Below are 135,205 nucleotides of genomic sequence, written 5' to 3'. Positions count from 1 at the left end.
GACAGAAATGCATCAAATATAAAAGCCTTCACTTGTCCTCTTTGAAAGAGTTCTCACAGTGCTGCAGTGAGCTCAATTTAGTGTGTGTGTGTGTGTGTGTGTGTGTGTGGGGTACATGTTTAAGTGAGCTAGTGAATGAGTCAGCATGTTTGTGTGTCAGCATGTTTGTGTGTCAGCCTTTAAAGCAGCATGAAGCACATCAGTTCCTCAGAGCTGAGCTTTGATGCAACATTTCCTGCTGCAGGAGCAGATCTGATGGTGCGCGTTAATTTAATGTTAATAATAATTCAGTGTCCAACAGCTGCAGGTCAGACTTTTACTGGCCTACGACAAGAAAGCTTTTATTTTTATATTTCTGAACATTCATATTTCATTTATATTTTATATAAAAAAAGAAATATTGTTTCTAACTCCTTGAAATAAACATGGACTAATATGGACAGTCAGGCTTCAGCCTGGTTTAAACACCGTGTCAGACTGAGTTCAAGTTTGAATCAAACAGCAGAGGATGGAGCAGCTACAAAGATCTCTGTTCTTCATGTCATTCTAATGTAGGTGAAAACCACAGTCAGAAAATACTTTTAGTCATTTCTTCATTGTATGTCCCCTAACTGGCCACAGCTGGTGACGGGCCCTTTGTAGTTCCTTTTATATGGCAGGCTAGACCCTCCCACTTTGATTGACACCTCATTCAGCCAACTGGCCACACCAAATCACCTTACAAAGCTACGTGACGCCCTCTGACTGTTATTGCTCTGGGAAACCCATTTTCTTAACAGGATTGGCCAAATGAGGTGTCAATCAAAAGGGGGAGGGTCTAGCCTGCCATATAAAATGCACTTCATACCGCTGGCGGAGCCAGTTAATAGGCTATGAAATGGGTTGTTCAGAGCCAATAATAGCAGAGGGCGTTATGTAGTTTTTTCAGGTGATTTTTTTTTGCTGCCAGTTAAGAGGTTAAAGAAATGCTGTTAACTAAACTATTTACTAATATAAGCAAAGACATAACACATTAAAAACACATGTGGAAACATCAGAAATCACTTTTGTCTTTCAGCTTCCAGCTGCTGCAGGGGAAACAGTGGATAAGATCAGCATCCTGTCACACTGCTGAGAGACTCTGGAGACTGCAGCTGATCTGTCTCCAACACTGCATACTATGTGATCCTCTTATTTTAGGGCTCAAGCCGTCACCATGTGTAATGTTAGGTTGTGTAACCTGTGTGGAGACAGGACAAAAGACACGGTAGTGTGGCCCCCCTGGTGGTGCCCCCCCTCCACCTTGTCCTTTATTGTGCAGCACTGGCTGTGAAGCTGGTTTGACTGTTGGTTTTCTCTGTTATGATTGTAGAGACTTGACTTACAGTATAAAGCCCTGCTTGAGGCGACTGTTTGTTGAGATTTGGTGCTGTATAAATAAAGCTGAACTGAACTGAAGTTTAGGCTCCTGGCTGTAAGAAGCTCAGGATTCAGTTCCTCTGTGTTTGTCTGGAGCAGTGAGGTCTGGTGGTTTGCATCCTCCTGCACTCGTTCATGCACTGAACTGAAAGCACGACTCATTATTGAACCAGTTAACTTTCAGCCTCTGTCCATGTGGCTGATTAAAGCTTCCTCAGCTCCTTCATTCATCTTTACTGAGGTTTGAACTCACCTGCAGACTGCAGCAGCAGCACCGCCACACCTGGAAAAAGAGGACAGAGGTCACCACAGAACCTAGATTCCAACACTGAATTCATTCCTGCCTGTCAGAGATTTGGAGAAGGCAGGTTAAGCTTTAATTTTAAGCTTTCTTCTTTATCAGTCAGGTGATCTTTCAGTATCCTGTCAGGGCTAAAGTGGACTGGAACAAGCTGCAGCAAAGTTCAGCTGATAAAGGAACTGATCAGCAGGTTAACACACTCAGGTGTGCAGCAGTGTTTGTTGTTTGTCAGGGACCCAAGAGAAGGTAAGGAGGCCACTCTGAGACACGTTGGAGTGTCCCAAATGGGAAATGGCCTATATGATTGGTCTCTTTCTTTCACAGTGTGATGGTGTTGTGGTGTTGTAGTTAGTGTCAGTTGTCTCAGATGCACGTCTGTAGGAATTTGCAGGCTGCCTCACTGACCGGCTGGTTCACAGTACTCCAAAGCCTCTGCAGGCCACATGAAGCTGGCTGTAGGAGGGAGTTAGTAGGGAGTTAGTGTGGAGTTAGTGTGGGGCTGGTTTGCCCTCGCCTCTGTACCTCCTGCCCTTAGTTAGGATCCAGTCTTTAGGCTCTGCTGTGTTTGTGCTGTCCTGTGCTCCGGCTTCTGTCACAGCTGTTGTTGAGTCTCCTTCTTGTTGGAGCACCAAAGAACAGCTGATGAAAACATCTGAAAGCTGAACGGGCTGATGGCCATAACTGTAAGCCTGACATCAAGAGTCTTAAAGATGTTCTGGTTTTGAGCCAGTTTCAGTGGTTACTCCTTTGGTGGCTACTGGGTTTATGTTTGAGGAGCAGACGGAGTCACTTTTGCTGCAGCTGGACAGTCAGAGCTAAGCAGAAACATCCAGACCTTTGACCTCTGCATGAGTGGCAGGAGTCATCAGGTGTGAGAAATTACACACATTGATGTTTGCAGTTACAAACAGGATGTGGTGTTCTATAAATGTTGCAGAGAGCCACAGCTCGTACCATCTGATCAATGTTTCCAGTAACATCATTAACATGTGTGAACTAAAGTCTGTTAAAAAGTCAAATTACTGTCAGATTTCTGAACCGTGCAGAGCAGCCAGTTTAGATCTGTCAGTGACTCAGAGTCATTCTAGATCACTGCTGAAGGCTTGGACCGACACACAGAGCTCACTAAAGGTCAGAGGTCATTCTCTAAACATAATTTTCCTTTTTTCTCATTGAGCTTCTGTCACAGACACAGAAACAGATGATGATCAGCTGCCTCTGCTTCACACTCAGCTACAGAAACAAGCTGAATTCCTGTTTGCACCTCCTGCAGCACCAAAAATACTCTGATTCAGTACCTGTGCTTCACCTGGACTCACTCTGGTCCCTGTGGGAGCTGGAATCACTGAGAGAATGAATCACTGAGAGAATGAGTGTAGGACCTGTGTGTGACTCACCGAGCAGCACAGAGACAGATGTGATCTTCATGCTGTCTGGATGATGACTGATGTCAGTGTGAGCAGCAGAGACGCCTTCAGCTGCATCACTTCCCTGTTTCACCGTCAGCTCAGCTCAGCTGTGGAAACGATGCAGCAGTTTCCTGAAATCGCTTCATGTGTCATTCGTGCTGCTGCTCCTCATTGTGCATCATGTAGGTGGGGGTAAGGAGCCCCTCTCCAGTCCCTCCCTCTGACCCGTTCTGAATGAAATACACTCTTTAGTTCAAATATCACCAACATGCCCTCAGCAGGAGGATGGAGCTGAAGGCAGCAGATTCCTGTTTGCTGCCTCCTTCCATCAGTGCAGGCTGAGAATGAGGAAGTGTGTTTAAGATAAAGAGACAAAGAAATGTGAGAAGCTGAAGTTCTCCTGTGAGGACAGAGTCCCAGTTCAGCTCAGACTGTGTCCTGGACCTGCTGCTCCCACTACAACCACTAAAACCTCGTGCTGCTCCGCCCACCATCACAGCTCAAAGGGGTTAAAGGAGCACGTCAACATTTTCTTCCCGTAGGTGTTTTAGAACTGGAGGATTCACCTCCCTGTCTCTGTCTGTTCTCCATCAGGACAATAAGAAGATAAAAGCTACAGTTCCTCTAATGTCCACTAGAGGCCTCAGCAGTGAGTCAGTCTGCACAGTTCACCTCAGCTAACCTGAGCTGGACCTTTGGCCTGTGTTTGTGCTGTTTTGGAGCCTTTTTATTGCAATCACTTAAACCCAGCCTAGCTAGCTTAAGGTAAAAACTCCACATATATGAACAGGCCTTGTGGCTAACATGAAGGTTGAGAGAGGATTTTATAATCCAACCGATGAATGCTGAAACCTGAGATCCAACACAGGAAACCATCCATTCAAACCTTCTCCACCACTTCTTACCTAAAGTTAACTAAGTACTTTTGTAGACTCAGAGACCTGATTGGACCACCATTACTGTGTGAAACAAAAGGAGAAAAGTCAGAGAGAACACCTGCCAGCAAACAGGTGAGGTTCCCACAGAGCCGCTCACTCCGGTGGACCATTTGAACACAGTCATGGTGGCTCATGGAGGACTTTAAGACAGCAGCAGCAGAGACGTGTGGGACACAAGTTCAAAGAGTCCAGACTGTCATCAGTTAGTGGATCATTCACCAGTGTCGCCCCACGCTGGCCTGACACATCACTGTGACCCTCTGACCTCTGATGTTCCTGCAGCTCAGAAATATGAGAAAACATCTCTACCTGTTCACACAGGTGTGTGAGCTCTTTCACTCTCCCCCTGACCGGTCCTCTGTGTGCTCCTCTCCTCCTCCCTACAGCACATCTGGATACCACAGAGGTGTGGTTCACACTGACATCAGTACAAACTGCTGTGATGAGCTCTGAGCTTCACATGAGAAGTGCATCAACACAGTGACAAAGGTCCGAATCAGGGAAGTATGTGTGGAAACAGCAGCAGAGACAAAGTCAGAGAGGCTGAGAGGGTTTGGCTCACGGTTCAGGTTCATGGATGCAGTGAAGGGAAAAGTGAGCTGGAGGTCGATGACTCACTGTGGAGGCAGCTGGAAGAAGAAGAGGATGCTGAGGATTTGTGTTAACTTAGGGCATTTATGTTAATTTCACACACACACACACACACACACACACACACACACACACACACACACACACACACACCTGAACATTAACAGCAGAGGGCAGCTGGATGGATGCAGTTTATTTCATAGTTGTTAGATTAGTTTGAGCAGTGTGTCACAGCTGTGGCTTTGTTCGTTTAATGTTCATATAGTCATGTGTGTGATAGTGATACAGGTCTCGTAGTATTCTGTTCTACAGAAGCAGTAAAGTCTGAGCAGGTTTATAATCTACAGTCAGTCTAACTCAGAACATTAAAGTGACACAGATACAGGTTAATATGTGCTCACAGCTGACTATATGGAAATTAGTTTCACATCCTCTGTAGTAATAAAAGTATAAATACACAGTTTGAGTGTTTAAGTCAAAGTAATGTAGAAAAGCTCCGTCGACTCAGCTGAAGTAAAGAAGCTGCAGAAACGTGAACTCTGCAGCGTCTCATCTTCATCCACCGTCTGCTCACTGCTGTTCTCTCTGAACCTCAAGCATCAGAGGATCCAATTCTGTGGCCTCACCTGCAGAGGAGACACAAGACAGTCAGACACACTAACTAACTAACTAACTAACTAACTAACTAACTAACTAACTAACTAACTAACTAACTAACTAACCTTTGACTGTGAGGAACACTCTGTTGTATCTCCAGGCCTCCTTACTGTTGACCTCACAGCCGTATCTCCCAGTGTCTCCCTTTGTTGGGTGTCTCAGGGTCAGACTGAGGTCTCCAGTCCCCAGTGGGTCTTGAACCATCTCAGTGCGACCTCTGAACTCCTGATCCTGTCTGCCAGGCTGGTCAGAGCCCTGATAATACACGTGGACCTTCATGTAATCAGGTTCATAGCGTTTCCACTCCACTTCACTGTCTCGAGGCAGGTTTTCTGTGGTTTTGAAGGGCAGCCGGACAAACTCATCCCCCTCCACCGCCTCCACCCGACACTCTGAGAGGACAACAAACACAACATGAGCTGCACAGAGACAAAGAGTTCACAGCTCACACGTTTCCTGTCACGATCTTGGTTTCCTTCCAGAACAATCTTCTTTTTTGGTCTTAGTTCCACAAACACATGTTCACCATGAGGCCACAGAAACCTTCATCCATCAGAGTCTCTGCAGCAGCACCACTGAATCCTCCACTCAGCTCATCTCTACACTTCAGTCCCAGCTGCTCTGCTCCATCACTGCACTGACACTTTATTCACATCAATGTTACATCAATGAAGAGGAGACAAAAATGGACCAATCCTCTCCAATAATAGAAAGCACGATGAAGCATGATTGTTCTCATTTCCATAGATCTTGCAGATTCAGAGGTAAATCAGAGCCTGACCACAGCTGTTCGCTGCAGCTTGAGGCTTCCTGAACCAGCAGAAGGTGAAGAGCTTGTTCCTCAAAGCGGATCATTACCCACTGTTTGTTTCAGATTAAGCAAATGACGTACACACAACAAGTCCTGTAGAGCTGTCTGCACCACAAAACACCACAACTAACCTCACAACAAGAACCCACAAACTGCAGGACGATGAATGCATGAAGAAAAACATGAATTATTCAACTCACTTTGGGTGAATCAGGAGAGCCAATTGTAGTGTGTGTGTGTGTGTGTGTGTGTATGTGTGTTTTTGCCCTTTGATAAACTTTAAGAAAATGATGGGCTGATTGTGGCTCTGATCTGAGATCAGCTGCTGCTGAACAGATGTGTTAGGAGGAGTTGTTGGAACAGCTCTGTGGTGTCAAAGAATCAGTGAGAAATGTTCCCTCACTGTGGGAGAACCTCAGCTGGTACAGACGGTTCCTCTGGAAGAACCCGTCTCTGAATGTTGCTCATTGATGTGAAGTCAGGCTGGAGTCACTGATCCACACTGACTGCAGGACAAACTTTGCTCTCAGGCTGCAAACAGCTGCTGGTTTCACTCTGCACGAACTTAAATGCTGTTTCTGCTCAGACGTTCTGCAGAGGAAGAATTTCTCCATCTGCTTTTTAAGCCCACCACTCATCATCGTTCTGTCCTCAGAGCTGCTCCTGCAGTCTTTCCTCATGTTCTCTGCTTCTAATGTGTCCAATAAAGAGACGCTGCACTGATTCTATCAGATTCACTTTGGCTCCAAACTCAAGGAGACAGATTTCACTTGGACACCACCTTTACCTTCAGTCAGCTTCACCACAGCTACTGAAGTGACTGGAAACAGGAAACCAGACTCGAACCTCAGACCTGTGACTGCAGCACTGACCTGTGATTTTCAGCTCCACTTGTTTCTCCATCAGGATGTCTTCCTCACTCTTCCCTTTGTAGACGGTGCAGGTGTAGGTGTCTCTGTCTGTGTTTGTGGGGTATCTCAGGGTCAGACTGAGGTCTCCAGTTTTCAACATGTCTTTATTCACCTCAGTTCGGTTTCTGTAGCGTCTGTGCTGTTTTTCAGGACGGTCACGGCCTTCCTGATAAACGTGGACCTTCCTGCCATTTCTGTCCTTCCACTCCACCGTAGTGTCTCCAGACAGGGGATGGGCTGTACTCCTGCAGGGCAGCTTTACTGACTCCTTGCCTACATGCGCCTCTGCCTTGAGGACTGAGAGGACAGCAAAGCACAACATGAGATATACAGACCACATTTCTCTGACTCAAAGTGAGATATTTGCAGTGAAAACATGTTGAGATTGAGACATCTTTGTTAAAACTGTAGATTCATCATGATTGTTGCCTATGAATCCTTACAAAATGAATTTGAGGCAATTATGCTATGAGGCTAATGTTATGAGGATATGTTGCCTTACTCAGCTGAACAGTGCTGGTTTCAGTCTCTGTCCAATCAGCAGCAGATCTCAGAGTTACTGTCAGAGTTACTGTTCCTCTTTCAAAGTCAAAGCTTTATTTTTGGAGACTTTGAAAGAGGAACAGTGTCCAATGGTTTGAGCCACCTTAAACCAATGAAAGGATCCTGATAGCTTTGCAGCTGACTCTCTGCTTGCATTGTTCAGATGGAGGGGTGGACACAGGGAGAGCACCTGGTGGACAGACCCTAGACCATGGGGCCCGGCCAGACACAGAGACATGGACCCATCCTCCTGTAGGCCCACCACCCATAGGAGGTGCCATATGGGCTGGGTACAATGTGTACTGGGCAGGTAGCTACTGAGACATGTGATATCATCTCTGGTGGTGATGGAGCCCGAGCTAGTGTGCTTGAGAGATACCAGCTACATATACAGTACCAGTCACACTCGTGTCCAAACCTCTGACTGGCACTGTAAGTTCTTGAACCAGTCTTTTGAACAGGGGTAGGACTCTGCTCTGGGTAAGACTGCGGTGGGCAGCGTTAGGGATCATCCAGCTGGGGGACTTCAAAGCTCATGTGGGCATGACAGCAAGACCTGGAGGGACATGACCGGGATAAAAATCCTGCCTGATCTGAACCCGAGTGAAAACAAGGGTGTCCCTAGGTGCACGTGAATAGGACACCCTAGGCTACAGGTCAGTGATCAATTTGCTAATTGTATCATCAGATCTGCGGCCATATGTTCTGGACACTCAGCTGAAGACAGAAGCTGAGCTGTCAACACGTCACCACCTGGTGGAGACCTATAGCTCAGGTAGCATGGAAGGATGCTGGCCTGGTTGCACCTCCATTGTTCAGGCTGCTTCAAGGATATGCAGATGATTGGTGCCTGCTGTGGTGGCAATCCGGAACCACACAGTGGACACCGGAGGTGAAGTGATCTATCAGGCTGAAGAGAGAGCGCTATCAGGTTTGGCTACCTCGTGGGACTCCACAGCAGGAACAGGTACCAGCAGGTCAAGTAGAATGCAGCTTGAGCAGTAACTGAAGGAAAAGCTTAAGTGTGGGTGGAGTTCGGTGAGGCCATGAGAGAAGACCTTCAGTCTGCTTCGAAGTGATTCTGGCAAACTGGCAGGATGAGATCCACCCTGAGTACCGTAAGGCAATGAATGTTGTGGGGCTGTTTTGTTTGACAAACTTATGCATCGCTGGGTGGAGCTCTGGGGTGGTGCCTCTGGACTGGCAGACTGGGTTGGGAACGGGAGAACCGGAGGGTGTTCTCCAACTATCAGGGGATCATACTCCTCAACGTCCCTGAGAATGTCTACACCAGGGTACTAGAAAGGAGAGTTCGTCCATTAGTTGAACTTCAGGTGTGAGGTATCTCTGACCCATTGCTAAGGGGTCATTCAGTCCCTGTATTACAGGCTTCCATGTTAGTGCTCTCAGAATCTCATCTCTGCTTTTGGCAGATGATGTGATCCTGTTGGCTTCATCAGTTGGTGGAGCTGAGTGTGAAGTGGCAGGAATGAGAATTAGCACCTACAAGTCGGGGTCATGATTCTCAGCTGGAAGAACGTGGAGAGCCCATGCTGAGTCAGGGATAAATTACTGCTCCAAGTGGAGCAGTTTATGTATCCCAGAGTCTTGTACATGAGTGAGGGAAGAGGGGAGTGGCAGACTGACAGACAGGCTGGGGCTGTGTTTGCTGTGATGGGGAGGATGCACTGGTCCATCATGGTGACCACAGAGCTGGGAATAGAAGGAAGACTGTCGATGTATCAGTCGATCTACATCCCTACCCTCAGCTATGGTCACGAGCTTTGGGGTTTGACCAAACGAATGAGATTGAGGATACAACTGGAGGAAATGAGTTTTCGCCAAATGGTGGCTATCCCCTCCCTTAGAGATAGGGTGAAGAGTGCAGCTGCTGCTCCTCCACAGTGGAAGGAGGCCACTGTGGTTCAGGCATCTGACCAGGATTCCTCCTGAGCACCTCTTGGTGAGGTGTTCCGGGCATGTCCTGATGTGAGAGGCCCTGGGCAGACCTGGGACACACCAATCAGATTATACCAGCAGTCCTGGGAACGCCTCGGTGTCCCCCAGGATGAGCTGGAGCAGGTGGCTGGTGAGACAGAGGTCTGGGTTCTGTGTTTAGGCTGCTGTCCTCATTCTGGCCACAGTTAAGTGGAAGAAAATCGATGGATGTATTTTCAACAGACCTTAAATATTTTCTAGAAAATCTAATGTGAATATCTCCTGGAGTTTGTGTTATTATGAGGGCTCAAAAATGCTGGATAAATAATACAAATTTTTAAAAATGCAAACTATGAGTGTCTTCATTAAAAATATGCACATTATTGTACAAAAAGAATCAGCTCATTTTGATTTTTCATGAATGATTCACAGCACACACATACCTTCTTTGCTCTTCAGCTTTTTATATCTAAAGTACATGAAGACACCAAAGCCAACAGCCAGGAGAACCACAGGAACCAGGACACCAGAGAGAACTTTAGGCCAGACTGGAGGGGATGTAGGAGGAGGGCGCTCTGTAATCAACACAAACACAAACATCATCCAACAGATTTTACCAGCTTACTCTGATCTGACCTCTGACCTGGATCTGCAGCACTGACCTGCCACGTTCAGTTCCAAATGGGTCTTGCTCAGATCTTGTCCAAACTTGCGGGTGGTGCAGGTGTAGGTTCCACTGTCATTGACTGTGGGCTTCCTCAGAGTCAGGCTGAGGTCTCCACTCTGCAGCGCGTCAGCTCTCATTGATGTTCGGTTGAGATAAAGATGGTTTTGCTTCGTAAGCTCATCGCCGCTCTGCAGACGCAGATGGACTGTTGGGTTTTGGAGGTCCTTGCGGTCCCACACTGCTGCTGTGGAGTCCCTGGAAACATCCTGCGGTACAGTACAGGGCAACAGGACAGACTCCACCCCCTCATACACCTCCGACTTGAGGCATGCGACATTACTGAGGAGATAAACATGAAACAGAAAAGTGCTGTGACAGTTTTAAGGGTTAATGATACTGAATGAATTCAGCACTGATGAAAGGAAGAGCCCAGTACACGTGATCAATCCAACTAATGAGGCACCTCCCGAGAAATATCACATAACATCCGTTATGTCCCGACCAATCACAGGGCGCGATTAGCACAGAGATGTCCTACCAATATTCACTCCATGGGTTTAATTAGCACCACACTGGACCCTGATCGCCCCGCCCCCCGGAAACCTGAATGGACTCACGTTCCTACCAATATAATGCTAAACCTTTGAATATATATATACAGGATCTATCAGGATGTTATGGCACTAAAATAGGAGCAAATTTACTTGGTCCAATTAACTTGGTCCTGTAAATTTCGAGTTATTAACTCAAAATTTATCTGCATCTTTTTGACCATCAATGGTCAAAATGTCTTCTAGCAAAAAACAGCTGCATAAAAGGTAAGGAATCCATGTGTTCATGTCGATCTGCTGGACAGCTGATACTTTCAGCTTCCTGTTTCTGATTAACAAGGAAATGATGTACGGATCGCAGAGCTTCCTGATTGGCAGAGCTACGTCCACATTTTGGGTTATTTTCTTGAAATTCAGAGTTGTTTTTTCAGCTTATTCTCCTCTTTTAGATGTTTACCTCCAATATTAATGACTCAATGCTCAACAAGTGTCAAAGGTCGTTCGTTTGTACAACTATTCAAAGGTTCCTCTGACAGGCTGGACAGAGCTAGCAAATATAGACATATCATAAAAAGAGCAGATCCTAAATGAGAAAATTTTCAGTTACTGCCCCCAGAAACTCACTTAAGCCGAGTCTACATGCAGCTGCTTCCAGCAGGTCTCTATGTCCTTAAAACCACAAGAGAGGGAAAGAAGCCTTAACTCCAGGAATGCACTCTGAGACAGCTTAGAGCCTCAATCCTGGATGAAACAAGGAGCATCCACAAAAACACGAGGAAGAGCACTCAGCTGTGCAACATGAAGGCTGAGAACAACAGAGCTAAAACCACACGGAGCTGGAAGCTCCTGCTGTCTAACTGCAGGATGGAGTGATCCCAGCTGAAGGAACATCAGAAACAAGGAGCTCAAGAAAAGTGAGAAGTACCAGAGGCTGAAGGAACAGCTGCAGCAGATGTGGAAATCCAAAGGGCTGATATTCCCAGAATGGAGGAGTGGCTCCAGCAGGGATAATATCTGAGCTCGGTGTCAAGAGGGAACAACCTGAACTGTTTTTATACCATTTAAAATAAATATTGAATGAAGTTCTAGATAAACTATAATATCCATGAAGACAGAGCTACAGACTCATGTACTGTTTCACACACTCTGACACAGACTCTCTGCAGATAAACATGCTGTCCAGCAGCTCCACTGGACTTCCTAAAAGCCTCTGCAGGCTTTAGACTGCAGTAGCATGAAAATCAAAGCTCTGTGTGTTTGAGCCTGAATTAATAAAAACACAGAAGATCTCAGAGAAAGTCCTGCTGCAGAGCTTTTAATCAGGAATGTATTTACACCTGAGTCAGTATCAATGTGGGACTCATTTATGAATAATACATCTATGAATAATACATCAGTGATGCTCCATCAAGAAGAGAGCCGGAGCGGGCAGCTCAGCGCCTCTGACTCGGGTCTCTTCTCTGGATTGTTACTAACGCATCATTACGATACTTCAGTTATTCATCACAGCAGCCGCCTCACGGTGGTCGGTAGTAGTACCAGCAGTAGTTAGTGGTCGGTAGTAGTACTAACAGTAGTTAGTTAGTGGTCGGTTGAGGTGGGCTCTCAGCTGTTTTTGCTGTGACTCTAATGTGGAGGAGCTGACGGAGGTCGAGCTGTGAGGGGACCCGCCCTGCACGGAGGCCACGGAGCTCAGTGGGTACACTGAAACTCACATCCAGCTGCGCGCTCCGGGAGTCACGGTCAGCCGCAGCACTATACAAAGAATGCGGTCCGACCGGTGTGTAGACCGTCTGTGGGCTGCTGTTTGTGCTGCTGTGGGTCCGTGAGCCGGGGGGAGGAAGAGTTAGACCGCAGAAAGAGCTGAAGAGGAGCTGAAAACTGATTAAAAGTGTCAGAAAAAGTTCAACCAGCGCAGCCGCAGCCTGCGCGCTGTGACCGGGTTTTCTTTCTTTTCTCGCGGTTCTCCCGTTTCCGGTAAACTCTGTGAGTGTGTGTGAGAGAGAGAGAGACCGAGTGTGAGAGCGCTCAGAGGGAATAGAAGCGGCTGTCTTACCGGCCGGCGTCATCTTTACCCTCCATGAAGACCCAGGATAGAGCGGATGCTTAGTCAGACTCTCAGATCTCAGATCAGTGCTTCCCGCTGTTGCGCCAATAGATTCCGGATCGCGAGAGCGCGCAGCTCCTTAAAGCTGCAGCGCCGAGTTTAAACCGCATACCGTACATAGTTAACCATCTGCTCATTCCGGGATTAAACTGATATGTGTGTATGTATGGAACTTAAGTACGTCTTAAAACCGAATGATGACACATCATCAGAAGTTAGTTTGCAGTTTATAGCGCAGTCACAGATTAAACAATGTCATTTATGCTGTCTGCAGGTTTAATATGTGCTGTCTTTGTTTAGCTCAGTTCAAACACACAGTCCTTGTTTCTGAGAACAGACTTCAGTACATTGTGCTGTCTGCAGTCACTCGTGGCTGTGCTATAAGCTGCAGACAAACCTTTGATGATAAAGCTCATCATTCGGTTTAAAGACACACTAAACATACAGGCGCAGCAGCTTTAAGATGCACCAATTTCACTTTCGTGAAATTGGGGAGAAGGGGAGTGCCCAGGGAATTACCGTACACACAAATAGCACTGGGTGTAGACCAGCTGGTGTGTGTGTGTGTGGGGGGGGGGGGGGGGTGCTCTCCACTCTAGCTGAGCTCTGTCCTCTGTGAGTCTGAGGCAGGAACGTCAACACTCAGTAATGCTCCAAAGTACCCAGAAGAGTGCCACACATGCAGAGAAGCACCTTCACAAACAGCCATCATATCTTTGTATTCCAGCATGAAAGCATGAAGAAGCTTCACTCACACACACACACACACACACACACACACACAGCAGCTGTATCATGTTTCAGATAACCTCATTAAACTGCTCCAAAGCAGCCCCATCCTTTCTGTCAGCAACCTGGGTTTCTGCAGAGGTTTTCTCCTTCCATCTGTTTGGCTTCTCAAACTCTGGGGCGTGACCCCACAGGTGGGACACGGAGCCACTGCAGAATAGGATACATTCTGGAAGGCCTGGGTTCAATTCTATCTTGGCCCAGGCCTCTCCCTCTCTCTGTGTGGACGTGGCATGTTCTCCCCGTGTCTGCGTGGGTTTCCTCCCACAGTCCAAAGACATGCAGTTACTGGGGTTAGGTTAATTGGAAACTCTAAATTGCCCATAGGTGTGAATGAGAGCATGAATGTGAGTGTGGATGTTGTCTGTCTCCTGCGACAGGCTGGAAACCTGTACAGGGTGTACCCTGCCTCTTGCCCTGTGTCAGCTGGGATAGGCTCCAGCCCCCTCGCATCCATAAACATGATAAGTGGAGATGGATGGATGGATGGATGGATGGATGATTCAGAGGGTTACAGAGCTGCTGAAGGGAAGGGGCACATAAACCTAAGGTGATGTTAGATGCTGTGGGGTCATACTGGAGGCGTGGCCTCCCATCACTTCCTGCTGGATACAAAACTGTACCTGACACACCTGCTCCCACCATCACTCACCTGTGCACATCAGGACCATCCATCCATCCTGCAGTGGTCTGCTGTGACTGGTTGGGGCTGAGGGGAGAGAGACAGGACAAAAGACACACTGTGGAAGAGAGACAGAGATTAATAATAACTAATGATTAAATGCAGAGTGGAGTATAAACAGAATGAAAAGAGGTGAATGAAAAGAAACAGTGCATCATGGGAACCCCCCAGCAGCCTAGGCCTATAGCAGCATAACTAAGGGAGGGTTCAGGGTCACCTGATCCAGCCCTAACTATAAGCTTTATCATAAAGGAAAGTTTTAAGCCTAATCTTAAAAATAGAGAGGGTGTCTGTCTCCTGAATCCAAGCTGGAAGCTGGTTCCACAGAAGAGAAGTGCTCTGTTGGGGTGATATGGTACTATGAGGTCTTTGAGATAAGATGGTGCCTGATTATTCAAGACCTTGTATGTGAGGAGAAGGATTTTAACAGGGAGTCAATCATGTAAACACAGCAAACACTGCTGGTACGACAATACAAGTATGACAAAATAAAGGGCCTTTTGAGTGGCTGATATACTAGATGTTATATTTATGTGACAAGATTATTATTATAATGTGTGCAGATTTTATTGAGCTGTTTGCAGGAACCTCAGCTGGTCTTCAGGAGTCTGAGTGACTTCATCCTGTTTGAACTGAAAGTGAAAAATGAAGGTGAAAGGAGAATTTCATACTTGTTCATTAGTCATTGAAACTAGCACAGAGTTACAACATGTATCAGGTTACATGTTGTAACTCTGTGCTAGTTTCAGGTTCACCATCTGCCCACACCTCTGTGAGTGCACAGGAAGTCCTGATGGTGGGAATGAGCTGTGATCACGATGAAGCAAACAGTCAGTCTGGATTCAGGTTTTGACTGAGTCCTTATTAAAGCCTGTAAGTAAGCAGCGCCTTGAACTGATCATTTCCTTTGTGTTGTGAGAACACTGGAAACACTGGTGACAAAAAATACACAAAGCTTTACATGTAATGTAACAGCAAATATGGATATGTGAGAGAATGAGGCTGCCATGACTGATTAATATGAACAGAAACACACCTCTAAAGGAACTGCCTGGGAGGGGGTGGGGGGGTGGGGGGGGGTTGTCTTGTGTGGCAGGTTTTGCAAGCAACATTATGATCTGAATAGCAGTAAGGATCTGAGTGGGATCACCTCAGCAGCCCCATCTCATCAGTCTCTGGGTAACATGCCTGCCCCAAAGGTCCTGTGTGCATCAGGATGTGTTGTGAATTATGACGACTATAATGAAATTAAAAAGGAGAGGCGAGTGCTCACGCAGCTCCACACGTGGCTGCTCGAAAACCCTACATTTGTGAGTGATGTGTAGTCAGTGTGTATGTGGGGGAGGGGGGTTCTCATATGGCCAGGAAGAAAAGGAGCAACACCATGGAGCACTGCAGCACCTGAGACCGGTGCCACTGCAGAGGGCAGCCTGCCCAACACCACCTGTTCACTCAACAACAGACACAAACAGGAGACAAGACAAACTGGCCTGAGTTGGAAACAGGGTGCTTGAAGGAAATGAGTTTTTATGAAGTTTCAAATACACTCATGGTATATGTGTCCCTTTACCTTATGTACATTTACTTGCCTGAGAAATTTGTCTTATACTGAAGATAAGCATAACTGATTAAAATACACAAGTACATAATGTTTGGTTTTAGCCAAGAACAGTTCATTCAGGGTATGTCTCTAACTAAAAGATTATCCATAACAGACGCATGTACTCTGTCTGCCAGCCATTGATGGAGACTACACAGTGATAGAAATGGAGACTTCGAGGTCATCTGAGGAAGCAGCTGTTGAAATTCTCTGTTTTCCACATTTTGTTTTGTATAATGATGTAACCAAAGTAATACATCATCAGCATAAAGGCTTATCTCATGATCCATATTTTCTGTTTGAATTCCTTTAATATCTACATTTTGTCTAATTGCTGCTGCCAGTGGCTCAATGAAGATGACAGAAAGTGAGGGAGAGAGTGGGCAGCCCTGCCTGGTGCCCCTCTCTAACACGTGCAGCTGTATAATGTTCTGATCCAGTTTATGAACGATGAATCAAATCCAAATTTGTGTAGAACTGCTAACAGAAATTTCCAATTTATCCGGTCGAATGCTTTTTCTGCACTTACAGAGACAACTGTGGTTTCTAATTTGTAAATGGAACAGTAATCTATTGGAAATAAAACCTGTTTGATCAGGATGTATTATGAATGGAGTAATAATTTATAATCTTCTGGCAAGGACTTTGCAAATTATTTTAAGGTTCTATAATAAGAGTTTACATTTGGAGATAGAGTTTGATCATTCTGAATCTGAGTCACCATTCTTTATATAACCATCTGGGCCTGGGGCTTTATTATTTGGGAGATGCTGTATTGCTTCATAAAATTCAGACATTTAGTTTTGGTAGATTTTACTGTTAAGAAATTCTTCTATTGCAGCATCAGATGGATTAATCTGTGATGAGTATAAGGCTTCATAAAAGCATTTAAAAGAGTTATTTATTTGTTGTGGGTCATGAGTAATGTTACCAATTGAGTCTTTAATAGAATAAATAGCTGTTTTTTCTTTGTTTAATTTTAACTGGTTGGCCAGGAATTTTCCAGATTTATTTCCATGTTCAAAGTTTTCCAAACGCAGCCTCTGCAACAGAAATGGTGTCCTCTTATCAATTATTTGATTTAACTCCAGTTTCAGTTTCCTCAGGTTGTTAATTATATGTTCCTGTGGTGAGGCAGCAGAGGCAGTTTCTAAAGATTTAATCTTCTGTTCTAATTCGAACACAAGTGCTTTTTCTTTATTTTAAGATATTATTCTGCTCCTCATTACTGCCTTTCCTGCTGCCTGCATATTTCTCAGTATTTTGCAGTGGCAGTTCTGACTAACTATGAAAGCATTTGTCTTTCAGTCGTTGCTCATTCTTCCTGCTGTTCCTGTGAGGTGGAGCACAGAGCAGCTCTGCATCAGCTCGTTCAGCGTTTGCTTGTTTTTCTTGTTACTCTGGCTGCAGGTTTACAGCTGCTCACACTGTAATTATGGTCGTTAGTATCATGTCATACAGAGCTTACCTCCATGTTAGTGCTCAGTGCAATGTTAAACATCGTTTGCTTTTAGTTTCTGAGAAATGTAAAGTGCTGCACAGTGAGACCTGATCTGTTGCTGTTGTCCTCAAAGATACAGCTGATGATGTCATTCCCCACAGAAAAACAATCCACATTGTTACCTTTGTTTCCAGCTTGTTACCCCATTATTAACACATTATTACTGAGCTGTAACAGAAAGTGCTACCCAAGTGTAACATATTTATCAATTAAATAATTTGGACTAATAGCAAATATTTTTGAACATTGAGGCAGCAGTGAAATCATTTGAAATTACTTTCATCATCAGATTCATACAAAGTTGGCTGTTTTCATTTGTTTAGGAGATTTTCCTGATATAAGTGGCGTATTACATATTTGTCAGATTATTTTTTAAGTCTTATGTTTATTACCACCACAGATTATTATCCAGTTTATTATACCACAGATGACCTCTGACCTCTATCTGTGAAATAATCCAACAGTTATCAAGACAACAGCAACTTGTTGACTAGATAAAAATGCTTCCTTGGTTTGAATGTCTTGATCAGGATTACTGAGCCCATTAGGTGACTTTTACTGTGGAAAGTAACTGCTGACTGTTAAAAACAAGGTTTGGTTTTCAATCTTGGCAAGTGCAGGAGGTCAGTATAAGCTACAAACTCGCACTTACGAGCAAAATATGAGATTATAAAATTTGTGGAAGCAAATTCAGGGATGAAGCAGAAGCCAAAATTCGATATTAGACCCCAACCTGTCTGATATTTTGAAGGATATTATCCAGCTTACACATAAAACAGATTTTTTTACAAGTCAGTTAAAATTCAGTGGGCCATTTGAATCCAACTTGGGCAATTTTACTGTATTTGTTTTTGGCTACTTTAGCCAGCAGGGGGCGATATCAGTCAAGTTAACAGAGAGACAGACAACTATTCACACCTGTGGACAATTTAAATTCAGCAATGAACCTAACCCCACTAACTGCATGTCTTTGAACTGTGGGAGGAAACTGGAGAGAACTCATGAGATACAGGAAGACCAAGCAAATCCACGCAGACTGCCCCGAGCCAGCATTGCTAACCACTGTGCTGCCCTCCTGTCACGGCCAATCCCAACATCTATTGTCTCCATGCATCGGCTCATTTGTGCACGTAACCAGTTTCTATGAGGCGCGGTTACAGAGGCAGCTGTGTGTCTCCCTCTGACAGTGTCAGTGATCCACACAGCAGGGTGAGAAAGTGTTTAAGTGTCTTCATGATGTCAAAGTTAACACAGAACTTTCTTACTTTAAATGAGAACAGGACAGAAACTGTTGTGTTTGGAAGTCGTATCCCTGTGGATAAGCTGACTGATATCCTTGGCCCTATTGCTTCTTACGGCTCCTTGACTGTCAGAAAACTTGGAGTCTTCTTTGACAGTTCATTTAAATTTGAGAAGCAAGTGAACACAGTTGTAAAGACTGCTTTTTATCAGTTACGGCTAATTGCCAAAGCTAGATCCCATCATCCTCCAAAGGACCTTATAAAACTTATTCATGCTTTCATCACCTCTAGATTGGACTACTGTAATTCTCTGTATTTGGCTCTTGAACGATCATCTCTCCATCGTTTGCAGGTGGTCCAAAATGCTGCTGCATGTCTTTTAACAGGTACTAGAAAGCATGAACACATCACTCCAGTTTTAGCAGGTTCACACTGGCTCCCTGTCCAGTCTCGTATTGATTTTAAGATTCTTTTACTTACTTTTAAAGTCTTAAATGGAATGGCACTCAGCTATTTGACTAAGCTGCTCAAACTTTATAACCCCAAGAGAGCACTGAGCTCATGTAGCCAGATGCTCTTAGTGCAGCCGAGGTCTGGTTTTAAACATAGAGGGGATCGAGCTTATTGCAGTCGCAGCCACTAGACTGTGGAATAATTTTCCACTTTATATTCATACTGCTGAGTCCATACAGCCATTTAAATCCTCTCTAAAAACTCACCTTTTTACCTTGCTCTTAATTCAGTTTGAGTCCGATCAGGTTTTATATTGAAAAGACATATTTATTGTCTTTTGTTTTAGTGTGTTAGTTTTAGTTTGTTTTATTGCATCATATTTATTGTGTTTCTGTGTTTTTATGTTTTATTCTATTTTATTCACCTATGGAATTATCTTGCTTACTTATGTAGCTGATCTTGTAAAGCACTTTGGTCAACAATGTTGTTTTTAAATGTGCTCTAGAAATAAAACTGACATTGACAGTGTGTGCAAATGCAAGATCATCAGGACTCAATCCTGCGCTCTCCTGCACAACCTGCCAACAACAGCCATGGCATCCCTTCCTCCCAATCAGCCCGAAGCTCAATGCAATAAATAAACGTGGAGCAATATTTTAAATGCTGATGGAAGCGTTCCAATGCACCGACGTGTGGTAACTTGTTGTGTTAACATGAAGTTGTTGGAGGACCTGTGTGAACAATGTAGATGTGAAGTTAGAGCCTTGATCAGTCTGAAGTTGGGGGGGGGGGGGGTAGTTTAAAAGCACCATCAGTGAGCTCGCTAATTAGGCTAAAGACAGTTTTGAAAACATGGCTGACAAACTTCTGTTCAAGTTCCTCCAAACATTCTGGGAACAAGCTAAATGTCCAAGTTCACACAGAAAGGCGTGAATGAATATTTGTTCCAAAAGCTTTGAGTTCACAGAAGCTGCAGAAACATTAAACTTGATCTCATTATCTAAATACATTTCAAATACATCAAAGAAAGCCGACTTTTTCTGACTGCGTTACATTAATGACTTTGTGTCACTATCAGCTCACTGCAAAGAGAAAACGCCACAACTCTGCTGCCTGAGAGATGGAAGTGAACACAGGAGCTGCTTCATTGGACAGTTTTGGGACCTTTCTGGGATCTGATTCAAAAAGCTGAGACCAGCTGATGTTATGACATCTGGAAATCCTTTTAGATGTTTGGACATAGAATTGGTGCCACATTCTCCATTATTTCTATTTCTTTTCTCTTTTTCAATCAAAGCCCTGAAACAGCCTCTGCTGTGTGTGGTCTGCATATTTCTGTGAGTTTCTGACAAGTTCATGACAAGTAGGCTCCAATAAAAATGAAACAGTTCATATACAGAAACAAGAAATGCTTATAAATCATGTTTCTGATTTTATCACCATCCTGAAAAACATGATTTACTAATGATTTAATGAGTGACACATTAACGCCTGATCCAAGCTTTTCTGTGCATTCATATTCCCTGTATCATCTTCTTTAGTCCAGCTGGATGAAAAAAACAGACTCACATGCTGGCAGAAAATGTTTCCTCTGACAGCAGCTGAGAAACCAAACCTGTGAAACTGTTTAGTGTTATTCAGCCTGATGAAATGCTGCTCAGCACACTGAAACACCACAGCCTCACCTTCTCTGTGCCATTTTTACATTTGATTTGCTTCAATAAAGCACGAGACCTCAACATTTGGTACATTGTTAACTGGAAATCTATATGAATGACACCCTGACAGCGCCCTCTGGTGGAGGCTGATATTATGAGAGCATTCCCTGCAGGTAAGAGTTGATCACGTGACTGTGATCCACGAAAGTGAAACTAAATTTCGACACTTTAAACTGAGCTGAGACGCCATCACAGGGCGTCAGATCTCTGCTGAAAAACACACATTTGGAGGATTTTAATCAGACGGTTCAACAAACAGCAGTTTGGTGAGTTACAGATACTCAAAGATCAAATGGCTGAGAAACTTCTTGAAAGTTACCTGAGCTGCCACGTGTGCTCAGAGACTTTCAGAGATCCTGTGTCTCTGAGCTGCGGCCACAGCTTCTGTTCAAGCTGCCTGCAGAAATTCTGGGAACAAGCTAAAAACAAAAACTGTCCCATTTGTAAAAGAAGATCCTCAAAGGATCTTCCAGATGTGAACTTTACTCTGAAAGAACTTGCTGATTCATTTGCTGGCAGACAGAAAGCTGGATCATCTGAGACAGAAAAGGGAGAGAAGAAATTAATGTCAGTGTGCAGTAAACACCAAGAAGAGCCTAAACTGTTCTGTGTGGATGAAGATAGAGCTGTGTGTCCTGTGTGTGAGTTTTCTCTCCATCAGAGTCACAAAGTGGTTCCTGTAGAAGAAGCAGTCAGTGACCTGAAGGAGCAGCTGAAATCTGCCTTAAAGTCTCTGCAGGACAAGAGGAACAAATACAAACAAGTGGAGAAAACCTACAATGAAGTGATTGAACACTCCAAGAAGCAGCTGTTGTCCACAGAGAGGCAGATCAGAGCAGAGTTCAACAAGCTCCACCAGTTCCTGAGAGAGGAAGAGGAGTCCAGACTGGCAGCTCTGAGGGAGGAAGAGGAGCAGAAGGGGAGGACTATGAGCAGAGAGATGAAGATGATTGAGGAGCAGATCTCCTCTCTGTCAGACAGCATCTCTGCTGTTGAAGAAGAGCTGCAGAAACACAGCGTGCCATTCCTCAGCAGTTATAAAGCCACTCAGAGCAGAGCCAGAGCCCAGAGCTCACTGTCAGATCCACAGCTGCTCTCAGGAGCACTGATAGATGTGGCCAAACACCTGGGAAACCTGTCCTTCAGAGTGTGGGAGAAGATCAAGGAGAAGCTCCACTTCAGTCCTGTCATTCTGGACCCAAACACTGCAAACCCCTGTCTCTGTCTGTCTGATGATCTGACCAGTGTGAGACGTGGAGACACAAAGCAGCAGCTTCCTGACAATCCAGAGAGAAACACTAAGTATGCCGATGTTTTTGGCTCTGAGGGCTTCAGCTCAGGGAAACACAGCTGGGAGGTGGAGGTGGGAGACCATCCTGACTGGACTGTGGGTGTAGTTAAAGAGTCAGTCGACAGGAAGGTAAAGCTTTTCATCACACCAGAATATGGAATCTGGTGTTTAAATCATGACAGTGGAAAATACACTAATGGTTGTGGTCAGACTGTGACAGTGAAGAAGAGTCTCCAGAGGATCAGAGTCCAGCTGAACTATGACAGGGGGAAGGTGTCCTTCTACAACCCTGAAGACATGACTCACATCTACACTCACAGACACACTTTCACTGAGAAACTCTTCCCATATTTCAGTGTTGGAAAATCAGGAGACGCCAAAACCTGTGATATCCAAATGTGTCAGATTTCACAGTAAAGTGATTCTTTTTTAACGTCTGTGTGGTGATTTTTTTATGTGTGTTGTTTTTTTCTTTAGGCTTAAAGAATCCGATTTTAGCACCAATGACATGATGGGACACATCTTTCTGTTTTATATAATGTTCAGGATATTCCCAAAGCACACAATGAGACTTTTTGGATCACATGTAGATTTTCTTTCTTTTTCAGCTGCCAAACAAAACTGTTTTCATTTGTTACTTTCTGATGTTTTCACTTGAAAGCATTGAAGTCATTTTTATTGATCTTTTTGAAGCAGATTATTGATGCTGATATAATCATTGAGCTGCTGTTTGTTTCCCATGTGTGTCAGTACAGATTACTGTTCACTGTCTGACACAGAATTACATTTATTCAGTGATATTCAGGAAATGTCTTCAATTGTGTTTGTCATTGTTCCAAATTGATCTTTGTCCTGAATGTTGAGTCTAAATCACAGTGACTAAAAACTAGAGAGAAAACTGCAGATTCTTGATTCCAGCTGCAACTAAAGACTATTTAACAAAATCATCTGTTGATGTTTTAGTCAATGAAACAGCAGAAAATGAGTGATAAAGACACCAAAGGCTCACATATGAGTCCATGTTCTGTATGTCTATGAACACAAACACTGATTTGATCCTTCTTGAACATTGATGCTGTTAAAGTTGCTGTTTGTTCCAGTGTGTTTATGTCAGCTTCAGCTCACAAAGATTTATTGTCTCTATCAGACGTTTTGTTCATGCTTTCTTTTCCTGTTCTTATCCGGGGGTTACAGCAAACATTTGCTCTGTCATTGATTATTATTTTGCTCCACAGCAGCAGCAGAGCTGCTTTGTTGTAAAGGCTCATAGAAATTATTGATCCAACTGTCTGAATTCAATCTGGCCTTTGATTTTGTTGTGTTGCGTTCATGGAACTCACAGCAGTTACACAAAAACCAAAGGACCTGTTTCCATATCACAATATTTGAGCCACTGAGGGTTATTAGTTTTCTTTAAGGAAGGTTTTGCTTTGCTTGTTTTTGCCTTTTAAATGTTTACAAACAGATGATAAAGTTTTTTCTTCCCTGCTAATCTCCATCCACACTCCAGTCCAGTAGGTGGCAGTAATGCACCTGTAAGTTGGCTCCATTAAAATCCTTCCAATCCAATCAAATTGTATCTGTCTCATTCATGATCATATAAGGTTCAACTAGCAGTGAAATGTTTTAATGACTGCCCTTACACACCAGCACGATGAAAGATATGCTCAGATTATACACTAAGATAAAATGAAAATAAAATACTTCAAATATAATATAAAAATGTACCAAAATATATACACTAAATATATATTATATATACACCCAGACAGGGTGTGTTGTGGGAGGGGGTGTAGGGTTCATTCTTCAGTGCAAATCAGTGGCAGAGCCACAGGTCTGTGTAGGTTCATCCAGGTCATAGATTCTCTGGAGGTTGAAAAAAGGCAGCTGGACTTCTTTTAGTTTCTTGAAGACATTTCACGTCTCATCTGAAACACTTCTTCAGTTCTCAGACAAAAGGTGGAGAGACCCGGGTATTTAAACCCCAGTGGGCGTCGTCCCCTCACTCAAAGAAATCATTCTTTTGATTCACTTAATAATTTGACCTCAACGATTTCCACAAACCTCAAGTTATGTTATATGTAATTGACTTAAAATAACATGTGTGTAATCAACTTGATCTTTATAAGGTGAATTATCTACCACTAGTGGTGAATCTTAGGCAGGACATTGCTAGGTGGGAATCCCTACCTCTCTCCCTTGTGGGAAGAATCAATTTAATTAGAATGACTATACTGCCTAAATTTCTTTATTTATTTCAGAGTGTGCTAATGTTCCTTACTAAGTCTTTCTTTTCAATTTGGACAGTGAATTATCAGCATTTGTTTGCAATAAAAAGCATCCACGGATTGGCAGGAAGATGCTGCAATTACCTTGTAGTCTTGGAGGTATGTCATCCCCTAACTTCATGTGCTATTATTGGGCGGCTAACATTAGAACCTTATTATATTGGTTAAAAAAAGGACACTCCTGTCCCAAGTTGGGTGGCCTTGGAAAGAGGCTCAATTGTATCTAGTTCTCTCTCCGCTTTACTCTGCTCCAAGTTACCTTTTAATCAACCAGTCCCAACATATACTTCTAATCCAGTGGTAATTCACACAGTAAAAATCTGGAATCAGTGTAGAAGATCATTCAAAGGTACAGTTATTATTGGCAGCCCCTGTATCAAATAATCACATGTTTGTTCCTTCATTAACAGATTCAGCTTTTAATATCTGGGCTCTAAAAGGAATAAGTTTATTATATGATCTATATGTAGATAATAGGTTTGCTTCATTTGAACAGTTGGTACAGAAATTTGACATTAATAAATCACAGTTTTTCAGATATTTGCAATTGAGACCTTTTGTAATGTCCAACTCTGAGTGCTTTCCTCTGCGCCCTTCTTCCTCTGTTGTTGATAAGATTCTGGAGTGTAGGTCTGACACAAAACGATCCATGAGTACAGTTTATACACTGCTTAATTCATAATATGATACCAATTTGGATTCTCTGAAATACAGGTGGGAGAAGGACTTGGAGGAATCCATATCAGATTCAGACTGGCAAAAGGTTATTCAAAATATTTATTCTTAGTCAATTTGTCTAAGGCATGCAATAGTTCAATTCAAGGTAGTACATCGTCTACATTGGTCTAAAGATAAATTGTACAAGTTTAAAAAGGACCTGGATCTGATGTGATCACTGTAAACTGACTCCAGCCACACTTTTACATACATTCTGGACAGAACAGAGTTCCTGATGGTCCAGCTCAGACGTCCTCAGAGCCCCAAGACTCAAATATGCTGTTCACAGAATTCAGTAACACCTTTAAGGCGTTTCTGAAAACTGTGACACAGATCTAAATATTTAAAGTTTTAGCACCAATGACATGATGGGACACATCTTTCTGTTTTATATAATGTTCAGGATATTCCCAAAGCACACAATGAGACTTTTTGGATCACATGTAGATTTTCTTTCTTTTTCAGCTGCCAAACAAAACTGTTTTCATTTGTTACTTTCTGATGTTTTCACTTGAAAGCATTGAAGTCATTTTTATTGATCTTTTTGAAGCAGATTATTGATGCTGATATAATCACTGAGCTGCTGTTTGTTTCCCATGTGTGTCAGTACAGATTACTGTTCACTGTCTGACACAGAATTACATGTATTCAGTGATATTCAGGAAATGTCTTCAATTGTGTTTGTCATTGTTCCAAATTGATCTTTGTCCTGAATGTTGAGTCTAAATCACAGTGACTAAAAACTAGAGAGAAAACTGCAGATTCTTGATTCCAGCTGCAACTAAAGACTATTTAACAAAATCATCTGTTGATGTTTTAGTCAATGAAACAGCAGAAAATGAGTGATAAAGACACCAAAGGCTCACATATGAGTCCATGTTCTGTATGTCTATGAACACAAACACTGATTTGATCCTTCTTGAACATTGATGCTGTTAAAGTTGCTGTTTGTTCCAGTGTGTTTATGTCAGCTTCAGCTCACAAAGATTTATTGTCTCTATCAGACGTTTTGTTCATGCTTTCTTTTCCTGTTCTTATCCGGGGGTTACAGCAAACATTTGCTCTGTCATTGATTATTATTTTGCTCCACAGCAGCAGCAGAGCTGCTTTGTTGTAAAGGCTCATAGAAATTATTGATCCAACTGTCTGAATTCAATCTGGCCTTTGATTTTGTTGTGTTGCGTTCATGGAACTCACAGCAGTTACACAAAAACCAAAGGACCTGTTTCCATATCACAATATTTGAGCCACTGAGGGTTATTAGTTTTCTTTAAGGAAGGTTTTGCTTTGTTTGTTTTTGCCTTTTAAATGTTTACAAACAGATGATAAAGTTTTTTTCTTCCCTGCTAATCTCCATCCACACTCCAGTCCAGTAGGTGGCAGTAATGCACCTGTAAGTTGGCTCCATTAAATCCATAAAGAACACAAAGGCAGCCAACAGGATAAAGTTTCTATAAGGAAGTTTTTGGGTTTCATGTTCTTGTTTCTTTTAAATGATTTTCAGAATATTTGTCATGCTTTTTATTTGAAGCAGCTCAATTTTAAATCTTCAGTTTTATTCATCAAATGTGACCTGAGCTCTGATGAGCTGCATATTAGAGCAGACTTATACACTCACACGGCTCTGCTCCTCAGTGTGTAACACTAACAGGCAGAAATCACATGTAACTATGGATAAACTGTACATTCTCACACAGAACCCTTATGTTTATGCACTAACTTATATTTCTTAAAGTTTAAAATAAATGTCTACATGAATGTTTCATCAAAATGTGTGTGGTGCAGTTTGAAGACCAAACAGAATAACAGTGTATGAACACAGACCTGAAGGAGAGGTGAAAGAACAAACCTGCTCTGAGTCAGAGGAACCTGCCAACATCCTTTCACAAAGTCAAACTTGCTCACAAACTTTGCAGCACCCACAATATCTATCACTCCTATATTGTGTAATATCTAATATTCATGCACCAAGTGCAACACTCACCATCTGCATTATTATATGTCTACACTTATTTTATTTACAACATATATATTTTTATACATTCTCTTATTTTCTGTATATTTTTAAAATTTCTCATTTATATTTTAGAAAGTTTGACTTTCTACTGCATGGCACTGAACAGGAGTGGCCCTGCAATCTCACTGTACATCCTGTATAATGACAATAAAGGCATTCTACTCTATTCTATTCAATTCTATTGTATTCTATCTGGCTTTGTGACTGCATTAATCTTACGAAGGCCAGTGAAAGGCCTAAACGTGGAGTCTGGTTTCTTCACCAGCAAACATGGAGATGACCAAGCAGATGAAGAAGGCTCAGCAATGCCATTTTCTAGCATATATTGTACCTCAGCTGCTAATATCTCCTGCTTATCAGGAGACAGCCAGTAAAATGCAGTTTAATAGGCTGAGCATCACCAACATCGCTGTTATGCTGCACTACATCAGTATGTGATGGTGTATCTGAAAATAAGGATGGATGAGCCTGAATGATGTTAACTTGTTACACTTATCTGCATCCAAATGTTCCAAATACAGCAAACAAGTTACTCAGAGCTTCTGAATTTTGAAGCTGAGGTTGTAACCCTCCATCTTCCAGTACACCTCCTTCCTCCTCATCACCTGAGATGAAGTGGAGAGAGCAGCAGTGGCTAACAGAAGGATTTCCACATACTGTGGAGTCACCTGCCTCACCAGACCAGTCTGAAGATGGGCAATGAGCATGATATGGCCTGAGCAAGTTTACATGGCACATTTTACTAGATTTTCTTTTGTTTGCATTTCAACCAGGTCATCCTGTTCTGATGCTCTCTTAACAGTGCGAGGACCAAAAGATTTAGCCTGAAATGGTGATTCAACACGTGGCGACAGCACCAACACCTGATCACAGGACCGTAGTGCCGCTGTTCAGCTCTACGATCAAACGATCTTCATCTACTTTTGAGAACCTTCTAGCTTCTCTTTAGCTTGCTCACCTACCTCATAAAGCTTAAACCACTGACACAATCTATTGTGTTTTCCGGTGGCTCGGAGGACCTCTGCTGGTCACTGCTCACAGCCAAAGGACCCCTGACAGTGTGTGCTAATGCAAGGTCATCAGGACTAAATCCTGTGCTCTCCTGCACAACCTCTCTGGCTGCCAACAACAGCCATGGCATCCCTTCCTCCCAATCAGCCCGAAGCTCAATGCAATAAATAAACGTGGAGCAATATTTTAAATGCTGATGGAAGCGTTCCAATGTGTGGTAACTTGTTGTGTTTAACATGAAGTTGTTGGAGGACCTGTGTGAACAATGTAGATGTGAAGTTAGAGCCTTGATCAGTCTGATCAGCATCAGTCTGCCATCTGTGTGTGCTTCACTGTGTGTGACAGCGCCCCCTGCTGGAGCTTCTCCTCTTTGCAGCAGCAGTGACTCTTGCTGCTGATGCTCAGCGAGTGCTCCTCATCATCACTCAGGTATGTACAAAAGGCAGCCGCTCTGCACTGACAGCACAGAGCCCCATAGAAAAGCATGTGAAACAATCATCATCATGTTTTATAATGTGTCCCACACAAACAATCAACTGTGGTTTAAAGTTGTTTATATACATATATATATATGTATATGTATATATATATATATATATATATATATATATATATATATATATATATATATATATATATATATATATATAATTTTTTTATAGCTATATACAAAAATGTGGTTTTCTTGGAATTGTTCATCCTAAACATCATATTAAAAAAACTGAAACACAAAAATAAAAACTAAAATTATAAACCAGAGGGAAGTACATGAGAACTAATGTATTACAATACACAATGTAATACGTGCTGAGATCAAAGCTGCAGGACGATAAAAGCTGTGAATCAAAGTCCACAGAAAGAGCTGTAATCCAGAATAACCAGAGGAGCTTTATGACACACATGAAGATCATCTTTGAGTTTGTTTGGAACCACAAATGCTTTATGAACTAAAAACAAGAGTCCTGCTCAGTTATGGGCAAAGTTAAAGTTTTAGTGGAATTTCAAAAAGAGGAAAATAAGTAACAAGATTAATATAATAGTGGTCATCACTCTAGATTTATAATATTACAGTTTATATGGCACATCTATGTTAGTAAAATATTACAGGTCTGTTGATCATTCAGTATTTATTTCTGTATAGTTCCTCTCCACCTTCTAACATCACTCCCATGATGGTCTTTTTAGCATTTAACACTTTTTTAAATCTATTTTTTAAAGAAATAGTAATCAGGTGCATCATGGGTAATTTCCACTGTAAATATCAATCACAGTGAAATTAATGAGGAAAGGCAGTAAAAACAGTGGAATGACCGCTGTGTCTTCATGAAGTTCAGACTCCTGCGTGAACTTGTGTTAATAAACTATCATCCACATGAGTTTGAATAAGCTTTGTTTCCACAGCAACAAATAAAGCTTGAATGCAGGAAAGCAGCTGTGGGTGTCATGAGCCGCTGTGGCAGCAGGACTGAGGAGCCCAATGCAGGACAAACCAGGAAGCTTCTTCTACAGGGATCCAGACGGACAGAGGGAACCACAGCAGGCAGGTAAGTGATGATGGCACAACAAGGAACACATGCAGACTGAGGACCTAAATACACACACAAGGTCATCAGGAACAAGCAACAGGTGAACGTAATTAACCAAACGAGACAAGGGGACGCTAAACTAAACACAAAGCACCAGGAACAAAGGACTTTCAAAGTAAAACAGGAAACACAGGACAGAGACGCAGGGCGGACAGGAACCAAGGGAACCAGGAGATCCAAATATAAACCAGAAGAAACTCAGTGAAACCAGAACTAAACACCAAATGCTGGGCACACGGTCCAGGACCATGACAGTGGGTTTATGTCTGCAGCACATTTAAACTGTTAGAAAACAACCTCATGAACTAAAGGTGTGATAAACGGTCATTAAACAGCCACAAATGGAAAACTGATTCACTCACAAAGATTATTGAAGGTTGTGTACGTGCTGTAAAATGCAAATCAGTGCAAAGCTTCTAAAAATCCACATGTATAGAAATGAGTCTTTTTTTATTATCAGCAATGTCACAAACGAGTGAACAATAAGACAAATGAATAAAGCATCAGCCTCTCCATAAAGCCTGTATATGTAAGTGAGAACAAAGGTCAACAATGAAAAGCACCTTTGAAATAAAGAAACAAACATCACAGCTTCAAAGACACCATTTATTTAACAGCTGAACTCCTGAAAGATGAAGAAAGCAGGAAGCATTTCTCCTGCTCTGAGTGACGAATTTGAAAATCCTCGATGACATCATCTAGTTATCGCATGCACGAGATTTTCATAAAAATTGACCTCTGACCTTTACCTTGAAGTCAAGGTTTACAGCAGATCAATCGATGGTGTGAATTTGATCATCTGAGGTCACATCGTTCTCAGGTTACAGCTGAACACCAACAACACCACCAAGGTTTTGACTTTAGCTCGACTTCTTCTTTGAAACAACCGAACCAAAAATCATTTGATCAAATGGAGACGAGTGTCAGAGGATCTGTGACAGAAGGAGAGCAGTGAGAGTGAAAGGAAAGGTTTACAAGATGGTGGTGAGACCTGCTGTGATGTTTGGTTTGGAGACGGAGGCACTGACACAAAGACAGGAGGCTGAGCTGAAGATCTTCACTGGGAGTGAGCAGGATGGATGAGATTAGAAGTGAGGACATCAGCTCAGGCTGAGCAGTTTGGAGACAAAGCTAGAGAGGTGAGGCTGAGATGGTTTGGACAGGGTGAGATGGAGGCAGATGATCTGCTGCGGTGGCCCCTTAGATGTGATGTAGCTCAGTAGATTTACTTAAGTAATGCACAGAAGTACAGTGTTGAAGCTCCATATCAGTTTTCTGATAAAACATGAGGATCTCCAGCCACAGTTGGACTGGACGGCATCAGGATGTGTTTAAAAGCAGGTAGTTAATGAGCAGCAGTGCTGGAATCAGCAGTGGAATCCAGTGGATTAGAAAATGTAAAAAATCTGACTAAAACTGTGAGCAGACACAAAATGCTGAGTTTGTTTTCTGTGCTTTTTAACGTCTCAGTACATCCATCCACTTTCCTCCACTTCTTCAGCTCCAGCAGGGTGGATGGATCTCTGGACATGGAGAAACATCACACAGAAAGGCCCAAATCCAAGACTTGGATGGTGTTAGGGCGCAGTGCTAACCACCACAGCACCATGTTTGTTTGTTTGTTTGAAATGATCAATGATTTTGATGGTTAATCATCTATGTGGATGTCTGTTTAGTGGCTCAGCAGCAGCATTTTAAAATAATCCTTCAACATTTTGATCAGTCGGAGCTTCTGTTTGTTCCAGCGTGTTTAAACTCTCACTTCATCCGTCACATGTTAAACGACTGTTTCCTGCTTTTCACCTGCTGAGCAACTATGATGAAAATGTCAGAAACATGAGTTCATTGATCTCCTGTCTTATTGATCTCTTCATTAATTAAATCATCTATTTAATGAAACACAAGAAAATATTTTTAAAAATATCAGATAAAGACACCAAAGGTGACCAAATGTTTTTTTTAAATACATAATTATAAAAAGGCTGTGCAATGAAATGAGCTTTTCTTGGAATTGTTGAACCTTTAGACCAAAGCATTGTGAAAATAAACAGATCATAAAAGAGGGACGTGCATGTGAACTCCTTTATCTACTAAAATACAATACAGTGTATTTACAGTGAGGACGATAAAAGCTGTGAAGCAAAGTCCAAAGAAAGAGCTGCAATCCAGAATAACTGGTGGAGCTTTATGACACAAATGAAGATCATGTTTGAGTTTGTTGGAAACCACAAATGCTTTATGAACTAAAAATCATTTTATCAAATAAAAGTGACCTGAAAGAAAATCTGGAGAGTTTAGAGTCCATGACAAATGTTTCAGGTCTCATCCTGTTGTGCCTAAAGGTAACAGAAGACAGCAGGATGCAGTTAATAATTAACTGATGAAAGATTTGGATCACATCTGAATATCACTAAAGATTCAGTTGAAACCAGGAAGCCGTGACAGGGTTTGGCATTCGTTACTGAACTGTGCTGACCTGGTGGACAGGAAGAGGCAAACTGTGGGGAACTTTGATTCAGTGAGAGTTTCATTTGAGAGAAAGTTGCAGAGAAAGATGCTCTTCTTCAAGATTTCCTGAACTTTCACGTGTGCTCAGAGACATTCAGAGATCCTGTGTCTCTGAGCTGCAGCCACAGCTTCTCTTCAAGCTGCCTGCAGAAATTCTGGGAACAAGCTAAAAACAAAAACTCTCCCATTTGGAAAAGAAGATCCTCAAACCACATGGAAGAACAAATGAACTCACTTGACCCTCCATTGGTGGACTTTGATCCGATTGAACCGGAGGATCCGTTTGCTGGCAGACAGAAAACTAAATCATGTGAGATGCTGAAAGAAAAGGAGAGAGTGGAGATGGTTTGCAGGAAACACCAAGAAGAGCCTAAACTGTTCTGTGTGGATGAAGATAGAGCTGTGTGCACCGTCTGTGAGTTTTCTCTCCATCATGGTCACAAAGTGGTTCCTGGAGAAGAAGCAGTCAGTGACCTGAAGGAGCAGCTGAAATCTGCCTTAAAGTCTCTGCAGGACAAGAGGAACAAATACAAACAAGTGGAGGAAACCTACAATGAAGTGATTGAACACTCCAAGAAGCAGCTGTTGTCCACAGAGAGGCAGATCAGAGCAGAGTTCAACGAGCTCCACCAGTTCCTGAGAGAGGAAGAGGAGTCCAGACTGGCAGCCCTGAGGGAGGAAGAGGAGCAGAAGGGGAGGACTATCAGCAGAGAGATGAAGATGATTGAGGAGCAGATCTCCTCTCTGTCAGACAGCATCTCTGCTGTTGAAGAAGAGCTGCAGAAACACAGCGTGCCATTCCTCAGCAGTTATAAAGCCACTCAGAGCAGAGCCAGAGCCCAGAGCTCACTGTCAGATCCACAGCTGCTCTCAGGAGCACTGATAGATGTGGCCAAACACCTGGGAAACCTGTCCTTCAGAGTGTGGGAGAAGATCAAGGAGAAGCTCCACTTCAGTCCTGTCATTCTGGACCCAAACACTGCAAGTCCCTGTCTCTGTCTGTCTGATGATCTGACCAGTGTGAGACATGGAGACACAAAGCAGCAGCTTCCTGACAATCCAGAGAGAAACACTAATTACAAAATAGTTTTTGGCTCTGAGGGCTTCAGCTCAGGGAAACACAGCTGGGAGGTGGAGGTGGGAGACCATCCTGGCTATTTTGTAGGATTAGCTAAAGAGTCACTTGACAGGAAAGGCATAAGTTTGGCTTCACCCAACTGTGGATTCTGGGCTTTGCTGCATTGCAGTGGAAACTATTATAATGCTGATGGTCAGCCTCTCATAGTGAAGAAGAGTCTCCAGAGGATCAGAGTCCAGCTGGACTATGACAGGGGGGAGGTGTCCTTCTACAACCCTGAAGACATGACTCACATCTACACTCACAGACACACTTTCACTGAGAAACTCTTCCCATATTTCAGTGTTGGAGAATCAGGAGACGCCAAAACCTGTGATATCAAAATGTGTCAGACTGAGATTTCATTGAAACCTTGAGTGAGATCAAGTTAATATTTATTTTTCTTTTTGTGTGAAATATGTAACTAACCTCTGATTTCAAATTATTTTGAACATTTAAACATGTAAAATATGAGATGAAACAGATTATTTTACTTTGATCTTTCATTTTAAAGAATTCAGGACATTGTTTTACTTTCTCCTGTTAAATATTTTTGTAATAATTTGTCTTGCTGTGCAGAATGAATCCATCTGTGGACTTTGATGTAATAATTCACCAATTATTTCTCTATAATGTGCATCAGTGCAGATTACTGTTGACTGAAAATCTCCTGTACATTTATCAGTTTTATCCACACAAACAAAATCTTTATTTGTCTCTTTGTTTTTGTCATATTGAGCGAATGAACAGCAACACTTCTTTGCTCATCTCTGAGCATTTGTTCAGGTGGAGCTGCTCTTTGTTCCAGTGTGTTTCTGTAAACTCTCACTTCATGTGTCAGATGTGAAACTGCACATCAGCACATTCAGGATTTCGGCTCGTTAACGGTGGATTTCCTGTTTTTCACCTGCTGAGCAAATATGATGGAAGTGTCAGGAACATGAGGTCATTGATCTCCTGGGTTATTTCTGTGCAATAAAAAAATCAAAGCCTGGCTGCAGTTTGATGTGTCTGTAAACACTGAAGGATGCTCAATTTTCTATTGAAACTCTCATTTTATTGATAACACCTTAACACATTTTCTTGAAGTTAGAGAAACACGTGCAGCACGTAAGAGAACAGAGCAGGATTAATATTATTATACAGAAGAAACCCAAAGGGACAAAAAGAGACAAAGGAAAGCAGAAAGAGGCGACTGCAGAGAAACGATGGAAGAAGGTTGGAAACAGAGAGAGTGGGAAAAGAGTGAAAGACACCCTACGGAGAGAAGCCGGCTCAGTGATGTCAGTGCAGCTGATGCTTCATCTGATTAAAGGACAGGAAGGCAGCAGAGCTCACACTCACCTCAGAGGAGGACACTTGATGCTGTTTGTGTGTCGGGCTGCACAATTAATCACTATTCATTCATTCATCTGTGATCCTTCATCCAGAATCCTGATTTCTTAGAGGCATCGGTGCCATTTTAGTCCCGCCTCTGCAGCCCTGATCAATACTGTGATTGGAAGCTGCTTCTTCTTCTACACTGATGAACTGCTGATGTCTCTGACTGGATTGTCTGTTTGATCTGACTCTAAAGTTATTGTGCAGCTCCATTAAAAGCATCAGTCTGCCATCTGTGTGTGCTTCACTGTGTGTGACAGCGCCCCCTGCTGGAGCTTCTCCTCTTTGCAGCAGCAGTGACTCTTGCTGCTGATGCTCAGCGAGTGCTCCTCATCGTCACTCAGGTATGTACAAAAGGCAGCCGCTCTGCACTGACAGCACAGAGCCCCATAGAAAAGCATGTGAAACCATCCTCATCATCATCATCATCATCATCATCATAGTCATCCTCAGTGCTGCAGTCTATATATAATCCTTCTCATTAGAATCATCTTCATCACATCATGTTGAGACAAAAATAGTTGTATGCACTTAAAAAGCTGATAAAATAGAGAAAGGTGGAGTATACCAGCATTCAGTAGAAGATGAAGTCAAATCAAAGGAAAAGAGCAAAAACAAGTAGAAACAAAGTGTCCTGTTGACTGTCATGCAAAGACAAAAAGGCAGCTGCTCTGCTTGTTAGCTGCAGGTGTGTAATACTGTTTCCTCCCTCAGTGTAAATGTGTGAATCTCATTACAATGATTTTCAAGGCTAGAAACACACTAAGAAGAACAGAAGAACAACACCTTTGTACTGTACATGCTGCTTTTTCTTCTTTTGGGGACGGGGTCGGGGTCATGGTTGGTGACCTTTGACCTTTTAGCATCAGAACAGGCTGAACTAGACGTGAACATCATCACTGGATGAGACACGAGGACGATACAACGTCTCTGTTGTTCACCTTGGAGGGAAAACAGTTGCTGACAGAATGGATCCTATAAAAAAGGCTGTGAAGTGTTTGGTGGGAGAGTTCACACTAAATACAGTCCTGTATCATATGGATTTAAAGCAACAGGTGTCCCACTCTGGCATAGTGGGAATGACAGGAAGAAGGACAAATGGACACAAAAGAGCAAAAATGTAAATGTGAAGAAGAAAAATCAGAGAAAAAGCCAAAGTCATTTGCACCATGTTGGTCGTTGCACAGAAACAGATGCAGGATGCAGATTGGGTGTACTATCCCTTTAAAAGCAGTCCTGTTTTACATGGAGCAGCTACAGACAGGACGTGCACAAGTGCATGAATTATACACGAGGAAAACGAAGAGAAAGGAAGAAAAAAGCTGCGTAAAAATGTCCACTACAATAAATAAATAAATATTCAAAATCAATAAAAACCTGAGGACCGTTCACCAAGACGACTGCCCGCTCTTTTTAGATCTCGGCCTGACCAATAGGGGTGAGACGAATGTGAAGGCAGCCAATGGTGGATGAGCAAAGTGGAGCTGATCTAAAGTCAAAGCTCCACAAAATCAGTTTTCAGTGCTGCAAAGTCCATCCATTCAGTCCTGCCACCGCTGGCACTTTGTCATAAAGAGCTGATAACATTTTACTGTAACACAAACAAAAGAGAGCAACAAAGTAACAGCATGAACACAAAGCAGATGGAAACAGAGTCCTGGGCTGAAGGCAGGGGACTGATGTGTCCTCCCAAAAATAAAGCCTTCTCATTTCAGCGCTCACACAACACACACACCTCCAAAATATCCTCCCAGGCTTGGAAAGAATACACACCCAAAGCCACCGACGTAGCGCACACACTCACACAAATACACACACACTCACACAAACTGTGGCAGAAGACTGTAGTGAAAGGACACACGAGCAGCCAAACGCTCCCTTCACTCTTCATCGCTGACGTGGGCGTGACCGTCATCTGTGCGTGGCAGAGCTTTTGATGTAAACAGTTGTTGGTAATAATTCTTAAATACTTCATTTCTGGCTTTAGGATCAGTGACTAATTCTCCTGATTTTGATTTAATTGGATTATAGCTCTACTGGCTTGAAGCCCTCTAAGCTGTCGGGTGAGTAAATTCTGGGGTTTATCCCCCATCTCAAAATAATTTATTAAACACTTGGTCCTTCACTTGGTCAGTTAAAATGCAATTATATGCATATTTTAGTTTCAGTATGTTTTGTAATATTAACTCATTAGATCTGGATTTATAGTTGAATTCCTTTTTTTTTTTGCAATTCTTTATTTTCAAAGTTTTTGTTAATACAAAAGAAAAAAGATGAATAAATAAAAGGGAAAAAAAAGACTCTTAAACATAGCATATAACCCGTGGGGTGTGTCATTGCTGTACATCCGTATGTATACAAAAATGAAAATACAACACAATTACCATTTATATCGGATTTAAATAAAATCTTCCCTTATAGTTGTGATAAACTCAATCCATCCACTCCATTTGTCCTCAAATTTGTCTTGTTGTAGCCTGATATTAAATGTTATTCTCTCTAACTTGAAGATGTCATATATGATATCAAACCACTCGTTTAGCATTGGTGTTTGGGGGCTGAGCCATTTCTTAGTAATGGCTTTCCTGGCTGCCGCAGTCAAAATTTGAAACAAATATTTAATTTTGTATGTCATAATATCCCCAAGCAGTAAACCTAGATACACTGATTTCTGCGTCTGCACCAACTAAAATTGCAGGTGTATTATTAATTATTATATGATTTACTACATATAACGCATGCCGAATATTAGCTTGTGTTTGGCGATCATGGATAAACCCTGTCTGGTCTAGGCTGATGATCTGTGGGAGAACTGTCTTCATTCTTTTGGCTAGTATATAGGTAAAAATGTTGTAGTCCTGATTTAATACGCTTATTGGTCTAAAGTTACAACATTGAAGTTTGTCTTTGCCATCCTTTGGTATTAATGATATTACAGCTTCATTCCATGAAGGGGGGGCGTCATATTTTCCTGCAAAATCCAGTTGAAAGTACGCTTTAGAATTGGAACCAGGGACTCTTTCAGTTCTTTATAGAAGTAAATCCATCAGGCCCAGGCGTTCTGTGTGGTTTAAGATGACTTATTGCAGCCTCAATTTCTTTCTTTGAAATATATCTTTTCCTTGTTCATCAGTTGATTTGGGTAACTGAATTTGGTCTAAAAGTTCTGCAGTTTTGCCTGGTCACATGTGGCCTGTGAGTATAATTTTTTATAATATAATTCAAAAGATTTTTGAATCTGTGGTAATTTGTGTTCAATCAATTTGTTTCAGAATTTCAAATTTTATAAATTGAATTTTCAGCTTGTTGTTTTTTTAACCTATAAGCCAACATTTTAGTGGCTTTCACGCCCCCCTCATAATAAATCTGTTTTGTAATTATTTGTCATTTTTTTCTGAATATCTTTAGTATAGTGCTCGTCTATTTCATTTCTCTTTTTAGTAATTTCCATCCATCCATTCTCTCCCGCTTATCCGGGGCCAGGTCGCGGGGGCAGGAGCCTAAGCAAAGAAGCCCAGGCTTCCCTCTCCCCAGCCAGCTCATCCGGAGGGACCCCAAGGCGTTCCCAGGCCAGCCAAGAGCTATAATCCCTCCAGCATGTCCTGGGTCTACCACGGGGCCTCCTCCCACTGGGACATGCCCGGAACACCTCACCCAAGAGGCGGCCAGGAGGCATCCTAATCAGATGCCTGAGCCACCTCAACTGGCTCCTTTCGATGTGGAGGAGCAGCGGCTCTACTCCGAGCCCCTCCCGGATGGCCGCACTCCTCACCTTATCTCTAAGGGAGAGGCCAGCCACCCTTCGAAGGAAACTCATTTCTGCCGCTTGTATTCGTGATCTTATTCTTTCGGTCACTACCCAAAAACCGTGACCATAGGTGAGGGTAGGAACGTAGATCGACCGGTAAATTGAGAGCTTCGCTTTTACACTAAGCTCTCTCTTCACCACGACAGACCGGTGCAGCGTCCGCATCACTGCAGAAGCAGCCCCGATCCATCTGTCGATCTCCCGTTCCCTTCTCCCATCACTCGTGAACAAGACCCCGAGATACTTGAACTCCTCCACTTGGGGCAGGAACTCGTTCCTGAGCCAGAGAGGGCACTCCACCCTTTTCCGGCTGAGGACCATGGCCTCAGACTTAGAGGTGCTGATTCTCATGCTGGCCGCTTCACACTCGGCTGTGAACCGTTCCACTGCGAGCTGGAGGCCACCCCCTGATGAAGCCAACAGGACCGGATCATCTGCAAAAAGCAGAGATGAGACTCTGAGGCCACCAAGGAAGAAGCCTTCCGCCACCTGGCTGCGCCTAGAAATTCTGTCCATAAAAGTTATGAACAGAACCGGTGACAAAGGGCAGCCCTGACGGAGTCCAACACCCACAGGAAATTAATCCGACTCATTAACAGCTATAAGGACCAAGCTCTCACTGCGGTTGTACAAAGACTGAATGGCCCACAACAACGGGCCAGACACCCCATACTCCCGCAGGACCTCCCAAAGGACACCCCGAGGGACACAGTCGAATGCCTTCTCCAAGTCCACAAAGCACATGTAGACTGGTTGGGCAAACTCCCACGCACACTCGAATATCGTTGAGAGGATAAAGAGCTGGTCCAGCGTTCCGCGACCAGGACGAAAACCGCATTGTTATTTAATTTTGTGATGTCCTATTTGTTTATAATCATGTTCTAGTTTCTCCAGTTCAGATTCCAATTTGAGTATCTTATGTTGCCTTGACCGTTTCAGATTTGAGCTATAGCCGATTACCTTCCCTCTTAGGACAGCTTTACAAGCATCCCAAAGTATTATGGGATTGATCTCACCATCATCAGTCATTTCTATATATTCTTTAATATCTGCTATAATTTGAGTCTTTTTTTGGTTCAGAACATGATCATTTAATCTCCACAAGGTGTTCCTGGCATCCATATTAATGTCTATATCTAAATATACTGGACTGTGGTCCGATAAGTCCATGCTCCCTATTATACAATCACACACCCTGTGGAGATCCTTACTAAAAATAATCAATTCAAGAGGGAGTGTGGATTTGAGAAGAATGTATAGTCTTTTCTTGTTGGATTAAGTTGTCTCCACAGATTGATCAGCTCAACATCATTGAGAGCACCTTTGAATTTTTTATTTATTAGTTTTGGCTGAGTTACTCTCGGGTTAGAAGAATTGAGCTCCAAATTCAACCTTATATTAAAGTCTCCCCACATATAAAAATGCCTTGAGTTTCTTCTATAATTAAATCAAAAATTTGTCTAAATAAGGACCATTTTCAATTAGGGGGGCATAAACACTTAGAGTCACTAATGATCCTCCCATCCTTCCCCTCACCAAGACATATCTACCTTCTTTATCTATCTTTTCAAATAGTATTTCAAATGTAATTTTACTTGATATTAAAATTGAAACTTCCCTCCTGTGACCCGCTGAGCAAGAAGATGAATATTGGTGTTTGAAACCCATTCTAGCTAATTATGCATGTTCAGTTTCAGAGAGATGAGTTTCCTGTAAGAATGCTATTCCAGTATTAACCCTTTTTAATTTTGTTAAAATTTTACTTCTTTTGATTGGATTGAGTAACATTTACATTATAAGTTACCACTTTCAGTGTTTGCATGTACATATTTAGCAGATTCTTTAATACAGATCTTCAAGACAACACCCCATAACACACCTGAATAAGCCCTTGATCTGACTTGAACAAAAAAATAAAATAATGAATAAAAATTATTGACCTCCAAAAGTGGGATCATATTAACGATCCTGATTCAGTCGCTTTACCCTCTTAATTGGAGTGGAAGGCGAAATGTCAAAAAGTAACTTAAAGGGCCAAATTTTATGTTATTTTTGACATCAATTCCCGGACCGGAAGTGGGCGGGGCCGGAAGCGGCCCATTGGTCGCAAGTTTGGACACTGCTGTTCTAGAAGGTTTAATGTGGTTTTCCTGCAAACAAATGTAAAATGTCTGCGGATAGGGCTTTGTGAGAGAAAACTTTTGCATGTTTCATAACATCACCTATAGTCCCCGAGCATTCCAGCTGGTAAAAGTGATACCACCCCCTCGTTGAGAAATACTAGAGTGCATTCTTAGCCAATTTAACAAAGAATAACTGCCCAGTTGAACAATCAGAAAGACTCAAAAAACGGGAGAAAGAAACATTCAAATCTAAATAAAAAAGTTACTTTAGTGACTTTGTAAACTATTTCACAAAGCGTATGTATTACACAGTTTTGGCCATAGCTTCTTAGGGAGAAGAGAATACCTTCTGTTAATCATTCGAGGTGACCCGCAACCGAGTCGGATAGGCAAAACCAACCTTCATGCCGGCTTCTTTAAGCTTGTTTTGGGCCTCCTGGAATGCCTGCTGCCACTTTATCACCTGCGCTGGGAAGTCTGGAAAGATGTGAACTGACTTGCCTTTATAGCTCAGCGGGAACTGCTGGCGGGCCAATTGCAATATATTTTCTTTGACCTGGAAGTGGTGAATCTGAGCGATCATTACACGGGGCCGTGCATTCCCACCTGATGGAGGAGTTCAAAGCGATGTGCCCGGTCCACCTCCACTGGCTTATGGAAATTGTAGAAACTTCATTAGAAACGCACTCATAAAACAGCTGATCCACTCTTTCACAATAAAGTTATTTTTATCCATGCTGTCTGAAGAATTCATTGCAGTCATTTCTCATTTTGAGCTGTTGGAGAGACTGGCAGAGAGAGGTCTCTGGTTCCAATCCTGACGCTCACATTTGGGCTCATCTGTCCTCATTTTTCCCTTTTTAATGCAGAGAGAAAAGAACAGCTGTGAGGGCGTCTCTGCAGGAGCATCTCTGCATTTTCTGTCTCTGAGATTTACAACATTAATATAAAGTACAGGTAAATTTGGCTGTAACACCTGATACATCAGTCACCTTTCACCATATTCATCCATGCTTTGAGGGTCTTAATCTTAAATTTATAATTACATTTTTTTCTTCTTTTAAATAAAACAGCTCAGTCTGCCTGCTAATCTCACAACATTCATGATTTCATCATTTAAAATAACTACTGCTCATATTAACAGCATCAGACTGGTTTGCTCCTCTAACCTTCCTCCTCTTAAAGCTTTAAATATGAACATCTGAACAGCGCCCTCTGCTGGCGACAAATATTATTTCCTGCTTGTAACAGTTGACCACGTGACTGTGATCCACGAAAGTGAAACTAAATTTCGACACTTTAATCTGAGCTGAGACGCCATCACAGAGCGTCAGATCTCTGCTGAAAAACACACATTTGGAGGATTTTAATCAGACGGTTCAACAAACAGCAGTTTGGTGAGTTACAGATACTCAAAGATCAAATGGCTGAGAAACTTCTTGAAAGTTTCCTGAGCTGCCACGTGTGCTCAGAGACTTTCAGAGATCCTGTGTCTCTGAGCTGCGGCCACAGCTTCTGTTCAAGCTGCCTGCAGAAATTCTGGGAACAAGCTAAAAACAAAAACTGTCCCATTTGTAAAAGAAGATCCTCTAAAGATCCTCCACTTGGGAACTTTGCTCTGAAAGAACTTGCTGATTCATTTGCTGGCAGACAGAAAGCTGGATCATCTGAGACAGAAAAGGGAGAGAAGACATTAATGTCAGTGTGCAGGAAACACCAAGAAGAGCCTAAACTGTTCTGTGTGGATGAAGATAGAGCTGTGTGCACCGTCTGTGATTTTCCTCACCAACATGGTCACAAAGTGGTTCCTGTAGAAGAAGCAGTCAGTGACCTGAAGGAGCAGCTGAAATCTGCCTTAAAGTCTCTGCAGGACAAGAGGAACAAATACAAACAAGTGGAGGAAACCTACAATGAAGTGATTCAACACTCCAAGAAGCAGCTGTTGTCCACAGAGAGGCAGATCAGAGCAGAGTTCAACAAGCTCCACCAGTTCCTGAGAGAGGAAGAGGAGTCCAGACTGGCAGCTCTGAGGGAGGAAGAGGAGCAGAAGGGGAGGACTATGAGCAGAGAGATGAAGATGATTGAGGAGCAGATCTCCTCTCTGTCAGACAGCATCTCTGCTGTTGAAGAAGAGCTGCAGAAACACAGCGTGCCATTCCTCAGCAGTTATAAAGCCACTCAGAGCAGAGCCAGAGCCCAGAGCTCACTGTCAGATCCACAGCTGCTCTCAGGAGCACTGATAGATGTGGCCAAACACCTGGGAAACCTGTCCTTCAGAGTGTGGGAGAAGATCAAGGAGAAGCTCCACTTCAGTCCTGTCATTCTGGACCCAAACACTGCACACTGCTGTCTCTGTCTGTCTGATGATCTGACCAGTGTGAGACAAGGAGACACAGAGCAGCAGCTTCCTGACAATCCAGAGAGAAACACTAAGTATGCCACTGTTTTTGGTTCTGAGGGCTTCAGCTCAGGGAAACACAGCTGGGAGGTGGAGGTGGGAGACCATCCTGTCTGGTTTGTAGGTTTAGTTAAAGAGTCAGTTGACAGGAAGGGAAAGATTTTTGCTTCACCAAAATATGGATTCTGGTGTTTAACACATCACAGTGGAAAATACACTAATGGTGTTGGTCAGCCTGTGACAGTGAAGAAGAGTCTCCAGAGGATCAGAGTCCAGCTGGACTATGACAGGGGGGAGGTGTCCTTCTACAACCCTGAAGACATGACTCACATCTACACTCACAGACACACTTTCACTGAGAAACTCTTCCCATATTTCAATGTTGGAAAATCAGGAGACGCCAAAACCTGTGATATCCAAATGTGTCAGATTTCACAGTAAAGTGATTCTTTTTTAACGTCTGTGTGGTGATTTTTTTATGTGTGTTGTTTTTTTCTTTAGGCTTAAAGAATCAGATTTTAGCACCAATGACATGATGGGACACATCTTTCTGTTTTATATAATGTTCAGGATATTCCCAAAGCACACAATGAGACTTTTTGGATCACATGTAGATTTTCTTTATTTTTCAGCTGCCAAACAAAACTGTTTTCATTTGTTACTTTCTGATGTTTTCACTTGAAAGCATTGAAGTCATTTTTATTGATCTTTTTGAAGCAGATTATTGATGCTGATATAATCATTGAGCTGCTGTTTGTTTCCCATGTGTGTCAGTACAGATTACTGTTCACTGCCTGACACAGAATTACATTTATTCAGTGATATTCAGGAAATGTCTTCAATTGTGTTTGTCATTGTTCCAAATTGATCTTTGTCCTGAATGTTGAGTCTAAATCACAGTGACTAAAAACTAGAGAGAAAACTGCAGATTCTTGATTCCAGCTGCAACTAAAGACTATTTAACAAAATCATCTGTTGATGTTTTAGTCAATGAAACAGCAGAAAATGAGTGATAAAGACACCAAAGGCTCACATATGAGTCCATGTTCTGTATGTCTATGAACACAAACACTGATTTGATCCTTCTTGAACATTGATGCTGTTAAAGTTGCTGTTTGTTCCAGTGTGTTTATGTCAGCTTCAGCTCACAAAGATTTATTGTCTCTATCAGACGTTTTGTTCATGCTTTCTTTTCCTGTTCTTATCCGGGGGTTACAGCAAACATTTGCTCTGTCATTGATTATTATTTTGCTCCACAGCAGCAGCAGAGCTGCTTTGTTGTAAAGGCTCATAGAAATTATTGATCCAACTGTCTGAATTCAATCTGGCCTTTGATTTTGTTGTGTTGCGTTCATGGAACTCACAGCAGTTACACAAAAACCAAAGGACCTGTTTCCATATCACAATATTTGAGCCACTGAGGGTTATTAGTTTTCTTTAAGGAAGGTTTTGCTTTGTTTGTTTTTGCCTTTTAAATGTTTACAAACAGATGATAAACTTTTTTCTTCCCTGCTAATCTCCATCCACACTCCAGTCCAGTAGGTGGCAGTAATGCACCTGTAAGTTGGCTCCATTAAATCCATAAAGAACACAAAGGCAGCCAGATGGAAGCTCCTGATTAAATATATGGAAATCAGAGCAGTAAACAGACACAACAGACAGTAAAACATCATAAATGTGCTTCTTTATTTGTCAGGTGTGATGATGATATCTGCATGGATTTGGAGTCACATTAAAGAAGCTTTTTAAATACTTGTGTAAAATAAATCAATTAGACATTAGGACCAAAAATCCTGCCAGAGAACAAATGAGACAAAAACACACAAAGTCCAGGAGAGACACACAAAAGAAGTGCAGACAAAGTTGAGAGAATCAGGTCAGAACATTGTCTGCCATGCAGCACAAAACAGCAAATACTCTGCTTCAGATGCAGTACTGGAAATACTCCATCTGGTTGGGGCAAAGATGCTGCCAGGATGCAGCGGCAGGAGGAAGGACGCATGACGCCCACTCAGCAGCAGCAAACTCAGAGGACAGTTAGAGCATTAGTTTCAGTCTGAGAGCTTAAAGATGCTCAATGTTCACAAATGACTGCATCCTACAGAGTTCAGAGCTGCAGCACATCAGTGAAAATGGCTCAAGTTAATGACATGAAACAGTGTGACAGAAACACAAGGGGAGGGGGCAGAGAAGGAGACATGTTCATCATGGGAAGCCCCCCATGAGAAAACCACGGCTCAGCTCAGTTCATTTCTGCTCTGCTTCGTCAAAATCCCAGAATTACTGCAGAGCACAAATCAGGCTGGGCTCTGAGCACTCAGCCTGAGGACTGAGTGAAGGATTTAAGGACACACAGCTAGGAGCCATCCACCCAATATGCCAGTGATTCCTTCTGACCTCATCTCTCCCTCTCAGTCCAAATACATCAACACTCCTAGAAGCAACTATCAGCCACAACAGGCAGAAGACCTGCTTTTTTCAGCATTAGTGCAATTTGCAGTAAATGACATGCCACAAACTTTGATCAGTCACCTTTGTGTGATTCACTGAAATATTCTCCTCAAAGGGAAACTACTGCAAACACATGTGCCATCAGGACAGCTGCAAAATCCCTCTGTGCACAACTTTCAGTCCCAAAGCTGACACCTCGCCTCTTTCATCAATCCAGTGGCTTTATTGGTGTTAAAAGAAGGCTTTGCTCTGCTGCAGACTCTGAGGAAATCTGGCCCTATATGTTCATTTTTAAAGCTCTTTCTTCTGCTTTATAGTGTTTCCATTGATTTCTATAGGGCCACAAGTCTTTGTGCAGCCACAGCTATCGCCATCTGCTGGCCTTCAGAGAGAATGCAGCTTTTTCTACACTTCCACACTGGCTTCATTTTTCCCACCCGGAAGCTGCGTCCATGTTTTATCCTGTGATTATACTGTGATTATTGATCTCTGCTGCAAACCAATAACCCACATTAAACAATGGAACTGTTCACCACATGCAGTCATTTATACTACTGAATAAATGAGAGTACATGAGAACGTCAGTGCTTCTTCCAATGCTCCATGCAGCAGCTGTTAAAGGTGCAGGAGCTGGATAATAAAAGATGATGAGCAAAGGTCAAAGGTCCATGAGCGTGTTTGATCATGTGACTTATGTTTGATCAGATCATGTTTGATCAACTAAAACCATTTTAATGACTTTTCCAACTCAGGGTCACAAGAAGACTCTTTGAGGGGTCACAGGGTGGGAGGTCAGGTACACCGTGGACAGGTCATCAGTGTGTCACAGGGCTAACACACACACACACACACACACACACACACACACACACACACACACACACACACACACACACACACACACACACACAGAGACAGAGAAACACACACTCTCACATCTACACCTGCTCTAATCTAGAATCCATGAAGACCAATCATGTCCAAAATCAAAGTGGCTTCCACTGAACATTCAAATGCAGGACCAACATATAACTATGTGTCATATCAGATTATTCTGCTTTCTCTGTCTCTGCTCCGATTTCTCCATATTTCTCACACTGCTCAGCTCATCACATTTCAGTGCAGCACAAACCTGATAGTTGGAGTCCAAAGGTAATCTCATGCAGGTGTGAGGCCACAGCCCAGGTAATAAAAGCAGGCAGAAGTGTGTTTTCTGATTATTGATGAACCAGGACGTCATTACAAAGGCTCAGATCTCTGAAAGAACGGAGCTTTCTTGGAAAAGGAAATCATGGCTGATAAACCTGCACATGTGGGAAATGTGTTCAGACTTTAAGGAATCTAAATCAGCCAATACAACCCCCTAAATATGATCTCATTATGATCAATGAAAACTATAAACATGATAAAGTGGTTACTTTCTTGATTCAATGTAACTGTTGAGCAAAGAGCAAAATATTTCCTCTCAATTCCTGTGAGACAGAATGAGAAGAAGTAAAAAAGCAATAATTTGAAGGAGCTGATTATTGAACAGAAGAAGGAGAAACATCTTCCCAGCAGGATGTTTGCTGCTGCTGTGTTCCTGCCACTCATGAGTCCAATAACTGAAGCAAAGTCTCATTTCCTGCTGGCATCCTGTTGAACTGTGCACAGTAAAAAAAAATTCCCTTAAAAAACAGGACATTGTCCTGTTTTTCTACGTCATTTCCGTTAAATGAAATACAGATAATTCCGTAAATTTACAGTACATTTTCTGTGCCATTTTATGGACACTTCTGTTAATTCCATCACAAATCATTCAGTAAGTTTACATATATTCTCTAACCTTAACTGGCAATTTGCTAAGTGTTCTGAAAATGTCTTTACCACTGAAAATTCTGTTAACTAAACCTGCACCATTATGCTAAAATACAGATAGGCGTGATGATTTTAAAAAGTGCCAATAAACCAGCATAAACAAAAGACTAATAACCATTATGTAAACATAAATTGAACAAATTTATTTTTCCTTTTGTAACATTTTATTCATAAATGCCTTTAATTGATATTCTTTCCTTTAACCAAGGTAACTGGATAAAACACTGTAAGCAAGAGTTTTGTTTAAAAGAACATTATACAAAGATGCATAGCCATTAAACAACAGAGCTGTATAATATTTGAGAAACAGAATTTGTTATACAAATTCTATACTACTAAAACTATACTACTTCAAAACCAATCTAGCATTGTTATTTCTTTCTTCCCCAGTAACATGAATGAATAAATAACTGCATAAAACCTACTGTGATCAAGGCCCTGCTACTGATAAAAGTCCAATCAGTGAGTTTAAACAGATTAACATAAACATTTGAAATGTTAATTCATTTGCAACAATGAACAAATCAACATTAAAGTGCTACTTTCTAAAACGTTAACCACCACATACAAAATAGAAAATGGAAACAACCCTTTAAACTTCAAGCAAAAACTTTCAAAAAAAGGTGTTTTCTGGCAGCACTAAACCAAAGCTGCAATACAAATGCTACAGTGTTTTTCATCATGAACATTTCTTGTTAAGAACAAAGATCTTGTTGTTTGACCTAAAAGCTAACTGTGGCATTTTACAATATCAATTGGGGTGCTTCTGCAAAATTACTGGATTCCATTTTGTACTCTATGTCAAAAAGTCCAAATAGTCATGAGAAAACTGTAGTTTTAAAGGAAAAGCGCAGGGAAGCTGTCCATGCGTATGTAAGTGAACCTTTGTCCATTTGAAGAAGCTATTAAAAGCAGCCTGAAGAGTTCCATTTTGATTTCCAGTTTCATTTCAAATTTTCCAGGGATTTTCAAAGTTGTTGAGTTCAGACAGGAACTTGAGCAGTCTTGGTGGAATGTGTGGCTGCTTTTTTCCTTTCATCTCAGCCTTTGACCCTCGTTCAGGATTTATTCCCAGGAACACTCTGTGGAATATATAATATTTTTGTTAAACAAGTCATAAAAAAAATGAATGACAACTACAGAGTAATGCGTAGAATGAGATGAGACTGAAGGAAAAAAAGTATATCAAAAGTATTCTAGAGACTTGGAGTATATCTGGTAATTATTTATCAAGATAAAAGGGAAACCCCCACCAAATATTTTTTTTTTTTTTTAATTTAACCTTTATTTATACAGGTAGTCCTACTGAGACTCAGTGTCTCATTTGGAAGAGAGACATATGTGCGTGCATGCATGGTTCTGTTTTTTACCTGCAATACTGGTAAATTGATATACTGTTAAAAATACAAAAAAAAAAAAAAAAAAAAAAAGCCAAGCCAAATTGGAAATGCTTGACCTGAACTCATGCATCTCCTGCCCAATTTCAGGAAACAAGTTCAACAAACTGAGTTAAAAAATAACCTGAGTTTATTAACTGAATTTGCTATAAAGGCCGATGAGAGAAAGTTCAATCAACTCAGACTATATTCACCTTGAGATAAAGGCATGTGAGTAGATAAAGAAAGCCACCAGCAATAGAGCTCCAATACCATGTATTACCATGATGAGTGAATAAGAGGCAGAGCCTCTATGTTAACCCAGAATACTGAAGAATTTAAAATAAAAAAAAAAACTTTTAAAAAAGCGGTCAGCGTGTTCAATAATATTTATCTCACAAAACAGGAGGAAAGTAAAGAGAAATTCTAATCACCTTGATCACTCTGTTATCACACAGCATAAAAGTTAAAGTTGTACGGTACCAGTCAAAAGTTTGAACACACATTCTCATTCAGTGTTTTTTTCTACATTGTGAATTAATATTGAACTCATCCAGACTATGAAGGAACACATAAGGAATCATGCAGTAAACTTTAAAGTGTTAAACAAAGCAGAATATGTTTTACAGTTTCAGATTCTTTTAAGTGGGCATCTCTTGCTTTGATTACAGCTTTGCACACTCGTGGCATCCAATAATCTTGAAGAAGTTCCCAGAGGTGCTGAGCACTTATTGGCTGCTTTGCCTTCACTCTGCGGTCCAACTCATCCCAATCCATCACAGGTGGGTTTAGATCAGGTGATTGTGGAGGCAAATCAGATGGCATGTAGCTGTAAAATGCTATGGTAGCCAAGAAATTAACTCTTGAGGTGTGAGCTGTTAACTGAAAGCCATTCCAGGTGACTACCTCATAATGCTGACTGAGAAAAATGCAAAGATGTGCAAAGCTGTCATCTTAGCAAGAGGTGCCTACTTCAAAGAATCTGAAACTGTGAAACATATTCTGCTTTGCTTAACACTTTGTTTACAAAATAAGTCTATATTTATTAATAGCTTGGATGAATTTAGTATTAATTTACATTTAATTTTTTGCTTTCCCTACATTGTAAATGTAGGGAAAAAAAAAAATAAAAATCTGCCACGATGTCTAGAGACTCTTTAATGTCTGTCACATGGGCTCAGTGTGAGCCTGCTCTCATTAGTTAAGAGAACAGTAGTGGACCTGCCAGTTGTGGTGTTCTATGGCAAATATCCCCTGAGCAGTAATCACAGGGTCCACTAAAGATGCCAGACCTTGTGCCACCCTCATGGAAGCCATTTCCGATTTGGTGAGAATCAAAGTCTAAGATTAAGATTTTTGCCCTAACAACACAGCCTTGCAGTGTCATATATGGTGCCACCAGTGAAATGTCTCAAAGGTATGAGACATACATCACAATCCTCCATTTAACATCAAAATTTTAAGTGCCTACCTTTGGATGAATTCCAGAGTGAGTGACATCTCCTTCGGGTATTTTATGTTCAAGACATAAAATAAAGCAAAAGCATAGGCCAGGGCCACGATGGGGGAACTGATGTGGTCATTTACAATTTCTTGGTCGACAGCTATCTTGAATCGTTGGTCTCCTTAAATCATAAAAACACCATTATCACAAAAGATAATTGTCATGTCCAAATGCAGTATGTTGTTTATTTATTTATTTATTGTTAAGATTTTGACAAACACCCAGTGCCATTCAGGGCTGTGCTAAATGTTTTGCAGCCATCTGCCACCAGATGGAGGTGCAACCCTGAGTTTGCTATAAAAAAAAAATAAAAAGAATAAAATTAATAAAATTATATATATATATATATATATATATATATATATATATATATATATATATATATATATATATATATATATATATGGAAGCCACAATACGGCATCAAGTCACATGGTCCAATCAGATTCAGGTGCCTTTAATGACCCGTTGGTCCAACCATTATCATAGAATATTACATGCATATTATCTAACTGTTCAGCGTCCCTGAATTAGCAAACTGGCACTAATTAGCCCCCATGTCCCAACACACACATGTGGGCTGAAAGTTTTTTTCTGACAGTACCCTAAAACAGTGACACGAAGAATGCGCATTTTCGTACGTTTAAAACAAACCATTCTACACCAGGCAGGCAGTCCTTTACAGAATGACAGGCCAACAAAGCTAACGTTAGCATTTGTAATCCCTTAAATAAAATAAATAAGAATCACAAATGCAGTGGTCAGCTCTGTACTTACAACATTAGCTAAAGTCAGTTATAAAACACAAAATATAGATATTACATTTGCATTACAAGATTTTACTGAGCTCTGTCAAACAACCGTGTATGCCTGATATCTCTTTAGTCTTTATACTTTTATGCCTTTAGTGTATGTTATTGTGTTTTAGGTTTACTCGTTTAAATGAAACGGTTGCAGCTGTAACAGTAGTAATTTCCCTTTGGGATCAATAAAGTATTCTGACTGACTGACTGACGATAAAAGTGGGATTAGCAATAAAGAATCAAATCTAAATGCAATTGCTGAACGTAACTAGCAGACACAGAAAAACAGAAAAAGTCACAGTCACAGGCTCCTTCTGGCTCTTCTGTGAAATCGTCAGAAACGGGAATCCGCTACGGGCCAAATATCTTGATAATACTCGTTAGTTCATTAGCTGGTGGACACGTATTTAGCAAAGGCGTAGACTATTAGATATGGGGAAACAGACCTCTGCCGTTAGCATTTCTTTATACCAGTCCTTGTCAAAAAATAAATAAAAGCTGACGATTACACAGCCACACCTAACATACTTTAAAAAATGAAGTACAAATAATGTTAGACTTAAGTCACCACATTACTCTGCAAATTATAACTCTGTTCTCGGTAACGGCAGACGCGGGCTGGCCATTCTTACAACAAAATAATGTTTTCAACATAGCACATTTGTAATTAAACATTTTAAGATAGTCATTTTTTAATTAAAAAGATATTTACCTGAAAAAGAGTGCAAAATCGCACCCAACTCTGAATGTCGAAGAAGATGGCTGCTTTGTGTCTTAAATGTTCCCGCTTCTTGTCGATTGTCCCAGAATGCAATGCGTGATTTAAAAACTATGGAAAAGGGCCTGTGAAAAATCAATACAGACAATTCCGTCATTTAAAAACAGTAAATTGTACTGTATTTTTACGGATTTTTTTTTACAGTGTGAGCAAACTAGATAACTTTTACTGCACCTACTGGTCAGTTTCCATCATCTTTGCTAAAACCTAAAATTCTATACTATAAAATGAGGTTTTTATTCCAAAGCTGTGTCTTCTATTGAATCAGAGCCAAGAATGTGAAGGTAGCAGTGGGGCAGGGAGAGGAGACACAGGTGAACAAGTAATGAGGTCAAAGGTGCTGAGCAGGCTCAAAGGTCAGTCAGAGCTGTCCACAGACAGCAAACACAGGCATCATGTGGTTTCCTGACACAGAGACAGGACAGCCATGCTGAACCCAAAGCTGAGTACTTTGACTCTGTCATGAAGAAGAGACTACAAAGATGGCCGACCTGAGCCCTGAGTTGGACAGATGAAAATCCTGGTGATCCACTAAAAGCTAAAGAAAGCTTTTCTCCTCATTTCTGTTCACTTCATAATCTTCTGTAGTTCCCTTCAATAATCAGTCAGGCTGACATGTTGGCAGAATATGTTTCTTGGTGCAGCTGCTGAGAAACAGAACTTATAAAACTGCTTTAGAGCCGCTCAGCCTGCTGAAATGCTCCTCAGTGGAACATCACCACAAGCCTCATGATTACATTTTGTTTGCTTCAACAAAACACAAGAGCTCAAAATTTGATACATTTTCTCTTTTGTTTAAACACAAACTGGAAAACATGAAGGAGAATCTCTGAATCACACCCTGAAGAGGAGGGAAATATGATGACATCATTTCCTGCTGGTAACACTTTAACCATGACTGTGATACATGAACATGAAACTAAAGGTTGAGCCGAGACGCCGTTAGAGGACGTCAGATCACTGCTGAAACACACAACTGGAGGATCTTCTCTTTTATATTCCTCTTACTTTATATTTATATTCATATTTATTCTTCTTTCATATTGAAGGGCAACACTGCATGTACATGTGATGACAATAAAGACTCCTTGAATCCTAATATCCCAGACTCTGCATCTATGAATAAACTCTTTCAACAATAACTAAAATGAAGCATAAAGATTCAGTTTTCATGTCCTTCATTATTTTACTTTGTTCAAATCCAACTCGGGGAAATTTAAATCTTTTTCTGACGTCACTTTGAAAGAAGCTCCAAAAGTAGCGAACATGAACGCACTCATAAAACAGCTGATCCACTCTTTCACAATAAAGTTATTTTTATCCATGCTGTCTGAAGAATTCATTGCAGTCATTTCTCATTTTGAGCTGTTGGAGAGACTGGCAGAGAGAGGTCTCTGGTTCCAATCCTGACGCTCACATTTGGGCTCATCTGTCCTCATTTTTCCCTTTTTAATGCAGAGAGAAAAGAACAGCTGTGAGGGCGTCTCTGCAGGAGCATCTCTGCATTTTCTGTCTCTGAGATTTACAACATTAATATAAAGTACAGGTAAATTTGGCTGTAACACCTGATACATCAGTCACCTTTCACCATATTTATCCATGCTTTGAGGGTCTTAATCTTAAATTTATAATTACATTTTTTTCTTCTTTTAAATAAAACAGCTCAGTCTGCCTGCTAATCTCACAACATTCATGATTTCATCATTTAAAATAACTACTGCTCATATTAACAGCATCAGACTGGTTTGCTCCTCTAACCTTCCTCCTGTTAAAGCTTTAAATATGAACATCTGAACAGCGCCCTCTGCTGGAGACAAATATTATTTCCTGCTTGTAACAGTTGATCACGTGACTGTGATCCACGAAAGTGAAACTAAATTTCGACACTTTAAACTGAGCTGAGACGCCATCACAGAGCGTCAGATCTCTGCTGAAAAACACACATTTGGAGGATTTTAATCAGACGGTTCAACAAACAGCAGTTTGGTGAGTTACAGATACTCAAAGATCAAATGGATGAGAAACTTCTTGAAAGTTACCTGAGCTGCCACGTGTGCTCAGAGACTTTCAGAGATCCTGTGTCTCTGAGCTGCAGCCACAGCTTCTGTTCAAGCTGCCTGCAGAAATTCTGGGAACAAGCTAAAAACAAAAACTGTCCCATTTGTAAAAGAAGATCCTCTAAAGATCCTCCAGGTGTGAACTTTGCTCTGAAAGAACTTGCTGAATCATTTGCTGGCAGACAGAAAGCTGGATCATCTGAGACAGAAAAGGGAGAGAAGAAATTAATGTCAGTGTGCAGTAAACACCAAGAAGAGCCTAAACTGTTCTGTGTGGATGAAGATAGAGCTGTGTGCACCGTCTGTGATTTTCCTCACCAACATGGTCACAAAGTGGTTCCTGTAGAAGAAGCAGTCAGTGACCTGAAGGAGCAGCTGAAATCTGCCTTAAAGTCTCTGCAGGACAAGAGGAACAAATACAAACAAGTGGAGGAAACCTACAATGAAGTGATTGAACACTCCAAGAAGCAGCTGTTGTCCACAGAGAGGCAGATCAGAGCAGAGTTCAACAAGCTCCACCAGTTCCTGAGAGAGGAAGAGGAGTCCAGACTGGCAGCTCTGAGGGAGGAAGAGGAGCAGAAGGGGAGGACTATGAGCAGAGAGATGAAGATGATTGAGGAGCAGATCTCCTCTCTGTCAGACAGCATCTCTGCTGTTGAAGAAGAGCTGCAGAAACACAGCGTGCCATTCCTCAGCAGTTATAAAGCCACTCAGAGCAGAGCCAGAGCCCAGAGCTCACTGTCAGATCCACAGCTGCTCTCAGGAGCACTGATAGATGTGGCCAAACACCTGGGAAACCTGTCCTTCAGAGTGTGGGAGAAGATCAAGGAGAAGCTCCACTTCTGTCCTGTCATTCTGGACCCAAACACTGCAAACCACTGGCTCTGTCTGTCTGATGATCTGACCAGTGTGAGATGTGGAGACACAAAGCAGCAGCTTCCTGACAATCCAGAGAGAAACACTTATTATGCTGATGTTTTTGGCTCTGAGGGCTTCAGCTCAGGGAAACACAGCTGGGAGGTGGAGGTGGGAGACCATCCTGACTGGAATGTGGGTTTAGTTAAAGAGTCAGTCGACAGGAAGGGAAAGCTTTTCATCACACCAGAATATGGAATCTGGGCTTTGCTGCATCGCAGTGGAAAATACACTAATGGTGTTGGTCAGACTGTGACAGTGAAGAAGAGTCTCCAGAGGATCAGAGTCCAGCTGGACTATGACAGGGGGGAGGTGTCCTTCTACAACCCTGAAGACATGACTCACATCTGCACTCACAGACACACTTTCACTGAGAAACTCTTCCCATATTTCAGTGTTGGAAAATCAGGAGACGCCAAAACCTGTGATATCCAAATGTGTCAGATTTCACAGTAAAGTGATTCTTTTTTAACGTCTGTGTGGTGATTTTTTTATGTGTGTTGTTTTTTTCTTTAGGCTTAAAGAATCCGATTTTAGCACCAATGACATGATGGGACACATCTTTCTGTTTTATATAATGTTCAGGATATTCCCAAAGCACACAACGAGACTTTTTGGATCACATGTAGATTTTCTTTCTTTTTCAGCTGCCAAACAAAACTGTTTTCATTTGTTACTTTCTGATGTTTTCACTTGAAAGCATTGAAGTCATTTTTATTGATCTTTTTGAAGCAGATTATTGATGCTGATATAATCATTGAGCTGCTGTTTGTTTCCCATGTGTGTCAGTACAGATTACTGTTCACTGTCTGACACAGAATTACATTTATTCAGTGATATTCAGGAAATGTCTTCAATTGTGTTTGTCATTGTTCCAAATTGATCTTTGTCCTGAATGTTGAGTCTAAATCACAGTGACTAAAAACTAGAGAGAAAACTGCAGATTCTTGATTCCAGCTGCAACTAAAGACTATTTAACAAAATCATCTGTTGATGTTTTAGTCAATGAAACAGCAGAAAATGAGTGATAAAGACACCAAAGGCTCACATATGAGTCCATGTTCTGTATGTCTATGAACACAAACACTGATTTGATCCTTCTTGAACATTGATGCTGTTAAAGTTGCTGTTTGTTCCAGTGTGTTTATGTCAGCTTCAGCTCACAAAGATTTATTGTCTCTATCAGACGTTTTGTTCATGCTTTCTTTTCCTGTTCTTATCCGGGGGTTACAGCAAACATTTGCTCTGTCATTGATTATTATTTTGCTCCACAGCAGCAGCAGAGCTGCTTTGTTGTAAAGGCTCATAGAAATTATTGATCCAACTGTCTGAATTCAATCTGGCCTTTGATTTTGTTGTGTTGCGTTCATGGAACTCACAGCAGTTACACAAAAACCAAAGGACCTGTTTCCATATCACAATATTTGAGCCACTGAGGGTTATTAGTTTTCTTTAAAGAAGGTTTTGCTTTGTTTGTTTTTGCCTTTTAAATGTTTACAAACAGATGATAAAGTTTTTTCTTCCCTGCTAATCTCCATCCACACTCCAGTCCAGTAGGTGGCAGTAATGCACCTGTAAGTTGGCTCCATTAAATCCATAAAGAACACAAAGGCAGCCAACAGGATAAAGTTTCTATAAGGAAGTTTTTGGGTTTCATGTTCTTGTTTCTTTTAAATGATTTTCAGAATATTTGTCATGCTTTTTATTTGAAGCAGCTCAATTTTAAATCTTCAGTTTTATTCATCAAATGTGACCTGAGCTCTGATGAGCTGCATATTAGAGCAGACTTATACACTCACACGGCTCTGCTCCTCAGTGTGTAACACTAACAGGCAGAAATCACATGTAACTATGGATAAACTTTACATTCTCACACAGAACCCTTATGTTTATGCACTAACTTATATTTCTTAAAGTTTAAAATAAATGTCTACATGAATGTTTCATCAAAGTGTGTGTGGTGCAGTTTGAAGACCAAACAGAATAACAGTGTATGAACACAGACCTGAAGGAGAGGTGAAAGAACAAACCTGCTCTGAGTCAGAGGAACCTGCCAACATCCTTTCACAAAGTCAAACTTGCTCACAAACTTTGCAGCACCCACAATATCTATCACTCCTATATTGTGTAATATCTAATATTCATGCACCAAGTGCAACACTCACCATCTGCATTATTATATGTCTACACTTATTTTATTTACAACATATATATTTTTATACATTCTCTTATTTTCTGTATATTTTTAAAATTTCTCATTTATATTTTAGAAAGTTTGACTTTCTACTGCATGGCACTGAACAGGAGTGGCCCTGCAATCTCACTGTACATCCTGTATAATGACAATAAAGGCATTCTACTCTATTCTATTCAATTCTATTGTATTCTATCTGGCTTTGTGACTGCATTAATCTTACGAAGGCCAGTGAAAGGCCTAAACGTGGAGTCTGGTTTCTTCACCAGCAAACATGGAGATGACCAAGCAGATGAAGAAGGCTCAGCAATGCCATTTTCTAGCATATATTGTACCTCAGCTGCTAATATCTCCTGCTTATCAGGAGACAGCCAGTAAAATGCAGTTTAATAGGCTGAGCATCACCAACATCGCTGTTATGCTGCACTACATCAGTATGTGATGGTGTATCTGAAAATAAGGATGGATGAGCCTGAATGATGTTAACTTGTTACACTTATCTGCATCCAAATGTTCCAAATACAGCAAACAAGTTACTCAGAGCTTCTGAATTTTGAAGCTGAGGTTGTAACCCTCCATCTTCCAGTACACCTCCTTCCTCCTCATCACCTGAGATGAAGTGGAGAGAGCAGCAGTGGCTAACAGAAGGATTTCCACATACTGTGGAGTCACCTGCCTCACCAGACCAGTCTGAAGATGGGCAATGAGCATGATATGGCCTGAGCAAGTTTACATGGCAGATTTTACTAGATTTTCTTTTGTTTGCATTTCAATCAGCTCATCCTGTTCTGATGCTCTCTTAACAGTGCGAGGACCAAAAGATTTAGCCTGAAATGGTGATTCAACACGTGGCGACAGCACCAACACCTGATCGCAGGACCGTAGTGCCGCTGTTCAGCTCTACGATCAAACGATCTTCATCTACTTTTGAGAACCTTCTAGCTTCTCTTTAGCTTGCTCACCTACCTCATAAAGCTTAAACCACTGACACAATCTATTGTGTTTTCCGGTGGCTCGGAGGACCTCTGCTGGTCACTGCTCACAGCCAAAGGACCCCTGACAGTGTGTGCTAATGCAAGGTCATCAGGACTAAATCCTGTGCTCTCCTGCACAACCTCTCTGGCTGCCAAGAACAGCCATGGCATCCCTTCCTCCCAATCAGCCCGAAGCTCAATGCAATAAATAAACGTGGAGCAATATTTTAAATGCTGATGGAAGCGTTCCAATGTTTGGTAACTTGTTGTGTTTAACATGAAGTTGTTGGAGGACCTGTGTGAACAATGTAGATGTGAAGTTAGAGCCTTGATCAGTCTGATCAGCATCAGTCTGCCATCTGTGTGTGCTTCACTGTGTGTGACAGCGCCCCCTGCTGGAGCTTCTCCTCTTTGCAGCAGCAGTGACTCTCGCTGCTGATGCTCAGCGAGTGCTCCTCATCGTCACTCAGGTATGTACAAAAGGCAGCCGCTCTGCACTGACAGCACAGAGCCCCATAGAAAAGCATGTGAAACAATCATCATCATGTTTAATCTGCCTGATTATTTATAATGTGTCCCACACAAACAATCAACTGTGGTTTAAAGTTGTTTATATATATATATATATATATATGTATATGTATATATGTATATGTATATATATATATATGTATATGTATATATGTATATGTATATATATACATATACATATATATATATATACATATACATACATATATATATATATATATGTATATGTATATATGTATATATATATATATGTATATGTATATATGTATATGTATATATATATATGTATATATATATATATACATATATATATATACATATATATATATACATATATATATATATATATATATATATATATATATATATATATATATATATATATATATGTATGTATATGTATATATGTATATGTATATATATATATGTATATATATATATGTATATATATATATATATATATATAATTTTTTTAAAGCTATATACAAAAATGTGGTTTTCTTGGAATTGTTCATCCTAAACATCATATTAAAAAAACTGAAACACAAAAATAAAAACTACAATTATAACCAGAGGGAAGTACATGAGAACTAATGTATTACAATACACAATGTAATACGTGCTGAGATCAAAGCTGCAGGACGATAAAAGCTGTGAATCAAAGTCCACAGAAAGAGCTGTAATCCAGAATAACCAGAGGAGCTTTATGACACACATGAAGATCATCTTTGAGTTTGTTTGGAACCACAAATGCTTTATGAACTAAAAACAAGAGTCCTGCTCAGTTATGGGCAAAGTTAAAGTTTTAGTGGAATTTCAAAAAGAGGAAAATAAGTAACAAGATTAATATAATAGTGGTCATCACTCTAGATTTATAATATTACAGTTTATATGGCACATCTATGTTAGTAAAATATTACAGGTCTGTTGATCATTCAGTATTTATTTCTGTATAGTTCCTCTCCACCTTCTAACATCACTCCCATGATGGTCTTTTTAGCATTTAACACTTTTTTAAATCTATTTTTTAAAGAAATAGTAATCAGGTGCATCATGGGTAATTTCCACTGTAAATATCAATCACAGTGAAATTAATGAGGAAAGGCAGTAAAAACAGTGGAATGACCGCTGTGTCTTCATGAAGTTCAGACTCCTGCGTGAACTTGTGTTAATAAACTATCATCCACATGAGTTTGAATAAGCTTTGTTTCCACAGCAACAAATAAAGCTTGAATGCAGGAAAGCAGCTGTGGGTGTCATGAGCCGCTGTGGCAGCAGGACTGAGGAGCCCAATGCAGGACAAACCAGGAAGCTTCTTCTACAGGGATCCAGACTGACAGAGGGAACCACAGCAGGCAGGTAAGTGATGATGGCACAACAAGGAACACATGCAGACTGAGGACCTAAATACACACACAAGGTCATCAGGAACAAGCAACAGGTGAACGTAATTAACCAAACGAGACAAGGGGACGCTAAACTAAACACAAAGCACCAGGAACAAAGGACTTTCAAAGTAAAACAGGAAACACAGGACAGAGACGCAGGGCGGACAGGAACCAAGGGAACCAGGAGATCCAAATATAAACCAGAAGAAACTCAGTGAAACCAGAACTAAACACCAAATGCTGGGCACACGGTCCAGGACCATGACAGTGGGTTTATGTCTGCAGCACATTTAAACTGTTAGAAAACAACCTCATGAACTAAAGGTGTGATAAACGGTCATTAAACAGCCACAAATGGAAAACTGATTCACTCACAAAGATTATTGAAGGTTGTGTACGTGCTGTAAAATGCAAATCAGTGCAAAGCTTCTCAAAATCCACATGTATAGAAATGAGTCTTTTTTTATTATCAGCAATGTCACAAACGAGTGAACAATAAGACAAATGAATAAAGCATCAGCCTCTCCATAAAGCCTGTATATGTAAGTGAGAACAAAGGTCAACAATGAAAAGCACCTTTGAAATAAAGAAACAAACATCACAGCTTCAAAGACACCATTTATTTAACAGCTGAACTCCTGAAAGATGAAGAAAGCAGGAAGCATTTCTCCTGCTCTGGGTGATGAATTTGAAAATCCTCGATGACATCATCTAGTTATCGCATGCACGAGATTTTCATAAAAATTGACCTCTGACCTTTACCTTGAAGTCAAGGTTTACAGCAGATCAATCGATGGTGTGAATTTGATCATCTGAGGTCACATCGTTCTCAGGTTACAGCTGAACACCAACAACACCACCAAGGTTTTGACTTTAGCTCGACTTCTTCTTTGAAACAACCGAACCAAAAATCATTTGATCAAATGGAGACGAGTGTCAGAGGATCTGTGACAGAAGGAGAGCAGTGAGAGTGAAAGGAAAGGTTTACAAGATGGTGGTGAGACCTGCTGTGATGTTTGGTTTGGAGACGGAGGCACTGACACAAAGACAGGAGGCTGAGCTGAAGATCTTCACTGGGAGTGAGCAGGATGGATGAGATTAGAAGTGAGGACATCAGCTCAGGCTGAGCAGTTTGGAGACAAAGCTAGAGAGGTGAGGCTGAGATGGTTTGGACAGGGTGAGATGGAGGCAGATGATCTGCTGCGGTGGCCCCTTAGATGTGATGTAGCTCAGTAGATTTACTTAAGTAATGCACAGAAGTACAGTGTTGAAGCTCCATATCAGTTTTCTGATAAAACATGAGGATCTCCAGCCACAGTTGGACTGGACGGCATCAGGATGTGTTTAAAAGCAGGTAGTTAATGAGCAGCAGTGCTGGAATCAGCAGTGGAATCCAGTGGATTAGAAAATGTAAAAAATCTGACTAAAACTGTGAGCAGACACAAAATGCTGAGTTTGTTTTCTGTGCTTTTTAACGTCTCAGTACATCCATCCACTTTCCTCCACTTCTTCAGCTCCAGCAGGGTGGATGGATCTCTGGACATGGAGAAACATCACACAGAAAGGCCCAAATCCAAGACTTGGATGGTGTTAGGGCGCAGTGCTAACCACCACAGCACCATGTTTGTTTGTTTGTTTGAAATGATCAGTGATTTTGATGGTTAATCATCTATGTGGATGTCTGTTTAGTGGCTCAACAGCAGCATTTTAAAATAATCCTTCAACATTTTGATCAGTCGGAGCTTCTGTTTGTTCCAGCGTGTTTAAACTCTCACTTCATCCGTCACATGTTAAACGACTGTTTCCTGCTTTTCACCTGCTGAGCAACTATGATGAAAATGTCAGAAACATGAGTTCATTGATCTCCTGTCTTATTGATCTCTTCATTAATTAAATCATCTATTTAATGAAACACAAGAAAATATTTTTAAAAATATCAGATAAAGACACCAAAGGTGACCAAATGTTTTTTTTAAATACATAATTATAAAAAGGCTGTGCAATGAAATGAGCTTTTCTTGGAATTGTTGAACCTTTAGACCAAAGCATTGTGAAAATAAACAGATCATAAAAGAGGGACGTGCATGTGAACTCCTTTATCTACTAAAATACAATACAGTGTATTTACAGTGAGGACGATAAAAGCTGTGAAGCAAAGTCCAAAGAAAGAGCTGCAATCCAGAATAACTGGTGGAGCTTTATGACACAAATGAAGATCATGTTTGAGTTTGTTGGAAACCACAAATGCTTTATGAACTAAAAATAATTTTATCAAACAAAAGTGACCTGAAAGAAAATCTGGAGTGTTTAGAGTCCATGACAAATGTTTCGGGTCTCATCCTGTTGTGCCTAAAGGTAACAGAAGACAGCAGGATGCAGTTAATAATTAACTGATGAAAGATTTGGATCACATCTGAATATCACTAAAGATTCAGTTGAAACCAGGAAGCCGTGACAGGGTTTGGCATTCGTTACTGAACTGTGCTGACCTGGTGGACAGGAAGAGGCAAACTGTGGGGAACTTTGATTCAGTGAGAGTTTCATTTGAGAGAAAGTTGCAGAGAAAGATGCTCTTCTTCAAGATTTCCTGAACTTTCACGTGTGCTCAGAGACTTTCAGAGATCCTGTGTCTCTGAGCTGCAGCCACAGCTTCTCTTCAAGCTGCCTGCAGAAATTCTGGGAACAAGCTAAAAACAAAAACTGTCCCATTTGTAAAAGAAGATCCTCAAACCACATGGAAGAACAAATGAACTCACTTGACCCTCCATTGGTGGACTTTGATCCGATTGAACCGGAGGATCCGTTTGCTGGGAGACAGAAAACTAAATCATGTGAGACGCTGAAAGAAAAGGAGAGAGTGGAGATGGTTTGCAGGAAACACCAAGAAGAGCCTAAACTGTTCTGTGTGGATGAAGATAGAGCTGTGTGTCCTGTGTGTGAGTTTTCTCTCCATCAGACTCACAAAGTGGTTCCTGTAGAAGAAGCAGTCAGTGACCTGAAGGAGCAGCTGAAATCTGCCTTAAAGTCTCTGCAGGACAAGAGGAACAAATACAAACAAGTGGAGGAAACCTACAATGAAGTGATTGCCACACTCCAAGAAGCAGCTGTTGTCCACAGAGAGGCAGATCAGAGCAGAGTTCAACAAGCTCCACCAGTTCCTGAGAGAGGAAGAGGAGTCCAGACTGGCAGCTCTGAGGGAGGAAGAGGAGCAGAAGGGGAGGACTATCAGCAGAGAGATGAAGACGATTGAGGAGCAGATCTCCTCTCTGTCAGACAGCATCTCTGCTGTTGAAGAAGAGCTGCAGAAACACAGCGTGCCATTCCTCAGCAGTTATAAAGCCACTCAGAGCAGAGCCAGAGCCCAGAGCTCACTGTCAGATCCACAGCTGCTCTCAGGAGCACTGATAGATGTGGCCAAACACCTGGGAAACCTGTCCTTCAGAGTGTGGGAGAAGATCAAGGAGAAGCTCCACTTCAGTCCTGTCATTCTGGACCCAAACACTGCAAGTCCCTGGCTCTGTCTGTCTGATGATCTGACCAGTGTGAGACATGGAGACACAAAGCAGCAGCTTCCTGACAATCCAGAGAGAAACACTAATTACAAAATAGTTTTTGGCTCTGAGGGCTTCAGCTCAGGGAAACACAGCTGGGAGGTGGAGGTAGGAGACCATCCTGGCTATTTTGTAGGATTAGCTAAAGAGTCACTTGACAGGAAAGGCATAAGTTTGGCTTCACCCAACTGTGGATTCTGGGCTTTGCTGCATTGCAGTGGAAACTATTATAATGCTGATGGTCAGCCTCTCATAGTGAAGAAGAGTCTCCAGAGGATCAGAGTCCAGCTGGACTATGACAGGGGGGAGGTGTCCTTCTACAACCCTGAAGACATGACTCACATCTACACTCACAGACACACTTTCACTGAGAAACTCTTCCCATATTTCAGTGTTGGAGAATCAGGAGACGCCAAAACCTGTGATATCAAAATGTGTCAGACTGAGATTTCATTGAAACCTTGAGTGAGATCAAGTTAATATTTATTTTTCTTTTTGTGTGAAATATGTAACTAACCTCTGATTTCAAATTATTTGGAACATTTAAACATGTAAAATATGAGATGAAACAGATTATTTTACTTTGATGTTTCATTTTAAAGAATTCAGGACATTGTTTTACTTTCTCCTGTTAAATATTTTTGTAATAATTTGTCTTGCTGTGCAGAATGAATCCATCTGTGGACTTTGATGTAATAATTCACCAACTATTTCTCTATAATGTGCATCAGTGCAGATTACTGTTGACTGAAAATCTCCTGTACATTTATCAGTTTTATCCACACAAACAAAATCTTTATTTGTCTCTTTGTTTTTGTCATATTGAGCGAATGAACAGCAACACTTCTTTGCTCATCTCTGAGCATTTGTTCAGGTGGAGCTGCTCTTTGTTCCAGTGTGTTTCTGTAAACTCTCACTTCATGTGTCAGATGTGAAACTGCACATCAGCACATTCAGGATTTCGGCTCGTTAACGGTGGATTTCCTGTTTTTCACCTGCTGAGCAAATATGATGGAAGTGTCAGGAACATGAGGTCATTGATCTCCTGGGTTATTTCTGTGCAATAAAAAAATCAAAGCCTGGCTGCAGTTTGATGTGTCTGTAAACACTGAAGGATGCTCAATTTTCTATTGAAACTCTCATTTTATTGATAACACCTTAACACATTTTCTTGAAGTAAGAGAACAGAGCAATAATCAGAAGAATCAGAGAAGCGCAGGATTAATATTATTATACAGAAGAAACCCAAAGGGACAAAAAGAGACAAAGGAAAGCAGAAAGAGGCGACTGCAGAGAAACGATGGAAGAAGGTTGGAAACAGAGAGAGTGGGAAAAGAGTGAAAGACACCCTACGGAGAGAAGCCGACTCAGTGATGTCAGTTGAAGGAATTTACATAATAAGTGTGTGTGTGTGTGTGTGTCTGCTGTTTAAGCCTTCAGGTTTCTGCATGTTCGTTTCATTGAACAGGAATGACATAAGACAATCAGAATAAGGAGTCCAGTTATTACATTTAATAAAACCATTTCAAACAGTTTACAGATTAATCTGGTTCAGAGTTGTTGGAGCTCCTGATGCAGTCAGTGCAGCTTCACACAAGTCTGACCCCGCTCTCTATCTTAGTTCAACTTTTATACAGACTTAGACACAGTTACACAGTTATTGAAATATGCAAGCATGTAGCAGCTTATCAGTTCCTTCTTCTGTGTCCTTCACTGTCGCCTGTTAACGACCTCATCTGGATCCTGTAGACACAAAACATCAAACCAAAACACTCATTCTTTTCCAGGAAATCATCAGCATGTGATTTTGTTGTTTCTCTGCTCTGCAGTCTGATTTCTGTCTGCTGTGCAGAGTTATTTCAACACCTTCACCTTGTTGTGAAGATTAATTCTGCAATATGCTACTTAATACTATCTTTCTATTTAAAGTGTTATATTTATGGTATGTCTAGTGTGCAGCTTGTTTACATTTGTCCCTTCACAGTGCAGCTGATGCTTCATCTGATTAAAGGACAGGAAGGCAGCAGAGCTCACACTCACCTCAGAGGAGGACACTTGATGCTGTTTGTGTGTCGGGCTGCACAATTAATCACTATTCATTCATTCATCTGTGATCCTTCATCCAGAATCCTGATTTCTTAGAGGCATCGGTGCCATTTTAGTCCCGCCTCTGCAGCCCTGATCAATACTGTGATTGGAAGCTGCTTCTTCTTCTACACTGATGAACTGCTGATGTCTCTGACTGGATTGTCTGTTTGATCTGACTCTAAAGTTATTGTGCAGCTCCATTAAAAGCATCAGTCTGCCATCTGTGTGTGCATTACTGTGTGTGACAGCGCCCCCTGCTGGAGCTTCTCCTCTTTGCAGCAGCAGTGACTCTTGCTGCTGATGCTCAGCGAGTGCTCCTCATCGTCACTCAGGTATGTACAAAAGGCAGCCGCTGTGCACTGACAGCACAGAGCCCCATAGAAAAGCATGTGAAACAATCATCATGTTTTATAATGTGTCCCACACAAACTGTGGTTTAAAGTTGTTTATATATATATATATATAAACTTTTTTTAAAGCTACACACAAAAATGTGGTTTTCTTGGAATTGTTCATCCTAAACATCATATTAAAAAAACTGAAACACCAAAATAAAAACTAAAATTATAAACCAGAGGGAAGTACATGAGAACTAATTTATTACAATACACAATGTAATACGTGCTGAGATCAAAGCTGCAGGACGATAAAAGCTGTGAATCAAAGTCCACAGAAAGAGCTGTAATCCAGAATAACCAGAGGAGCTTTATGACACACATGAAGATCATCTTTGAGTTTGTTTGGAACCACAAATGCTTTATGAACTAAAAACAAGAGTCCTGCTCAGTTATGGGCAAAGTTAAAGTTTTAGTGGAATTTCAAAAAGGGGAAAATAAGTAACAAGATTAATATAATAGTGGTCATCACTCTAGATTTATAATATTATAGTTTATATGGCACATCTGTGTTAGTAAAATATTACAGGTCTGTTGATCATTCAGTATTTATTTCTGTATAGTTCCTCTCCACCTTCTAACATCACTCCCATGATGGTCTTTTTAGCATTTAACACTTTTTTAAATCTATTTTTTAAAGAAATAGTAATCAGGTGCATCATGGGTAATTTCCACTGTAAATATCAATCACAGTGAAATTAATGAGGAAAGGCAGTAAAAACAGTGGAATGACCGCTGTGTCTTCATGAAGTTCAGACTCCTGCGTGAACTTGTGTTAATAAACTATCATCCACATGAGTTTGAATAAGCTTTGTTTCCACAGCAACAAATAAAGCTTGAATGCAGGAAAGCAGCTGTGGGTGTCATGAGCCGCTGTGGCAGCAGGACTGAGGAGCCCAATGCAGGACAAACCAGGAAGCTTCTTCTACAGGGATCCAGACTGACAGAGGGAACCACAGCAGGCAGGTAAGTGATGATGGCACAACAAGGAACACATGCAGACTGAGGACCTAAATACACACACAAGGTCATCAGGAACAAGCAACAGGTGAACGTAATTAACCAAACGAGACAAGGGGACGCTAAACTAAACACAAAGCACCAGGAACAAAGGACTTTCAAAGTAAAACAGGAAACACAGGACAGAGACGCAGGGCGGACAGGAACCAAGGGAACCTGGAGATCCAAATATAAACCAGAAGAAACTCAGTGAAACCAGAACTAAACACCAAATGCTGGGCACACGGTCCAGGACCATGACAGTGGGTTTATGTCTGCAGCACATTTAAATTGGCCTGAAAAAGAGGCTGAAAGTTGAATCGCGCTCGTTGGTGTAGAGCAGCAGCTCAGCTAACCTAAAATCATACGAGGAGTTAAACAGCGACACATCTGGATATGATATCAGCACAAGTTCACAGGTTCTCAGCATGTGACCATCTGACGCAGCTTTCCTTTAACACTGGGAGGAACTGCACCATCTAGTGGAGACAGGCTCAAATGGCAGTTTCATTTTTATGAGCTCCACCCATCTCAGAGGAAATGAAACTTAAAGATTCAGTTTGTCGGTCAGACCGGAATGTGGCTACATTAAAGGCTGGGATCTTTACTGACGGACACAAATTAGCTCAAAGTCAAAGGGACTGTATTCTGGTGAGTCTTATTTAAATAATCTGGATATTACAGAAATGGCTGAGAAAGATGCTCTTCTTGAAAGTTTCCTGAGCTGCCACGTGTGCTCAGAGACTTTCAGAGATCCTGTGTCTCTGAGCTGCAGCCACAGCTTCTGTTCAAGCTGCCTGCAGAAATTCTGGGAACAAGCTAAAAACAAAAACTGTCCCATTTGTAAAAGATCTTCAAAGGATGAACCATCCATAAATCTTTCTCTCAAAGAACTTGCTGACTCCTTTGCTAAGAAGCAGAGTGATAGCTCACCTGAAGAGAAGGAGAGGGAGGAGGTGGTGTGTGAGAAACATCCAGACGTTCCTTACTGGTTCTGTGTGGATGAAGATAGAGCTGTGTGTCCTGTGTGTGAGTTTTCTCTCCATCAGAGTCACAAAGTGGTTCCTGTAGAAGAAGCAGTCAGTGACCTGAAGGAGCAGCTGAAATCTGCCTTAAAGTCTCTGCAGGACAAGAGGAACAAATACAAACAAGTGGAGGAAACCTACAATGAAGTGATTGAACACTCCAAGAAGCAGCTGTTGTCCACAGAGAGGCAGATCAGAGCAGAGTTCAACAAGCTCCACCAGTTCCTGAGAGAGGAAGAGGAGTCCAGACTGGCAGCTCTGAGGGAGGAAGAGGAGCAGAAGGGGAGGACTATGAGCAGAGAGATGAAGATGATTGAGGAGCAGATCTCCTCTCTGTCAGACAGCATCTCTGCTGTTGAAGAAGAGCTGCAGAAACACAGCGTGCCATTCCTCAGCAGTTATAAAGCCACTCAGAGCAGAGCCAGAGCCCAGAGCTCACTGTCAGATCCACAGCTGCTCTCAGGAGCACTGATAGATGTGGCCAAACACCTGGGAAACCTGTCCTTCAGAGTGTGGGAGAAGATCAAGGAGAAGCTCCACTTCAGTCCTGTCATTCTGGACCCAAACACTGCACACTGCTGTCTCTGTCTGTCTGATGATCTGACCAGTGTGAGACAAGGAGACACAGAGCAGCAGCTTCCTGACAATCCAGAGAGAAACACTTATTATCCCGATGTTTTTGGCTCTGAGGGCTTCAGCTCAGGGAAACACAGCTGGGAGGTGGAGGTGGGAGACCATCCTGACTGGTTTGTAGGTTTAGTTAAAGAGTCAGTCGACAGGAAGGGAGAGTGTCCTGCTTCACCAAAATCTGGAATCTGGTGTTTAATACATGGCAGTGGAAAATACACTAATGGTGTTGGTCAGACTGTGACAGTGAAGAAGAGTCTCCAGAGGATCAGAGTCCAGCTGGACTATGACAGGGGGGAGGTGTCCTTCTACAACCCTGAAGACATGACTCACATCTACACTCACAGACACACTTTCACTGAGAAACTCTTCCCATTTTTCAGTGTTGGAGAATCAGGAGATGCCAAAACCTGTGATATCAAAATGTGTCAGATTTCACAGTAAAGTGATTCTTTTTTAACGTCTGTGTGGTGATTTTTTTATGTGTGTTGTTTTTTTCTTTAGGCTTAAAGAATCAGATTTTAGCACCAATGACATGATGGGACACATCTTTCTGTTTTATATAATGTTCAGGATATTCCCAAAGCACACAATGAGACTTTTTGGATCACATGTAGATTTTCTTTCTTTTTCAGCTGCCAAACAAAACTGTTTTCATTTGTTACTTTCTGATGTTTTCACTTGAAAGCATTGAAGTCATTTTTATTGATCTTTTTGAAGCAGATTATTGATGCTGATATAATCATTGAGCTGCTGTTTGTTTCCCATGTGTGTCAGTACAGATTACTGTTCACTGTCTGACACACAATTACATTTATTCAGTGATATTCAGGAAATGTCTTCAATTGTGTTTGTCATTGTTCCAAATTGATCTTTGTCCTGAATGTTGAGTCTAAATCACAGTGACTAAAAACTAGAGAGAAAACTGCAGATTCTTGATTCCAGCTGCAACTAAAGACTATTTAACAAAATCATCTGTTGATGTTTTAGTCAATGAAACAGCAGAAAATGAGTGATAAAGACACCAAAGGCTCACATATGAGTCCATGTTCTGTATGTCTATGAACACAAACACTGATTTGATCCTTCTTGAACATTGATGCTGTTAAAGTTGCTGTTTGTTCCAGTGTGTTTATGTCAGCTTCAGCTCACAAAGATTTATTGTCTCTATCAGACGTTTTGTTCATGCTTTCTTTTCCTGTTCTTATCCGGGGGTTACAGCAAACATTTGCTCTGTCATTGATTATTATTTTGCTCCACAGCAGCAGCAGAGCTGCTTTGTTGTAAAGGCTCATAGAAATTATTGATCCAACTGTCTGAATTCAATCTGGCCTTTGATTTTGTTGTGTTGCGTTCATGGAACTCACAGCAGTTACACAAAAACCAAAGGACCTGTTTCCATATCACAATATTTGAGCCACTGAGGGTTATTAGTTTTCTTTAAGGAAGGTTTTGCTTTGCTTGTTTTTGCCTTTTAAATGTTTACAAACAGATGATAAAGTTTTTTCTTCCCTGCTAATCTCCATCCACACTCCAGTCCAGTAGGTGGCAGTAATGCACCTGTAAGTTGGCTCCATTAAAATCCTTCCAATCCAATCAAATTGTATCTGTCTCATTCATGATCATATAAGGTTCAACTAGCAGTGAAATGTTTTAATGACTGCCCTTACACACCAGCACGATGAAAGATATGCTCAGATTATACACTAAGATCAAATGAAAATAAAATACTTCAAATATAATATAAAAATGTACCAAAATATATACACTAAATATATATTATATATAGACCCAGACAGGGTGTGTTGTGGGAGGGGGTGTAGGGTTCATTCTTCAGTGCAAATCAGTGGCAGAGCCACAGGTCTGTGTAGGTTCATCCAGGTCATAGATTCTCTGGAGGTTGAAAAAAGGCAGCTGGACTTCTTTTAGTTTCTTGAAGACGTTTCACGTCTCATCTGAAACACTTCTTCAGTTCTCAGACAAAAGGTGGAGAGACCCGGGTATTTAAACCCCAGTGGGCGTCGTCCCCTCACTCAAAGAAATCATTCTTTTGATTCACTTAATAATTTGACCTCAACAATTTCCACAAACCTCAAGTTATGTTATATGTAATTGACTTAAAATAACATGTGTGTAATCAACTTGAATATTCTCAGTAATTCCAACTATATCCAGTTAACCTGGATTTAATTAAGAGTTCAACATTCAGCTAACTAAACATGCTGACATAAAGTCAACAAAATACAGTTTCTTCTGCTTTATGTAACTGTGTTCATTAACACCCACATAGAGATATTTCCTTACTTAACTGGCTCAGCTATATTCAGTCACAAACTGAACTATATTTGTAGTTTCAGCTTAACAAACTTAAATGAGTACGACAACTACTGCATTTTGTTTCTTTGGACTTAGTAAAACAAATGATGTCCAGAATTTCTGCACAGTGTAGTTAAGTCAATTCAAACCACAGTACTTTGGTTCTGTGAAAAACTCCATTTATTAAGCAATGAAACACAATAGCACCAACCTGGCAACCTGCCCGTGTTTAAATGACCTAACAACAGATTTGTGTTACCATATAAATCAACATTTCAGTCTGTGGATGATCTTAAATGACTAAAACTGATGAAAACAAACAGCTCACAGAGTCCTCATGATTTTTGTTACACCTCTTCTATACAGCACAGGTAAAAGCACTCACAGAAACACACACCTGTGCGTCCTCTATCACACCTCCTCCAGCAGGCCTCCTCTGTCCTCACCATGATTTTAGGAAATGAGACATCCTGTAAGACGGCAAACTGGAATCATTTTGTGGTCTCAAAGCTCCAAAAACACAACCTGTGACATCATGTAAAAACAACCTGCTGAGAATCGACGTGTTTTTCCAGGATTCCCAAAAGTTCTTGGTTACCTGAGGCTGATGATTTAGTTGGTGCTGCTGCAGCTGCACTCAGCAGGAGGATCACAGCATGTAGGTGAGTCTGCAGGTAAATCTTTACACTGTTAAACATTCATAAAGCACTGGTGTCATAAAGTCCCTGAACTCAACAAGTGAAGGAGCAACAACAGAACTTACAGATGAGAACTTGTCATCAGAGGTCAACATGCTTCTTTTTTCATTTTAAACAGCTCCAAATAAGACATGTCGCCGGCTCAAAGGCCGCTCACAAACTATATTCATGCAGACCAAAGTTGTGCTCTTCAGTGCGTATCTATCCTCCGAGGCTGAAGTCATTGTGTTGCAGTTACTGACATACTGAAAGTGTCTCCCTGCCTCTCAGTTCTTCATGAATGCACAAACCAGCACAGAGTTCCTGATGGTCCAGCTCAGACGTCCTCAGAGCCCCAAGACTCAAATATGCTGTTCACAGAATTCAGTAACACCTTTAAGGCGTTTCTGAAAACTGTGACACAGATCTAAATATTTAAAGTGGCTCAGCTTTAGTGACTTACATTCATAAACAACATGGAAAGTTATGAGAAGGGAACGTCTTCCATGTCATTCCCATGTTTGTGCTCAGTATCTGTGGTAGGACTCTCCAGGGAAGGAGAGAAACTCAGTGTTGAACCAACTGTGTTGGTTAGACTGTAAAAATGTGCTTTTCACTCTGTCACATGTTCAATTTGAGACGTCCAAAAAGAAGGAGAGGAAGTTCTGTGAATGACTCAAACAGTATACACTGTTATATCAGGGCAACAAGTGGAGCCAAATGAAGCAAAGGGACGGCTTTAAATGAGTTTGTGTTTCAAAGTAAATCTCTGGAGGTGAATGAGGGGCAGCAGGTGGACTGAGGAGCAGCAGAGTGCAGGCTGAGCAGGTGAAACAGCAGGGAGTGGGTGAGCACGGGGAATGGAGGCTGCAAGGTGGTGGATGAGTTCAAGCAGGGAGGTGTTTAGTGGTGCAGCATGATGAATGTGTGAGCGCAGGTGTGACAATGAAACCTTTCTATGAAAAACTTCCTTTAAACTGTACCTGCAAGTAGAAATGCAGCTGTACAAGTGTGCAGCATGTGTGTAGTGTAGTAACACAACTCAGTGTTGCTTTGTTTAACTCAGCCACATCAGATGGAAGCTCCTGATTAAATATATGGAAATCAGAGCAGTAAACAGACACAACAGACAGTAAAACATCATAAATGTGCTTCTTTATTTGTCAGGTGTGATGATGATATCTGCATGGATTTGGAGTCTCATTAAAGAAGCTTTTTAAATACTTGTGTAAAATAAATCAATTACACATTAGGACCAAAAATCCTGCCAGAGAACAAATGAGACAAAAACACACAAAGTCCAGGAGAGACACACAAAAGAAGTGCAGACAAAGTTGAGAGAATCAGGTCAGAACATTGTCTGCCATGCAGCACAAAACAGCAAATACTCTGCTTCAGACGCAGTACTGGAAATACTCCATCTGGTTGGAGCAAAGATGCTGCCAGGATGCAGCGGCAGGAGGAAGGACGCATGACGCCCACTCAGCAGCAGCAAACTCAGAGGACAGTTAGAGCATTAGTTTCAGTCTGAGAGCTTAAAGATGCTCAATGTTCACAAATGACTGCATCCTACAGAGTTCAGAGCTGCAGCACATCAGTGAAAATGGCTCAAGTTAATGACATGAAACAGTGTGACAGAAACACAAGGGGAGGGGGCAGAGAAGGACACATGTTCATCATGGGAAGCCCCCCCAGCAGCCTGAGCCTATAGCAGCATGACTGAGGGAGGCTTCAGGGTCAGCTGATTAAGCCCCAACTATGAGCTTCATCACAAAGAAAGTCTGAAGTGTGATCTTAAAGCAGAGACGTTTTTGTCTCCTGAGGTGGAGCTGATTCCACAGAAGAGGAGCAGCTGAAGGCTCCGCCTCCCATTCTGCTTCTAGAAACTCCAGGAAGCACAAGCCTGCAGTCTGAGAGCCAAGAGCTCTGATGGCAAATGATCACGAGCTCTTTAAGATGATGCTGGCTCATCATTTGTATGTGAGCAGATGGAAGTAGTAATAAGGTGGTGGCCCTTTCACACCTAGGTGTGATTTTTCACACCTAGGTGATAAAAAAGCCTTGCGCGTGCATGTGAGGTGCGTGTGCGCGTGCGCGTGTCCGTGCGTGTTTGCGCTGACGTGTGATAATGACGTATACGGTATCCGTTCAAATCAGCTGATCTCATTGTCTCTCCTTACAAGGGGGCTTTTTCCCAGACGGACATCAAAGAGGTTCAAACTCACAAGACAGTGGCTAAATAAAAATACAAAGGTAAATAATCTAATATCCGAGCCCACCTGTGGTGCATAAAGCACACAACACAGTGCCTAAATTAAAATACTATGGCTAAATAATAGCCGTATATCCTCCTCAACAGTAGGGCTGTTCATTTACATACAGAACGGAGGATGACCCAGTCCTGATTACACATTAATCAGATTAGTAGATTCATCCCTGAAACCCAAGGCATTTATTTAGACACACACACAAATAATTAAAACAGTGGTCTTACTAAAAAACCGATGCACTGTTAAAATAAATTTAAAAAAAATATACTGACATCCACAACATATCCCAACATCCGCTTAGCAATGTGTAACTTTTTAGAAAGCCATAACCCGGCGACAACTTGGAGTACGACCCTGACCTGTGTCAGTACAGGGCGTCTGTGTTAATAAAACTGCACTTCCTGTATGGGATCACAAACATGTGAGTAGGTAATGCAAAGTTAGCTCAAAAATCTCTGAGTTTTGCTTCTTCTAGCAAGCTGTCCCACAGACTTTTGTGATGTTCTTGAGTGAAATGAGTAACTACTTTTACTGTGAAAACCAAAGAAATTCCGACAGTATTAAAAAAATATCAGACTATGCTCAAACTAGGCAATCCTATATCAACATTCTCCTCACAGGGTTAAGACAGAAAAAACAGAATCTCACGCTTATCATAAGCTTTATGCGGTGAGCAGTACATTATTTTTCCATGTTAAAGCGTGGAGCGATGAGAGTGTGATCAGCTGAAACGGAGTTATTTTGTTGTTCTTTCAAATGAAGGCGCAAAGGATCATGGGAGTTCTCATTTCGGCGTTTATGTGTTTAGTTACAATGTTATCGGTCATGTTTTGCGGATCTCTCATCGATATTATTAATTTGAGATATGAATTACGCATGCGGTCAGGTACGGAGACTAACTAGTAATGGAACACCGTGACTGAGATGTCTGTATCCGCTAAGGGCCTACCGTCACCGCGGGTGTTTCAGAGCAGCACGTTTGTGTTTCTTGTCAATAAAGCTGTAGTTCCTGGATTTGACCAGTGAGCGCACGTCAGAAACTCTAAGGTGCCGTTTACACGAGGCCGTTTTCACTGGAAACGGTGTCGTTTTGATGCGTTTCAGCCTTTCGTTTACACGATGGCATTTCAGAAACGATCCGCGTTTACACGAGGACATGTGAAACGATGAAAACGAGGTAGTTCCCATGCCAGGCCACAAGTTGGCGTTGGTTTTCTCTTTGCAGTTTGTTTACGCAAGACGCGCATGCGTGGAGTGACACAGTAGGTAGTGCGGCAAATTGTTCATTACTTACAAAACGGCCAATGTGAGAGGTTTTGTGTGGACAGATGATGAGGTTGGATCGCTGCTGCACACAACGCTGAATTACAAAACGGTAAAAACACAGGAAAAGCATAAGAAGCACTCGTGAATCCGCGAGTACTGTTTATCAGTTTGCGCGTGCGCGAAAAACTGGCCGTCGCAACCATAGTGCGCATGTGCGAGTCGAGCGTTTTCAAATCACCCCGGTTTCAAGTGTTTACACGAAAACTCAAGCCGGTGCGTTTCTGAAACGCTCCACTCTGGACCCCGTTTCTGAAACACATCGTTTTCACTCTGTTGTCGTGTAAACAGAAGGGCGAAACGCATCAAAACGACACCGTTGTCGTGTAAACGCAAGGCCGAAACGCATCAAAACGACACCGTTTCAAAATGAAAACGGTCTCGTGTAAACGGCACCTAAAATCAACTCGAATTCTCTAGTGTTTCTTGTATTTGAGCGTCACAAGACCGTCCCAAACGTTGGTTGTGAAGAGAATCGTGTAGCTTCTTTTTCCCCCAAAGTTTTTCTTTCTAAACTGACTCTGGCGTAACGCTACACTCGGACTTTTAAATGGATTCAGGTAAGCATATACTTTTACACAAAATTATGTGAACCTAAACTGTATTCTGTATAGCAACTCATTTCTTTTTTTTTTTTAAAAAAAGAAAAATAAATAAATAATTGTACGTTTGTGTATTTTGTGTATATTACATTAATGATAACTAACGATGCATGTTTTCCAGACGTTAAAACTTCACCGCCACAACCATCACGGGTGATGACCGTTCCTCCTCCTGATTCTTCATCTTCTTCATCTCCACCATCTCGCCAATTACCTGAAGAGCCGCTGTCGCGGCGCGGGGTCACGGCTGTTAAGATCGCTACACTACACATTCTGTGTAAGGCCGTGCAGAACTATCATGAAGGGATATGCCACGGATGTCGAGTCAAACACCCTAGCTATGATCAGCACAGCTGTAAGCAGGTTATTCCTGATTTCTTTTACGCGCCCCATTACGACGAAGTGATGAAAATATTCTGGACAGATCGTCTCATTCCTGCCGTTCGACTCTTCTTGTGGTCTAACAGTCGGGACGACGCACGTAAGGATTTCACATGGATTGTGGACGCTCAGGTGTCTGAATTGTTGCATGCATTAAACATCTTAGATGCAATAGACAGTTTGTATCATGATCTGAGGGAGGAATATTTCTTTGAGGACTTACCAGCAGAGCTTATCATGGTGGAAAACTACTGGTTAGGCAAACACAGACTGTGTATGTAATGCATACTCTGTATTTTTGGTTTATGGGTTGAAATAAAAAAAAATCAATATTAAAAACTGTACAGACTCCTCATTTTTAAACTCTGCATTCCTCACGGAAAACAGTGCAATATATGTTTAAAACATCTTTTCATTCATTCATAAATACACCACATACTATGCCCCAACAAAACAAACAAACAAACAAAAAAACAAAAAAAACAAAAAAAACTATGGTTAAAGCAATAGTTGTGTATTTTTCCTATCTAAGGTGTGTTTCTTACACCATTCTTGTAATTCTATTTGTTATCACATCTGCATTTTTCTTAAAAAAAAACAAAAAAACACTAACCGACTCTAATTCTCAGGTACAAAGAGGTCGGCACTCACACGACGTTCATTAGCTGAACTTTCACTCATGTACACTTTAACTATTCATCCCTATTACCAGGGTGAGTTACTTTAGTTTCTGTTTTTAGCACCGAAGATGTTGTCACTGAGCTTGATAAAACCTGACAGTTTGGTGAAATCATTATAGGTGCAGAATCTCATCCTTTTTTCCACACAGCATACCCCAAAGCACGTTTCAAACTCACAACAGAATATCACACAGGAGGAAATAATGTCTCAGTGACGTGTATAATCGTATTTTTGTGTAAGTCAAACGATGCACCGATTTACCCATTATCCGTGTTTCTATTCTTTTTTCATCATTAACAGAGGATCTTAGCTTGTTAATGAAACATCTCTGCACAGTTTGTCTTCATCAGAATCAATTCATTAGAATACAGCAGAATAAAAGTTTATTACAGGGTGTTGTTAAAACACATCAATTCGGCTATCATGTTTAAACAAACTCCCACTCCTAAATAACCTTTTATAAAATAACAATGCTAACAGACCGTATGTCTGCATCATGCAGAAGGATTAGGATGTTGATAAATCAGATCATACAGACTAGCACGTTTTTTTTCATGTGTAAACTTTGTTTTTCTGTATCTTAGACTGCATAGTGCCCACAGGGCTAGAGCCAATCAAGGGTGGGCCCCGGCAGAGCAAAGGATCATGGGAGTTCTCATTTCGGCGTTTATATGCTTAGTTACAATGTTGTCAGTCATGTTTTGCGCTTCTCTCAGCGATATTATTAATTTGAGATGCGAATTACGTACGTTTGTCAGGCATGGCGACTAGCTAGTAATGGATCACCGTGACTGAGAAGGGTGTAGCCCTTAATGACTCACGGTCACCGTGACTGGTTCAGAACACGCATATGCTGCAGTACTTACATATGACCAGCAGGATAAGGGCAGGAGCTCAGGAATTGGTGATAAACGCTTGTCTCTGTAGTGTGTTTTTATTCACAATGGCCCAGGAGTATGATCTGGTGGGGGTGCATAACTTCCCTGTGGAGACGTGTCAGCTACACGCGGTTGTGCTCGACATTGTTAAACTTACCGTCAAATCCGTTCTAAACATGCTTATTCAAAAACACAAAAGAGAGATTTGCGCAGGATGTGAAGCCTCACACCCCTCACAAAGAAGACACACCTGTGGGGCTCCTGTAGATAGACACTTCTTTTTCAAGTATTATGACCATCTATCAAAAAGATTTTGGAATGGACATTTATACCTATATTGATGCAAATTCTCCGTTTGGAAGGTTTCAACCCTGACAAACACAGGCTTATGGGTGCAACGGAGGCTTATCTCCATGAGTTAAGAGAGGTCAATGATATTGAACGGGCGCTTTTTGAATTGGAGGACAGTGTTATTGGTGTCAAACGGTCATCTGTTGACCATGTTTTAAATCAAAAGTATCATCTGTGGAATTAACTTCATTGTATGCATTTAAATCGAAATTGCATACTTTTTTTTTTTTTTTGGATGGGTCCATCGTTTGTACTTGATTTAATTAACTTTTGTTATAATTTTTTGTTATTTTATGGCTATTTTATGTATATCTTTTAACTATGTGATGTTTGTATTTCTGTTTTACATGATTATATTCTACTGATGCTTATCTTAGTCTGAACACCCATGAAAATAAGAGATTTTTAATCTCAATGGTTCCTTTCCTTGCTAAAATATCAGCTTAGTTTGATATCACTATAGTGGACTTAAGAAATTTTTCATAGTATCATATCATTGCTTGTTGATGTGCAAAGTCTGCAACAATATGTTTTTTAAAATAAAAGTTTGTAGTGCAGTACTGGTGAGGCACAGCAGCGTTTTTATACACAAATCTGCACACTGAGGTCTAGTGAACGTGTAGGCATACAAAGTATTTTGTTTATCTCCACAGTTTGTATATCACTCCTATTGTGGTTTTAGTTTAAAGCAGCTGTATAAGAGAGAGAAAAAGCATTAACTATATTCTAACAGTACATGTGAAAGAAAACTCAAAGTTTACTCAAACAGGGCGGCAGTGCGCACATCTACTATGAAATGGGTGAATATCAGTTAGGATTATCTACAAGGCTTTGTTTTGTGAGTAAAAAATCACTGTACTGAATTATATTACTTAAAACTATGAGGTGAAATTAATACCATCACACAAGGTTGTGATGTTTATGTATCCAAAAATCAAAACATTCAGCGCATTGAATGCATTATTGGCTCAGTGTCCTTTATACACACTTTACAAGCTTTGTCCCAATAAAGTTCACAGATTAGGCAAAATGGCCTCTAAGCAAATGCAAAACCCCACAGACTGGGGGAGATAACTCAGAAAACCTCATCCACACAGTTCAACACCTACCCCCCACATTCACAATTCCTACCAATACAGACATACCCCCCTCCCCATCACTTCTCCCCCATCAGCTCAGGACTATCCCTTCACAGTCCCCCATGCCTGCAGTCTTGTGTGTGATTTAAACTATGTTTTTAACTCACACAGTATAACCGCAAGGATTTTATTTTGCTCATGAATGGATCTATACCAACTTTTCATCAGTAGACTATACCAAAGAAATATGTTTCTCTCCACTAAATCCCCCAAAGTTTTTTTTTTATTGGAATAAAAGACCTATGAATTTACCGCTGTTTTAACTACTTTCACGCCAAACCATCATGAGTTATGTTTGAGTAAATTAACCATGTATTTTCAGAGCCTACATCAGTGGTAAGTGGAATCTGAAACTAAGTTAGATAAAAATAATGCAGGTGCACGAGGGTTGTAGGGGTCATACTTACATCATACCTGATAGAGGAATACCAGACTCATGTAGTTGAAGAAACAATTTTAATACATTTTATTTAACAAGATACGGTCACACGTATTTTGTTGTAACCACAAGTTTATTCTGTAGTGAAGATCATGAAATTTTTTAACATGTGTATCAATTTTAATGATCAGATACACATGAACAGATGTGTTTAATGTGACAAGAAAAAGGTGAAAAGAATCATTAGTTTGCACATATTGTAGGTGGGGGAAAAAAAAGAGCAGTAAGCACAGAAAAAAGTCCTTTTTTTTCATTTTTGGAACACAAAAAACTATAACTTTTAACCCGTACACAAAACGCTGTATCACTCCTGCTTTTATGAATGTTTATCCCATCACATATCACAAAAAACAACATAAGACAGCAAATGATTTATACACATAGGCATATCAAACAATCAATTTTCTCGTAAATTGCTTGTTACTGTAATGTTACAGGTTGTCTCAAACTGATGTGGTGTTTGAGGGGGTCCACCATTCAGGTACATAGGGTATGGACTCATCCTGAATCCAGAGCGGCTCAGGTTCAGATGCTTTCTCCTCAGCCCTGATACGGTTACGTGGGATGTCTAACATTGCAGCTACACCGAAATCCATCCATAGTTCTTGTTGGTGTGGATACGACGGCGACGTATGTGGAAGTTTGGGTCGCACCACGAACAGGGGCATATTGCTGTCTGTGGGCCGCTCCACCAGGTCAGATCACATGATGAATCCTTAAGCGGTTCGGGGACAGACGTTTTCTCATTACCCGTGGACCCGATGATACCCGCCGAATTCTTTACCTCACTGCGTGGCTGGTTAGGATTGTCTGTCATGACATCTTCAGACTTAAGTGGCTGAGGGTCAGATGTTTTCTGTGGTCCGACGAAAGGATGCCAGGACCACTCTGTTGTATCGATGACTAGTGAAGGATTAAAATGCCACAAATCTTCCTCATCATCCTCGCTGGGTTCAATAGTCCAGGGTTGCGGAGGCGAGTCATTCCAGACAGACGCATCGTCAACATCATACCGTTTTTCAGATGTAGGGATGCAGTATTCAGAGACTTCAGAGTTTCCACTGACTGTACTGTTTGTACTTTGTTTGTCCAGGTTTGTCTGGTCAGAAGAGTCGTAAGACGCCATATTCTCGCCCCAGAGTCTGTGTTGTGAAAATATATGACCTTACAACAATTGACCACGGCTTTTAAAGACCGCGTGTGAAAGGGGGAGGGTATCAAGGTAAAACAGGCGTTGTATTACTAGCATCTAAACTGCCTGTAAATCATTTTGTTTATGCTTGATATGAATCAAACATTCGTACCATAGACAATGCATGAATTTACAGGCAGTTTAGATGCTAGTAATACAACGCCTGTTTTACCTTGATACCCTCCCCCTTTCACACGCGGTCTTTAAAAGCCGTGGTCAATTGTTGTAAGGTCATATATTTTCACAACACAGACTCTGGGGCGAGAATATGGCGTCTTACGACTCTTCTGACCAGACAAACCTGGACAAACAAAGTACAAACAGTACAGTCAGTGGAAACTCTGAAGTCTCTGAATACTGCATCCCTACATCTGAAAAACGGTATGATGTTGACGATGCGTCTGTCTGGAATGACTCGCCTCCGCAACCCTGGACTATTGAACCCAGCGAGGATGATGAGGAAGATTTGTGGCATTTTAATCCTTCACTAGTCATCGATACAACAGAGTGGTCCTGGCATCTTTTCGTCGGACCACAGAAAACATCTGACCCTCAGCCACTTAAGTCTGAAGATGTCATGACAGACAATCCTAACCAGCCACGCAGCGAGGTAAAGAATTCAGCGGGTATCATCGGGTCCACGGGTAATGAGAAAACGTCTGTCCCCGAACCGCTTAAGGATTCATCATGTGATCTGACCTGGTGGTGCGGCCCACAGACAGCAATATGCCCCTGTTCGTGGTGCGACCCAAACTTCCACATACGTCGCCGTCGTATCCACACCAACAAGAACTATGGATGGGATTTCGGTGTAGCTGCAATGTTAGACATCCCACGTAACCGTATCAGGGCTGAGGAGAAAGCATCTGAACCTGAGCCGCTCTGGATTCAGGATGAGTCCATACCCTATGTATCTGAATGGTGGACCCCTCAAACACCACATCAGTTTGAGACAACCTGTAACATTACAGTAACAAGCATTTTACGAGAAAATTGATTGTTTGATATGCCTATGTGTATAAATCATTGCTGTCTTATGTTGTTTTTTGTGATATGTGATGGGATAAACATTCATAAAAGCAGGAGTGATACAGCGTTTTGTGTACGGGTTAAAAGTTATAGTTTTTGTGTTCCAAAAAATGAAAAAAGGACTTTTTTCTGTGCTTACTGCTCTTTTTTTTCCCCCACCTACAATATGTGCAAACTAACGATTCTTTTCACCTTTTTCTTGTCACATTAAACACATCTGTTCATGTGTATCTGATCATTAAAATTGATACACATGTTAAAAAATTTCATGATCTTCACTACAGAATAAACTTGTGGTTACAACAAAATACGTGTGACCGTATCTTGTTAAATAAAATGTATTAAAATGTTTCTTCAACTACATGAGTCTGGTATTCCTCTATCAGGTATGATGTAAGTATGACCCCTACAACCCTCGTGCACCTGCATTATTTTTATCTAACTTAGTTTCAGATTCCCCTTACCACTGATGTAGGCTCTGAAAATACATGGTTAATTTACTCAAACATAACTCATGATGGTTTGGCGTGAAAGTAGTTAAAACAGCGGTAAATTCATAGGTCTTTTATTCCAATAAAAAAAAAAACTTTGGGGGATTAGTGGAGAGAAACATATTTCTTTGGTATAGTCTACTGATGAAAGTTGGTATAGATCCATTCATGAGCAAAATAAAATCCTTGCGGTTTATACCGTGTGAGTTAAAAACATAGTTTAAATCACACACAAGACTGCAGGCATGGGGGACTGTGAAGGGATAGTCCTGAGCTGATGGGGGAGAAGTGATGGGGAGGGGGGTATGTCTGTATTGGTAGGAATTGTGAATGTGGGGGGTAGGTGTTGAACTGTGTGGATGAGGTTTTCTGAGTTATCTCACCCAGTCTGTGGGGTTTTGCATTTGCTTAGAGGCCATTTTGCCTAATCTGTAAACTTTTATTGGGACAAAGTTTGTAAAGTGTGTATAAAGGACACTGAGCCAATAATGCATTCAATGCGCTGAATGTTTTGATTTTTGGATACATAAACATCACAACCTTGTGTGATGGTATTAATTTCACCTCATAGTTTTAAGTAATATAATTCAGTACAGTGATTTTTTACTCACAAAACAAAGCCTAGTAGATAATCCTAACTGATATTCACCCATTTCATAGTAGATGTGCGCACTGCCGCCCTGTTTGAGTAAACTTTGAGTTTTCTTTCACATGTACTGTTAGAATATAGTTAATGCTTTTCTCTCTCTTATACAGCTGCTTTAAACTAAACCACAATAGGAGTGATATACAAACTGTGGAGATAACAAATACTTTGTATGCCTACACGTTCACTAGACCTCAGTGTGCAGATTGTGTTATAAAACGCTGCTGTGCCTCACCAGTACTGCACTACAAACTTTTATTTTTAAAAAACATATTGTTGCAGACTTTGCACATCAACAAACAATGATATGATACTATGAAAATTTCTTAAGTCCACTATAGTGATATCAAACTAAGCTGATATTTTAGCAAGGAAGGAACCATTGAGATTAAAAATCTCTTATTTTCATGGGTGTTCAGACTAAGATAAGCATCAGTAGAATATAATCATGTAAAACAGAAATACAAACATCACATAGTTAAAAGATATACATAAAATAGCCATAAATAACAAAAAATTATAACATAAGCTAATGTAAATCAAGTACAAACGATGGACCCAGCCAAAAAAAAAAAAAAGTATGCAATTTCGATTTAAATGCATACAATGAAGTTAATTCCACAGATGATACTTTTGATTTAAAACATGGTCAACAGATGACCGTTTTGACACAATAACACTGTCCTCCAATTCAAAAAGCGCCCGTTCAATATCATTGACCTCTCTTAACTCATGGAGATAAGCCTCCGTTGCACCCAAAGTCCTGTGTTTGTCAGGGTTGAAACCCTCCAACGGAGAATTTGCATCAATATAGGTATAAAATGTCCATTCCAAAATCTTTTTGATAGATGGTCATAATACTTGAAAAAGAAGTGTCTATCTACAGGAGCCCACAGGTGTGTCTTCTTTGTGAGGGGTGTGAGGCTTCACATCCTGCGCAAATCTCTCTTGTGTTTTTGAATAAGCATGTTTAGAACGGATTTGACGGTAAGTTTAACAATGTCGAGCACAACCGCGTGTAGCTGACACGTCTCCACAGGGAAGTTATGCACCCCCACCAGATCATACTCCTGGGCCATTGTGAATAAAAACACACTACAGAGACAAGCGTTTATCACCAATTCCGGAGCTCCTGCCCTTATCCTACTGGTCATATGTAAGTACTGCAGCATATGCGTGTTCTGAACCAGTCACGGTGACCGTGAGTCATTAAGGGCTACACCCTCTCAGTCACGGTGATCCATTACTAGCTAGTCGCCATGCCTGACAAACGTACGTAATTCGCATCTCAAATTAATAATATCGCTGAGAGAAGCGCAAAAACATAACTGACAACATTGTAACTAAGCATATAAACGCCGAAATGAGAACTCCCATGATCCTTTGCTCTGACGGGGCCCACCCTTGATTGGCTCTAGCCCTGTGGGCACTATGCAGTCTAAGATACAGAAAAACAAAGTTTACACATGAAAAAAAACGTGCTAGTCTGTATGATCTGATTATCAACATCCTAATCCTTCTGCATGATGCAGACATACGGTCTGTTAGCATTGTTATTTTATAAAAGGTTATTTAGGAGTGGGAGTTTGTTTAACATGATAGCCGAATTGATGTGTTTTAACAACACCCTGTAATAAACTTTTATTCTGCTGTATTCTAATGAATTGATTCTGATGAAGACAAACTGTGCAGAGATGTTTCATTAACAAGCTAAGATCCTCTGTAATGATGAAAAAAGAATAGAAACACGGATAATGGGTAAATCGGTGCATCGTTTTGACTTACACAAAAATACGATTATACATGTCACTGAGACATTATTTCCTTCCTGTGTGATATTCTGTTGTGAGTTTGAAACGTGCTTGGGGTATGCTGTGTGGAAAAAAGGATGAGATTCTGCACCTATAATGATTTCACCAAACTGTCAGGTTTTATCAAGCTCAGTGAAAACATCTTCGGTGCTAAAAACAGAAACTAAAGTAACTCACCCTGGTAATAGGGATGAATAGTTAAAGTGTACATGAGTGAAAGTTCAGCTAATGAACGTCGTGTGAGTGCCGACCTCTTTGTACCTGAGAATTAGAGTCGGTTAGTGTTTTTTTGTTTTTTTTAAGAAAATGCAGATGTGATAACAAATAGAATTACAAGAATGGTGTAAGAAACACACTTAGATAGGAAAAATACACAACTATTGCTTTAACCATAGTTTTTTTGTTTTTTTTGTTTTTTTGTTTGTTTGTGTGTTTTGTTGGGCATAGTATGTGGTTGTATTTATGAATGAATGAAAAGATGTTTTAACATATATTGCACTGTTTTCCGTGAGGAATGCAGAGTTTAAAATGAGGAGTCTGTACAGTTTTAATATTGATTTTTTTTTATTTCAACCCATAAACCAAAAATACAGAGTATGCATTACATACACAGTCTGTGTTTGCCTAACCAGTAGTTTTCCACCATGATAAGCTCTGCTGGTAAGTCCTCAAAGAAATATTCCTCCCTCAGATCATGATACAAACTGTCTATTGCATCTAAGATGTTTAATGCATGCAACAATTCAGACACCTGAGCGTCCACAATCCATGTGAAATCCTTACGTGCGTCGTCCCGACTGTTAGACCACAAGAAGAGTCGAACGGCAGGAATGAGACGATCTGTCCAGAATATTTCATCACTTCGTCGTAATGGGGCGCGTAAAAGAAATCAGGAATAACCTGCTTACAGCTGTGCTGATCATAGCTAGGGTGTTTGACTCGACATCCGTGGCATATCCCTTCATGATAGTTCTGCACGGCCTTACACAGAATGTGTAGTGTAGCGATCTTAACAGCGTGACCCCGCGCCGCGACAGCGGCTCTTCAGGTAATTGGCGAGATGGTGGAGATGAAGAAGATGAAGAATCAGGAGGAGGAACGGTCATCACCCGTGATGGTTGTGGTGGTGAAGTTTTAACGTCTGGAAAACATGCATCGTTAGTTATCATTAATGTAATATACACAAAATACACAAACGTACAATTATTTATTTATTTTCTTTTTTTTTTTAAAAAAAGGAATGAGTGCTATACAGAATACAGTTTAGGTTCACATTAATTTTGTGTTAAAAGTATTGCTTACCTGAATCCATTTAAAAGTCCGAGTGTAGCGTTACGCCAGAGTCAGTTTAGAAAGAAAAACTTTGGGGGAAAAAAGAAGCTACACGATTCTCTTCACAACCAACGTTTGAGACGGTCTTGTGACGCTCAAATACAAGAAACACTGAGAACTCGAGTTGATTTTAGAGTTTCTGACGTGCGCTCACTGGTCAAATCCAGGAACTACAGCTTTATTGACAAGAAACACAAACGTGCTGCTCTGAAACACCCGCGGTGACGGTAGGCCCTTAGCGGATACAGACATCTCAGTCACGGTGTTCCATTACTAGTTAGTCTCCGTACCTGACCGCTGCGTAATTCATATCTCAAACTTAATAATATCGATGAGAGATCCGCAAACATGACCGATAACATTGTAACTAAACACATAAACGCCGGAAATGAGAACTCCCATGATCCTTTGCGCCTTCATTTGAAAGAACAACAAAATAACTCCGTTTCAGCTGATCACACTCATCGCTCCACGCTTTAACATGGAAAAATAATGTACTGCTTCACCGCATAAAGCTTATGATAAGCGTGAGATCTGTTTTTCTGTCTTACCCTGTGAGGAGAATGTTGCTATAGGATTGCCTAGTTGAGCATAGTCTGATATTTTTTAATACTGTCGGAATTTCTTTGGTTTTCACAGTAAAAGTAGTTACTCATTTCACTCAAGAACATCACAAAGTCTGTGGGACAGATTGCTAGAAGAAGCAAAACTCAGAGATTTTTGAGCTAACTTTGCATTACCTACTCACATGTTTGTGATCCCATACAGGAAGTGCAGTTTTATTAACACAGACGCCCTGTACTGACACAGGTCAGGGTCGTACTCCAAGTTGTCGCCGGGGTTTATGGCTTTCTAAAAGTTACACATTGCTAAGCGGATGTTGGGATATGTTGTGGATGTCAGTATATTTTTTTAAATTTATTTTAACAGTGCATCGGTTTTTTAGTAAGACCACTGTTTTAATTATTTGTGTGTGTGTCTAAATAAATGCCTTGGGTTTCAGGGATGAATCTACTAATCTGATTAATGTGTAATCAGGACTGGGTCATCCTCCGTTCTGTATGTAAATGAACAGCCCTACTGTTGAGGAGGATATACGGCTATATTTAGCCATAGTATTTTAATTTAGGCACTGTGTTGTGTGCTTTATGCACCACAGGTGGGCTCGGATATTAGATTATTTACCTTTGTATTTTTATTTAGCCACTGTCTTGTGAGTTTGAACCTCTTTGATGTCCGTCTGGGAAAAAGCCCCCTTGTAAGGAGAGACAATGAGATCAGCTGATTTGAACGGATACCGTTATACGTCATTATCACACGTCAGCGCAAACACGCACGGACACGCGCACGCGCACACGCACCTCACATGCACGCGCAAGGCTTTTTTATCACCTAGGTGTGAAAAATCACACCTAGGTGTGAAAGGGCCACCACCTTATTACTACTGATGGATCTGAAGTGAGCCAGAGCCCAGAGCTCACTGTCAGATCCACAGCTGCTCTCAGGAGAACTCTTCTGATAGAAACAGCTGTGTGAGGTCCTGAGCTCTGAGACTCAGGTGGATTGATCCAGATCAGGGCTGCTTATTACAAACTATTCCACATCATACATCTGAAGTCTGTATGCAGCAGCACACAGTAAGATTGACATGTTAATCTAACACACTAACATAGGCCCATTAATAGCTGCATTTGAACACACATTTGACTTTGGTTTGTTACACACACAGTAGAGAGAAGTGTGTGTGTGTGTGTGTGCGCACTGCTGAGAAAACCACGGCTCAGCTCAGTTCATTTCTGCTCTGCTTCATCAAAATCCCAGAATTACTGCAGAGCACAAATCAGGCTGGGCTCTGAGCACTCAGCCTGAGGACTGAGTGAAGGATTTAAGGACACACAGCTAGGAGCCATCCACCCAATATGCCAGTGATTCCTTCTGACCTCATCTCTCCCTCTCAGTCCAAATACATCAACACTCCTAGAAGCAACTATCAGCCACAACAGGCAGAAGACCTGCTTTTTTCAGCATTAGTGCAGTTTGCAGTAAATGACATGCCACAAACTTTGATCAGTCACCTTTGTGTGATTCACTGAAATATTCTCCTCAAAGGGAAACTACTGCAAACACATGTGCCATCAGGACAGCTGCAAAATCCCTCTGTGCACAACTTTCAGTCCCAAAGCTGACACCTCGCCCCTTTCATCAATCCAGTGGCTTTATTGGTGTTAAAAGAAGGCTTTGCTCTGCTGCAGACTCTGAGGAAATCAGGCCCTATATGTTCATTTTTAAAGCTCTTTCTTCTGCTTTATAGTGTTTCCATTGATTTATATATATATAAATCAATATATAAATCACATATATATATGTGATATATATATATATATATATATATATATATATATATATATATATCACATGTCCGACCAGAGAGGAGAAGACACTAGACCACTGCTACAGCACGATAAGCGGGGCTTATCACGCAGTGCCCCGCGCTGCACTCGGCCTCTCTGACCACGACATGATCCACCTGATCCCCGCGTACAGACAGAGGCTGAAGCTCTCAAAACCTGTGGTGAGGACAGCAAAGCAGTGGACCCGTGAGGCTGTGGAGGAGCTCCGCACATGCTTCGAAACTACAGACTGGGACTCAATGAGGGCTGCCTGTGACAGTCTGGATGACTACACGGACACTGTAACCTCGTATATCCACTTCTGCGAGGACAGCATTGTGCCATCACGCACCAGGGTGAGTTATAACAGTGACAAACCCTGGTTTACTCCCAAACTGAAGCAGCTGTGGATAGAGAAGAGGGAGGCTTTTAAAAGTGGGGACAAGACTGCTACAAAGAGGCCAAGTACAGGTTTAGCAAGGAAGTGGCCACTGCTAGTGTAACAGTTAATATTGTATTGGATTCCACTTGTCATTATTTTTCATTTTGGGTTTATGCATAGCGGGTGAAACGGCGCCATCTCTTGGTGGTTAGCCGCGATAAGGGTAGTGGACACAGGAACCTCGTTGCCAGTGTATGGGAGAAGAGCACGAGGTGCTGTACCCGATGATGAGCCCATGATTCTGACCAGTACATGTTCCGTTTCATGCAGGCAGATAAAGTCAGCATTCATCTCATCCTGTCTCCTGATTGTCATTGAACACAACGCAGACACAAACTATACGACGAATGGAAACACAGAACTGGGTTATGATTATTTGGACCGAGCTGAATTAATACACGGCCAAGTTCAGCACGGTTACACTGGTGCCGTGACCCGTTCTTCAGCTGCGGCGGCGCGGGCTGAGTCTACTTCCCGGAGCGCTCGCATCGGAGTACCGGGGCTGCGTCTACTTCCTGGAGCCGCTCGCTTCGGAAGTGCCTCAGATTCGGGACAGCTGTGTGGACTCTTACCGCTTTGGCGGTGTGGCGGTAATTTGTTTAGTAAATGCAAAGCTATTTTTAACCCTTTGTACCGTTGTTTGGAGCTGTTTGTGGTTTTATGAGTGGCAGCACTGTCGCCATTGACCGCAAATTTTTTTTTTGCTCTCTCTACCTCAGTGAAGGAGGGCGTTTTGAGACGCAACTATTTTGAGTGTATTTATTTTGTGGATGATTTCTGTTGCCCTGTTCTACTTTGTTGACCTGATGGGGATGCTTTTGTTCCCCTGTATTTGAGTTGTATGTGCTTTATTTTTTTGTTATTTTTGACTGTTTTTTTGCTGTTGTTGGTAAAGTGTTGAGTATGGCAGGCAATTTTTTTGGTAGGGGGAGAGGGTTTACCCCTATGCCTGCAGCTGCTAGAGGGAGAGGTGTGCTTTTGTACACTCCAGATTCATCCTCACCAATACCAAGTTATGCAGATTTGGGTGGAAATGTTAATGACACTTTTGATGCACCACAAAGTGATGTTAATGATAAACGTTTGGGTGATATAGCTTCACAGATTGGAATTTCTATTGGTGAAAGTATTGCATCTTGCATTGAAACCCGCCTTAATAATACACTGTGTTCAGGAGTAGTTGGGGGTACAGCTAATGAGTCTGCAATGTTAAATGTCATTGTTCGCCCTGATGTTAAAGAACCTGTGAGTTTTACAGGGGATCATGACTCATGTTCAGTCCAAGAGTGGGAAGTCATGATGTTATCCTATTTGAAAAGAAGGGCATCCCTGTGGCTGAACAAGCTGATGAAGTAGTATCTAAGCTTGTGGGGAGGGCACATGAAGTGGTTAAAGTGGGCATACGCAGTAAGCCAGTTTTGAATCTGCGTGAAGGACCTGAGCCCATTTTTGAGTTACTGAAGCAACACTTTAGTGATACTATGTCCTCCAGCTTGCCCTTAGCTGATTTTTATGCTACTGTGCCCCATCCTGACGAGCACCCCTTCGACTATTGGCTGAGACTTAATAAAGCTCTGGATGTGACAGAGGACTCTCTAAAGAGACAAAATAGGGCTTTGACTATCTGTCACATGACTTAGCTGCCATGTTCATCCAGAACTGTCCTGATCCTGAACTGTCGCTCATATTCAAGTGTAGACAGCTGAAAGAATGGACAGTTTGCAGAAATTCACGAGAAGCTCGTTGAACACTGCAGAGCTCGCAAGCGACTATCCAAACACAGTGTGACCAATGTTTTGCCTTCTCAGCAACAGGAGGTCACCACTTCTATGCAACGTGCGACACTCACAAGTGCGATTGTGCCTGCGGCTGCTGTTGTGTCGCCACCTGCTGGACAGGCAGCCGAGAGCTCCCCGGACCGCCTGGACCAGGTCATCACTCTGCTCGAACGTGTTTCTGGAGCAGCAGCCCACAACAGTACAAGTTTTCAAAGTAAGTTAATGTGCGCACACAGAGAGACCCAACCAATGAAAGTAAAGCCCGTAGTACCGTGTGCGGTATGCAGCGATGATGGACACACTACTCAGTACCACTGCAGGTCAAACCGTCTGTGCTTTAACTGTTTTGCGCCTGACCATGTGCGAGTGGAGTGTCCGGGGGCCGTGGTGAGGAAAGCTAGAGGCGCTAAGCAGGGGGCGCAACCACAGGAAAACTGAGTGGCCTGCATGTGGTGGGGGCAAGTGTTGGGCCTAAAAGTGATCCCCCCTGTCGCAAATGTTGATGATGACATGGAGTCTGTATGCCAAAGTGTGTGCGATAGTGAGAGAGATGGGATACACACCTATAGTTCAAAACATTCAGAGACTCAAACAACATGACAAACTGTTTTATGAAGATGTGACACTGGGAGGAGAGGTTACGGTCAGAGCTTTGTTAGATAGCGGTTGTGCACCTTTTTGTGTGATTGTACCTGTGGTTTTATTGTATTGGTCATTTTTTTGTTGTTTTGTTTGTTGCAATGGGACAAGTGGAATTCAGCAGAGGGGAGTGTAACAGTTAATATTGTATTGGATTCCACTTGTCATTATTTTTCATTTTGGGTTTATGCATAGCGGGTGAAACGGCGCCATCTCTTGGTGGTTAGCCGCGATAAGGGTAGTGGACACAGGAACCTCGTTGCCAGTGTATGGGAGAAGAGCACGAGGTGCTGTACCCGATGATGAGCCCATGATTCTGACCAGTACATGTTCCGTTTCATGCAGGCAGATAAAGTCAGCATTCATCTCATCCTGTCTCCTGATTGTCATTGAACACAACGCAGACACAAACTATACGACGAATGGAAACACAGAACTGGGTTATGATTATTTGGACCGAGCTGAATTAATACAACGGCCAAGTTCAGCACGGTTACACTAGATCACATCACTCTGAGAATATACAGCAGCAGATCTCAGAGAACGACGCGGCCCTCTGTATGGAAAAGTTTTAGGCAGATTACCAACTACAAGCCTAAAACCCCCCACTCCACAGACGACCTACAAACTGCAAATAGACTGAACCAAGGACTCCCACCCCAGAGTCCCCCTCCTCCCCCACCCCCACAGTCTTTTGTATTCAGGAGGACCAGGTGCTAAAGCAGTTCAGGAGTGTCAAAGCTCGCAAAGCTCCAGGTCCAGATGGTGTCTCACCTGCCACACTGAGACACTGTGCTAACGAGCTTGCCCCATTGTTCACGAACATCTTCAACTCCTCACTGGAGGCTTGCCACGTGCCTGTCTGCTTTAAAACCGCTACCATTGTTCCTGTCCCCAAGAAGCCAAGGATCACTGGACTAAATGACTACAGACCTGTGGCACTGACTTCTGTGGTCATGAAGTCATTTGAGCGTCTGGTGCTGTCCCACCTCAAGTCCCTCACAGCCCCCCTTCTGGACCCCCTGCAGTTTGCCTACAGAGCCAACAGGTCTGTGGACGACGCCATCAACCTGACTCTGCACTTCATCCTACAGCATCTGGACTCCCAGGGAACCTACGCCAGGATCCTGTTTGTGGACTTCAGCTCTGCCTTCAACACCATCATCCCTGATCTCCTCCAAGACAAGCTGTCCCAGATGAACGTGCCAGATCCCATCTGCAGGTGGATCATTGACTTCCTGACGAACAGGAAGCAGCACGTGAGGCTGGGGAAGAATGTCTCGGACTCCCGGACCATCAGCACTGGCACTCCTCAGGGCTGTGTCCTCTCTCCTCTGCTCTTCTCCCTGTATACCAACTGCTGCACCTCTGACCACCAGTCTGTCAAGCTTATTAAGTTTGCAGACGACATGACTCTCATCGGACTCATCTCAGACGGGGACGAGTCGGCCTACAGGATGGAGGTCAAACGTCTGGCGTCCTGGTGCAGCCACAATAACCTGGTACTGAACGCCCAGAAGACAGTGGAGATTATAGTGGACTTTAGGAAGCACACAGCCCCTCTACCCTCCATCATCCTGACTGACCCCCCCATCCCCACAGTGGCCTCTTTTCGCTTCCTGGGAACTACCATCACCCAGGACCTCAAGTGGGAGCCCACCATCACCTCTGTCATCAAAAAGGCCCAGCAGAGGATGTACTTCCTGCGGCAGTTGAAGAAATTCAACTTGCCAGCAAGGACCATGGTGCAGTTCTATACTGCCATCATTGAGTCCATCCTTACCTCCTCCATCACTGTGTGGTACGCTGGAGCCACCACTAGGGACAAAAAGAGACTACAGTGCGTTGTGCACTCTGCTGAGAAGGTGATTGGCTGTAACCTCCCATCTCTCCAGGACCTGTACACCTCCAGGACACTGGGGCGTGCAGGTCGGATCACAGCCGACCACTCTCACCCTGGGCCCAGACTTTTTGACCCTCTCCCCTCAGGCAGGAGGCTACGGTCCATACGGACCAGAACCTCCCGCCATAAGAACAGTTTCTTCCCCTCTGCTGTTGGACTCATGAACAATTACCCTAAGACTGTTACCACCACCCTCCACAAACGCTGATGACCCTATGTCTATGCACCTGTCTGATTGCACTGATGTACATATTAGTGGAATATAGTTTACATTCTTTTATCTTTTAATTAGTCTCTGCACTGTATATTTTGTAATTTTGTAATATTGTGTTATAGTTATAGCTCTAATATCTCTGTATATTTGCAATTTGTATACTTGTATATTGTCTTATAGTTTTTATACTTATTTGTTTTTTCTGTAAGCACGAAGTACCGCAGCAATTTCCTAATGCTGTGAACCTGTTCACCCATATGGCAATAAAAACCTTCTGATTCTGATTCTGATTCTGATTCTGATTTCTATAGGACCACAAGTCTTTGTGCAGCCACAGCTATCGCCATCTGCTGGCCTTCAGAGAGAATGCAGCTTTTTCTACACTTCCACACTGGCTTCATTTTTCCACCCGGAAGCTGCGTCCATGTTTTATCCTGTGATTATACTGTGATTATTGATCTCTGCTGCAAACCAATAACCCAAATTAAACAATGGAACTGTTCACCACATGCAGTCATTTATACCACTGAATAAATGAGAGTACATGAGAACGTCAGTGCTTCTTCCAATGCTCCATGCAGCAGCTGTTAAAGGTGCAGGAGCTGGATAATAAAAGATGATGAGCAAAGGTCAAAGATCCATGAGCGTGTTTGATCATGTGACTTATGTTTGATCAGATCATGTTTGATCAACTAAAACCGTTTTAATGACTTTTCCAACTCAGGGTCACAAGAAGACTCTTTGAGGGGTCACAGGGTGGGAGGTCAGGTACACCGTGGACAGGTCATCAGTGTGTCACAGGGCTAACACACACACACAGAGACAGCGAAGCACACACTCTCACATCTACACCTGCTCTAATCTAGAATCCATGAAGACCAATCATGTCCAAAATCAAAGTGGCTTCCACTGAACATTCAAATGCAGGACCAACATATAACTATGTGTCATATCAGATTATTCTGCTTTCTCTGTCTCTGCTCCGATTTCTCCATATTTCTCACACTGCTCAGCTCATCACATTTCAGTGCAGCACAAACCTGATAGTTGGAGTCCAAAGGTAATCTCATGCAGGTGTGAGGCCACAGCCCAGGTAATAAAAGCAGGCAGAAGTGTGTTTTCTGATTATTGATGAACCAGGACGTCATTACAAAGGCTCAGATCTCTGAAAGAACGGAGCTTTCTTGGAAAAGGAAATCATGGCTGATAAACCTGCACATGTGGGAAATGTGTTCAGACTTTAAGGAATCTAAATCAGCCAATACAACCCCCTAAATATGATCTCATTATGATCAATGAAAACTATAACCATGATAAAGTGGTTACTTTCTTGATTCAATGTAACTGTTGAGCAAAGAGCAAAATATTTCCTCTCCATTCCTGTGAGACAGAATGAGAAGAAGTAAAAAAGCAATAATTTGAAGGAGCTGATTATTGAACAGAAGAAGGAGAAACATCTTCCCAGCAGGATGTTTGCTGCTGCTGTGTTCCTGCCACTCATGAGTCCAATAACTGAAGCAAAGTCTCATTTCCTGCTGGCATCGTGTTGAACTGTGAGCAAACTGGATGACTTCTACTGCAGCTACTGGTCAGTTTCCATCATCTTTGCTAAAAGCTAAAATTCTATACTATAAAATGAGGTTTTTATTCTAAAGCTGTGTCTTCTATTGAATCAGAGCCAAGAATGTGAAGGTAGCAGTGGGGCAGGGAGAGGAGACACAGGTGAACAAGTAATGAGGTCAAAGGTGCTGAGCAGGCTCAAAGGTCAGTCAGAGCTGTCCACAGACAGCAAACACAGGCATCATGTGGTTTCCTGACACAGAGACAGGACAGCCATGCTGAACCCAAAGCTGAGTACTTTGACTCTGTCATGAAGAAGAGACTACAAAGATGGCCGACCTGAGCCCTGAGTTGGACAGATGAAAATCCTGGTGATCCACTAAAAGCTAAAGAAAGCTTTTCTCCTCATTTCTGTTCACTTCATAATCTTCTGTAGTTCACTTCAATAATCAGTCATGCTGACATGTTAAAAGTAAATTGTTTCTTGGTGCAGCAGCTGAGAAACAGAACTTATAAAACTGCTTTAGAGCCGCTCAGCCTGCTGAAATGCTCCTCAGTGGAACATCAACACCACAAGCCTCATGGTTACATTTTGTTTGCTTCAACAAAACACAAGAGCTCAAAATTTGATACATTTTCTCTTTTGTTTAAACACAAACTGGAAAACATGAAGGAGAATCTCTGAATCACGCCTTGAAGAGGAGGGAAATATGATGACATCATTTCCTGCTGGTAACACTTTAACCATGACTGTGATACATGAACATGAAACTAAAGTTTGAGCCGAGACGCCGTTAGAGGACGTCAGATCACTGCTGAAACACACAACTGGAGGATCTTCTCTTTTATATTCCTCTTACTTCATATTTATATTCATATTTATTCTTCTTTCATATTGAAGGGCAACACTGCATGTAGATGTGATGACAATAAAGACTCCTTGAATCCTAATATCCCAGACTCTGCATCTATGAATAAACTCTTTCAACAATAAATAAAATGAAGCATAAAGATTCAGTTTTCATGTCCTTCATTATTTTACTTTGTTCAAATCCAACTCGGGGAAATTTAAATCTTTTTCTGACGTCACTTTGAAAGAAGCTCCAAAAGTAGCGAACATGAACGCACTCATAAAACAGCTGATCCACTCTTTCACAATAAAGTTATTTTTATCCATGCTGTCTGAAGAATTCATTGCAGTCATTTCTCATTTTGAGCTGTTGGAGAGACTGGCAGAGAGAGGTCTCTGGTTCCAATCCTGACGCTCACATTTGGGCTCATCTGTCCTCATTTTCCCTTTTTAATGCAGAGAGAAAAGAACAGCTGTGAGGGCGTCTCTGCAGGAGCATCTCTGCATTTTCTGTCTCTGAGATTTACAACATTAATATAAAGTACAGGTAAATTTGGCTGTAACACCTGATACATCAGTCACCTTTCACCATATTTATCCATGCTTTGAGGGTCTTAATCTTAAATTTATAATTAAATTTTTTTCTTCTTTTAAATAAAACAGCTCAGTCTGCCTGCTAATCTCACAACATTCATGATTTCATCATTTAAAATAACTACTGCTCATATTAACAGCATCAGACTGGTTTGCTCCTCTAACCTTCCTCCTGTTAAAGCTTCAAATATGAACATCTGAACAGCGCCCTCTGCTGGAGACAAATATTATTTCCTGCTTCTAACAGTTGATCACGTGACTGTGATCCACGAAAGTGAAACTAAATTTCGACACTTTAAACTGAGCTGAGACGCCATCACAGGGCGTCAGATCTCTGCTGAAAAACACACATTTGGAGATTTTAATCAGACGGTTCAACAAACAGCAGTTTGGTGAGTTACAGATACTCAAAGATCAAATGGATGAGAAACTTCTTGAAAGTTCCTGAGCTGCCACGTGTGCTCAGAGACTTTCAGAGATCCTGTGTCTCTGAGCTGCAGCCACAGCTTCTGTTCAAGCTGCCTGCAGAAATTCTGGGAACAAGCTAAAAACAAAAACTGTCCCATTTGTAAAAGAAGATCCTCTAAAGATGAACCATTTATGAACTTTGCTCTGAAAGAACTTGCTGATTCATTTGCTGGCAGACAGAAAGCTGGATCATCTGAGACAGAAAAGGGACAGAAGACATTAATGTCAGTGTGCAGTAAACACCAAGAAGAGCCTAAACTGTTCTGTGTGGATGAAGATAGAGCTGTGTGCACCGTCTGTGAGTTTTCTCTCCATCAGACTCACAAAGTGGTTCCTGTAGAAGAAGCAGTCAGTGACCTGAAGGAGCAGCTGAAATCTGCCTTAAAGTCTCTGCAGGACAAGAGGAACAAATACAAACAAGTGGAGAAAACCTACAATGAAGTGATTCAACACTCCAAGAAGCAGCTGTTGTCCACAGAGCGGCAGATCAGAGCAGAGTTCAACAAGCTCCACCAGTTCCTGAGAGAGGAAGAGGAGACCAGACTGGCAGCTCTGAGGGAGGAAGAGGAGCAGAAGGGGAGGACTATGAGCAGAGAGATGAAGATGATTGAGGAGCAGATCTCCTCTCTGTCAGACAGCATCTCTGCTGTTGAAGAAGAGCTGCAGAAACACAGCGTGCCATTCCTCAGCAGTTATAAAGCCACTCAGAGCAGAGCCAGAGCCCAGAGCTCCCTGTCAGATCCACAGCTGCTCTCAGGAGCACTGATAGATGTGGCCAAACACCTGGGAAACCTGTCCTTCAGAGTGTGGGAGAAGATCAAGGAGAAGCTCCACTTCAGTCCTGTCATTCTGGACCCAAACACTGCAAACCGCTGGCTCTGTCTGTCTGATGATCTGACCAGTGTGAGACAAGGAGACACAGAGCAGCAGCTTCCTGACAATCCAGAGAGAAACACTAAGTATGTCAATGTTTTTGGCTCTGAGGGCTTCAGCTCAGGGAAACACAGCTGGGAGGTGGAGGTGGGAGACCATCCTGACTGGAATGTGGGTTTAGTTAAAGAGTCAGTCGACAGGAAGGGAGAGATTTTTGCTTCACCAGAATATGGAATCTGGTGTTTATGGCATCGCAGTGGAAAAATACATTGATGTTGTTGGTCACACTGTGACAGTGAAGAAGAGTCTCCAGAGGATCAGAGTCCAGCTGGACTATGACAGGGGGGAGGTGTCCTTCTACAACCCTGAAGACATGACTCACATCTACACTCACAGACACACTTTCACTGAGAAACTCTTCCCATATTTCAGTGTTGGAGAATCAGGAGACGCCAAAACCTGTGATATCAAAATGTGTCAGATTTCACAGTAAAGTGATTCTTTTTAACGTCTGTGTGGTGATTTTTTTATGTGTGTTGTTTTTTTCTTTAGGCTTAAAGAATCCGATTTTAGCACCAATGACATGATGGGACACATCTTTCTGTTTTATATAATGTTCAGGATATTCCCAAAGCACACAATGAGACTTTTTGGATCACATGTAGATTTTCTTTATTTTTCAGCTGCCAAACAAAACTGTTTTCATTTGTTACTTTCTGATGTTTTCACTTGAAAGCATTGAAGTCATTTTATTGATCTTTTTGAAGCAGATTATTGATGCTGATATAATCACTGAGCTGCTGTTTGTTTCCCATGTGTGTCAGTACAGATTACTGTTCACTGTCTGACACAGAATTACATTTATTCAGTGATATTCAGGAAATGTCTTCAATTGTGTTTGTCATTGTTCCAAATTGATCTTTGTCCTGAATGTTGAGTCTAAATCACAGTGAGTAAAAACTAGAGAGAAAACTGCAGATTCTTGATTCCAGCTGCAACTAAAGACTATTTAACAAAATCATCTGTTGATGTTTTAGTCAATGAAACAGCAGAAAATGAGTGATAAAGACACCAAAGGCTCACATATGAGTCCATGTTCTGTATGTCTATGAACACAAACACTGATTTGATCCTTCTTGAACATTGATGCTGTTAAAGTTGCTGTTTGTTCCAGTGTGTTTATGTCAGCTTCAGCTCACAAAGATTTATTGTCTCTATCAGACGTTTTGTTCATGCTTTCTTTTCCTGTTCTTATCCGGGGGTTACAGCAAACATTTGCTCTGTCATTGATTATTATTTTGCTCCACAGCAGCAGCAGAGCTGCTTTGTTGTAAAGGCTCATAGAAATTATTGATCCAACTGTCTGAATTCAATCTGGCCTTTGATTTTGTTGTGTTGCGTTCATGGAACTCACAGCAGTTACACAAAAACCAAAGGACCTGTTTCCATATCACAATATTTGAGCCACTGAGGGTTATTAGTTTTCTTTAAGGAAGGTTTTGCTTTGTTTGTTTTTGCCTTTTAATGTTTACAAACAGATGATAAAGTTTTTTCTTCCCTGCTAATCTCCATCCACACTCCAGTCCAGTAGGTGGCAGTAATGCACCTGTAAGTTGGCTCCATTAAAATCCTTCCAATCCAATCAAATTGTATCTGTCTCATTCATGATCATATAAGGTTCAACTAGCAGTGAAATGTTTTAATGACTGCCCTTACACACCAGCACGATGAAAGATATGCTCAGATTATACACTAAGATCAAATGAAAATAAAATACTTCAAATATAATATAAAAATGTACCAAAATATATACACTAAATATCTATTATATATACACCCAGACAGGGTGTGTTGTGGGAGGGGGTGTAGGGTTCATTCTTCAGTGCAAATCAGTGGCAGAGCCACAGGTCTGTGTAGGTTCATCCAGGTCATAGATTCTCTGGAGGTTGAAAAAAGGCAGCTGGACTTCTTTTAGTTTCTTGAAGACGTTTCACGTCTCATCTGAAACACTTCTTCAGTTCTCAGACAAAAGGTGGAGAGACCCGGGTATTTAAACCCCAGTGGGCGTCGTCCCCTCACTCAAAGAAATCATTCTTTTGATTCACTTAATAATTTGACCTCAACGATTTCCACAAACCTCAAGTTATATTATATGTAATTGACTTAAAATAACATGTGTGTAATCAACTTGATCTTTATAAGGTGAATTATCTACCACTAGTGGTGAATCTTAGGCAGGACATTGCTAGGTGGGAATCCCTACCTCTCTCCCTTGTGGGAAGAATCAATTTAATTAGAATGACTATACTGCCTAAATTAATTTATTTATTTCAGAGTGTGCTAATGTTCCTTACTAAGTCTTTCTTTTCAATTTGGACAGTGAATTATCAGCATTTGTTTGCAATAAAAGCATCCACGGATTGGCAGGAAGATGCTGCAATTACCTTGTAGTCTTGGAGGTATGTCATCCCCTAACTTCATGTGCTATTATTGGGCGGCTAACATTAGAACCTTATTATATTGGTTAAAAAAAGGACACTCCTGTCCCAAGTTGGGTGGCCTTGGAAAGAGGCTCAATTGTATCTAGTTCTCTCTCCGCTTTACTCTGCTCCAAGTTACCTTTTAATCAACCAGTCCCAACATATACTTCTAATCCAGTGGTAATTCACACAGTAAAAATCTAGAATCAGTGTAGAAGATCATTCAAAGGTACAGTTATTATTGGCAGCCCCTGTATCAAATAATCACATGTTTGTTCCTTCATTAACAGATTCAGCTTTTAATATCTGGGCTCTAAAAGGAATAAGTTTATTATATGATCTATATGTAGATAATAGGTTTGCTTCATTTGAACAGTTGGTACAGAAATTTGACATTAATAAATCACAGTTTTTCAGATATTTGCAATTGAGACATTTTGTAATGTCCAACTCTGAGTGCTTTCCTCTGCGCCCCTCTTCCTCTGTTGTTGATAAGATTCTGGAGTGTAGGTCTGACACAAAACGATCCATGAGTACAGTTTATACACTGCTTAATTCATAATATGATACCAATTTGGATTCTCTGAAATACAGGTGGGAGAAGGACTTGGAGGAATCCATATCAGATTCAGACTGGCAAAAGTTATTCAAAATATTTATTCTTAGTCAATTTGTCTAAGGCATGCAATAGTTCAATTCAAGGTAGTAAATCGTCTACATTGGTCTAAAGATAAATTGTACAAGTTTAAAAAGGACCTGGATCTGATGTGATCACTGTAAACTGACTCCAGCCACACTTTTACATACATTCTGGACAGAACAGAGTTCCTGATGGTCCAGCTCAGACGTCCTCAGAGCCCCAAGACTCAAATATGCTGTTCACAGAATTCAGTAACACCTTTAAGGCGTTTCTGAAAACTGTGACACAGATCTAAATATTTAAAGTTTTAGCACCAATGACATGATGGGACACATCTTTCTGTTTTATATAATGTTCAGGATATTCCCAAAGCACACAATGAGACTTTTTGGATCACATGTAGATTTTCTTTCTTTTTCAGCTGCCAAACAAAACTGTTTTCATTTGTTACTTTCTGATGTTTTCACTTGAAAGCATTGAAGTCATTTTTATTGATCTTTTTGAAGCAGATTATTGATGCTGATATAATCACTGAGCTGCTGTTTGTTTCCCATGTGTGTCAGTACAGATTACTGTTCACTGTCTGACACACAATTACATTTATTCAGTGATATTCAGGAAATGTCTTCAATTGTGTTTGTCATTGTTCCAAATTGATCTTTGTCCTGAATGTTGAGTCTAAATCACAGTGACTAAAAACTAGAGAGAAAACTGCAGATTCTTGATTCCAGCTGCAACTAAAGACTATTTAACAAAATCATCTGTTGATGTTTTAGTCAATGAAACAGCAGAAAATGAGTGATAAAGACACCAAAGGCTCACATATGAGTCCATGTTCTGTATGTCTATGAACACAAACACTGATTTGATCCTTCTTGAACATTGATGCTGTTAAAGTTGCTGTTTGTTCCAGTGTGTTTATGTCAGCTTCAGCTCACAAAGATTTATTGTCTCTATCAGACGTTTTGTTCATGCTTTCTTTTCCTGTTCTTATCCGGGGGTTACAGCAAACATTTGCTCTGTCATTGATTATTATTTTGCTCCACAGCAGCAGCAGAGCTGCTTTGTTGTAAAGGCTCATAGAAATTATTGATCCAACTGTCTGAATTCAATCTGGCCTTTGATTTTGTTGTGTTGCGTTCATGGAACTCACAGCAGTTACACAAAAACCAAAGGACCTGTTTCCATATCACAATATTTGAGCCACTGAGGGTTATTAGTTTTCTTAAGGAAGGTTTTGCTTTGTTTGTTTTTGCCTTTTAAATGTTTACAAACAGATGATAAACTTTTTTCTTCCCTGCTAATCTCCATCCACACTCCAGTCCAGTAGGTGGCAGTAATGCACCTGTAAGTTGGCTCCATTAAATCCATAAAGAACACAAAGGCAGCCAACAGGATAAAGTTTCTATAAGGAAGTTTTTGGGTTTCATGTTCTTGTTTCTTTTAAATGATTTTCAGAATATTTGTCATGCTTTTTATTTGAAGCAGCTCAATTTTAAATCTTCAGTTTTATTCATCAAATGTGACCTGAGCTCTGATGAGCTGCATATTAGAGCAGACTTATACACTCACACTGCTCTGCTCCTCAGTGTGTAACACTAACAGGCAGAAATCACATGTAACTATGGATAAACTGTACATTCTCACACAGAACCCTTATGTTTATGCACTAACTTATATTTCTTAAAGTTTAAAATAAATGTCTACATGAATGTTTCATCAAAGTGTGTGTGGTGCAGTTTGAAGACCAAACAGAATAACAGTGTATGAACACAGACCTGAAGGAGAGGTGAAAGAACAAACCTGCTCTGAGTCAGAGGAACCTGCCAACATTTCACAAAGTCAAACTTGCTCACAAACTTTGCAGCACCCACAATATCTATCACTCCTATATTGTGTAATATCTAATATTCATGCACCAAGTGCAACACTCACCATCTGCATTATTATATGTCTACACTTATTTTATTTACAACATATATATTTTTATACATTCTCTTATTTTCTGTATATTTTTAAAATTTCTCATTTATATTTTAGAAAGTTTGACTTTCTACTGCATGGCACTGAACAGGAGTGGCCCTGCAATCTCACTGTACATCCTGTATAATGACAATAAAGGCATTCTGCCCTATTCTATTCAATTCTATTGTATTCTATCTGGCTTTGTGACTGCATTAATCTTACGAAGGCCAGTGAAAGGCCTAAACGTGGAGTCTGGTTTCTTCACCAGCAAACATGGAGATGACCAAGCAGATGAAGAAGGCTCAGCAATGCCATTTTCTAGCATATATTGTACCTCAGCTGCTAATATCTCCTGCTTATCAGGAGACAGCCAGTAAAATGCAGTTTAATAGGCTGAGCATCACCAACATCGATGTTATGCTGCACTACATCAGTATGTGATGGTGTATCTGAAAATAAGGATGGATGAGCCTGAATGATGTTAACTTGTTACACTTATCTGCATCCAAATGTTCCAAATACAGCAAACAAGTTACTCAGAGCTTCTGAATTTTGAAGCTGAGGTTGTAACCCTCCATCTTCCAGTACACCTCCTTCCTCCTCATCACCTGAGATGAAGTGGAGGGAGCAGCAGTGGCTAACTGAAGGATTTCCACATACTGTGGAGTCACCTGCCTCACCAGACCAGTCTGAAGATGGGCAATGAGCATGATATGGCCTGAGCAAGTTTACATGGCAGATTTTACTAGATTTTCTTTTGTTTGCATTTCAACCAGCTCATCCTGTTCTGATGCTCTCTTAACAGTGCGAGGACCAAAAGATTTAGCCTGAAATGGTGATTCAACACGTGGCGACAGCACCAACACCTGATCACAGGACCGTAGTGCCGCTGTTCAGCTCTACGATCAAACAATCTTCATCTACTTTTGAGAACCTTCTAGCTTCTCTTTAGCTTGCTCACCTACCTCATAAAGCTTAAACCACTGACACCAATCTATTGTGTTTTCCGGTGGCTCGGAGGACCTCTGCTGGTCACTGCTCACAGCCAAAGGACCCCTGACAGTGTGTGCTAATGCAAGGTCATCAGGACTAAATCCTGTGCTCTCCTGCACAACCTCTCTGGCTGCCAAGAACAGCCATGGGATCCCTTCCTCCCAATCAGCCCGAAGCTCAATGCAATAAATAAACGTGGAGCAATATTTTAAATGCTGATGGAAGCGTTCCAATGTGTGGTAACTTGTTGTGTTTAACATGAAGTTGTTGGAGGACCTGTGTGAACAATGTAGATGTGAAGTTAGAGCCTTGATCAGTCTGATCAGCATCAGTCTGCCATCTGTGTGTGCTTCACTGGGTGGACAGCGCCCCCTGCTGGAGCTTCTCCTCTTTGCAGCAGCAGGTGACTCTTGCTGCTGATGCTCAGCGAGTGCTCCTCATCGTCACCTCAGGTATGTACAAAAGGCGCCGCTCTGCACTGACAGCACAGAGCCCCATAGAAAGCATGTGAAACAATCATCATCATGTTTAATCTGCCTGATTATTTATAATGTGTCCACACAAACAATCAACTGTGTTTTAAAGTTGTGTATATATATATATCTATATATATATATATATATATATATATATATATGTATATGTATATATATATATAGTATATATATTATACTATATATATATATATAGATATATATATATCATAGATATATACATGATATATTATATATATATATATATATGTATATGTCTATTATATATATATATATGTATATATATATAGGTATATATAGATATATTATATATATATAATTTTTTTAAAGCTATATACAAAAATGTGGTTTTCTTGGAATTGTTCCTCCTAACACTCATATTAAAAAACTGAAACACAAAATAAAAACTAAATTATAAACCAGAGGGAAGTACATGAGAACTAATGTATTACAATACACAATGTAATACGTGCTGAGATCAAAGCTGCAGGACGATCAAAGCTGTGAATCAAAGTCCACAGAAAGAGCTGTAATCCAGATAACCAGAGGAGCTTTATGACACACATGAAGATCATCTTTGAGTTTGTTTGGAACCACAAATGCTTTATGAACTAAAACAAGAGTCCTGCTCAGTTATGGGCAAAGTTAAAGTTTTAGTGGAATTTCAAAAAGGGGAAAATAAGTAAGAAGATTAATATAATAGTGGTCATCACTCTAGATTATAATATTATAGTTTATATGGCACATCTGTGTTAGTAAAATATTACAGGGCTGTTGATCATTCAGTATTTATTTCTGTATAGTTCCTCTCCACCTTCTAACATCACTCCCATGATGGTCTTTTTAGCATTTAACACTTTTTTAAATCTATTTTTTAAAGAAATAGTAATCAGGTGCATCATGGGTAATTTCCACTGTAAATATCAATCACAGTGAAATTAATGAGGAAAGGCAGTAAAAACAGTGGAATGACCGCTGTGTCTTCATGAAGTTCAGACTCCTGCGTGAACTTGTGTTAATAAACTATCATCCACATGAGTTTGAATAAGCTTTGTTTCCACAGCAACAAATAAAGCTTGAATGCAGGAAAGCAGCTGTGGGTGTCATGAGCCGCTGTGGCAGCAGGACTGCGGAGCCCAATGCAGGACAACCAGGAAGCTTCTTCTACAGGGATCCAGACTGACAGAGGGAACCACAGCAGGCAGGTAAGTGATGATGGCACAACAAGGAACACATGCAGACTGAGGACCTAAATACACACACAAGGTCATCAGGGAACAAGCAACAGGTGAACGTAATTAACCAAACGAGACAAGGGGACGCTAAACTAAACACAAAGCACCAGGAACAAAGGACTTTCAAAGTAAAACAGGAAACACAGGACAGAGACGCAGGGCGGACAGTAACCAAGGGAACCTGGAGATCCAAATATAACCAGAAGAAACTCAGTGAAACCAGAACTAAACACCAAATGCTGGGCACACGGTCCAGGACCATGACAGTGGGTTTATGTCTGCAGCACATTTAATTGGCCTGAAAAAGAGGCTGAAAGTTGAATCGCGCTCGTTGGTGTAGAGCAGCAGCTCAGCTAACCTAAAATCATACGAGGAGTTAAACAGCGACACATCTGGATATGATATCAGCACAAGTTCACAGGTTCTCAGCATGTGACCATCTGAGGCAGCTTTCCTTTAACACTGGGAGGAACTGCACCATCTAGTGGAGACAGGCTCAAATGGCAGTTTCATTTTTATGAGCTCCACCCATCACAGAGGAAATGAAACTTAAAGATTCAGTTTGTCGGTCAGAGCGGAATGTGGCTACATTAAAGGCTGGGATCTTTACTGACGGACACAAATTAGCTCAAAGTCAAAGGGACTGTATTCTGGTGAGTCTTATTTAAATAATCTGGATATTACAGAAATGGCTGAGAAAGATGCTCTTTTTGAAAGTTACCTGAGCTGCCACGTGTGCTCAGAGACTTTCAGAGATCCTGTGTCTCTGAGCTGCAGCCACAGCTTCTGTTCAAGCTGCCTGCAGAAATTCTGGGAACAAGCTAAAAACAAAAACTGTCCCATTTGTAAAAGAAGATCCTCTAAAGATGAACAATCCATAAATCTTTCTCTCAAAGAACTTGCTGACTCCTTTGCTAAGAGGCAGAGTGATAGCTCACCTGAAGAGAAGGAGAGGGAGGAGGTGGTGTGTGAGAAACATCCAGAAGTTCCTTACTGGTTCTGTGTGGATGAAGATAGAGCTGTGTGTCCTGTGTGTGAGTTTTCTCTCCATCAGACTCACAAAGTGGTTCCTGTAGAAGAAGCAGTCAGTGACCTGAAGGAGCAGCTGAAATCTGCCTTAAAGTCTCTGCAGGACAAGAGGAACAAATACAAACAAGTGGAGGAAACCTACAATGAAGTGATTGAACACTCCAAGAAGCAGCTGTTGTCCACAGAGAGGCAGATCAGAGCAGAGTTCAACAAGCTCCACCAGTTCCTGAGAGAGGAAGAGGAGTCCAGACTGGCAGCTCTGAGGGAGGAAGAGGAGCAGAAGGGGAGGACTATGAGCAGAGAGATGAAGATGATTGAGGAGCAGATCTCCTCTCTGTCAGACAGCATCTCTGCTGTTGAAGAAGAGCTGCAGAAACACAGCGTGCCATTCCTCAGCAGTTATAAAGCCACTCAGAGCAGAGCCAGAGCCCAGAGCTCACTGTCAGATCCACAGCTGCTCTCAGGAGCACTGATAGATGTGGCCAAACACCTGGGAAACCTGTCCTTCAGAGTGTGGGAGAAGATCAAGGAGAAGCTCCACTTCAGTCCTGTCATTCTGGACCCAAACACTGCAAACCCCTGGCTCTGTCTGTCTGATGATCTGACCAGTGTGAGACATGGAGACACAAAGCAGCAGCTTCCTGACAATCCAGAGAGAAACACTTATTCTGCTGATGTTTTTGGCTCTGAGGGCTTCAGCTCAGGGAAACACAGCTGGGAGGTGGAGGTGGGAGACCATCCTGACTGGAATGTGGGTTTAGTTAAAGAGTCAGCTGACAGGAAGGGAGAGTGTCCTGCTTCACCAAAATATGGAATCTGGGCTTTGCTGCATCGCAGTGGAAAATACACTAATGGTGATGGTCAGACTGTGACAGTGAAGAAGAGTCTCCAGAGGATCAGAGTCCAGCTGGACTATGACAGGGGGGAGGTGTCCTTCTACAACCCTGAAGACATGACTCACATCTACACTTACAGACACACTTTCAGTGAGAAACTCTTCCCATATTTCAGTGTTGGAGAATCAGGAGACGCCAAAACCTGTGATATCAAAATGTGTCAGATTTCACAGTAAAGTGATTCTTTTTTAACGTCTGTGTGGTGATTTTTTTATGTGTGTTGTTTTTTTCTTTAGGCTTAAAGAATCCGATTTTAGCACCAATGACATGATGGGACACATCTTTCTGTTTTATATAATGTTCAGGATATTCCCAAAGCACACAATGAGACTTTTTGGATCACATGTAGATTTTCTTTCTTTTTCAGCTGCCAAACAAAACTGTTTTCATTTGTTACTTTCTGATGTTTTCACTTGAAAGCATTGAAGTCATTTTTATTGATCTTTTTGAAGCAGATTATTGATGCTGATATAATCATTGAGCTGCTGTTTGTTTCCCATGTGTGTCAGTACAGATTACTGTTCACTGTCTGACACACAATTACATTTATTCAGTGATATTCAGGAAATGTCTTCAATTGTGTTTGTCATTGTTCCAAATTGATCTTTGTCCTGAATGTTGAGTCTAAATCACAGTGAGTAAAAACTAGAGAGAAAACTGCAGATTCTTGATTCCAGCTGCAACTAAAGACTATTTAACAAAATCATCTGTTGATGTTTTAGTCAATGAAACAGCAGAAAATGAGTGATAAAGACACCAAAGGCTCACATATGAGTCCATGTTCTGTATGTCTATGAACACAAACACTGATTTGATCCTTCTTGAACATTGATGCTGTTAAAGTTGCTGTTTGTTCCAGTGTGTTTATGTCAGCTTCAGCTCACAAAGATTTATTGTCTCTATCAGACGTTTTGTTCATGCTTTCTTTTCCTGTTCTTATCCGGGGGTTACAGCAAACATTTGCTCTGTCATTGATTATTATTTTGCTCCACAGCAGCAGCAGAGCTGCTTTGTTGTAAAGGCTCATAGAAATTATTGATCCAACTGTCTGAATTCAATCTGGCCTTTGATTTTGTTGTGTTGCGTTCATGGAACTCACAGCAGTTACACAAAAACCAAAGGACCTGTTTCCATATCACAATATTTGAGCCACTGAGGGTTATTAGTTTTCTTTAAGGAAGGTTTTGCTTTGCTTGTTTTTGCCTTTTAAATGTTTACAAACAGATGATAAAGTTTTTTCTTCCCTGCTAATCTCCATCCACACTCCAGTCCAGTAGGTGGCAGTAATGCACCTGTAAGTTGGCTCCATTAAAATCCTTCCAATCCAATCAAATTGTATCTGTCTCATTCATGATCATATAAGGTTCAACTAGCAGTGAAATGTTTTAATGACTGCCCTTACACACCAGCCACGATGAAAGATATGCTCAGATTATACACTAAGATCAAATGAAAATAAAATACTTCAAATATAATATAAAAATGTACCAAAATATATACACTAAATATATATTATATATAGACCCAGACAGGGTGTGTTGTGGGAGGGGGTGTAGGGTTCATTCTTCAGTGCAAATCAAGTGGCAGAGCCACAGGTCTGTGTAGGTTCATCCAGGTCATAGATTCTCTGGAGGTTGAAAAAAGGCAGCTGGACTTCTTTTAGTTTCTTGAAGACGTTTCACGTCTCATCTGAAACACTTCTTCAGTTCTCAGACAAAAGGTGGAGAGACCCGGGTATTTAAACCCCAGTGGCGTCGTCCCCTTCACTCAAAGAATCATTCTTTTGATTCACTTAATAATTTGACCTCAACAATTTCCACAAACCTCAAGTTATGTTATATTAATTGACTTAAAATAACATGTGTGTAATCAACTTGAATATTCTCAGTAATTCCAACTATATCCAGTTAACCTGGATTTAATTAAGAGTTCAACATTCAGCTAACTAAACATGCTGACATAAAGTCACAAAATACAGTTTCTTCTGCTTTATGTAACTGTGTTCATTAACACCCACATAGAGATATTTCCTTACTTAACTGCTCAGCTATATTCAGTCACAAACTGAACTATATTTGTAGTTTCAGCTTAACAAACTTAAATGAGTACGACAACTACTGCATTTGTTTCTTTGGACTTAGTAAAACAAATGATGTCCAGAATTTCTGCACAGTGTAGTTAAGTCAATTCAAACCACAGTACTTTGGTTCTGTGAAAAACTCCATTTATTAAGCAATGAAACACAATAGCACCAACCTGGCAACCTGCCCGTGTTTAAATGACCTAACAACAGATTTGTGTTACCATATAAATCAACATTTCAGTCTGTGGATGATCTTAAATGACTAAAACTGATGAAAACAAACAGCTCACAGAGTCCTCATGATTTTTGTTACACCTCTTCTATACAGCACAGGTAAAAGCACTCACAGAAACACACACCTGTGCGTCCTCTATCACACCTCCTCCAGCAGGCCTCCTCTGTCCTCACCATGATTTTAGGAAATGAGACATCCTGTAAGACGGCAAACTGGAATCATTTTGTGGTCTCAAAGCTCCAAAAACACAACCTGTGACATCATGTAAAAACAACCTGCTGAGAATCGACGTGTTTTTCCAGGATTCCCAAAAGTTCTTGGTTACCTGAGGCTGATGATTTAGTTGGTGCTGCTGCAGCTGCACTCAGCAGGAGGATCACAGCATGTAGGTGAGTCTGCAGGTAAATCTTTACACTGTTAAACATTCATAAAGCACTGGTGTCATAAAGTCCCTGAACTCAACAAGTGAAGGAGCAACAACAGAACTTACAGATGAGAACTTGTCATCAGAGGTCAACATGCTTCTTTTTCATTTTAAAACAGCTCCAAATAAGACATGTCGCCGGCTCAAAGGCCGCTCACAAACTATATTCATGCAGACCAAAGTTGTGCTCTTCGGTGCGTATCTATCCTCCGAGGCTGAAGTCATTGTGTTGCAGTTACTGACATACTGAAAGTGTCTCCCTGCCTCTCAGTTCTTCATGAATGCACAAACCAGCACAGAGTTCCTGATGGTCCAGCTCAGACGTCCTCAGAGCCCCAAGACTCAAATATGCTGTTCACAGAATTCAGTAACACCTTTAAGGCGTTTCTGAAAACTGTGACACAGATCTAAATATTTAAAGTGGCTCAGCTTTAGTGACTTACATTCATAAACAACATGGAAAGTTATGAGAAGGGAACGTCTTCCATGTCATTCCCATGTTTGTGCTCAGTATCTGTGGTAGGACTCTCCAGGGAAGGAGAGAAACTCAGTGTTGAACCAACTGTGTTGGTTAGACTGTAAAAATGTGCTTTTCACTCTGTCACATGTTCAATTTGAGACGTCCAAAAGAAGGAGAGGAAGTTCTGTGAATGACTCAAACAGTATACACTGTTATATCAGGGCAACAAGTGGAGCCAAATGAAGCAAAGGGACGGCTTTAAATGAGTTTGTGTTTCAAAGTAAATCTCTGGAGGTGAATGAGGGGCAGCAGGTGGACTGAGGAGCAGCAGAGTGCAGGCTGAGCAGGTGAAACAGCAGGGAGTGGGTGAGCACGGGGAATGGAGGCTGCAAGGTGGTGGATGAGTTCAAGCAGGGAGGTGTTTAGTGGTGCAGCATGATGAATGTGTGAGCGCAGGTGTGACAATGAAACCTTTCTATGAAAAACCTCCTTTAAACTGTACCTGCAAGTAGAAATGCAGCTGTACAAGTGTGCAGCATGTGTGTAGTGTAGTAACACAACTCAGTGTTGCTTTGTTTAACTCAGCCACATCAGATGGAAGCAACTGATTAAATATATGGAAATCAGAGCAGTAAACAGACACAACAGACAGTAAAACATAATAAATGTGCTTCTTTATTTGTCAGGTGTGATGATGATATCTGCATGGATTTGGAGTCTCATTAAAGAAGCTTTTTAAATACTTGTGTAAAATAAATCAATTACACATTAGGACCAAAAATCCTGCCAGAGAACAAATGAGACAAAAACACACAAAGTCCAGGAGAGACACACAAAAGAAGTGCAGACAAAGTTGAGAGAATCAGGTCAGAACATTGTCTGCCATGTAGCACAAAACAGCAAATACTCTGCTTCAGATGCAGTACTGGAAATACTCCATCTGGTTGGAGCAAAGATGCTGCCAGGATGCAGCGGCAGGAGGAAGGACGCATGACGCCCACTCAGCAGCAGCAAACTCAGAGGACAGTTAGAGCATTAGTTTCAGTCTGAGAGCTTAAAGATGCTCAATGTTCACAAATGACTGCATCCTACACAGTTCAGAGCTGCAGCACATCAGTGAAAATGGCTCAAGTTAATGACATGAAACAGTGTGACAGAAACACAAGGGGAGGGGGCAGAGAAGGACACATGTTCATCATGGGAAGCCCCCCCAGCAGCCTGAGCCTATAGCAGCATGACTGAGGGAGGGTTCAGGGTCAGCTGATTAAGCCCCAACTATGAGCTTCATCACAAAGAAAGTCTGAAGTGTGATCTTAAAGCAGAGACGTGTCTGTCTCCTGAGGTGGAGCTGATTCCACAGAAGAGGAGCAGCTGAAGGCTCCGCCTCCCATTCTGCTTCTAGAAACTCCAGGAAGCACAAGCCTGCAGTCTGAGAGCCAAGAGCTCTGATGGCAAATGATCACGAGCTCTTAAGATGATGCTGGCTCATCATTTGTATGTGAGCAGATGGAAGTAGTAATAAGGTGGTGGCCCTTTCACACCTAGGTGTGATTTTTCACACCTAGGTGATAAAAAAGCCTTGCGCGTGCATGTGAGGTGCGTGTGCGCGTGCGTGTGTCCGTGCGTGTTTGCGCTGACGTGTGATAATGACGTATACGGTATCCGTTCAAATCAGCTGATCTCATTGTCTCTCCTTACAAGGGGGCTTTTTCCCAGACGGACATCAAAGAGGTTCAAACTCACAAGACAGTGGCTAAATAAAAATACAAAGGTAAATAATCTAATATCCGAGCCCACCTGTGGTGCATAAAGCACACAACACAGTGCCTAAATTAAAATACTATGGCTAAATAATAGCCGTATATCCTCCTCAACAGTAGGGCTGTTCATTTACATACAGAACGGAGGATGACCCAGTCCTGATTACACATTAATCAGATTAGTAGATTCATCCCTGAAACCCAAGGCATTTATTTAGACACACACACAAATAATTAAAACAGTGGTCTTACTAAAAAACCGATGCACTGTTAAAATAAATTTAAAAAAAATATACTGACATCCACAACATATCCCAACATCCGCTTAGCAATGTGTAACTTTTTAGAAAGCCATAACCCGGCGACAACTTGGAGTACGACCCTGACCTGTGTCAGTACAGGGCGTCTGTGTTAATAAAACTGCACTTCCTGTATGGGATCACAAACATGTGAGTAGGTAATGCAAAGTTATCTCAAAAATCTCTGAGTTTTGCTTCTTCTAGCAATCTGTCCCACAGACTTTTGTGATGTTCTTGAGTGAAATGAGTAACTACTTTTACTGTGAAAACCAAAGAAATTCCGACAGTATTAAAAAAATATCAGACTATGCTCAAACTAGGCAATCCTATATCAACATTCTCCTCACAGGGTTAAGACAGAAAAAACAGAATCTCACGCTTATCATAAGCTTTATGCGGTGAGCAGTACATTATTTTTCCATGTTAAAGCGTGGAGCGATGAGAGTGTGATCAGCTGAAACGGAGTTATTTTGTTGTTCTTTCAAATGAAGGCGCAAAGGATCATGGGAGTTCTCATTTCGGCGTTTATGTGTTTAGTTACAATGTTATCGGTCATGTTTTGCGGATCTCTCATCGATATTATTAATTTGAGATATGAATTACGCATGCGGTCAGGTACGGAGACTAACTAGTAATGGAACACCGTGACTGAGATGTCTGTATCCGCTAAGGGCCTACCGTCACCGCGGGTGTTTCAGAGCAGCACGTTTGTGTTTCTTGTCAATAAAGCTGTAGTTCCTGGATTTGACCAGTGAGCGCACGTCAGAAACTCTAAGGTGCCGTTTACACGAGGCCGTTTTCACTGGAAACGGTGTCGTTTTGATGCGTTTCAGCCTTTCGTTTACACGATGGCATTTCAGAAACGATCCGCGTTTACACGAGGACATGTGAAACGATGAAAACGATGTAGTTCCCATGCCAGGCCACAAGTTGGCGTTGGTTTTCTCTTTGCAGTTTGTTTACGCAAGACGCGCATGCGTGGAGTGACACAGTAGGTAGTGCGGCAAATTGTTCATTACTTACAAAACGGCCAATGTGAGAGGTTTTGTGTGGACAGATGATGAGGTTGGATCGCTGCTGCACACAACGCTGAATTACAAAACGGTAAAAACACAGGAAAAGCATAAGAAGCACTCGTGAATCCGCGAGTACTGTTTATCAGTTTGCGCGTGCGCGAAAAACTGGCCGTCGCAACCATAGTGCGCATGTGCGAGTCGAGCGTTTTCAAATCACCCCGGTTTCAAGTGTTTACACGAAAACGCAAGCCGGTGCGTTTCTGAAACGCTCCACTCTGGACCCCGTTTCTGAAACACATCGTTTTCACTCTGTTGTCGTGTAAACAGAAGGGCGAAACGCATCAAAACGACACCGTTGTCGTGTAAACGCAAGGCCGAAACGCATCAAAACGACACCGTTTCAAAATGAAAACGGTCTCGTGTAAACGGCACCTAAAATCAACTCGAATTCTCTAGTGTTTCTTGTATTTGAGCGTCACAAGACCGTCCCAAACGTTGGTTGTGAAGAGAATCGTGTAGCTTCTTTTTCCCCCAAAGTTTTTCTTTCTAAACTGACTCTGGCGTAACGCTACACTCGGACTTTTAAATGGATTCAGGTAAGCATATACTTTTACACAAAATTATGTGAACCTAAACTGTATTCTGTATAGCAACTCATTCCTTTTTTTTTTTTTAAAAAAAAGAAAAATAAATAAATAATTGTACGTTTGTGTATTTTGTGTATATTACATTAATGATAACTAACGATGCATGTTTTCCAGACGTTAAAACTTCACCACCACAACCATCACGGGTGATGACCGTTCCTCCTCCTGATTCTTCATCTTCTTCACCTCCACCATCTCGCCAATTACCTGAAGAGCCGCTGTCGCGGCGCGGGGTCACGGCTGTTAAGATCGCTACACTACACATTCTGTGTAAGGCCGTGCAGAACTATCATGAAGGGATATGCCACGGATGTCGAGTCAAACACCCTAGCTATGATCAGCACAGCTGTAAGCAGGTTATTCCTGATTTCTTTTACGCGCCCCATTACGACGAAGTGATGAAAATATTCTGGACAGATCGTCTCATTCCTGCCGTTCGACTCTTCTTGTGGTCTAACAGTCGGGACGACGCACGTAAGGATTTCACATGGATTGTGGACGCTCAGGTGTCTGAATTGTTGCATGCATTAAACATCTTAGATGCAATAGACAGTTTGTATCATGATCTGAGGGAGGAATATTTCTTTGAGGACTTACCAGCAGAGCTTATCATGGTGGAAAACTACTGGTTAGGCAAACACAGACTGTGTATGTAATGCATACTCTGTATTTTTGGTTTATGGGTTGAAATAAAAAAAATCAATATTAAAAACTGTACAGACTCCTCATTTTTAAACTCTGCATTCCTCACGGAAAACAGTGCAATATATGTTTAAAACATCTTTTCATTCATTCATAAATACACCACATACTATGCCCCAACAAAACAAACAAACAAACAAAAAAACAAAAAAAACAAAAAAAACTATGGTTAAAGCAATAGTTGTGTATTTTTCCTATCTAAGGTGCGTTTCTTACACCATTCTTGTAATTCTATTTGTTATCACATCTGCATTTTTCTTAAAAAAAAACAAAAAAACACTAACCGACTCTAATTTTCAGGTACAAAGAGGTCGGCACTCACACGACGTTCATTAGCTGAACTTTCACTCATGTACACTTTAACTATTCATCCCTATTACCAGGGTGAGTTACTTTAGTTTCTGTTTTTAGCACCGAAGATGTTTTCACTGAGCTTGATAAAACCTGACAGTTTGGTGAAATCATTATAGGTGCAGAATCTCATCCTTTTTTCCACACAGCATACCCCAAAGCACGTTTCAAACTCACAACAGAATATCACACAGGAGGAAATAATGTCTCAGTGACGTGTATAATCGTATTTTTGTGTAAGTCAAAACGATGCACCGATTTACCCATTATCCGTGTTTCTATTCTTTTTTCATCATTAACAGAGGATCTTAGCTTGTTAATGAAACATCTCTGCACAGTTTGTCTTCATCAGAATCAATTCATTAGAATACAGCAGAATAAAAGTTTATTACAGGGTGTTGTTAAAACACATCAATTCGGCTATCATGTTTAAACAAACTCCCACTCCTAAATAACCTTTTATAAAATAACAATGCTAACAGACCGTATGTCTGCATCATGCAGAAGGATTAGGATGTTGATAAATCAGATCATACAGACTAGCACGTTTTTTTTCATGTGTAAACTTTGTTTTTCTGTATCTTAGACTGCATAGTGCCCACAGGGCTAGAGCCAATCAAGGGTGGGCCCCGTCAGAGCAAAGGATCATGGGAGGTCTCATTTCGGCGTTTATATGCTTAGTTACAATGTTGTCAGTCATGTTTTGCGCTTCTCTCAGCGATATTATTAATTTGAGATGCGAATTACGTACGTTTGTCAGGCATGGCGACTAGCTAGTAATGGATCACCGTGACTGAGAAGGGTGTAGCCCTTAATGACTCACGGTCACCGTGACTGGTTCAGAACACGCATATGCTGCAGTACTTACATATGACCAGCAGGATAAGGGCAGGAGCTCCGGAATTGGTGATAAACGCTTGTCTCTGTAGTGTGTTTTTATTCACAATGGCCCAGGAGTATGATCTGGTGGGGGTGCATAACTTCCCTGTGGAGACGTGTCAGCTACACGCGGTTGTGCTCGACATTGTTAAACTTACCGTCAAATCCGTTCTAAACATGCTTATTCAAAAACACAAAAGAGAGATTTGCGCAGGATGTGAAGCCTCACACCCCTCACAAAGAAGACACACCTGTGGGGCTCCTGTAGATAGACACTTCTTTTTCAAGTATTATGACCATCTATCAAAAAGATTTTGGAATGGACATTTTATACCTATATTGATGCAAATTCTCCGTTTGGAAGGTTTCAACCCTGACAAACACAGGCTTATGGGTGCAACGGAGGCTTATCTCCATGAGTTAAGAGAGGTCAATGATATTGAACGGGCGCTTTTTGAATTGGAGGACAGTGTTATTGGTGTCAAACGGTCATCTGTTGACCATGTTTTAAATCAAAAGTATCATCTGTGGAATTAACTTCATTGTATGCATTTAAATCGAAATTTCATACTTTTTTTTTTTTTTGGCTGGGTCCATCGTTTGTACTTGATTTACTTAACTTATGTTATAATTTTTTGTTATTTTATGGCTATTTTATGTATATCTTTTAACTATGTGATGTTTGTATTTCTGTTTTACATGATTATATTCTACTGATGCTTATCTTAGTCTGAACACCCATGAAAATAAGAGATTTTTAATCTCAATGGTTCCTTTCCTTGCTAAAATATCAGCTTAGTTTGATATCACTATAGTGGACTTAAGAAATTTTTCATAGTATCATATCATTGCTTGTTGATGTGCAAAGTCTGCAACAATATGTTTTTTAAAATAAAAGTTTGTAGTGCAGTACTGGTGAGGCACAGCAGCGTTTTTATACACAAATCTGCACACTGAGGTCTAGTGAACGTGTAGGCATACAAAGTATTTTGTTTATCTCCACAGTTTGTATATCACTCCTATTGTGGTTTTAGTTTAAAGCAGCTGTATAAGAGAGAGAAAAAGCATTAACTATATTCTAACAGTACATGTGAAAGAAAACTCAAAGTTTACTCAAACAGGGCGGCAGTGCGCACATCTACTATGAAATGGGTGAATATCAGTTAGGATTATCTACTAGGCTTTGTTTTGTGAGTAAAAAATCACTGTACTGAATTATATTACTTAAAACTATGAGGTGAAATTAATACCATCACACAAGGTTGTGATGTTTATGTATCCAAAAAATCAAAACATTCAGCGCATTGAATGCATTATTGGCTCAGTGTCCTTTATACACACTTTACAAGCTTTGTCCCAATAAAGTTCACAGATTAGGCAAAATGGCCTCTAAGCAAATGCAAAACCCCACAGACTGGGTGAGATAACTCAGAAAACCTCATCCACACAGTTCAACACCTACCCCCCACATTCACAATTCCTACCAATACAGACATACCCCCCTCCCCATCACTTCTCCCCCATCAGCTCAGGACTATCCCTTCACAGTCCCCCATGCCTGCAGTCTTGTGTGTGATTTAAACTATATTTTTTAACTCACACAGTATAACCGCAAGGATTTTATTTTGCTCATGAATGGATCTATACCAACTTTTCATCAGTAGACTATACCAAAGAAATATGTTTCTCTCCACTAAATCCCCCAAAGTTTTTTTTTTATTGGAATAAAAGACCTATGAATTTACCGCTGTTTTAACTACTTTCACGCCAAACCATCATGAGTTATGTTTGAGTAAATTAACCATGTATTTTCAGAGCCTACATCAGTGGTAAGTGGAATCTGAAACTAAGTTAGATAAAAATAATGCAGGTGCACGAGGGTTGTAGGGGTCATACTTACATCATACCTGATAGAGGAATACCAGACTCATGTAGTTGAAGAAACAATTTTAATACATTTTATTTAACAAGATACGGTCACACGTATTTTGTTGTAACCACAAGTTTATTCTGTAGTGAAGATCATGAAATTTTTTAACATGTGTATCAATTTTAATGATCAGATACACATGAACAGATGTGTTTAATGTGACAAGAAAAAGGTGAAAAGAATCGTTAGTTTGCACATATTGTAGGTGGGGGAAAAAAAAAGAGCAGTAAGCACAGAAAAAAGTCCTTTTTTTTCATTTTTGGAACACAAAAAACTATAACTTTTAACCCGTACACAAAACGCTGTATCACTCCTGCTTTTATGAATGTTTATCCCATCACATATCACAAAAAACAACATAAGACAGCAAATGATTTATACACATAGGCATATCAAACAATCAATTTTCTCGTAAAATGCTTGTTACTGTAATGTTACAGGTTGTCTCAAACTGATGTGGTGTTTGAGGGGGTCCACCATTCAGGTACATAGGGTATGGCCTCATCCTGAATCCAGAGCGGCTCAGGTTCAGATGCTTTCTCCTCAGCCCTGATACGGTTACGTGGGATGTCTAACATTGCAGCTACACCGAAATCCCATCCATAGTTCTTGTTGGTGTGGATACGACGGCGACGTATGTGGAAGTTTGGGTCGCACCACGAACAGGGGCATATTGCTGTCTGTGGGCCGCTCCACCAGGTCAGATCACATGATGAATCCTTAAGCGGTTCGGGGACAGACGTTTTCTCATTACCCGTGGACCCGATGATACCCGCCGAATTCTTTACCTCACTGCGTGGCTGGTTAGGATTGTCTGTCATGACATCTTCAGACTTAAGTGGCTGAGGGTCAGATGTTTTCTGTGGTCCGACGAAAGGATGCCAGGACCACTCTGTTGTATCGATGACTAGTGAAGGATTAAAATGCCACAAATCTTCCTCATCATCCTCGCTGGGTTCAATAGTCCAGGGTTGCGGAGGCGAGTCATTCCAGACAGACGCATCGTCAACATCATACCGTTTTTCAGATGTAGGGATGCAGTATTCAGAGACTTCAGAGTTTCCACTGACTGTACTGTTTGTACTTTGTTTGTCCAGGTTTGTCTGGTCAGAAGAGTCGTAAGACGCCATATTCTCGCCCCAGAGTCTGTGTTGTGAAAATATATGACCTTACAACAATTGACCACGGCTTTTAAAGACCGCGTGTGAAAGGGGGAGGGTATCAAGGTAAAACAGGCGTTGTATTACTAGCATCTAAACTGCCTGTAAATCATTTTGTTTTATGCTTGATATGAATCAAACATTCGTACCATAGACAATGCATGAATTTACAGGCAGTTTAGATGCTAGTAATACAACGCCTGTTTTACCTTGATACCCTCCCCCTTTCACACGCGGTCTTTAAAAGCCGTGGTCAATTGTTGTAAGGTCATATATTTTCACAACACAGACTCTGGGGCGAGAATATGGCGTCTTACGACTCTTCTGACCAGACAAACCTGGACAAACAAAGTACAAACAGTACAGTCAGTGGAAACTCTGAAGTCTCTGAATACTGCATCCCTACATCTGAAAAACGGTATGATGTTGACGATGCGTCTGTCTGGAATGACTCGCCTCCGCAACCCTGGACTATTGAACCCAGCGAGGATGATGAGGAAGATTTGTGGCATTTTAATCCTTCACTAGTCATCGATACAACAGAGTGGTCCTGGCATCTTTTCGTCGGACCACAGAAAACATCTGACCCTCAGCCACTTAAGTCTGAAGATGTCATGACAGACAATCCTAACCAGCCACGCAGCGAGGTAAAGAATTCAGCGGGTATCATCGGGTCCACGGGTAATGAGAAAACGTCTGTCCCCGAACCGCTTAAGGATTCATCATGTGATCTGACCTGGTGGTGCGGCCCACAGACAGCAATATGCCCCTGTTCGTGGTGCGACCCAAACTTCCACATACGTCGCCGTCGTATCCACACCAACAAGAACTATGGATGGGATTTCGGTGTAGCTGCAATGTTAGACATCCCACGTAACCGTATCAGGGCTGAGGAGAAAGCATCTGAACCTGAGCCGCTCTGGATTCAGGATGAGTCCATACCCTATGTATCTGAATGGTGGACCCCCTCAAACACCACATCAGTTTGAGACAACCTGTAACATTACAGTAACAAGCATTTTACGAGAAAATTGATTGTTTGATATGCCTATGTGTATAAATCATTTGCTGTCTTATGTTGTTTTTTGTGATATGTGATGGGATAAACATTCATAAAAGCAGGAGTGATACAGCGTTTTGTGTACGGGTTAAAAGTTATAGTTTTTTGTGTTCCAAAAAATGAAAAAAAGGACTTTTTTCTGTGCTTACTGCTCTTTTTTTTCCCCCACCTACAATATGTGCAAACTAACGATTCTTTTCACCTTTTTCTTGTCACATTAAACACATCTGTTCATGTGTATCTGATCATTAAAATTGATACACATGTTAAAAAAATTTCATGATCTTCACTACAGAATAAACTTGTGGTTACAACAAAATACGTGTGACCGTATCTTGTTAAATAAAATGTATTAAAATTGTTTCTTCAACTACATGAGTCTGGTATTCCTCTATCAGGTATGATGTAAGTATGACCCCTACAACCCTCGTGCACCTGCATTATTTTTATCTAACTTAGTTTCAGATTCCCCTTACCACTGATGTAGGCTCTGAAAATACATGGTTAATTTACTCAAACATAACTCATGATGGTTTGGCGTGAAAGTAGTTAAAACAGCGGTAAATTCATAGGTCTTTTATTCCAATAAAAAAAAAACTTTGGGGGATTTAGTGGAGAGAAACATATTTCTTTGGTATAGTCTACTGATGAAAAGTTGGTATAGATCCATTCATGAGCAAAATAAAATCCTTGCGGTTATACCGTGTGAGTTAAAAACATAGTTTAAATCACACACAAGACTGCAGGCATGGGGGACTGTGAAGGGATAGTCCTGAGCTGATGGGGGAGAAGTGATGGGGAGGGGGGTATGTCTGTATTGGTAGGAATTGTGAATGTGGGGGGTAGGTGTTGAACTGTGTGGATGAGGTTTTCTGAGTTATCTCACCCAGTCTGTGGGGTTTTGCATTTGCTTAGAGGCCATTTTGCCTAATCTGTAAACTTTTATTGGGACAAAGCTTGTAAAGTGTGTATAAAGGACACTGAGCCAATAATGCATTCAATGCGCTGAATGTTTTGATTTTTGGATACATAAACATCACAACCTTGTGTGATGGTATTAATTTCACCTCATAGTTTTAAGTAATATAATTCAGTACAGTGATTTTTTACTCACAAAACAAAGCCTAGTAGATAATCCTAACTGATATTCACCCATTTCATAGTAGATGTGCGCACTGCCGCCCTGTTTGAGTAAACTTTGAGTTTTCTTTCACATGTACTGTTAGAATATAGTTAATGCTTTTCTCTCTCTTATACAGCTGCTTTAAACTAAAACCACAATAGGAGTGATATACAAACTGTGGAGATAAACAAAATACTTTGTATGCCTACACGTTCACTAGACCTCAGTGTGCAGATTTGTGTATAAAAACGCTGCTGTGCCTCACCAGTACTGCACTACAAACTTTTATTTTAAAAAACATATTGTTGCAGACTTTGCACATCAACAAACAATGATATGATACTATGAAAAATTTCTTAAGTCCACTATAGTGATATCAAACTAAGCTGATATTTTAGCAAGGAAAGGAACCATTGAGATTAAAAATCTCTTATTTTCATGGGTGTTCAGACTAAGATAAGCATCAGTAGAATATAATCATGTAAAACAGAAATACAAACATCACATAGTTAAAAGATATACATAAAATAGCCATAAAATAACAAAAAATTATAACATAAGTTAAGTAAATCAAGTACAAACGATGGACCCAGCCAAAAAAAAAAAAAAGTATGCAATTTCGATTTAAATGCATACAATGAAGTTAATTCCACAGATGATACTTTTGATTTAAAACATGGTCAACAGATGACCGTTTGACACCAATAACACTGTCCTCCAATTCAAAAAGCGCCCGTTCAATATCATTGACCTCTCTTAACTCATGGAGATAAGCCTCCGTTGCACCCATAAGCCTGTGTTTGTCAGGGTTGAAACCCTCCAAACGGAGAATTTGCATCAATATAGGTATAAAATGTCCATTCCAAAATCTTTTTGATAGATGGTCATAATACTTGAAAAAGAAGTGTCTATCTACAGGAGCCCCACAGGTGTGTCTTCTTTGTGAGGGGTGTGAGGCTTCACATCCTGCGCAAATCTCTCTTTTGTGTTTTTGAATAAGCATGTTTAGAACGGATTTGACGGTAAGTTTAACAATGTCGAGCACAACCGCGTGCAGCTGACACGTCTCCACAGGGAAGTTATGCACCCCCACCAGATCATACTCCTGGGCCATTGTGAATAAAAACACACTACAGAGACAAGCGTTTATCACCAATTCGGGAGCTCCTGCCCTTATCCTACTGGTCATATGTAAGTACTGCAGCATATGCGTGTTCTGAACCAGTCACGGTGACCGTGAGTCATTAAGGGCTACACCCTTCTCAGTCACGGTGATCCATTACTAGCTAGTCGCCATGCCTGACAAACGTACGTAATTCGCATCTCAAATTAATAATATCGCTGAGAGAAGCGCAAAACATGACTGACAACATTGTAACTAAGCATATAAACGCCGAAATGAGAACTCCCATGATCCTTTGCTCTGACGGGGCCCACCCTTGATTGGCTCTAGCCCTGTGGGCACTATGCAGTCTAAGATACAGAAAAACAAAGTTTACACATGAAAAAAAACGTGCTAGTCTGTATGATCTGATTTATCAACATCCTAATCCTTCTGCATGATGCAGACATACGGTCTGTTAGCATTGTTATTTTATAAAAGGTTATTTAGGAGTGGGAGTTTGTTTAAACATGATAGCCGAATTGATGTGTTTTAACAACACCCTGTAATAAACTTTTATTCTGCTGTATTCTAATGAATTGATTCTGATGAAGACAAACTGTGCAGAGATGTTTCATTAACAAGCTAAGATCCTCTGTTAATGATGAAAAAAGAATAGAAACACGGATAATGGGTAAATCGGTGCATCGTTTTGACTTACACAAAAATACGATTATACATGTCACTGAGACATTATTTCCTCCTGTGTGATATTCTGTTGTGAGTTTGAAACGTGCTTTGGGGTATGCTGTGTGGAAAAAAGGATGAGATTCTGCACCTATAATGATTTCACCAAACTGTCAGGTTTTATCAAGCTCAGTGAAAACATCTTCGGTGCTAAAAACAGAAACTAAAGTAACTCACCCTGGTAATAGGGATGAATAGTTAAAGTGTACATGAGTGAAAGTTCAGCTAATGAACGTCGTGTGAGTGCCGCCCTCTTTGTACCTGAAAATTAGAGTCGGTTAGTGTTTTTTTGTTTTTTTTTAAGAAAAATGCAGATGTGATAACAAATAGAATTACAAGAATGGTGTAAGAAACGCACCTTAGATAGGAAAAATACACAACTATTGCTATAACCATAGTTTTTTTTTTGTTTTTTTTGTTTTTTTGTTTGTTTGTTTGTTTTGTTGGGACATAGTATGTGGTGTATTTATGAATGAATGAAAAGATGTTTTAAACATATATTGCACTGTTTTCCGTGAGGAATGCAGAGTTTAAAAATGAGGAGTCTGTACAGTTTTTAATATTGATTTTTTTTTATTTCAACCCATAAACCAAAAATACAGAGTATGCATTACATACACAGTCTGTGTTTGCCTAACCAGTAGTTTTCCACCATGATAAGCTCTGCTGGTAAGTCCTCAAAGAAATATTCCTCCCTCAGATCATGATACAAACTGTCTATTGCATCTAAGATGTTTAATGCATGCAACAATTCAGACACCTGAGCGTCCACAATCCATGTGAAATCCTTACGTGCGTCGTCCCGACTGATAGACCACAAGAAGAGTCGAACGGCAGGAATGAGACGATCTGTCCAGAATATTTTCATCACTTCGTCGTAATGGGGCGCGTAAAAGAAATCAGGAATAACCTGCTTACAGCTGTGCTGATCATAGCTAGGGTGTTTGACTCGACATCCGTGGCATATCCCTTCATGATAATTCTGCACGGCCTTACACAGAATGTGTAGTGTAGCGATCTTAACAGCCGTGACCCCGCGCCGCGACAGCGGCTCTTCAGGTAATTGGCGAGATGGTGGAGATGAAGAAGATGAAGAATCAGGAGGAGGAACGGTCATCACCCGTGATGGTTGTGGCGGTGAAGTTTTAACGTCTGGAAAACATGCATCGTTAGTTATCATTAATGTAATATACACAAAATACACAAACGTACAATTATTTATTTATTTTTCTTTTTTTTAAAAAAAAGGAATGAGTTGCTATACAGAATACAGTTTAGGTTCACATAATTTTGTGTAAAAGTATATGCTTACCTGAATCCATTTAAAAGTCCGAGTGTAGCGTTACGCCAGAGTCAGTTTAGAAAGAAAAACTTTGGGGGAAAAAGAAGCTACACGATTCTCTTCACAACCAACGTTTGGGACGGTCTTGTGACGCTCAAATACATGAAACACTAGAGAATTCGAGTTGATTTTAGAGTTTCTGACGTGCGCTCACTGGTCATAGCCAGGAACTACAGCTTTATTGACAAGAAACACAAGCGTGCTGCTCTGAAACACCCGCGGTGACGGTAGGCCCTTAGCGGATACAGACATCTCAGTCACGGTGTTCCATTACTAGTTAGTCTCCGTACCTGACCGCATGCGTAATTCATATCTCAAATTAATAATATCGATGAGAGATCCGCAAAACATGACCGATAACATTGTAACTAAACACATAAACGCCGAAATGAGAACTCCCATGATCCTTTGCGCCTTCATTTGAAAGAACAACAAAATAACTCCGTTTCAGCTGATCACACTCATCGCTCCACGCTTTAACATGGAAAAATAATGTACTGCTCACCGCATAAAGCTTATGATAAGCGTGAGATTCTGTTTTTCTGTCTTAACCCTGTGAGGAGAATGTTGATATAGGATTGCCTAGTTTGAGCATAGTCTGATATTTTTTAATACTGTCGGAATTTCTTTGGTTTTCACAGTAAAAGTAGTTACTCATTTCACTCAAGAACATCACAAAAGTCTGTGGGACAGATTGCTAGAAGAAGCAAAACTCAGAGATTTTTGAGCTAACTTTGCATTACCTACTCACATGTTTGTGATCCCATACAGGAAGTGCAGTTTTATTAACACAGACGCCCTGTACTGACACAGGTCAGGGTCGTACTCCAAGTTGTCGCCGGGTTATGGCTTTCTAAAAAGTTACACATTGCTAAGCGGATGTTGGGATATGTTGTGGATGTCAGTATATTTTTTTTAAATTTATTTTAACAGTGCATCGGTTTTTTAGTAAGACCACTGTTTTAATTATTTGTGTGTGTGTCTAAATAAATGCCTTGGGTTTCAGGGATGAATCTACTAATCTGATTAATGTGTAATCAGGACTGGGTCATCCTCCGTTCTGTATGTAAATGAACAGCCCTACTGTTGAGGAGGATATACGGCTATTATTTAGCCATAGTATTTTAATTTAGGCACTGTGTTGTGTGCTTTATGCACCACAGGTGGGCTCGGATATTAGATTATTTACCTTTGTATTTTTATTTAGCCACTGTCTTGTGAGTTTGAACCTCTTTGATGTCCGTCTGGGAAAAAGCCCCCTTGTAAGGAGAGACAATGAGATCAGCTGATTTGAACGGATACCGTATACGTCATTATCACACGTCAGCGCAAACACGCACGGACACGCGCACGCGCACACGCACCTCACATGCACGCGCAAGGCTTTTTTATCACCTAGGTGTGAAAAATCACACCTAGGTGTGAAAGGGCCACCACCTTATTACTACTGATGGATCTGAAGTGAGCCAGAGCCCAGAGCTCACTGTCAGATCCACAGCTGCTCTCAGGAGAACTCTTCTGATAGAAACAGCTGTGTGAGGTCCTGAGCTCTGAGACTCAGGTGGATTGATCCAGATCAGGGCTGCTTATTACAAACTATTCCACATCATACATCTGAAGTCTGTATGCAGCAGCACACAGTAAGATTGACATGTTAATCTAACACACTAACATAGGCCCATTAATAGCTGCATTTGAACACACATTTGACTTTGGTTTGTTACACACACAGTAGAGAGAAGTGTGTGTGTGTGTGTGTGCGCACTGCTGAGAAAACCACGGCTCAGCTCAGTTCATTTCTGCTCTGCTTCATCAAAATCCCAGAATTACTGCAGAGCACAAATCAGGCTGGGCTCTGAGCACTCAGCCTGAGGACTGAGTGAAGGATTTAAGGACACACAGCTAGGAGCCATCCACCCAATATGCCAGTGATTCCTTCTGACCTCATCTCTCCCTCTCAGTCCAAATACATCAACACTCCTAGAAGCAACTATCAGCCACAACAGGCAGAAGACCTGCTTTTTTCAGCATTAGTGCAATTTGCAGTAAATGACATGCCACAAACTTTGATCAGTCACCTTTGTGTGATTCACTGAAATATTCTCCTCAAAGGGAAACTACTGCAAACACATGTGCCATAAGGACAGCTGCAAAATCCCTCTGTGCACAACTTTCAGTCCCAAAGCTGACACCTCGCCCCTTTCATCAATCCAGTGGCTTTATTGGTGTTAAAAGAAGGCTTTGCTCTGCTGCAGACTCTGAGGAAATCTGGCCCTATATGTTCATTTTTAAAGCTCTTTCTTCTGCTTTATAGTGTTTCCATTGATTTATATATATATAAATCAATATATAAATCACATATATATATGTGATATATATATATATATATATATATATATATATATATATATATCACATGTCCGACCAGAGAGGTGCAGCCACTAGACCACTGCTACAGCACGATAAGCGGGGCTTATCACGCAGTGCCCCGCGCTGCACTCGGCCTCTCTGACCACGACATGATCCACCTGATCCCCGCGTACAGACAGAGGCTGAAGCTCTCAAAACCTGTGGTGAGGACAGCAAAGCAGTGGACCCGTGAGGCTGTGGAGGAGCTCCGCACATGCTTCGAAACTACAGACTGGGACTCAATGAGGGCTGCCTGTGACAGTCTGGATGACTACACGGACACTGTAACCTCGTATATCCACTTCTGCAAGGACAGCATTGTGCCATCACGCACCAGGGTGAGTTATAACAGTGACAAACCCTGGTTTACTCCCAAACTGAAGCAGCTGTGGATAGAGAAGAGGGAGGCTTTTAAAAGTGGGGACAAAGACTGCTACAAAGAGGCCAAGTACAGGTTTAGCAAGGAAGTGGCCACTGCTAGTGTAACAGTTAATATTGTATTGGATTCCACTTGTCATTATTTTTCATTTTGGGTTTATGCATAGCGGGTGAAACGGCGCCATCTCTTGGTGGTTAGCCGCGATAAGGGTAGTGGACACAGGAACCTCGTTGCCAGTGTATGGGAGAAGAGCACGAGGTGCTGTACCCGATGATGAGCCCATGATTCTGACCAGTACATGTTCCGTTTCATGCAGGCAGATAAAGTCAGCATTCATCTCATCCTGTCTCCTGATTGTCATTGAACACAACGCAGACACAAACTATACGACGAATGGAAACACAGAACTGGGTTATGATTATTTGGACCGAGCTGAATTAATACACGGCCAAGTTCAGCACGGTTACACTGGTGCCGTGACCCGTTCTTCAGCTGCGTCGGCGCGGGCTGAGTCTACTTCCCGGCGCGCTCGCATCGGAGTACCGGGGCTGCGTCTACTTCCTGGAGCCGCTCGCTTCGGAAGTGCCTCAGATTCGGGACAGCTGTGTGGACTCTTTACCGCTTTGGCGGTGTGGCGGTAATTTGTTTAGTAAATGCAAAGCTATTTTTAACCCTTTGTACCGTTGTTTGGAGCTGTTTGTGGTTTTATGAGTGGCAGCACTGTCGCCATTGACCGCAAATTTTTTTTTGCTCTCTCTACCTCAGTGAAGGAGGGGCGTTTTGAGACGCAACTATTTTGAGTGTATTTATTTTGTGGATGATTTCTGTTGCCCTGTTCTACTTTGTTGACCTGATGGGGATGCTTTTGTTCCCCTGTATTTGAGTTGTATGTGCTTTATTTTTTGTTATTTTTGACTGTTTTTTTGCTGTTGTTGGTAAAGTGTTGAGTATGGCAGGCAATTTTTTTGGTAGGGGGAGAGGGTTTACCCCTATGCCTGCAGCTGCTAGAGGGAGAGGTGTGCTTTTGTACACTCCAGATTCATCCTCACCAATACCAAGTTATGCAGGTTTGGGTGGAAATGTTAATGACACTCTTGATGCACCACAAAGTGATGTTAATGATAAACGTTTGGGTGATATAGCTTCACAGATTGGAATTTCTATTGGTGAAAGTATTGCATCTTGCATTGAAACCCGCCTTAATAATACACTGTGTTCAGGAGTAGTTGGGGGTACAGCTAATGAGTCTGCAATGTTAAATGTCATTGTTCGCCCTGATGTTAAAGAACCTGTGAGTTTTACAGGGGATCATGACTCATGTTCAGTCCAAGAGTGGGAAGTCATGATGTTATCCTATTTGAAAAAGAAGGGCATCCCTGTGGCTGAACAAGCTGATGAAGTAGTATCTAAGCTTGTGGGGAGGGCACATGAAGTGGTTAAAGTGGGCATACGCAGTAAGCCAGTTTTGAATCTGCGTGAAGGACCTGAGCCCATTTTTGAGTTACTGAAGCAACACTTTAGTGATACTATGTCCTCCAGCTTGCCCTTAGCTGATTTTTATGCTACTGTGCCCCATCCTGACGAGCACCCCTTCGACTATTGGCTGAGACTTAATAAAGCTCTGGATGTGACAGAGGACTCTCTAAAGAGACAAAATAGGGCTTTTGACTATCTGTCACATGACTTAGCTGCCATGTTCATCCAGAACTGTCCTGATCCTGAACTGTCGCTCATATTCAAGTGTAGACAGCTGAAAGAATGGACAGTTGCAGAAATTCACGAGAAGCTCGTTGAACACTGCAGAGCTCGCAAGCGACTATCCAAACACAGTGTGACCAATGTTTTGCCTTCTCAGCAACAGGAGGTCACCACTTCTATGCAACGTGCGACACTCACAAGTGCGATTGTGCCTGCGGCTGCTGTTGTGTCGCCACCTGCTGGACAGGCAGCCGAGAGCTCCCCGGACCGCCTGGACCAGGTCATCACTCTGCTCGAACGTGTTCTGGAGCAGCAGCCACAACAGTACAAGTTTCAAAGTAAGTTCAATGTGCGCACACAGAGAGACCAACCAATGAAAGTAAAGCCCGTAGTACCTTGTGCGGTATGCAGCGATGATGGACACACTACTCAGTACCACTGCAGGTCAAACCGTCTGTGCTTTAACTGTTTTGCGCCTGACCATGTGCGAGTGGAGTGTCCGGGGGCCGTGGGGAGGAAAGCTAGAGGCGCTAAGCAGGGGGCGCAACCACAGGAAAACTGAGTGGCCTGCATGTGGTGGGGGCAAGTGTTGGGCCTAAAAGTGATCCCCCTGTCGCAAATGTTGATGATGACATGGAGTCTGTATGCCAAAGTGTGTGCGAAGTGAGAGAGATGGGATACACACCTATAGTTCAAAACATTCAGAGACTCAAACAACATGACAAACTGTTTTATGAAGATGTGACACTGGGAGGAGAGGTTACGGTCAGAGCTTTGTTAGATAGCGGTTGTGCACCTTTTTGTGTGATTGTACCTGTGGTTTTATTGTATTGGTCATTTTTTTGTTGTTTTGTTTGTTGCAATGGGACAAGTGGAATTCAGCAGAGGGGAGTGTAACAGTTAATATTGTATTGGATTCCACTTGTCATTATTTTTCATTTTGGGTTTATGCATAGCGGGTGAAACGGCGCCATCTCTTGGTGGTTAGCCGCGATAAGGGTAGTGGACACAGGAACCTCGTTGCCAGTGTATGGGAGAAGAGCACGAGGTGCTGTACCCGATGATGAGCCCATGATTCTGACCAGTACATGTTCCGTTTCATGCAGGCAGATAAAGTCAGCATTCATCTCATCCTGTCTCCTGATTGTCATTGAACACAACGCAGACACAAACTATACGACGAATGGAAACACAGAACTGGGTTATGATTATTTGGACCGAGCTGAATTAATACACGGCCAAGTTCAGCACGGTTACACTAGATCACATCACTCTGAGAATATACAGCAGCAGATCTCAGAGAACGACGCGGCCTCTGTATGGAAAAGTTTTAGGCAGATTACCAACTACAAGCCTAAAACCCCCCACTCCACAGACGACCTACAAACTGCAAATAGACTGAACCAAGGACTCCCACCCCAGAGTCCCCCTCCTCCCCCACCCCCACAGTCTTTTGTATTCAGGAGGACCAGGTGCTAAAGCAGTTCAGGAGTGTCAAAGCTCGCAAAGCTCCAGGTCCAGATGGTGTCTCACCTGCCACACTGAGACACTGTGCTAACGAGCTTGCCCCATTGTTCACGAACATCTTCAACTCCTCACTGGAGGCTTGCCACGTGCCTGTCTGCTTTAAAACCGCTACCATTGTTCCTGTCCCCAAGAAGCCAAGGATCACTGGACTAAATGACTACAGACCTGTGGCACTGACTTCTGTGGTCATGAAGTCATTTGAGCGTCTGGTGCTGTCCCACCTCAAGTCCCTCACAGCCCCCCTTCTGGACCCCCTGCAGTTTGCCTACAGAGCCAACAGGTCTGTGGACGACGCCATCAACCTGACTCTGCACTTCATCCTACAGCATCTGGACTCCCAGGGAACCTACCCCAGGATCCTGTTTGTGGACTTCAGCTCTGCCTTCAACACCATCATCCCTGATCTCCTCCAAGACAAGCTGTCCCAGATGAACGTGCCAGATCCCATCTGCAGGTGGATCATTGACTTCCTGATGAACAGGAAGCAGCACGTGAGGCTGGGGAAGAATGTCTCGGACTCCCGGACCATCAGCACTGGCACTCCTCAGGGCTGTGTCCTCTCTCCTCTGCTCTTCTCCCTGTATACCAACTGCTGCACCTCTGACCACCAGTCTGTCAAGCTTATTAAGTTTGCAGACGACATGACTCTCATCGGACTCATATCAGACGGGGACGAGGCGGCCTACAGGATGGAGGTCAAACGTCTGGTGTCCTGGTGCAGCCACAATAACCTGGTACTGAACGCCCAGAAGACAGTGGAGATTATAGTGGACTTTAGGAAGCACACAGCCCCTCTACCCTCCATCATCCTGACTGACACCCCCATCACCACAGTGGACTCTTTTCGCTTCCTGGGAACTACCATCACCCAGGACCTCAAGTGGGAGCCCACCATCACCTCTGCCATCAAAAAGGCCCAGCAGAGGATGTACTTCCTGCGGCAGTTGAAGAAATTCAACTTGCCAGCAAGGACCATGGTGCAGTTCTATACTGCCATCATTGAGTCCATCCTCACCTCCTCCATCACTGTGTGGTACGCTGGAGCCACCACTAGGGACAAACAGAGACTACAGCGCGTTGTGCACTCTGCTGAGAAGGTGATTGGCTGTAACCTCCCATCTCTCCAGGACCTGTACACCTCCAGGACACTGGGGCGTGCAGGTCGGATCACAGCCGACCACTCTCACCCTGGGCACAGACTTTTTGACCCTCTCCCCTCAGGCAGGAGGCTACGGTCCATACGGACCAGAACCTCCCACCATAAGAACAGTGTCTTCCCCTCTGCTGTTGGACTCATGAACAATAACCCTAAGACTGTTACCACCACCCTCCACAAACGCTGATGACCCTATGTCTATGCACCTGTCTGATTGCACTGATGTACATATTAGTGGAATATAGTTTACATTCTTTTATCTTTTAATTAGTCTCTGCACTGTATATTTTGTAATTTTGTAATATTGTGTTATAGTTATAGCTCTAATATCTCTGTATATTTGCAATTTGTATACTTGTATATTGTCTTATAGTTTTTATACTTATTTGTTTTTTCTGTAAGCACGAAGTACCGCAGCAATTTCCTAATGCTGTGAACCTGTTCACCCATATGGCAATAAAAACCTTCTGATTCTGATTCTGATTCTGATTCTGATTTCTATAGGACCACAAGTCTTTGTGCAGCCACAGCTATCGCCATCTGCTGGCCTTCAGAGAGAATGCAGCTTTTTCTACACTTCCACACTGGCTTCATTTTTCCCACCCGGAAGCTGCGTCCATGTTTTATCCTGTGATTATCCTGTGATTATTGATCTCTGCTGCAAACCAATAACCCACATTAAATAATGGAACTGTTCACCACATGCAGTCATTTATACCACTGAATAAATGAGAGTACATGAGAACGTCAGTGCTTCTTCCAATGCTCCATGCAGCAGCTGTTAAAGGTGCAGGAGCTGGATAATAAAAGATGATGAGCAAAGGTCAAAGGTCCATGAGCGTGTTTGATCATGTGACTTATGTTTGATCAGATCATGTTTGATCAACCTCTCTGAGGGGTCACAGGGTGGGAGGTCAGGTACACCGTGGACAGGTCATCAGTGTGTCACAGGGCTAACACACACACACAGAGACAGAGAAGCACACACTCTCACATCTACACCTGCTCTAATCTAGAATCCATGAAGACCAATCATGTCCAAAATCAAAGTGGCTTCCACTGAACATTCAAATGCAGGACCAACATATAACTATGTGTCATATCAGATTATTCTGCTTTCTCTGTCTCTGCTCCGATTTCTCCATATTTCTCACACTGCTCAGCTCATCACATTTCAGTGCAGCACAAACCTGATAGTTGGAGTCCAAAGGTAATCTCATGCAGGTGTGAGGCCACAGCCCAGGTAATGAAAGCAGGCAGAAGTGTGTTTTCTGATTATTGATGAACCAGGACGTCATTACAAAGGCTCAGATCTCTGAAAGAACGGAGCTTTCTTGGAAAAGGAAATCATGGCTGATAAACCTGCACATGTGGGAAATGTGTTCAGACTTTAAGGAATCTAAATCAGCCAATACAACCCCCTAAATATGATCTCATTATGATCAATGAAAACTATAACCATGATAAAGTGGTTACTTTCTTGATTCAATGTAACTGTTGAGCAAAGAGCAAAATATTTCCTCTCCATTCCTGTGAGACAGAATGAGAAGAAGTAAAAAAGCAATAATTTGAAGGAGCTGATTATTGAACAGAAGAAGGAGAAACATGTTCCCAGCAGGATGTTTGCTGCTGCTGTGTTCCTGCCACTCATGAGTCCAATAACTGAAGCAAAGTCTCATTTCCTGCTGGCATCCTGTTGAACTGTGAGCAAACTGGACGACTTCTACTGCAGCTACTGGTCAGTTTCCATCATCTTTGCTAAAAGCTAAAATTCTATACTATAAAATGAGGTTTTTATTCCAAAGCTGTGTCTTCTATTGAATCAGAGCCAAGAATGTGAAGGTAGCAGTGGGGCAGGGAGAGGAGACACAGGTGAACAAGTAATGAGGTCAAAGGTGCTGAGCAGGCTCAAAGGTCAGTCAGAGCTGTCCACAGACAGCAAACACAGGCATCATGTGGTTTCCTGACACAGAGACAGGACAGCCATGCTGAACCCAAAGCTGAGTACTTTGACTCTGTCATGAAGAAGAGACTACAAAGATGGCCGACCTGAGCCCTGAGTTGGACAGATGAAAATCCTGGTGATCCACTAAAAGCTAAAGAAAGCTTTTCTCCTCATTTCTGTTCACTTCATAATCTTCTGTAGTTCCCTTCAATAATCAGTCAGGCTGACATGTTGGCAGAATATGTTTCTTGGTGCAGCAGCTGAGAAACAGAACTTATAAAACTGCTTTAGAGCCGCTCAGCCTGCTGAAATGCTCCTCAGTGGAACATCAACACCACAAGCCTCATGGTTACATTTTGTTTGCTTCAACAAAACACAAGAGCTCAAAATTTGATACATTTTCTCTTTTGTTTAAACACAAACTGGAAAACATGAAGGAGAATCTCTGAATCACGCCCTGAAGAGGAGGGAAATATGATGACATCATTTCCTGCTGGTAACACTTTAACCATGACTGTGATACATGAACATGAAACTAAAGTTTGAGCCGAGACGCCGTTAGAGGACGTCAGATCACTGCTGAAACACACAACTGGAGGATCTTCTCTTTTATATTCCTCTTACTTTATATTTATATTCATATTTATTCTTCTTTCATATTGAAGGGCAACACTGCATGTACATGTGATGACAATAAAGACTCCTTGAATCCTAATATCCCAGACTCTGCATCTATGAATAAACTCTTTCAACAATAAATAAAATGAAGCATAAAGATTCAGTTTTCATGTCCTTCATTATTTTACTTTGTTCAAATCCAACTCGGGGAAATTTAAATCTTTTTGTGACGTCACTTTGAAAGAAGCTCCAAAAGTAGCGAACATGAACGCACTCATAAAACAGCTGATCCACTCTTTCACAATAAAGTTATTTTTATCCATGCTGTCTGAAGAATTCATTGCAGTCATTTCTCATTTTGAGCTGTTGGAGAGACTGGCAGAGAGAGGTCTCTGGTTCCAATCCTGACGCTCACATTTGGGCTCATCTGTCCTCATTTTTCCCTTTTTAATGCAGAGAGAAAAGAACAGCTGTGAGGGCGTCTCTGCAGGAGCATCTCTGCATTTTCTGTCTCTGAGATTTACAACATTAATATAAAGTACAGGTAAATTTGGCTGTAACACCTGATACATCAGTCACCTTTCACCAT

The 135,205-nt window shown here is 41.5% G+C and overlaps 7 protein-coding genes and 2 pseudogenes across 7 annotated transcripts; 8 read left to right on the top strand and 1 right to left on the bottom strand.

The window, feature by feature from the left end:
- Nucleotides 1–4,839: 4,839 nt before the first annotated feature.
- LOC115775695 (butyrophilin-like protein 2) lies at nucleotides 4,840–12,862 on the bottom strand. The gene is made up of 6 exons (XM_030723171.1): nucleotides 12,772–12,862; nucleotides 10,160–10,503; nucleotides 9,941–10,072; nucleotides 6,978–7,313; nucleotides 5,360–5,686; nucleotides 4,840–5,263 (listed from the first exon to the last, which is right to left on the bottom strand). The coding sequence occupies exons 1-6, from the start codon at nucleotides 12,795–12,797 to the stop codon at nucleotides 5,208–5,210; spliced, it is 1,221 nt and encodes a 406-aa protein (XP_030579031.1). The 5' UTR covers nucleotides 12,798–12,862; the 3' UTR covers nucleotides 4,840–5,207.
- An 8,116-nt stretch (nucleotides 12,863–20,978) lies between these two features.
- Nucleotides 20,979–22,530, top strand: LOC115775691 (nuclear factor 7, brain-like). Its single transcript, XM_030723166.1, has one exon. It carries the CDS (start codon nucleotides 21,099–21,101, stop codon nucleotides 22,512–22,514), a length of 1,416 nt encoding a protein of 471 aa, XP_030579026.1. The 5' UTR covers nucleotides 20,979–21,098; the 3' UTR covers nucleotides 22,515–22,530.
- Nucleotides 22,531–32,437: 9,907 nt separating this feature from the next.
- Nucleotides 32,438–33,718, top strand: LOC115775668 (nuclear factor 7, brain-like). The gene has a single exon (XM_030723139.1). It carries the CDS (start codon nucleotides 32,438–32,440, stop codon nucleotides 33,716–33,718), a length of 1,281 nt encoding a protein of 426 aa, XP_030578999.1.
- Nucleotides 33,719–41,962: 8,244 nt separating this feature from the next.
- LOC115775687 (nuclear factor 7, brain-like) lies at nucleotides 41,963–44,626 on the top strand. Its single transcript, XM_030723163.1, has one exon. It carries the CDS (start codon nucleotides 42,076–42,078, stop codon nucleotides 43,489–43,491), a length of 1,416 nt encoding a protein of 471 aa, XP_030579023.1. The 5' UTR covers nucleotides 41,963–42,075; the 3' UTR covers nucleotides 43,492–44,626.
- A 9,085-nt stretch (nucleotides 44,627–53,711) lies between these two features.
- On the top strand, nucleotides 53,712–56,974 carry LOC115775688 (nuclear factor 7, brain-like). Its single transcript, XM_030723164.1, has one exon. The coding sequence runs from the start codon at nucleotides 53,832–53,834 to the stop codon at nucleotides 55,245–55,247; it is 1,416 nt and encodes a 471-aa protein (XP_030579024.1). The 5' UTR covers nucleotides 53,712–53,831; the 3' UTR covers nucleotides 55,248–56,974.
- A 2,774-nt stretch (nucleotides 56,975–59,748) lies between these two features.
- LOC115775667 (E3 ubiquitin-protein ligase TRIM39-like) lies at nucleotides 59,749–63,894 on the top strand (annotated as a pseudogene).
- A 3,577-nt stretch (nucleotides 63,895–67,471) lies between these two features.
- On the top strand, nucleotides 67,472–70,145 carry LOC115775694 (nuclear factor 7, brain-like). Its single transcript, XM_030723170.1, has one exon. The coding sequence runs from the start codon at nucleotides 67,598–67,600 to the stop codon at nucleotides 69,005–69,007; it is 1,410 nt and encodes a 469-aa protein (XP_030579030.1). The 5' UTR covers nucleotides 67,472–67,597; the 3' UTR covers nucleotides 69,008–70,145.
- Nucleotides 68,471–98,325, top strand: LOC115775666 (nuclear factor 7, brain-like; annotated as a pseudogene).
- A 7,922-nt stretch (nucleotides 98,326–106,247) lies between these two features.
- On the top strand, nucleotides 106,248–108,879 carry LOC115775693 (nuclear factor 7, brain-like). Its single transcript, XM_030723169.1, has one exon. It carries the CDS (start codon nucleotides 106,328–106,330, stop codon nucleotides 107,738–107,740), a length of 1,413 nt encoding a protein of 470 aa, XP_030579029.1. The 5' UTR covers nucleotides 106,248–106,327; the 3' UTR covers nucleotides 107,741–108,879.
- Nucleotides 108,880–135,205: the final 26,326 nt, after the last annotated feature.

Source organism: Archocentrus centrarchus, unplaced genomic scaffold, assembly GCF_007364275.1.
Source record: "Archocentrus centrarchus isolate MPI-CPG fArcCen1 unplaced genomic scaffold, fArcCen1 scaffold_24_ctg1, whole genome shotgun sequence".
Classification (NCBI taxonomy): Eukaryota; Metazoa; Chordata; class Actinopteri; order Cichliformes; family Cichlidae; genus Archocentrus; species Archocentrus centrarchus.
Note: the sequence above shows the minus strand (reverse complement) of the source record. Positions and strands in the feature narration are given on the sequence as shown.

Coding starts and splice junctions, on each gene's coding strand:
- LOC115775691 (XM_030723166.1), top strand. CDS start 21,099: ATGGCTGAGAAACTTCTTGAAAGTTACCTGAGCTGCCACGTGTGCTCA.
- LOC115775694 (XM_030723170.1), top strand. CDS start 67,598: ATGGCTGAGAAAGATGCTCTTCTTGAAAGTTTCCTGAGCTGCCACGTG.
- LOC115775693 (XM_030723169.1), top strand. CDS start 106,328: ATGGCTGAGAAAGATGCTCTTTTTGAAAGTTACCTGAGCTGCCACGTG.
- LOC115775695 (XM_030723171.1), bottom strand. CDS start 12,797: ATGGAGGGTAAAGATGACGCCGGCCG. Junction 10,073..10,159: donor TTTGGAACTGAACGTGGCAG/GTCAGTGCTGCA, acceptor TGTTGATTACAG/AGCGCCCTCCTCCTACATCC. Junction 7,314..9,940: donor AAAGCTGAAGAGCAAAGAAG/GTATGTGTGTGC, acceptor CTGTCCTCTCAG/TCCTCAAGGCAGAGGCGCAT.
- LOC115775668 (XM_030723139.1), top strand. CDS start 32,438: ATGGAAGAACAAATGAACTCACTTGACCCTCCATTGGTGGACTTTGAT.
- LOC115775688 (XM_030723164.1), top strand. CDS start 53,832: ATGGATGAGAAACTTCTTGAAAGTTACCTGAGCTGCCACGTGTGCTCA.
- LOC115775687 (XM_030723163.1), top strand. CDS start 42,076: ATGGCTGAGAAACTTCTTGAAAGTTTCCTGAGCTGCCACGTGTGCTCA.